A 142,554-nucleotide genomic window follows, 5' to 3' on the forward strand; every position below is an offset into this window, starting at 1 on the left:
TGCTACAACTCCCAGCATGCCCCAGCCAGCCATGCTAGCTAGGGGCATGCTGGGCACTGCAGGGTTTTTTTTTTTCTGTCTAAACATGACTAGGATTGCCCTGAGGTTTCAAAATGTGCACATTGAAGGGCCTAAAAAGCCATTTAACTCTACACTCTGGGGTAGTGGCAGAGAACGCATCCAAATGGAAATGGCCGGTCTCTGCATTTGATCCCATAATTGTTTCCATGGGGATGAAGCCACAAACATCATTACGCTGGAATTGGCTTAGAGAAAGCCTGCAATCTGTTCTCAGCCAAATTGCTAGCAAAGCTGTGTGAAGAATTCTCCCATGTGCACTGAACCAAGGTCCTTTGGAGAGTGCCAGCCTGTTTGCACTCGTGTGCATGTGTGGCCAAATACATGAGAATATGGGATGAGGAGAGGAGGCTGGATGGGTGTTTTCCCCCTTCTTTGGGAGGGTTCTGCTGTGTTCTTTGTATTTTGTTGTGTTCTCCTCATACATCTCCCTGTGAGCCCCATAGCTGCACCATCCTACAGCAATGGTAGCATTAGCAAAGTATTTCAAGGCAGGTTTTCATATGCATGCGAAGTTCCCCTATGTTGAGTCAAACTCCTGGTCCATCTAGCCCAGGGGTCCCCAATGTGGTGCCCACAAAACTTTATTTTCCCCCGTTTTTTAAGTGAACTAAAATGGATAAGCATGGGCGAATTTCATTCAGGTGACCATTATATCTACAACTGTGGGCAAGAATCCCTTAGAAGAAATGGAGTAGCACTCATAGTCAATAAAAGGGTGGGAAAAGCAGTACTGGGGTACAATCTCAAAAACGATAGAAAGATCTCAGTACGAATCCAAGGCAAACCATTCAACATCACAGTAATTCAAGTCTATGCCCCAACCACTGAGGCCGAAGAAGCTGAGGCTGATCGGTTCTATGAAGACTATAACACCTTCTAGAACTAACACCAAAAAAAGATGTCCTCTTCATCATAGCGGATTGGAATGCTAAAGTAGGAAGTCAAGAAATCACCAGGATAACAGGCAAGCATGGCCTTGGTGTACAAAATGAAGCCGGACAAAGGCTAATAGAGTTTTGCCAAGAGAACACGCTGATCATAGCAAACACTCTTTTCCAACAGCACAAGAGGCGACTCTACACATGGACATCACCAGATGGTCAATATCGAAATCAGATTGATTATGTCCTTTGCAGCCAAAATTGGAGAAGCTCTATACAGTCAGTCAAAACAAGACCTGGAGCTGACTGTGGCTCAGATCATGAGCTGCTTCTTGCAAAATTTCGGCTTAAATTGAAGAACATTGGGAAAACCACTAAACCGTTCAGGTATGACCTAAATCATATCCCTGATGAATATACAGTGGAGGTGATGAATAGATTTAAGGGATTAGACCTGATAGACAGAGTGCCTGAGGAACTATGGACGGAGGTCCGTAACGTTGTTCAGGAGGCAGCAACTCAATCCATCCCAAAGAAACAGAAATGCAAGAAAGCCAAGTGGCTGTCTGATGAAGCTTTACAAGTAGCTGAGGAAAGAAGGGAAGCGAAAAGCAAAGGAGAAAGGGGGAGATATACGCAACTGAATGCAGAGTTCCAGAGAATAGCAAGGAGAGACAAGAAGGCCTTCTTAAATGAACAATGCAAAGAAATCGAGGAAAACAATAGAATGGGAAAGACTAGAGATCTTTTCGAGAAAATTGGAGATCTCAAGGGAACGTTTTGTGCAAAGACGGGCATGATAAAGGACAAAGAAGGCAGGGACCTAACAGAAGCAGATGAGATTAAGAAGAGGTGGAAAGAATACACAGAAGAACTCTACAGGAAAGATCTTAATCCCTGATAGCCATGATAGTGCGGTCACTGAACTTGAGCCGGACATCCTAGACAGTGAAGTCAAGTGGGCCTTAGGAAGCTTTACTAACAACAAAGCTAGTGGAGATGACAGTATTCCAGCTGAGCTATTTAAGATCCTAAAAGATGATGCTGTTAAAGTGCTGCACTCAATATGCCAACAAATTTGGAACACAACAGTGGCCACAAGACTGGAAAAGGTCAGTTTACATTCCAATTCCAAAGAAGGGCAATGCCAAAGAGTGTTCAAACTTCCGTACAATTGCGCTGATTTCACATTCCAGCAAGGTTATGCTCAAAATCCTACAAGCTAGGCTTCAGCAGTATGTGAACCGAGAACTACCGAACTATCGAAGCTGGGTTTCGAAGAGGCAGAGGAACTAGAGATGAAATCACCAACATTTGCTGGATCATGGAGAAAGCAAGAGAATTCCAGAAAAACGTCTTATTTCTGCTTCATTGACTACGCTAAAGCCTTTGATTGTGTGGATCACAACAAACTGTGGCAAATTCTGAAAGAGATGGGAGTACCAGACCACCTTACCTGTCTCCTGAGAAACCTGTACGAGGGTCAAGAAGCAACAGTAAGAACCAGACATGGAACAACCGAGTGGTTCAAAATTGGGAAAGGAGTACGACAAGGCTGTATATTGTCGCCCTGCTTATTTAATTTATATGGAGAGTACATAATGAGAAACGCCGGGTTGGCTGAATCTCAGGTCGGAATTAAGATTGCCGGGAGAATTATCAACAACCTCAGATACGCAGACGATACCACCCTAATGGCAGAAAGCGAAGAGGATCTCAAGAGCCTCTTGTTGAGGGTGAAAGTGGAGAGTGCAAAAGCTGGTTTGAAACTCAACATTAAAAAAACGAAGATCATGGCATCTGGCCCCATCACTTCCTGGCATATAGAAGGGGAAGAAATGGAAGCAGTGACAGATTTTATTTTCTTGGGCTCCAAGATCACCGCAGACGGTGACTCTAGCCATGAAATTAAAAGACGCTTGCTCCTTGGGAGGAAAGTTATGGCAAACCTTAGCAGCATAGTAAGAAGCAGAGACATCACCTTGCTGACAAAGGTCCATATAATCAAAGCTGTGGGTTTCCCAGTAGTAATGTATGGCTGTGAGAGCTGGACTATAAGGAAGGCTGAGCACTGAAGAATTGATGCTTTCGAACTGTGGTGCTGGTGAAGACTCTTACGAGTGCCCTGGACTGCAAGGAAGTCAAATCAGTCTATCCTAAAGGAAATCAACCCTGACTTTACAACCCTGACTGCTCATTGGAAGGCCAGATACTGAAGCTGAAGCTCAAATATTTTAGCCACCTAATGCAAAGAGAAAACTCCCTGGAAAAGTCCCTGATTCTGGGAAAGACTGAAGGCAAAAGGAGAAGGGGACGGCAGAGGATGAGATGGCTAGATAGCATCACCGATGCAATGAATATGAAACTGAGCATGCTGCGGGAGAGAGCGGAGGACAGGAAGGCCTGGCGTGTTATGGTCTGTGGGGTCATGAAGAGTCGGACACGACTTAACGACTGAACAACCTGGATTTATATATATCCATAGCAGTGAATACATATGAAATGCATACAGCATTCTAGCAAGTATACATAAGCTTCAACAAAAGTGGACCAAATATCCAAATAAGTATCCATTTGAAGGTAGCGTCTTTATGCCACGCATCCATATATAGTAAACGTTGTAAAGTCCTCAATCCATTGCATTATAGGAGTTGAGTGTTTATCCTTCCAATGTTGTAATAATACTGGGGTGACTGGCCCACCCTTTTGGCTGTCAAAAGGGTGGGCCAGTCACCTCACCCTCACAGGGTTGTTGTTGTGAGGATGAAATGGAGAGGAGGAGGATAATGTAAGCCGCCTTAGGTTCCTTGCCAGGTGAAAAAAGGCGGGATATAAATGCAATAAATAATAAGTTAGGAGGATTTGGGAACCGGCCTTTTCTGTGATAGCCCCACATTTATAGAATGCTTTCCCCAAGGAAGCTCGCCTGACGCGGACACCATCATCTTTTCAGTGCCAGGCAAAGACGTACTTCTTTTCCCAGTCATTTGGACATTAGTTATTGCCCAGGTGTTGATGGCTGCTTTTGCGGTGAGCATTCTAGGCTGTGAAGTGCGGTGAGAGGTTTTGTGTATTGCAGATGAACGCTTTTCGTATTACATTGTTTTTTAGATTACGGTTTTATAGTATTTTCTTTGTATTATTGTGCTGATTATGGTTGATACTGATTTTCAGGTGTGTGTGTGTTTGTCTGCCTGCCCCCTTATATTAATTACGGATTTCTGTATTTGTGTGTGCAGGTCTCTTGGAGACTGCTTTTGGTGGTGGGGAGCGACACATAAACTTTAATAAATGATATCAGTAAGATACTAGTTCAGCCTCCCCCAGCCTGGTGCGTTCCAGATGTATTGGGCTGTAGCCACTGGCCATGCTGACTGGGGGATGCAGGGAGTTGCAGCTCAGCACATCTGGAGCACACCAGGATGCCTTAGTTTTAGGCAGTTTCATAAGAGACTCCCAGGGATGACAGCTCAAATGGGATTATTTGGCAGCCCTGTTCCTGCTTGCTGCACTGCCATGGCCCTTTTGTTTTTCCTTGACAGCTTTTTCTGCGATATCCAGTTAACCCACATAAGCATACGGCACAAACCAGCTCCTGTTGCCATCCTTTTTTTTCCTTACCCCCGCCCCCGGCCAATGACCTTGGAGCGAAGGAGAGGTCAGTAGGCAGAGGGAGTGGACGTTTCCCAGCAAAATCAGCACCAAAAAGCTGTGTCAACAACCCTTTTGCTTTGTGCTTGGCAGCGGACTTTCCAATCGCTCTGGGCAAGCAGGAAACAGCTGCAAAAAATGGACAGTCACCTCTGTCCTTAATCTCTGCCTTGGAGATCAGCAGGCCTAGCACAAGTTGATCACAAACAGGGAGCAGCTGCCAGTGTGGTGAGCTACCATGGTACAGAGGCTTTTGAGTGTTGGATTGGGACTCAGGAGATCAAGGCTCTAGTCCCCATTTGGCTATGAAGCTCACTGAGTGATTTTGGGCCAGTCACTGACTCTCAGCCTAACCTACCTCACAGGGTTGTTGTGAGGATAAAATGGAGAGGGAGATTGTATTGATTTTGGGATCCTGAGTTCCTCTGGTCCCAATCAAACCAGATTCATGGGTGGCAAAGTGAGACAAAATCACAAATGGATCAGTTTAATGGTTTATAGAGTATACAGAGATGATAAATGGAGGCAGAAAGAATATGCAAAGAAAGCTCACGTCCCTTCAGTTGAAGGGACAGATACTGAAGCTGAAGCTCAAATATTTTGGCCACCTAATGCGAAGAGAAAACTCCCTGGAAAAGACCCTGATTCTGGGAAAGACTGAAGGCAAAAGGAGAAGGGGACGGCAGAGGATGAGATGGCTAGATAGCAGACCTTTGCCACAGCTGATTCTTCCCTAAGGTCCCCACAGCATATGAGACGTTCCCCTAGGACCGGCAAGTCTTCTCCAGGCTGGTAGCAGGCGGATTCCCCCTTGGAGTAAGACCAAAGAGCAAAGCCAGTGGGCTGGATTTTATAAGTGTCTCTCCCTGGTTCAGGAGCTGACAGGCTGGCACACACACCTCTCCCCATTCAGGAAAAGGGGGGCTTTCCTTCCCACGGGAAGTGAAACTTGCCTCGTCTCACAGGATGAGATCATGCAGCTGGCCAAAACAGCTTCAAGGTGAAGCTGGAAATTACCAGCCTGTATGAGAGGCCTACTAAAAAGCTGCCCACTATCGCGGCCTACTTACTTACTCAAATCTGCCCACTATGTTAGGCTATGCAGGTCTCTATACATTCAAAAAACATGTAGGACGCTGTGTCGGTTCACACCTGACTCCTCGCCATTTCTTCTGGTGTCAGCCTCGCTACAGGGATCGTGTACGTTGCTTTGAGCAACTTGGAGGAAAGGTGGGATAGAAATGTAACCAATACATTAAAAAAAAAATTTTAAAAGCTGTGAACAAATTGTCAGAGTGACACAGAAATCAAATATCTGGTAGGGCTTCGAAAAACAGTTATTCTTTTACATCACCATTGGTCACGATGGAAGTGGCAATCTTAATGCTTCTGGAAGCACAAGGGTGGGGAAGGGTGCAATTGTGAGAGGGTCAGAAGGAGATGGCAAAGGGCAAGAAGAGACAATGGGCAGTATCCTGTACCTGCATAGCAGGAGACTTATATATTTATTACATTTATATCCCGCCTTTTTTCCTCCAAGGAATTCTGATCATTTTCAGAGACTGGGGGGCAGGAGGAAGGGGCCGGGATTTAAATTTTTTATTAAAATTAGAGTGCCATCATATAATTGCCTTTTGACAGCTGAGGAGCTAGGTAATTTGGTGGAAGCCATGCTGGATCAGACCAACGTCCATGTAGTCCAGCATTCTCTTCACACAGTGGCCCAACCAGTGCCCAACATTAAAGTGCCCACCAAACCAGTGCCCACCAAAACAGAATAAGGATGCAATCTTATGCATGTTCAGACAGAAAAAAGGCCTACACTTCCCAGCATACCAGCTGGGGGATGCTGGGAGTTGTAGGATTGTTTAGGATCTAAACATGCGTAGGAGTGTGCCCTTAGTTGCCTTTCATTTAAAAAAGACCTAAAGTGACTTACAACAAAATCATTTAAACATACAAAATAGGTGGTGGTGGGACCTGAGATAGGCTATTACTAGCATGAAAGATGCGCCGGCGGAACGGCGCAGATACGCCGGAGCTGTTCTGCCAGTGAACATCTGGCAGAACGGTCAAAAGAGGACAGAGTTGTGGTTGGGATGTGGGATGCTGTTAGGGCTGCATCATGAGCAAGCCGTCTGAGAAGACTCGGGAACTGGGAACCGTGGGACAGGCCACTTTTCAGGACCAAAGAGTAAGTCAGAACCAGGGCTGGCTCCAGGATTTGGAGGTGGGGCAGGCTTGGGCAAGACATCTTTAATGGGCTGCTTGGTCACCAATCCGCTCACCTACTCCCTCACTGTCACCAGCTGTTGCCGCTGCTCCTCTCCCTCATCATTTCTGGTTTGCCAGGCAGAGAGCCAGTGAGCACGTGGACGGTGCCAGCTGCCATCACCCCTTCCCGCCACTGCCGTTTGCAAGCTTTTTGGCCGACTCCGTCTGGGCTGGAGTAAGAGGAGAGTTGCAGTGCTGAAGAAGAGCAGCAAGTCCAGGGGGCTCTGTTCAGTGGGACCCCCTGAGAAGGCGGCCCTCGGCAGGTACCTAACCATGCCAACCCTTGATGCCAGCAACCCAAGGACAAACCAGGAGGCAGGATCGAGGATCGGCCAAAGAGCGACATGGGAATGTGTCAGAGACCTGGCTGGTGAGCACAGCTGTCTGGAAACCACCTTCTACTCTTTCCTGTCCAGAGGGATCCAACACCCAGCATGGGCAGGGTCAGTCCGAGGACTCGTCACATGAGCAGCAGTCCACGGAGCCCAGCAGCTACTGACTGTGTCCCAGGGACGGAGCACATTTAAGCCATATCCTATGCTTCCCCAGACCATAGCCATGCCCCCTTTGACAGAGCGACTTTGCACCTGGTGCAAGAAATTTCCCTTTCACTGATTTCAGTGGGAGGGTGGGTGTATTGCCCCAGCCGTGGGCTTTGAACGCTTAGGTTAGAGCTGCCAAGATAGTGATAAATCAGATCCAGGTTTACTTACAAGGAATACTTTACTGGGTAACTTACAGCACACAGGCATACCCAATGGTTGGATCAGACAGCTTCTTTGAACCCAGAGCCATGGGATACAATGGATTTTATACCATACATGTTAGTAATGAGGCAGCATGACAGCAGCAAGCCCCCCCTAGCGTTCATTCCTGGCATAGACTAACAGCACTTGGTTCTCAGTGCAGCCACCTGTAGCTTTAAGGTAAACAAACTTCACTTCCCAGGCACATCTTCATTAGATACTCATTAGTATAGAATGTGCTAGGCCACGCTATTGGCCCTTTGACTCATCTTCACATGCTCAGAGGCTTACTAGCAAGGGAATTGCACGAATGAACTTAAGGCATTATGGATCTCTAGGCCCCTCTAACACTACAGGTGACTTGGTTACCCTCCTAGGGCCAATACAGTGGGGGATTAAAAAAAAAAAGAAAAGCTGCCCCATGTTGACTACTTTTCATGCATCTCCATATCAGAGCATAGGCTAGGATGTAACTCAACACCCAGCATACCAACACCAGTTAAGGCTGGGACAGATATACCTCCCCTGTACCTCGAATCGGGCTGCCAGATTTTCACAGAGCTATTCATCTCTTGCAAAAGAGGGGGCATTTTCAGACTTTCAGGGCTGGGAGTGTGCAAAATTTCTAAAAATTATAGGGCGGGACTTCCTATAAGGTTTGGGTTTCTGACCACTGGGCTGGGGGGCACATTTGGAATTTTGAGAGTGTGTTATGGGTGCTTCCACAGAATAGCTGCCTTGGGTGGCTCACCCATGGCTGGTCACAACAAACACATTCCCAGATGTCAAACTGGTGAAGAACCTATGGACAAGGCAGAAGTGGGGTGAGAGCTGCAGAACACAAAAGCACTCTTTTGGACCCAAATAAAGATGGTGCCGGAAGGCAGCACTTCAATTTGCAGCATGCCAGCCTCCTAGTTTTTTAAAAAGTGTTTAAATATTAAAAAATAATCTTAAAATAAAAATTGGGGGACAGGGTGCCTGGCAAGCATCAAGAGAGGCATCACATTGGAGGCCCCAGCTATGATAGATACAAGGCGGCAGAGGGCGGGGCATCAATTAACTAATAAAAGTTTTGCTCTTGTTGAGAACAACCCAGTGGGAACAGTGCTCCATGATGATGGGCACTTTTGGGTTTGTTTTTTTAAAAAGGTTGGCTTGCCCTCACAGGCCAAATGGCAAATGCAGTAAGTGTAAGGTGCTGCACATTTTGGCCAAAAGAATCATAAATGCATCTATGATAGAGGTGGAGCTGGTAGTGACCGACTGACCAGGTAAAGGGATCTTAAAGAGTTGTGGTGTATAGCTCAGTGAAATAGTCACGCTGGGGTGTGCTGGCTGTGAAAAAGCAGGACTTCCATGCTACGGAGAATTAAGAAAGGGATTGAAAATAAAACTGCCATTATTGTAAAGCCTCTATAATAAATCCAGGGTGCAACCACGTTAAGTCTGTTGTAACCAAAATGAGTCTTGTGGCACCCGAAAGATGAAGAAATTTATTCTGGCACAAGCTTTTGTGGGTAGTGTCCACTTCATCAGATGGATGAAGGATGCAGGCTGGGGTTGATAAGGGTTGCAGTTGGGCTGTCTGGAGGGCACCAGGTTGGGGAAGGCTGCTCTAAGATAAAACAAGCCATGGTCCCGAACTGGAGCTTTTGATGGTCTTTCTATGCATCACTGGCATGGTTTGCGCTGATGCTTTAGTTGTGGGCACAATCCTATGCACATTTAGAGAGGAAAAAGTCCTGCAACTCTCAGCATCCCCCAGCCGGTCATGCTGGGAGTTGTAGGAGTTTTTTCTGTCTAAACATGCATGGGATTGCAACCTTGTTCTATTTTAGTATTTTAATGGTGCTTGTTTTCAGCTGTTGTATATTTTGTATGTTTAAATTATTTTGTCATAAGTCACTTTAGGCCTTTTTTAAATGAAAGGCAACTAAGGGCACACTCCTATGCATGTTTAGATCCTAAACAATCCTACAACTCCCAGCATCCCCCAGCCAGCATGCTAGGAAGTGTAGGCCTTTTTTCTGTCTGAACATGCATAAGATTGCATCCTTATTCTATTTTGGTATTTTAATGTTGGGCACTAGTTGGCCACTGTGTGAAGAGAATGCTGGACTAGATGAAAGTTGGTCTGATCCAGCATGGCACTTCTTGTTTTCTTGTGCATGTTTTAATAATTTTAAACATGCATAAGAAGTCGCTTTGGGTCTTTTTTTATGAGAAAGGCGACTAAGGCCACAATCCTATGCATGTTTAGCCAGAAAAAAGTCCTACAACTCCCAGCATAAAACATGTTTGAGGACTGGGATCAACCTCATCAGATGCTTGGAGTGTTATACTGAGTAACAGGTATATGTACAAAAGGCTGAGCAAAGTGGGGTGGGGGTTGTAAACAGGGAGGTCAAAGGGAACTGAAATGCAGAAAGCTCAGACAGTGATAATTGCTTTATTAACTCAGCCATTCACAAAACAGTTGGGTGATGACGGAGACGTCCTTGGATTGATGAGCTGTTGAATATTTTATTGATTTATTTACATTTTTACACCACCCAACAGCCAAAGCTCTCTGGGTGGTTCACAACAATTAAAGCCATAAAATACAAGACATAAAATACAAACGATAAAATATAAACGTTTAAGAGTTTAAAACGGCAATATACAAATAAAAGCCCAACAGAATACATTTAGGACAAAAACCTGTACTTGTTTAGACAGACAAAAGTCCTACAACTCCCGGCACGCCCCAGACAGCATGGTTGGCTGGGGCATACTGAAGAGTTGTAGGACTTTTTGTCTGTCTAAACATGCATAGGACTGTGCCCTAATAAATTCAATAATAATAATGATGATAATGATAATAATTGCATAAATAAATAAAATAATAATACAAAACAGGGGCCAGCGGCCCGGAATGGCCCTTGCCAGCCTTCAGTTTGGCACTGCAAGGTCCTCGGGGCGGAGACTTGCGTTGGGCTGCCCCCGCCATCCTGCAGAGTGTCCTGCGGACAGATGGAGCCCGAGAGAGCAACAATACGCTGCCATTAGAAATATATTAAACACACGCTGACATATTTCATTGCATTTAAATGCAATTAAATTGCATTTAATCACCTTGTTAAATACCATTTAAATGGTGAAATTGTGGCAATTTGCCATTGTTGCAGGGTGCGGGGGGGCGCCGCCGCTCATCGCGCCCCCCCGGGCTTCCGGTCCCCGCCCCCCGCCCCGGCAGTACTCGCGCGTGGCGTTTCCGCGGCGCCCCCCCGCTTCCGCTGGGGCCGGAGCCAAGGGAGGGCGAAGCGGCTGCAGCCGGAGAGGAGCTCCGCACCAGCGGCGGGGCCGGACGGAGCAGCCGCAGCCGCGCACACCGGTAGGAAGCGCCGGGCTCGCTTGCCTGCCTGCCTGCCTTTTTGGGGAGGGGGCTATAGGGACGCCCGCCTGCCTGCCCGTTGGGGTGGTAGTAGTGGCCCCTCCCCTGGCTTTTGGGGGGAGGGGGGACAGCAGGGGCCCCATGCCCGCCTTTTGGGGTGGTGGTAGGAGGAGACGGGGGTCTGCCTGGCTGTTTCTGGCGGGGGAGTATGTAGGAGGAGATGCCCCCTCCCCACCTGTCTGCTTTGGGGGGCAGGGGGTAGGAGGAGATGCCCCCCTCCCCATGTCCCCCTCCCACCTGTCTGCTTTGGGGGGCAGGGGGTAGGAGGAGATGCCCCCCTCCCCATGTCCCCCTCCCACCTGTCTGCTTTGGGGGGCAGGGGGTAGGAGGAGATGTCCCCCTCCCACCTGTTTGCTTTGGGTGGCAGGGGGTAGGAGGAGATGTCCCCCTCCCCATGTTCCCCTCCCACCTGTCTGCTTTGGGGGGCAGGGGGTAGGAGGAGATGTCCCCCTCCCCATGTCCCCCTCCCACCTGTTTGCTTTGGGGGGCAGGGGGTAGGAGGAGATGTCCCCCTCCCCATGTCCCCCTCCCCATGTCCCCCTCCCCACCTGTCTGCTTTGGGGGGCAGGGGGTAGGAGGAGATGTCCCCCTCCCCACCTGTCTGCTTTGGGGGGCAGGGGGGTAGGAGGAGATGTCCCCCCTCCCCATGTCCCCCTCCCACCTGTCTGCTTTGGGGGGCAGGGGGTAGGAGGAGATGTCCCCCTCCCCATGTCCCCCTCCCACCTGTCTGCTTTGGGGGGCAGGGGGTAGGAGGAGATGTCCCCCTCCCCATGTCCCCCTCCCACCTGTCTGCTTTGGGGGGCAGGGGGTAGGAGGAGATGTCCCCCTCCCCATGTCCCCCTCCCCACCTGTCTGCTTTGGGGGGCAGGGGGGTAGGAGATGTCCCCCTCCCCACCTGTCTGCTTTGGGGGTGGTAGTCGTGGACTTACTGCTTTTGGGGGGAGGGGGACAGTAGGAGACTGCCCTGTCCTGCCTTTGGGGGTATCAGTAGGAACCCCCTGCTTCTGGGTAGAGGTGGTAGTAGTAGATGTCCCCCCGCCCCTGCCTGCTTCTGTTGGGAACGGGAGGTTAAGAGAGACCCCCCACCCTGCTTGCCTTTTTTGGGTTGTGGGGTGGAAGAGATGTCCTCCTGCCTGTGTTGGGGGCAAGAGGGGGGTTCTAGGTGACCCCCTTCCCCTGCCTGCCATTTTGAGGGAAGAGGGTGCCCCGCTTGCCTGCTTTTGGGAGGATAGGGCAGGAGGGGGTCTCCTTTTCATAAGATATTCCTGGAGCTCCCCCCCCACCAATTTCTCTCCTCCACCCCTCCCACCCCATCTGCAGTGCAGGTCTCAAAGCAGCCTGTGTGTATGTGTGTGTGGGGGTCTCTGCTCTGCAGGAGCAATTGGGGGTCAATGTGCGTCCTTGCATCTATTTCCAGCCATTGGGTTGTATATTTTTTTTAAAACTTTGGCAGCTCTGAAATAAGAACAAAGGTTGGAAGTGGTCCCTTGAGCGTGTAGAGTGCCTTTCCCTCACCTGTAGATCGAAAGGACACTCCCCACACATCGAGGAAAGGGGTTTGAGATTTTGGGGCGTCTTATCTGTTTCCAGTCAGGCATGAGTTGGCATCTCCCCCCGCCCCCCATCGCTTGCTGATAGCTGGGAATGGAGGGGGCTGGTTTGGTAAGCTTTGCAGTGGGGCACAGAGAGGGGCTTAATGGCTTTACACTACCCAAGATCAGCACACTCCTTTCCGGGCCTCGAATATGTTGCTGGGTAAGGAGATGTGCTTCCTGTTCAAGCATTCAAGGTTGCATAATGTGAATTGATGCTGGTGCGGCACAGTGGTAAAGGGTCACTTCACACATCACGTGTGTTTAATATTCATTAGCGGTTTTGTTTTTTTCAAGTGCCGAGCTGGGATATAGTGCATGAATGAGACACATGAGCGTATCTCTTCTGTACACTCAGGATTGCTTGCTCTGCAGTTGTATGCTGTCTGGGGGGGGGTGATGGGAGTTGTAGTCCAACACATTCAGAGGGCACTACGTGCATTGCACCTAAAGAGCGTAGGCAGGAAAGCCCTCTGCCAGGTGGCCTTCAGCAACTCACTACTCTCAGCCTCAGTCTTTCCATCTGATCATCTGCAATAGGGAGATAATTCTTGTCTACCTTACAAGGTTGTTGATAAGGATTCTTGAGCTAATGGGGGGTAGTTACCAGCCCCTGGTGGTCTTTAGAGCTTGATCTTTTCAGCATGTTTACTTAGAATGAGTCCAAGGAGATCGAAACCCTCCTGTTTTTGCATTTGTTGTAGTTTGAGGGTGGGCAGCTGGTGGCCCTCCAGATGTTTTGGCCCACAGCTCCTGTCAGCTGTAGCCAGCATAGCCAATGGTGAGGGTTGCTGGGAGCTGAATGCCAAAACATCTGGAGGGCCACAGTTGCCCCTCCCGTTGCTGAAGCGAATAAGGAAAGGAATGCATTTTCCTCAGCAATTCAGTTGCATGCAAAGAGATCACAGTTAGGTCCCTACTGTTAATGACTGTGCAGGTGGGTCTCAGCCAAGGTTAGGAGGCTGAATTGGTTGTTACTTGAATGTGATCTTGTGTATCTCGCTTTCTTCTGAGAAGCTCAGAGCAGCTCATGTTTAGTTCCCATGTTGGTCTTCTAGCCAGGCAGCTTACCGGGCCACACCTGCTTAGCTTCACTGGGAAAACTGTTGTTGTGGGTCTTCCAAGTCATGACTAAATCTTTCTGTGGCTTCCTTTAAACTTGGGGTTCTCCGAAGCCCGCTGATACCACCCTGTAGTGTATGGATGGTGTCATTTTGGCTACGTAACTAAAGGCACTCACATGTGAATATCGGAAATGGAGGAAAAGACAGCCAAATGCTTTATTAGCTGACCTCACAGGGTCTATTTAAATAACTGAATAGCTGCTCACCTGTGATGAGTAAGAATCACCTCCAGGTGAATAGGCTGCAGAGTCTTTCTTCACCCCCCCTTCCCCTGCTTAAGCAACAAATAACTAATGAGTATATGTGAGTAGGCAAACTAGGTAAAATGTTGTGGACTGACTTGCAAGGCCTCTTAGGGCACAATCCTATACAGGTTTAGACAGAGAAAAAGCCTACAACTCCCAGCATCCCTCAGCCAGCCGTGCTGGCTGGGGAATGCTTGGAGTTGTAGGCCTTTTCTCTGTTTAAACATGCATAGGATTGCGCCCTTAAACATTTTTCTCTCCCTGTGTTGTGCTCAATTTCTGGTGATTACCTCTTGTCTAGAATACTGTATCCTCCTCCTTAGGTGTAAGGGTGTTGCACACCTTCCAGTTAGTCAGATCCTTCAACGCACAGTCTACTCAAGGGGTAGGCAACCTAGCGCCATTCAGATGTTTCAGACTGCAACTCCCACAAACAACCCCCTGGCCTTTGACCATGCAGGCTGGGGCTTATTTATTTATTTAGAGCATTTTTACCCCACTTTTCATCCGAAAAAGGCTCCCAGAGTGGCTTACAAAGGCTAATATTAAGTCCATACCTGCCCTCAGGCTTACAGTCTAAAAGACATGACACAAAAGGAAAAGGGATTGGGAGGGAGGAGGGGAAAGCAAGCCAATACATTGGTTTCCCCCTTGGCATGATGTCTCGGTTCTCTGGCTGATGGATGAGCCCAGAGTCTGCAGTCCCAGGAAACAGTCAGTTGGAGCTGCATGTTTTTTCTAGTAGGGAGGGGTGGAGCGAGCTCCCTGCAGCTTTTCCCTCTCTGGTGGATGTATAGGACCCAGTTGGAGTTATGGGAGTTGTAGTCCAGAACATCTGGAGAGCATCATTGCCTATCCCTGGTCTACGTCATAGTGATACTTAGGCTGCAGTCCTGTGCCCGCTTCCGTGGGAGCAAGCCCCGTTGAAAAGAGTGGGACGTACTTCCAAGTAAACATGCATAGGATTGTGCTGTCAGGCTGCAACCCCGTGAGTGCTAACATGGAAGCAAGTTCTGTTCACCTCAGTGTGACTTGCTCTGAAGTAAACATACAAAAGATTGTGCAGTTCACTATGACATTAATATATGCACATGTTTGCAAAAAGCAGTTCTGTGAAAGAAATAACTCCTGTGTGTTCCATTTTAAAAAAAAAATTCAGACATCAATGCTGTGCCTGTTTCTGGGGTCATTGATCTCTGTTAAGCATGTGGTTTTAGCTAGTGGACTTTTACCTCACTCACACAGGTCTCCTGCCTCCTCGTTCCTGCTCTGTGGCTCCGTATATGATCACAATTTCTGAGCCATCAGAAATGGCAAAGGCAACTGACTTGTGGGTTCAGTTCTACTTACTCACTTCTAAAGATTATAAGCCACTGATCACCTCCCTCATCTTCACAAGAGCCCTGGGAGGTCCGCTCACAAAATATTTGATTATCTTTCCATCTATTTCTGATGTTCACAGGTGGGTGCCATTGGTTATGTAGCTGAAACAACACCATGCACACTACAGGACAGTACTGGGAGGTTTGGAGGAACCCCAATGTTTGTAGAAGTAAATATTTTTTAGAAGAGAGCTGCTAAAAAGCTCCAAAAAGTAGGAGAATACAGACGGCTATGTAGTTTTCCTTTTGTAAATTCCCTGCAAGAAGAAAAAGAGCACAGCAGGGAGCAGGGTGTGTTAGTTTTCTAGTTGCAGGGAATCCCCCCACTCCCAAAGTGAGGAGCATTCAAAAATATGATTCCCCACCTGCAGTCTGAAGTGGTATGGTCCACTCTGTCATCTCAGGACTCTGCCACCTGATATTATTGCATGTATATAGCAGGCTTGGAGAATTTCAAGGAAAAGCCAACTTAGAGTTTCCCCACACCCCTGGCTTTGCTTTGCAGCTGGGTTTGTAGGCTACTCAGGGGAAGCAAAAGTCAGACAAGGAAAGTAGGATTGCTTGCCAATTTCTGGACTTCTAGGAAGTCTTCTTCCCTCTGGTTTTCTCTGGAAAGATGACTTCTGCAAGGCTGTTCTTTGGAAGGTTCAGTTTTCTGTAACTGTGTGGGTTTGCTTCCCTATAATTACAATATCACACCGCCACCACATAATGGTTGCTGCTCTCCCAGCACTAAACTTAGCTAGAAGTCAAAGTCCCCCATTTTAGGAAGTTAACTCTCTTGATGTGTCCCACTTCCCTTTTGGGGTGAAAGTTGGCAACACAGACAGACAAGACTGTGCTATGAAGCTGCCTCAACAATGTTGGACTGTTAGTCTATTTAGGAGGCAATCCTGTGCATGTGGCATGCACCTGGTGGCTCCTCGTGGACCTATGGCCCGACTGGAGTGCACCCGGGAAAAAGCCTTCAGTGTGGTGGCCCCATTTCTATGGAACTCCCTACCGCTGGAGGTCAGGCAGGCACCAACATTGTGTTGTTTCCAGTGCCTCCTGAAAACATCTTTATTTCAAGAGGGCTTCTTTGACTGACCAGCTGCAGTTATTATTGGTATTGTGTTTTTTTAAAGAAAAACTTTTAAAATGGTGTTTTATTCTTTTTATCTTCTATTGTTCACTGCTCCAGATTCTGTTTAGATGTGGAGTGCTATATAAATGTTGTAAATAAATAATGTTTAGATGGAAAAAAAGTCCAGCAACTCTCAGCATGGGTGGGAATTATAAGACTTCTTTCTGTCTTAACATGCATAGGATTGTGTCCTTAGCTTAGCATGTTTCTCAAGGCGTGTGTATGAGAGAGAGTTTTCCTAGCCCTGTTTAATGCAAACATTTTAACTAGGGATTAAACCTGCAACAAACAGATGTACAGTCACTTAAATTGTGGGCCGTACCCCTTCCAGGCCTTGAAGATACAGAAGACGGTAGGCATGTGCAAATCTGTCATGCTGGATCTCTGTGGGGTAGTGGCTAGAGTGTTGGACTGAGATTCGGGAGATCCGGGTTCTAGTCTCCACTGAGTGCATTGCCAGCTTGGAAATGTACAGATTTCGAACCACAAATTGCATGCTGGTCCGCGTTCAATTCCAAGAGGTGTGAATTGGCCATCTAGCCTGTTCCTAGAATTTGCGTTTGTAAGATTGTCCGTGATGAAGGAGCGCTTTGTTCTAAAATACATTGGGTTCATTAATAAAATATTTTTCATTGGCACCTTTGAAAACATGTTTTTTTTTGCATTCCATTATATTCTCACATCCAAAATTTATCCTTATCTTCCGCCCTCTGGCTTGTGGCACATCTGTTTGTTGTTGAGACTAGAAAATGCTTTGTGACAGGCTTACAGGAATGTCTCCTTGCCATTATGGAAGAACTTGGCTCTAAATGTAGAAAGCAAGAGTTGGAGTGGAGACACATGGGGGATATGTACTTGGCTGTAGGCAGTGTAACTAAGTCCTTTCATGGAACGGATTTCTTCAATGAGGTCACCACTCCAATGGGAATCTTAAAATGCATTGTGGATTTTTCACCTATGTAGGATTAAGATGTTGAACAAACTCGGACTCTTTTCTGATACAACCTCCCAACACACACGCGCGCACACACTCTGGAATATAAGTATGCTGATTTGGTCTTCTGAGATCACAGCAACCAGCTGCATTCTGCTACGTTGCTAAAGAGGGAACTGAAAGTAACAAGGGAAGATAGTTTTGGGTCAAATCGGACATCTGCTGTTCCATGCGCAAGTCGAGATGGATGTGTGCTGTTTATATAAATCTGAAGTCCTTGAGCAGGCTTGCTAACATGTTTGTTTCTTTCCTGAAGCAGAGCTAGTGGGGATGAGGAGATTTAGCTGATGCAGTGTAAAGGCTTTCGTATTTAGGCCCTCATTTAAGGTGGTAGTTTCTATAGTGCTATCAGTGTATATGGCATTTCAGAGCAGCTTAAGCAATCAAGATGAGTCTCTGCCCAAGGAGTTTACAATGTAGACTTTGACGATGGGGGAGACAGCAGAAGGAGAAGCAGGAAGAATGGAATAAGCGATGGTAATGGGGGATGAAACCTGTGTACATCCATCAGTTACTGGGGAACATGGGTGGGAAGGTGCGTTGCACTCGCGTCCTGCTTGTGAGCAGCTGGTTGGCCACTATGTGAACAGAAAGCTGGACTAGATGGACCTTGGTCTGATCCAGCACGGCTCTTCTTATTTTCTTACAAATGTGTGCAGATTCAGTGGTATACACACACTCACCCAAATACATACCACGAACTAACAAATACGTTAATTATTGTAAATTTGACAAAGAACAGGCTTGACAGTTCCTTTTCCCAAGGGCATACAATCTAAAAATAAACCCTGAGAAACAATAGAGGAAGGTGGAGCGAAATGTAGGCAGGGGTAAGCAGAGGACGAATATGTGATTATTTCAATTACACTTCAGTTTAGCTACAGTAGTCTTGGGAGGTTATTCCAAAGGTTTCCCAGAAAATGTGTGTTTTGAGGAGGGGCTTAAAAAGAAGTAAGGGAGATGGTTCCACAGAGGCAGTTCCAGGTGAAAGGGGCAGCAAGGGAGAAAGGACTGAGTTGTAGGAGCTGGAGAGCTTTGCATAGCTGAGGGTGGTGGAGCTGGACAAGCAAAGGTCACAGTCTTTTCTATTTTTTTAAGACATTGCCATGTACAATGTTCAATTTTTGTGAACTGCCCAGAGAGCTTCGGCTATTGGGCGGTATAGAAATAAATAAATAAATAAATAAATAAATAAATAAAATACAGTCACTCGAACAAATATCTATACAGCAGTTTTAACTTGTTTACAGTATATCCAAGGTTGCCAGTTCTCCAGGGCCGTGTCTGTTCGAGTAATTAATTGACAGAACCCCATTGTTTTGAAAGGTCTGAATGGAGTTCATCCTTCCGTCCCATAGCAACTTATAACTTGTTGTTTTGTTCATCAGTATAGCAGTCTAGATCTTCTTTTTTCCATTTTGCAATAGACGGAATACAGTTTGTTTGCCAGGCCACAGAAAGAGTCTTGAAAATAAGTCCCTTTGCCAAAGTCAAGTAGCACCTCCCAAGCCTGAACAAACAACTCTTTTATCAAAGATTCAAAAATCCCCCATAATAGTAGACCCTGTTGAGGGAGTTGAACTCTTTCAAAAGTTTCCCAAAATTGGCTGGGTGTCATACCCCCTCTGGAGGACTTCTTGGAGGAGGAGAAGGATCTGGAAACTCGCTCCCACCCCACCCTGAGCCAACAATAATAGAGGAACTGGCTGAGTCAAGGGACCTGGAGGGTAATTGGGCGGGGTGTTGCTGGGCCCTCGGGAGGTGGCTCTCAACCCTATCCCTCACTATGTCGTTAGCCCTCACTTGGACCCAGAGGCAGATGCCAAGTGGCCACCTAGCCCCAGGGAGCACAGGTCTCTAAAGGTTCAGGCTCAGCTGGCTGCCAGGCACAGGAGTAGAATAAGGACTCCGCAGACCTCTGCTCGCAGTTCCTCCGGTGGCACAGATGGCTGTGTTCTGAGTGGGGATCCAAAGGCTTGGGCTTAAAAGCCTTCTGAACTAGGCACAGAGTGCTGGAATAATGTAGATGCACCAACTTCTCAGACTGTGCCTGGTATTTCCCTGTCTGAAGCAACCAACAGCACTTTGCACTCCCTTGTAAGCCAGGATTGGCAACTGTGGCTTGATCCCGGTTCCCGAGCCCGGGTTTGCTGAGCAAGCAGTGGAAATCATTATTTGCAGGGAAGGGCGGTAGCTCAGTAGCAGAAGGTCTCAGGTTCAATTCCCAGCATCTCCAGGTAGGGCTGGGAAAACCCTTCCTGAAACCTTGGAGAGCCATTGCTGCCAGTCACTGTCAACAGCCCTGGGCTAGATGGACCAAGGGTCCGATGCAGTATAAGGCAACTCTTAGGCTCCTGATGCCAAATTAGCTCTTCTCTGGAGCTCCCTGTGTTTGGATTTTGGACTGCGTACTGACCTTACCTTTGATGGTGACCCTGACTAATTCTCCGGAGCTTCTGCATCTGAAGCCGCAAGCGGGACATTAGGGCTGGTTCACATCTAATGCCTCCCATGGTTTGGTGCTATGTGAACAAGCTTTGAAGAACTCCTGGGCTTGAGCCTGCTGTCCCCCTCACCCCCAAAGTGTGGCTTGTGCTGCTAGATCTGCAAACCCAGGATTGGGAACTGGGATCAAGCCGTAGGTGCCGATCCTGGTTTGTAGGAAAGTGCAAGGCATTGTTTGGTGCTTCAAGCAGCACAGCAAAGCTGTGGTTTGCCCCAAGCCCGGAAAAGCGGGAGGGAATTACGGTGCGTGAAGAGAGGACAGTGCCCATGAGCTAAAGACTCCTTGAAGGGTCGTTCTTGTAGCACCAACCCACAGGTTGGCATTGGTGTCTGAGCCAACTCTTAGTATCAGAGATAGGGATGGGCAAAGCAGTCTTAAGGCCATTCTCTCCCATTTCTGCACACGCTCCAAACCAAGTCTGTTTTCATGCTATTTTTCAGGAAATTATTTAAAAATCTACATAATTTTTTTAAGTACTTACAAGGTGGTCTAAGGTCTCACCCACTGCATTTTTCTTCTTTTTTAAAAGCTACTAGCTGCCAAAGCAGCCATAAAGCTTAAAAAAACATTGGGGGAGCCTTTTTTTCTGCACTACTTCAGGTTCATGACCCCGAGGGGGATATGCACAGCTCTATTTTCAGCACGCACAGCAGTAGTCATTTTAGCAGCTAGCTTCTGTTTAAAAATAAATAAGAGCCTTGCTGAAATAGACCAGGGGGGCATCTAGTCCAGTATTCTGTGTTCACACAGTGACCACCGAGCTGTCTGTGGGAAACCCGCAAGTAGGACATGAATGCAATGGCGCCCTCCCATGTGTATTCCCCAGCAACTGGGGAAGAAATCCAGCACTCAGGTCACCTCATCAGCACCCCCAGGAGTGCAGACTCTGAATTACTTGGTTTTATTCTGTTTTAAAGTTGTTCTATTTATTATATTTTACTATGTTATTGTCCCTGTTTGGGTGTAACGGTGGTGTCTGGTGGCAAATCTTGGGTTGTTCATGGGTTAAACAACCCCAAGTTAACCCAGGATTTCTTCTTGGTTTAACCTGGGGTTGTTTAATCCATGAACAACCCAAGTGCCCCTGTTAATTAACCCACGATTTGCTGCCAGACTCTGCCATTACATATGAACAGGGTCATCGTATTTTATGGTTTTAAATTTTGTGTTGTGAACCGCCCAGAGAGCTTTGGCTGATGGCTGGTATAGAAATGTAAATAATAATAATAACAGTCTGGTATGCACACGAGTCCAGGAGGTATGAATCGGGCGAGTCCAGTTTGGAATTTAGACTGTCCGAATTCCTTCCCCAGGCCTAGTCAGAAATGCAATTCGACAATATCAAATCTGGAGTAGTGACTTCAAATGATCTTGCTCCTGTTCTGGTGTGCAAGGATCCATTTGCTCTCTGGCTGACTGGCTAAAGCTTCTGCACTCTTTCTAGGATGCCGACCCATTCAGGATGGTTTGGAAGGAAGCTTTTTAACAGGAAGCATTCAAACACTGCACCTCCTTTACTCTCACAGCCTTCAGCAGCCACTGTTTGCTTATGCCTGTATGGAAGTTGTAGCAAGTGTTTATATAATACTATCAGTGTACATGGGTGGGAGGCAGTACTTAATTTCCCTGAACGGATCCGCAGGGACTCAAGCGTGCAGAGAGCAATACTGTCAGTGCGATTAGCCCTTCTCCTTAACTTTAGGGGGTGCGGGGCACAGCCTGCACCTGGTTCATAGAAAGAGAAAGCTAGTCTGTATGTGCTCAGATAAAGTCTTACTGTATTCCCGCTGGATAGCAGAAGCATCTTCGTTTGCTAAGAATGGCATGTGTGGCCCAGAGGGAAAGGAGATGGGAGCAGCGAGAGGCCCTTACTTTGCTTTGAAGCGATCCCAGCTGCCAGTAAGAAATGTTGTTATTGATTTTTTTTTTTTTAAGGTGGGAGCAGTAGGGCACCAAGAAAGGTGTCTGAGGGATGCACCAGTGCCCGCAGATGCCTACCTCTGGTTCTGTGAAGCAGCAAACACACAAAAAAGTTCCCTGCCCCAAGAAGCTCCAGGGCAGCTGACCAAGGGGAGGGAGATGAGAATGGGCAAGGCAAAGGTTATGGAAGATGGAGGGAAGTTGGTTCAAGGCTGTTTCCTTACTGCTGGATTTTTAAAAGGCTTTGGTGATCCCTTTTCAGCTTTCCATTGTCCTGATGATAACTAGCTTCCGGCAGCCAATGTAACGCCTGTTAACTGATAACACTGGAAAAGGGCGGCCTGATAAATTGTTAATCGGAACAGGCAGATTATTGCACTCCTCAGTTACAGAACAGTTTTTTTTGTCAACTAAAGGCCTGCAGTATCCCAGCGGAGGAGTTTGCCTACAGTTCTGCTCCTGCCAAGCAGTCCTCTCTGGAGCCTTGTTTGCCAAATGAATTCGGGGGTGATGTGTTCCAGCTGCGGTCAGCAGGGGTGAGGCATGCCTGGAATAATCAAAACACCATGTTTGATTCATCCACCACTTTCTGCCCCTTGGAGTGGGGAGGCCTCGTGCAGCATTTCCCTCTTGCCTTCCTGCGAATGATGGGAGTTGCAGGCCAGCTCATCTGGAGGGTACCAGGTTGGGGAAGGCTGCCTTCATGTAAATCCATTGTGTGGCCACATCTGGAATCATATGTACAGTTCATGTTGTCCCATGTCAAAAAGGCTGTTGTGAGGCTAGAAAAGGGCAAGCAGGATGAAGAGGAAAGACTTAAGTGTTTGGGCAAGCATCCATCATTTTTGGTTGTCCTTGGTAGCCTGTTGTTGTTGTTGTTCAGTTGTTCAGTTGTGTCCGACTCTTAGTGACCGCATGGACCATAGCACGCCAGGCCTTCCTGTCCTCCACTGTCTCCTGGAATGGGCTCAAGTTCATCTCAGTAGCCTAGCCAAGCTAAAAATTGTGGTTGCCTGGACCTGGTTTAGCCACTCCTTGGCTGAGACATTTGGGATGCCTCTGCCACCCAGCGGTCAAAGAACCTGCAGCCTTGCTCTCACTCGTAGAGCTGGGGCAGGGCAGGGGTCAAAAAGGGAACAGCTGCACCAGTTGAATTCCCAACGCATTTCGACACAGGTCTTTAGTGAGGGAAAAACTCTTAGACTTTTCTGGAGGATTCCCTCTCCCTTACTTCTTCCAAAGAAAGCTTCTGGAAACTTTGGAAGAAGTAAGGGGGAGGGAATCCTCCAGAAAAGTCTCTTAAGAGTTTTTCCCTCGATAAAGACCCGTGTCAAAACGCGTTGGCAATTTAACTGGTGCAGCTGTTCCTTTTTTGATTTTGGTTTCCAGCCTTACAGCTCTTTTTTCTGATCCCTGTTGGTACTGTTGCAGGGCAGGGGTCACCCCACAGGACAAGGATCACCCAGCTCTGCAGGTCTAACAGCGGGAAGAAGGCCTGTGGCTTGTCAGAAGGCCGTGGCATGCTCACCATGGCAAGAATGGCAAGCAGAAATTTGGAAGCCTTGTGTGTGTGAAGGTGGGGGGCTCCTTAGAAAAAGTATCATGGAGGACATGATGGAGGCTTACAAAATCCTTTATGGTGGGGAGAGACTTTCTCCCCCTCTGATGATGCCAGAACTCGGGGTCACCCAATGGAACTGAATGGCAGTAGATGCGTGACAGACAAGAGGAAGTAGCACTGAAATAGTAGCCTATTTCAGAGGCAAGTGCTATTGCTTATGTGTCTGAAATATTATATTTTATTTATTTATTTCATTTCTATACCGCCCAATAGCCGAAGCTCTCTGGGCGGTTCACAAAAATTTAAACCAAACAACACACAATAAAACAATTTAAAATATATAGAACATTAAAACCACAATATAACAATACAACCACAATAAAATCTAGCAGCAGTGCAGGAGTTTAAAATCCAGATTTAAAACAGCAAAGCTAAAAATTTAGAAAGCTAAAATGCTAAAATGCCTGGGAAAATAAAATAAATAGCACCACCCATGCACAAAAGGGAGGTATAAGCAGGTGTGGGGAAACCCAACGTCTGTCCAGTTTAAAAAAAAAAAAAAAACAACTTGGGGAACCCACCCACGCAGCCTGGTGGAAACTGAGCACACTCAGTGGCCCCAGAGTGTGAATTGATAGGGGTGGGAGTAGAAACAGTGATGGAGTGATAATGGAATGGAGTATCCAGTAGGACAGCATTCCCCAACCTGGGCCACTCCAGCCAGGTTGGACTGTGACTCCTATAGTTCCAGACAACTAAGCAGCTCAGTTGTGAAGGGGGTGCCTTCCTGCCATCCTTGAAGCTTGCCAAGAACCTATGTCCTATGTGTGCACCCAGTTTTAACAGGGGGGGGGGGCTGAGCCCCAGGTACCAAAAGTTTGGGACACACTGACAGCCTTCCATCCTGCAGGCTTGACAGTATTTATTTAATACAGAGCACCATCAGTGGGGTCTTTTAAGAGCAGCACACAGTTTCTACCTCAGAGTGTGGCGGACTCTTAATAGTCCACATCTGGGAGGCTTTGAAATAAATAAATAAATAAATAAAGCTGTTGAATTTTGGCAAGGAGTTTTCCCCCCTCTTCTCGCACCTGGACATGCATTGTACAAAAGTTAGACAGGATTATGCGGGATCAAAGCCTTCCCTTCTGTCCATCGTGGGTGCCAGAGAACACAAGGGTTCTATCAGAGCCACACACACGCACACACAAACCCTGCTCCTGTTCAATTGTTTCGATGCAGTGAGACAAGGGGAGCAATTTGCCGCAAGGAGCTGAGTGTCCTTAGGAGAACGGTGCAGCGAGATGCTGCAGTCCAGATAGGGAGGCAATCTGCTTCAGCCATAGCGGGCTGCTTTGAGAACCAGCCCTTGAGTACAAAATTTGCCGTTGCAAATGTATTGGAGCTAAGCGCAGGGAAGGATAAATTTAGATCAGCTTTCCCCAGCTGGTGCCCTGCAGATGTGTTGTCATCCAAGACATCTGGAGGGCACATGGTTAAGGAAGGCTAGTTGAGTCAATAAACTCGGTAGCCATTAGCATTCATTTCTCCTTTGCCCTGCTGCTACTGAGATGTGTTAAAAAGGAGGGAGGAGGATTGAACCTGGAACACTCTGCCTGTCCTCTACCACTGGAGCTCGATCCCTTCCAAACACACAAAGAGCTGCCTTGTTCTTAGTCAGACCCTTGGTCCCTCTTGTCTAGCAGTGTTTACTCTGGTTCTCCATGCACCCAAGCGAGGGTCTATTTGAGCCCAAGATGTTTTTACTGGCGATGCCAGGGATTGAACCCGGGACTTTCTCCTTGCATGCCAGGCACAATGTGTTGCATCACTGAATCTTGGCCTTTTCGTCCTCTGTTATTGATCGACTGGATGTTCTCTACTCTGCTATCCTGGGACAGCAGAGGGCAACGGGGAGGCATTCTCTGCCACGGCCCGAAGACAGCGCTGCTTCTGTTCCTGGAGAGCCATATTAAATTAAAACCTTCGTGGACAGCACTGCAAAGTTGTGTGGGGGCTAGCTTCAAATGTCCAAGGCTAAGCAGGATGTGTGTGTGTGTGTGTGTGTGTGTGTATGTAGATGTGTTACCCTGTTGTACAATCAGTTTCCATCCTTCGCCTGGTTTCACTAAGTGTTTTTTCTTAAGAATTGACATAGTGCAGTGGCGAAGTTTGTACACCGTTTATATGTGCATATCTCCCCCCCATGCTTCTTTTGCCTCTGTGTTACCGATTGGAGGGCCAAGGCTGCCACCTCATGGGATTCTGGTTGGCCAATGGCTACCAGTTCCTAATCGTTGCCATATGTATGAGATAAATGATGGTATTTGTGTTGGAGTCTTTCTAATACACAAGCTCCCTGTATATGCTCTCCATTTAACCACAGGTGTGCCTGGAGAAGGTGTCAGGGTTCCTCTTATGACCTGGACCTCCAGAACCACTCCTTAAGGATCTCTTGGCTCTTTAAGAGTCACACCTTCCTTCTTTTACCTTCCCCTTCCCAGTACTGTGGGGTTTAGGTTGTAGGTGTGGGGTGACTGACACTCTAGACACAGGGCTTAACCACAACAGATTACTGGTAAATTAAAGCAAGCAAATCACAACTAAATGTATTTACACAATAGAGCCGAGTGAAACAAAAAGCCTTAAAAGAAAATAAAAATTGCAAGATGCAAGTTCCTTTACCCTAGCTGTCCGTAGACCTTTCTAGGCTGCTTCTTCCTGTTCACCCTTCAGACTCTGCTCTCACTTCAAGTTCTGGCTGTCTCTGCTCTTACTGGCTCTCTTTATATACCCTCCTCCCTCAAAACCGAAAGCACTGCTTCAAACCTGAAGAAATGAAACTTAAGTGGAGAAACAAAACTGACACTTAACCGGTGAAATGAAACTACTCCTGTCAGGGTTACCCCCTCCTAACAGAAAACTCCAGGCCTCTAAGCCTGACTCCCCCCCCCCCTTTTGCCTCTGTAGGCCTCAAACCTTCACAGAAAGTTTCATGGGGTATTGGTTTATGAACGCTCCCCCCACCCCCTAAATAGTTTCCGAACAAGATGGTGAGTGGAAGAGGTGCTTGGAATCAGACGCTACTTGTTTTTCCACTAGAGTAACGCAAGTCTTCCCTGATGGATTGACTAGTCTAACATGGTTTAGGGCAGTCTTCACAAACCCAGTGCACTCCAGATGTGTTAGACTGCAATTCCCATAATCCCCCAGCCAGTTATGAGTTGTAGCCCAACGCATCTGGAAGGTGCTAGGTTGGCGAAAACGATATTGAGATAGATAGGGCAGTGGTCCAACCCTACTTAAGGTGCATTCCAATATTCTTATTTTAAAGCCGCTTATGCTAAAAGCCGCAACGTTCCAAGGCAATGAATTCCTGACATGGAGGAATTGCTGTGCATGGAGAGATCTGTGCGTGCTGCCACTTCTTTCCGATGGTCTGTCTTGCCGCTTCTCACATTGCCACTGAGTGGGGTGGTCCTTTTTTGGCATCTCCCCAGCCATTTTGTAGAGGCCTCAGGCAACGCAGTGGCTTTATTTTATCCTGTGGAGAGCCAGTGTGGTGTAGTGGTTTGAGTGTTAGACTGGAGGGAGATCTGTGTTCTAGTCCCCACTCAGCCATGACGCTCATGGGGTGACTTCAGGGCAGTCACTGAACTCTCAGCCTAACCTACCTCACAGAGTTGTTGTGAGGATAAAATGGCGAGAAGAGCCACCAGCCCTGTGTTACAGATTTGGGCCTCAGCTGAGTGTTTTCAGTCTATAGTTCCAGGATTTAGGAAGCCATTGGCTGCCAGTTAACTACCCATAGCTGATCAATACACTTCAAACAAAGCCTACAGCAAAAATTGTTGTAGGTGGATTCCATTTTGGTTTTGTTCTGACAAGAATTAGTAAAGGAAAACCTTTTTGATCCATTTTTATTTGTATTAGAAATATACTTGTAACATCACATAAAATATAACTTGTATAAAATGATAGAAAACTTTTTTTTTGTGAGACTTCTAGTCCTAACAGCTTAAAAAGGAGAGATCTCATTCTAAGTTGCGAGTTCCCTATTTGGTAATTAATATTCGGCTATTCAGCTGACAGGTACCCAGGCCTGGTGAGTTTCTAATAAGCTTTTTTTGTGTAGAAATTACCTCATAACTAATATCTGCTGTCCCATAAATTAGGACGGACAGTCTTAACTATCTCATTGTTAATAAACATTAAAAAATCAGAAATATGTATATATATATATATATATATATATATATATATATATATAAAGGCTTGCACAAACACCTTTCAGGCTGGTATGATCAGTTTTGAATTGTACCTTTGAGAAGATAATTCCTTGCTCAAAATTTGCCAATTAAACCTAAGGCTATACATTTTTCTAGACATTTGTATATCCAGCTTTTTGATGTGTATACTTTACACAGTATTTTTTCCTCATTAATTGATATGCGAAAGTACAGTTTTGCCCTGAAATAATACAGTCTCACACCTGTTCATTACTCAAATAACATTTTGGCCCAAGTGATGGGGCATTTTCCCTTTTAATATCATCCAGGTCATCTTGATCATTATTTTTTATGCCAGTTATTCAGAATTCATTGTGAACCTGTATCTTCCCTTTAATAAAATTACTGCTTTTCACTCGTTTACGTTTTTGAATGCTTAATTATTTATCATTTATTTATTTATTCATTTCATTTCTATACCACCCGATAGCCGAAGCTCTCTGGGCGGTTCACAGAAATTAAAACCAACAGGCACACAGTAAAACAATATAAAATATAAAAGCATTAAAACCACAATGTAATAACACAAGCAGAAGAAACCCAGAATAAAACCTAGCAGCAATGCAGAGGTTTAAAATACAGATTTAAAACAGCAAAGCGAAAAGATTAGAAAGCTAAAATGCTAAAATGCCTGGGAAAATAAAAAAGGTCTTCACCTGGCACCAGAAGGAATACAACGTAGGTGCCAGGCGATCATTATTATCATTAACATTTGGCACCGGCATTTCATAATGAGATATCATATATTGTTTTAAGAGAGGCAGGTTTGCATTTTTCAATAGTCTTCCCAGCAAGTCCAATAAAGCAAAATCAGCTGTTTCCTAAAATCCAGGACACCTGGATCTGACTGCCCTTGCTATGCAGTCTGTTCTGGGAACTTGTCACCCACACCTTGTCAAGGCCGCCAGCTGGCCGTCCCTTTCCTGTGCTTATGATCCTCTCGAGGAAGAGGGTTAATAAATGTACCTTCTTAAGGCATCTCTGAAAGTTCCAGATAAGACCTGACTGTCAGCCAAATGCTAATTTTCTTTCTCTGCTGCCCTTTCTCTTCTTTTCTCCTTGCCTCCCTCCCCCTGTCTACTTTTCGCCCCACAGGGAGAACTAAATTTGTCCTTTCTCCCCTTTGTCTTTTCCTTCCTCTGTTGATCCTTCAGAGCTATCTGGACGTTAAACTTTCTGCCTGATGTTTTTTGTTGTCTTTTTCAGAGGGAACGCACCAAACCAGAAACCAAAATGTCGGACTCAAAGTACTTCACCACCACCAAAAAAGGTAATGCCACCCATGAGGTTGCTTTTATTCTTCCTGGACATGGTGTGTGTGTGTGTGTGTGTGTGTAGAGAGCTGTGTCCCGGCTTGCACAAAGTGAGGTGATAAAATCATTCTTGGACTATACCACTTCAGTATGCAGGTTGGGGTCGTATGGCTGAATGCTCTCTAACAATAATAAGTAATAATAGTAATGCCCATAGAAAACTAGTGTGTCAGGGAGAAATGTCTAGCTTTCTCCCTGGCATGTTAGCTTTCTGCATGCAGGGATTCCACCACTCCTAAGAAAAAAATCAATCAACCATGCAGTTCTCCCCTCCAGAGGTGACATAGTTAAAAAAGGATATATTTATTGCATTTATATGCTGCCCTTCTGCCAAGGTTCAGTTTTAAAAGGCTAAAACACAAATGTGACAAAATGTTGAACAGTGGACTTCTCTTGGATCACCTGACAGCATGAACTCTCTGATTTGAGCTTCTTTGCTTTTTCCTTCCCTCCAGGCACACAGGTCTTGAGTCATCTTCTGGCAATGCAATGAGGCATTTCCCCCAGTGCAACTACTAGCTTCAGATAAGAGGGACTACAGACAGCAGTGGGGGAGGCAAGGCATAAATTCTCCCTCCATGCCTGCTGTGATCCTAGTATCAGCCTCCGTGCTGATGCGGTTTGAATTTGTTCTAAAAAACAACAATCCTGCATATTAGATGTGAAAAAGCACTTAACCTGCTTGGCCATCTATTATCTTGCCTGTTTAATATGAGCTAGGATCAGCCTTCTGCAACCTAGTGCCCTCTAGATGTGTCAGGCTACAACTCCTATTATCCCCAGCTAGCATGGCAGTTGTAGTCCAACACATCTGGAGGGTGCCGGGTTGGGGGAAGACTGATCTAGGTCCATTGCAGACAGATGCATTCTCCTATTCAACTCCTGTTGTGTGTGTTTTTAACTTGTGGGTGTTCCCATAGTGGGATCATTGTAACCCACTGTGGCCACCAAGGGTTCATCTCTGAAATTCCTGTCTTTACACTCACTGTGACACACACACCCCCACCGCCCCCTGCGAAACACTTGTTGGCTTGTGCTGTGGAGTGAGCTGGCAGGGAGTTCAGGGTCTGGAGCGTGTGGCGGTGTTGGATTGAATTAAGGGCTGCCCCAGGGTCGTCATTTATTGGAGTGTTTTAAGGAGACAAGGGCAAGCATTTCTCCTTGGAGTTTATTAGGCTCCCCGAGTCTCTTTTTTAAAAAGAGGGGGAAGATTGAAACTTGGCCACTGTGATTAAGTTGATGTAGTATTAAATCAAAGGGAAGAGCTTCCTTTTAAGTAAACACAACTAGGATTTGGGCTGCCAGGTGGGATTCCAGTGCCTTCCTTGAGGCTGCCATGATGTATTTAGAGATGACTGCTGTGTTCGCCATTGATATGCTTTTGGAGATCAGCCTTTTCTACCCTGACGCCCTCCAGAGGTGTTGAATTGCAAATCCCATTCTCCCCAGCCAGAAGGAAGTCTGGGGATTGTGAGAGTTGTAGTCCAAGGCTGACATAGCTGATCAAGGATGCTGCGACTAGACCTCCATCCTTTAAAGCCCTAAGTAGCATGGCTCCAAGATATTGGGAGAAACGCCTTCTGCTCCATTTGTTTTCCTCCTTGCCCCCCCATGTAAGAAAGTAAGTTATTTTTCTACAGTGGTACTCAGGGTGGCTTACATCAAAAATACAGATACATCCAAAGCAATTGTAAAAATGCAACTTTTAAAAACAATGGCTTGGAACAAAAGGTTCCTTCTGTGTATGAAACAGATACCCGCCTCTCACTGACCTCTGCCCCCTCGAAAATCTGCTCTTGTGGGACCCTCAGGGGTGGGTGGGGGTGCTGCAGATGGAGGAGGAGGTTGACAAAAATGGCTTCCTCCCTTATATGAATGTGGCTTCATGGGAGATGGCGGGAGTCAGGGGGAGCCAGAAGCAGTGAGATCTAGAGTCTTTCCTGTGAAGGGTCCCTTCTTTTAGAAATCCTCTTGGCCCAGTTTTTTCTTTTAACTTGTTATGGATTTTTTTTTGTGGTCTGTGAGGGTCTTTGGTTCTCACAGGCAGAGGGCAATAGTAGTGATGACTTGACCTGGTTGGCTTCAGAACCTGCTGCTTCATTTTTGCTTTTCTTACAATGATGGTGTAAGCCCCTTTGAGAGGCCGGTAAGTGGGATATATAAGTTTCCTCTTTGCCCTGCACTTCCTTGGCAAAGCAGTCTCTGAAGACTTGAAACATGCAGGCAGAAGCAGAACACTGCTTGGATTGGTGCAATCCTGCCTGCAGGGTTCCTTTTGGGTGCTGGGCTGCGTGGGGAGGACAGGGTGGGAGCATGCCATCTTTCATTTTATATCTCCTCATTTCTTGTCCAGGGGAGATATTTGAACTGAAGGCTGAGCTGAACAGTGACAAGAAGGAGAAGAAGAAAGAAGCCGTGAAGAAGGTGATTGCATCCATGACAGTGGGCAAAGATGTCAGGTATGTAGCCATTTGGGGATGCCATGTTAGGATGGAGATATCAAAGCTGCGCATTTTCCCCGCTTCGCTCAATTACTACATGTGGGAAGTTGCCTTATACTTGGCCAGATTTTGTCTATCTCGCACAGTGTGATCTCCTGTGACTGACAGTGCCTCTCCAGAGTCTCAGGCCAAGAAAGCTCCGTCCCACAACCTGCTACCTGATCCTTTTAGGTGGAGGTGTCAGGGGTCGAACCTGAGACGTTCTGCACACAAAGTGGGTGCTCTACCACTGAGCTACGGCCCCTCCCCACAAAACCCATGGCAGATTTCACCAAGGAATTAAGGGTGCAATCCTATGCGCAATCCTATGCAATTCCCAGCATGCCCCAGCCAGCATGACTGGGCTTGGGCATGCTGGGAGCTGTAGGAGTTTTTTGTGTCTAAACATGCATAGGATTGTGTGCTAAGACACCCTCACTGTTGCCGGTTTCTCCCAAGGAGGTTTGGGCTGTGCCGTTTTGAGGATGCTTAGAATTCTTGAGAGATCCCTGGGCCCCCTCCCGCTAATGTAATTCCCAGAATGCATTTGGAGGATGTCGGTTGAACAAGGGCATTCTAAAAAAAAAAGAAAGGAAGTGTAAACTTGCCAACTTGAGCTGCTTTGCTTCAGTGCAGAATGCTTCTTGTTGAGAGCGGAGTAGCAGCTTTCATGGGCTTGTTTTGGCCTTTAATTTATTATTATTGAAGTATTTTTTATCTTGCTCCTCAGCCAAAAAAAGCTCCGAGAGCAGGTCACATGTGATCAGTAAAACGACCATCCCCGCCCACAGGCTTATTTATTTATTGCATTTATATCCTGCCTTTTTTCCTCTTGAAAGGAACCCAAGGTGGCTTACATTATCCTCCTCCTCTCCATTTTATCCTCACAACAACAACCCTGCGAGGTAGGTTGGGCTGAGAGTCTGTGACTGGCCCAAAGTCACCCAGTGAGTTTCCATGACCGAGTGGGGACCAGAACCCGGATCTCCTGGCTCCCAGTCCAACACTCTAGCCACTACACCACACTAGCTTATAATCTAAAAAGACAGTCAAGGGAAAAGAAGGGGGGGAGTGGAATGGACCTGCTTCCCCTCTTATCTCCCTCAGTACAGCCTGCTGGAATTGCTGCTGGTGATACTTATTCCTGCATCCGGTCGGTCGGCATGCCTGTGAAGGCAGGATGTACTTTATTCACTGCATTTGTATCCCATCCTTCCTCCTCTCAGAAGATCACGGTGGTGAGAGTGTTGGCTTCCCCCACACCCATCTTATTTTCACCACAATCCAGTGGGATAGGTGAAGCCTAGAGCATGTCACTGGCCTGAGGCGTAACAACTGAGCTGGGATTTGAACCCAGACCTCCCTTCTCTGCTCTCCATTACACTGCACTGTCATTTGTATTGGCACTACAGAGCAGGGGTGCAGAACCCCAGGACTGTGGGCCAGATCCAACTATCAGGGATTCCCAATCCAGCCCTCTGGGGTTTGCCCACACGGCTTCTGTGCAGTGGTTTCCCGGCTTCAGTGCAGGTTTTTCCCCCATTCTAAAAGGCTGACATGCCTCTCCTAAGGCTTAGTGGCCGGCAGTAAGAGCTTCAAGCTACAATATGGCAGATCTGTTTTGTATTTTGGCCATGACCCTTTTGCCTTTGGCCCAACCCACCACAGGAATGTGGCCCCCAAGAGCTTCTCTGAAATGGGATTCAGCCCTCGGGCTGCAAGAGATTCTGCACCCCTGCTGTAGAGAAACTGGAGTTTGAATTGCTGTTGAATTGTGAATTGACCAGTTCTGTGCTGGGCACCCCATTCCACCAATCTACTAAATAGAAGCATTAACGTCCTACCAGAGAGGGTGTTTGTGAAGAGGGTTGAAAAGCGCAGTAGTCGTGGTTGTTTTCATGCCGTCTCCCAGGGAATTCTCATGGGGGGGGGGGATCTTCAGAACCATGCGGGGGGCGGGGGGGCTCTTCTTATAGAAGAATGGCAGATGGAAACTGCTGTCCCGCTACCTGCCGATCCTCTCGTCCAAGGTGCAGCCGCAGGGGGGGAATTGGGCATGTTGTGTGATGTGGTCTTGGCTCATGTGGAGTTGAGGCCAAACTCTCTGGGATGTGAGCTGGACGTTTGAGCCCCGACGCAGCCCTGCTGGGATAGTTGCTGGACTAGATGGACCCTCTGTTTCTTTTTAAGAAAGCCCACAGGTGGGGGCACAAAGGAAACGCCCCCACCTTCGTTGTTTGCTCACCAGCAACTGGGATTCGGCCACGTGCTGCCCCTCAACCGGCTGGTTCCATTGAGTAACCACGGCAAATGGGTAGTGGTGTAATGGAGCCAGGGCTTGCAGGGCCGCAGTGCTGCCTCTTTTTTATGAGCAGGGCTGCTGCGTCATCTGCCGCCACCCCTCCTCAGAATTCCCTGTTCCCTCTGAGCTTAGCTGCAATCTTCACATTAGTTTGTGGAGGGGGGGGGGGATGGATTTTCCCAGCAACCATGTATTGTTTCCTGTTGTAATGCAAAGTATTTTGGGGCGGCTTGGCCTTGGATGGGCAATTAGTCCTGGTGGAGATTTAAATGGCTAGAACTTGGATGGGCCATTAGTCCTGGTGGAGATTTAAATGGCTAGAACCAATTTGCTGATATGGTTTAACACAGCTGCCTGCCTTTTTGGACTCTGCTGAGGGGGGGTGCTATGGGGACTGTCACGATGAGCTCTGACCTTCAACATTTACCCCCTATGCCATTGCAAATTGTTCTGCAGCGGCTGTTACATGTCAGATTGTCTGATTCCCCTCGCCCCCCCTTGAAAACCGTAGAACTGCCTTCTCCGACATGACGCCCTCCAGATGTGTTGACCAATGGCCAGGCTGGCTGGGGGTTGATGGGAATTGTAGTCCAACCCATCTGGAGGACACCAGGTGGGGGAAGACTGCCTTAGAATATGCCCAGAATCCTCTACAACGCACACCACTTCCTTGGCAGACAGCCTGATGTGGAAAGAGCCCCTTAAAGGTAGGAAGCGTTGACAGCCATTGTCCTGTTGCCAGGATCAGGCCATTCTCCTTGCTGCTGTCGGTGGGGGCCTGGCCTGCAGCCATAGGCCCTTCTGTGCAAGGTGTCCTTGAGCAGCCGGGATCGCTTCCAGTTAATAATAGGTGAAGGTGGATTAGGCTGGGCCCCAGGAGTCTCTGTTTGAATTAAGGACAGCAACAGTGATCATGGCCTTCAGGAAGCAGGGCTCTCAGTCCAAGCCAAGTACCTCCTGTTTTGAAACGGGATGAGGCCTGACTCATAAGCTCAGAAAAGCTAGGCAGGCTATGAAATAGATGTGTTAAAATCTAGAAGAACACCAGACGGTGGGGAGCTGGCTTTCCAGCCTATGACCAAGTCTTTCCACACATTAACCCTCCTATACGTTGGCCTATCTTAGAGTTGGTCGAGACTGTAGAGGTTATCTAGTCCACCCCGCTGCAGGATGCAGCTACACTCCTGACAAATGGCCTTCCCACATCTGTTTAAATACCTCCAGAAAGGAGAACCCACCACCTCCCAAGGCAGTCTGTTCTACCATCTGTCATCTCTTAACAGTCAGGAAGTTTATCCTAATGTTTAGCCCCAAATCCACTTCCCTACAATTTCCACCCATTGGATCTAGTCCTGTCCGCTGGAGTGACAGAAAACACCGCTGCTTCATCTTCTGAAGATCCCTTCAGATATCTCAAGACCACTGTCATCCGTGGTTGGGGGGCATTAAGCAGCTGCATCACACTGCTGGCTCATGTGCAGCTTGTCTCCACTTAGAGACTTAGATCCTTCTCCTAGTTGTGGCTACCAAGCCAGGCTTCCCCCATCCTCATTGTTCCTTTGATGGTTTTTTGTACTTAAACGCTGGATTTTACATTTAGTGCTGTTGACTTTCATCTTGTTTGGTTTCAGTCCATGGTTCCAACCTGTCAAGATGGTTTAGAATCTGGATTTGGTCTTTTATGGCATTAGCGATCCCTCCCAGCTTCGTGCCTTCTGCAAATTTGATAAGCATCCCCTCTACGCCCTCATCCTAGTCATTTATAAAAACATTGAACAGCATATGGCCTAGGACTGAGCCCTGCAGCACTCTGCTTGCAGCCTCCCTCCAGACTGACACAGAGCCATTACAGAGCCCTTGCAGGGTACACTTGCTCGAGCATATCTACCTTTTTTATAATCTGTGGGCTGCAGGTATTATTCCTGTTACTGTCAGGGTTGTTTCTGAACTCAGGGAGCAGGATAGCAGTTCGGATTCTGAAGGAGAACCATCAGACATGGGGGAGGTGTTTTCCCAGGCTAGTCCAGATATGAGTAGGCCTACTTCTCAGTTTATAAACATACAGATGGCTGAGCTTGAGGCTCCCTCCTCACCCCCCCCCCCCGGTGAGAGGCAGCGAACAGGAGGTTGACCTAATAGATGCCAGGCGCAGAGCAAAGAGGGAGAAGGTGGGGCAGAAATTAAACGGTCTACCCGATTGGCCTTGCATGAGAAGCTGCGCTTAGAGGCCCCACGAGAAGAGAGGGACCTCCCCCCCCTTAAGTTAGGCTAGGGAGACCGGCTTGGATCCCCTGAAGGAATTCCTTGTAGACTGAGAGTTTCTCTGAGAATTTGCATCTGTACAACCCTGTGAAGTAATGGATTCAAAGCTGTAGATTGAAGCCTCTTGTCTGTGTATGTTTGGGCAATGAAGTGAAGTGGGGGCTAAGGGAATCTTGACAGTTACCTGTTTTTATAGTATTTCACTGTATATTTATTTATCGCCTATTTGTATTGTTACTTCATATTGTGTTTAATCCTGTAGCCAGCCTTGAGAGGGTTCTAACCTTGAAGGCATCCTATTTTTAAATAAATAAAATAAATACCTAATGGTATCACCTTTCAACCCATGTTATACCAGCTTGTCAACAAGGATATCATGGGCAGCGTTCGCACAATCGACCAGACTTGTAACTCTATAAAAAAAAAGAGCGAGAGAGAGAGAGATAAGCTTGGACTGGCGGGCACCCATATGAGGCAACAGCCCAAACCCAGTGGGTGCTTTTGCTAAATCCAGCCTGCAGCTTTTTTGCTAAACTGATTTCTGGGGCGTGCGTTTTTCCAGCATGTTCAGCAACTGCTCCAAAGGTGGGATGCCTAGGGTTGCAGGGGGTGGGCAACTTCGTTCTTTGTCAGTATCCGGGTTCCTCAAGCGGGCTTCATTTTGCCTTTCAGTGCTCTTTTCCCAGATGTCGTGAACTGCATGCAGACTGACAACCTGGAGCTGAAGAAGCTGGTTTACCTGTACCTGATGAACTATGCCAAGAGCCAGCCGGACATGGCCATAATGGCCGTCAACACATTTGTCAAGGTGTGTGCCTTTTGCAGGGCCGGTATCAAGGGCAGGCCTGGTCGGGCACCTGCCGAGGGCCCACGCCCCAGCGGGATCCCACTGCTTGCCCCCTGCCTCTCTGCCTGCAAAGCAAGAGCAGCTGGTGACAACGGCAGTGAGGAGAGGGACTCACTGAGGGAGGGGGCCCAGGGAGGGTGTCTTGCCCAAGGGCCCTCCGAATCCTAGAGCTTCCACTGACCTTTTAGCTGTGACACTGGTGCATCGGCAGATCCGAAACGCAAATGGAAAGGCCTCAGCTCTGGTGGCAGACAATTATCTTTCTTTTGTGTGTGTGTTCTTTTTCTGTACCGCTTATCATAGTGATTTCAGCATTGAAGCAAACAGTAATAAAATGCAACGCAAAAGAAAAGCCTAGCAGTAAAGCAGCAGCAGAAACCAGTAAAACCACGTAGGACCAGAAACAATTTTTTACATTCCTTTGGGCAGCTGGCTGGGTGGAGGCTGTACAGACCTCTTTCAGAAGGGGGTTCCCAAACAGCGTCTGCTCCCGCTGGAGGCTAACCTCCTTCCTGTAGGATAAAATCCAGAACAGAGCAAGGCCTCATTGAAAGATCTTAAGTGTGTGTGTGTGTGTGTGTGTGGGGGGGTGTCTTTTATGGAAGGATATGTTCCCAGATATCATTAAGACCAAACCCATCTAGGGTTTTAAAGGCCTTGATTTTGGCCTGGAAAGAAACGTTCTGCCAGTGCAGGTGCATCGAAAACAGGTGATATATGGGGAGTATCAGTCTGTCACCATGTTCTGTAGTAGCTGAGATTTCTGAATAGTCTTCAAGGGCAGCCCCACATAAAACCTGTTGCTGTAGTCTAATATGGAAATTAGAGCCAGTGTGGTGTAGTGGCTAGAGTGTTGGGGAGTCGGGAGATCCGGGTTCTAGTCCCCACTCAGCCGTGGAAGCTCACTGGGTGACTTTGGGCCAGTCACAGACTCTCAGCCCAATCCACCTCACAGGGTTGTTGTTGTGAGGATAAAATGGAGGAGGATTATGTAAGCTGCCTTGGGTTCCTTAAGGAGGAAAAAGGGTGAGATATAAATGTAATAAATAAATAATAAATAAATCAGTGAAGTGTGAATAGTGGTGATCCAGGTCTCTCTCTTACATGAAGTCCAAGGCCTAATTCTTGGTATCCCCAGTAGGTGAGCAGAGGTGGCAAAGAGCTTAAACTATGGAACAAGGGAGGGAAAATATTTGCCCACTTATTCTAAACGGACTCCTGCAATTGCCTTGGGGTTTATTTTCAGTAACGATGAACTGTAGCTCATAGAGCAGCAAGGTTTAATTGGCAGAATAAATTAATTGGGGTTCTTGGGGTCTCTCTCTGGCTTGTTGGGGAACAATAGCCAGAGTTCCGGATCACATGTAACACTAACCAAACCAGAGGCGGACATACTTGGTTTGTTTAGCTGCTCCCACTTGCAGCAGGAGCAATCCACAACATGGGCTAACATATTACCTCGTTCATGATAACCCAGAATTTTAAAAAAATCTGGGTTATCTTGGACAAGGCTACTGAATGGGCTGTGTCCCTTGGTCTCTAAGCATACTTCAAATGGTTATGGTAATATGCAAATATATTTAATCTGTTCAGTTGACGTAGAGGAAGATGTCTTAAATAATTGACTCACTAATAATTGTCAGTCCTAGTAACCAGCTCTTCTGGAGACAGGGCTTAAACTTCTCAGTTGGGTATTGGAGTGGACTCAAAACATGTGTTGAAAGTGAAATATGCCAGGCTTGAAGGAGCAGAAATGCTTTCTCCCCTTGAATAGCCTACCCCTTGGGAGATGCTTTAGACCAGCGGTCCCCAACCTTTTGGGCACCACGGACCAGTCTCGTGGAAGACTATTTTTCCATGGACCGGGGGTCTGTGTGTGCTTTTGCTGGCGGACTTCTGGCTGCTGGGACGCAAATGGTGCGTCCCAGCGGCCGGAAGTCCGCCAGCGGCTGGGGTTGGCTGGCAGCTCCGCGGACTTGCTGTGGAGCGGAGCTGGCTGGGGCCAGCAAGGATTCCGGGTTCGGGGGGAGACGGATCGCCTCCCCTCCTTCCCTGGGCCCAAGGTAAGGGGGTTTCACACGCTCCTACTACAGCCCGGTTCCTAACAGGCCACAGACCGGTCCGCGGACCGGCGGTTGGGGACCCCTGCTTTAGACCATTAAGTTTGGTGCTGTTGAAAAAAGAAAACACACACAACAGAAACAAATAGAGAAACATGGATCTTGAGCATAGTCTGCGCATCAGAGAGGATAAACCCCTGACTGGCTTCTCTCATGTCTCACAGGACTGTGAAGATCCGAACCCCCTCATCCGGGCGCTGGCCGTGCGTACGATGGGCTGTATCCGAGTCGATAAGATAACAGAATATCTTTGTGAGCCATTAAGGAAGTGCCTGAAGGACGAGGATCCCTACGTGCGCAAGACAGCAGCCGTCTGCGTAGCAAAGCTTCACGATATCAATGCACAGCTGGTGGAGGACCAAGGATTTCTGGATACCCTGAAGGACCTCATCTCAGACTCCAACCCTATGGTGATTGACCTCTTCTTGTATTAGTAGAAGTATTTATTAGATTCCTTCGTCTTTCTCAAAAAAAGACTCAAGGCGACTTACAACAACATTAAAACATACAAAATTTAAAACGGCTAAAAAAGCAATTATCCACTAAAATATCACCACTCCATAAAACTACTAAAACATCTGTGACAACCGTAAACAGTTCAGCTCACGCATTAAACAGCCCATCCTGTGCCTGGGAATAGAGGAAAGTCTTAACCTGGGGCTGAAAAGGTGACTATTTTAGCACCAGGCAGATCTCACTGGGAAGAGCATTCTATAATCCGGGGGGGGGGGGGGGGGGTCACCACCCAAAAGGCCCTCTCCCTCTCCCAAGGCAACCCTTGTTGCCATTTTGCAAACCTCTGTCAGAGAAGGCAATCACTGGAGGGCCACAGATGTTGATCAGTATGCTTCCCTGTCCAGACAGTTTCCTCTTTCTCCATGCTCTGCTAAAGGCTTTGGGACTGGGGGGGCAGGGTCCCTAATAGCCAGAGAGAGGGACTGCTCCTTTATCCATTGCAGCACCCTGTTTCTCTTCAGCCCTTATTCCAGGGGTGGGGAACGTCAGGCCTAGAGCCAAATCTGGCCCTCTACGGCTCCCCAGATGGCCTTGCCCCCTTTCCCCCAGCCTTGCCCCCTTTCCTCCAACCACTGATCATTTCATAGTTTCCCAGCTTTCGTGCAGTTTTTTCCCTATTCTAAAAGGTTCATAGTGCCTCTTCTAAGCCTTAGTTCCTGGCAGTAAGAGTTTTAAGATGAAATATGCGACTATTTTTGGTATTTTGGCCCAGCCCCCCTTTTGCCTTCGGCCCCACACTCAACTGGAATGCAGCCCCCAAGAGCTTCTCTGAAACAGAATTCAGCCCTTGGGCTGAAAGAGGTTCCCCGCCCCTGCCCTACTGCCTTGCCCCACTGAAGTCTTATGAATCTAAATGTTAAGTAGCACATCTGTTTTCTACCTGTTCAGTGAGGATCTCTGACCCATGGGTTGTGTCCTGATCCATGGATAAGGCAGGCAGCCTGAGTGTTCCTGGCCAGTGGGAAGGCTGTGATTCCCCTTTTCCAGGCTGGAGGTCTCCAGTTTATATGTGCAGCGGAATTGAGGGGTGAATCTTCCTTGGGACTGTACCACTGCAGGTCATGTGTGTGTATGTGGATCAGCATGCTCTTCCATTAGAACAACCCCTCCCAAATCCCTGCACATAGAAAAACACCATGTCAGGAAAATGTCTGCCTGACATGCTATTTTTCTGTGTGCAAGGATGTTTTGTGTGTGTTTATAATTTTCATGCTTTCCACTAAATATATAACATACGTGCATACATGCACACATACACACCACTTGCAGTGATATATTCCAGAAAAGCTTTGCACTTTTATTCTGCTGACTGCCCTTTTTTCTCCCTGCTGAGCTGACCAAAAGATTTTTGTCATTGTGACAGTCCAATAACTGGTGTTGAACTCAGTTCTGGGAGGAAAGAAAAGGAAAGGTTCCTCTTGTGCAAGCACCGAGTCATTACTCACCCCTAGAGGGACACCGTTTTTCTTTGGCATTTTCGTGGCAGACTGTTTAGTGGGGTGGTTTGCCATTGCCTTCCCCAGTCCTAACTACCGTTTCCCCAGCAAGCTGGGTACTCATTTTACTGACTTCGGAAGGATGGAGGGCTGAGTCGACCTGAGCCAGCTACCTGAAACCAGTTTCCGCTGGGATCGAACTCAGGTCATGGGGAGAGTTTCGATTGCGTTACTGCCGCCTACCGCTCTGTGCCACACGAGTTCTGGGAGACCTAACTCTAAATCCCTGTTAGTCACAGACTGACCAGCTGGCCATAGGCCAAACAGCATCTGTGAAATGGGAATAGCGACAAAGTACCGTGTGTTTGGATGTGGCTCTCTGCGCTTTGGACCAGCGGTGGAGAAATGCCTAAACCAGGTCCTGTTTCCTTGTTCCCTCCTATATTTTTAAAAAGGCATGTAATTGGAGAGCCATCGGCCTTCTCTGCAGACAAGTCCAAATGAATTTTTAATTTAGATCAGTGGCCTAGAAAACTCCTGCTGAGACAAGAGCAGCCTGGCTTTGCGAAAAGAAATGTATTCAACTCTATAACCCCTGGACTCTTAGTAGAGGGCCATGGCAGTAGAGCCCACACTTTGCATGCAGAAAGTCCCAAGTTCAAAGCCCGTCATCTCCAGGTAGGGCTGCGAAAACCCCCTGCCTGAAATGCTGAACAGTCACGACTGTTCACTTTAGACATGGGCTCAACTAGATGGACCAGCAGTCTGACTTGGTGACCTGGCTCACACATAACAACCCGTGGGAGCGAGCGCGCTACCTCCCGCCTGCTTACTGCTTCCACTTTGCACCCAGTTTAGAAAACAGCCCGAGAACGCCCCATTTCTGTGTTCAGTATGACGTGCAAACCCGGAACTCTGAGTTGTTGAGGGTGAAACAACCCAGAGTTTTAACCCATGGTTTGTTGTTGGGTTAAAACTCTGGGTTGTTTCCCCTCAACAAATCAGAGTTCTGTTTTCACACATAATGCTAAAGAACTCTGGAGCCCCCCAGATGCAAAGGGGAAATGGTGAGAAGGTGGGGAGCAGCTCATTCGCTCCTGTGTGGCCCTGACAACCCATGGATTAAACAACCCATGTGTTGTCACTGCATGTGAACCAGGTCAATATAAGATAGCTTACTATGTTTAAACACTCATTAGATATAGGCCCAGTGCAAACTTTTCTTAACCAGATTGCCTATTAGCTTCATGCTCATACAAACACACACACACTTTCCTTTTGGAGCTAACCATGATGCAGTGCTACATTTGTGTTTATGTGTATACACTTCATCGTATTGCTTTTATTTTGTTTTGTGGTGCCCATTTGGCTTTATTTAAAGAAATAAATTGAACTGAACATATGCACAGATGTGTAACCCTTACCAGGGCTAGCTTTTAACCAGAGTTTGCAAATCCACTTTGAATTCTGGTTTGAAGCTAAACATGGTTGGTGCTAAGTTTGCTACCAACGTAATGCTGCTTGCCACAATTGGCTCCGAACATGGAAGGGAGGGGGAATTTGCATGTGAGAGAGGTGGGGGGAGCGGGAATTCCCAGTCTCTTAATTTTTAGGAGATCAAGAACACTGCACATCTGCACCAGCCCTCCTAGATTCTGAGACTTGCTTTGCACTTTCCTGGCCCAATGTTAAGCATGAAGTCGCACCACATTCAATTGGACGTACTTGTGTTTAAGATTATAACCTTAGAGAGCAGTCCTCTGGCCTCTAGGCAGTGTCTGCGGGGGCCATAGGATAGTTCAGATTCCTGCAGCAGATGTCGGAGACGCTGCTCCGACTTGGACCCAGGAGTCTGAGTGCCCCTCCCCCTCGCAGCTGGCATGGAGAGAACTGCTCTGGCTGCCTCTCAGAGGTCACAAAAGCACCCTTGAAGAAGGGCGGGGACCAGTCGGGAAGGGCGGGGAGGTCCTGTGGGGACCAGGGAAGTGGGCTTATGAGCTATCCCTAGCCCTCCCAGCCCCCTTCTCTCCCCCTCTGCAGAGCCTTAGCTAGACGGGCACAAACGAAGATCACCTCTGTGCTCCGCCCTCTCTGCATAGGATCCCCATCAGCCCCTGAGTTTGGACGCTGATGGGCATCCTGATAGGATTGTGCCCTCAGTCTGCCTCTGAAGAAGGGCACAGACATTTTCTTAAACTTGCCGAATAGCCGTGTGTGATTAGCTCTCTGGCATAAGGGATTCTTCCAGAATTGGGCCTTCACCCTTTTTTGAGGCAGATTGAAGAGACCTACAGGTCTGCCTGCCATCTTGATCTCTCTCGTCCTTTCAAGAAAGGCTGCAAGCCTGCCAATGTTGCTCTTCAATTTTGGGATGCTGTGTCCTCCTTGGTAGAGCAGTTAGAGGCTGGACGTTTCAGATAAGCAGAGTCACACCCATAGCTTGCTGCAACGGGGCGGGGGGCTGGGGAGAACAGTGTCAAGGCATGTCTAGATCCAGGTTGCATTCGTATGCCTGACTTTATTTTAAGGTGTACCGTTGAGGCAACTTGCTAAATTAATTATTCAGTCATTAGTTGTTAATTGTTTTAATAATGATGGCGCTGCCTTATTTGCCAAAAAGCCGTCAAGGTGGTGCACAGACTTTAAAGCAATAAAACCTTAAAGCAACAAAGATAAGAACATTAAAAACAGTAAAACGTTAAAACGACTGCATAATTTAAGAGGCTAGATCAAAAAGATGTGTCTTCGCAGCCCTACTAAAAGCCAAGAGAGTGGGAGCCCATTGTAATGCCTGAGGGAGCTCATTCCACATATTAAAAACCTAAGAGATGTCTTGCAGGATCAGAGCCCAAAGTCTGTTTTCCCTGGCATTCTTGTCTTCAGGAGCTGGCTAGTCAGATGCCTCTTGGAGATCTAAAGTGAGATTTGAGGGACATAGAATCATAGAATAGTAGGGTTGGGAGGGGCCTACAAGGCCATCAAGTCCAACCCCCTGCTCAGTGTTCCTTCTCAACAAAGACGTAGCCCAGTGCTCGAGCGCTTGCTTTGCAAGCAGAAGGTCCCCACTTCAATCATACACACCTCCGATTAAAAGGATCAGGGTAAGAGATGATAGGAAAGACCGTTCTGTACCTAGAGAGCTGCTCTCAGTCAGATAGTAGTGAGCTAGATGGATCTATGGCCAGTTTTAAGGCCAGTTCCTCTGTATTTCAGTTGCTTCTGAACTTGTGAGTCCCCAGTCTTAAACTAATAGCCATTGGTTGTCATGGGGGCAGGAAGGACTGCTGGATTGCTGGCACATTGCCCGATGTCCCCCACACTTCTAATAGGTGGGGCACCTGTTTTTCTGAATCAGAATGTGGAAGGCACTGTTTACTGTGGCACGTGCACACACCTTTACTCCTCTTCTATGTTCTCATCTTTACCCACCCACTGTGTCTCTGCATGAGTCATAATGGGAAAGAGACAAGCTCAAAACAGTGACTCATCCAGAGATGTAACGGGCAGCTTCCTCCCAAGGGTTTGCGGTTCTGTTGTATATTTGATTTCAGTTGCACCCAATGGAGAAATGCAGGAAATGCCAATGGTAAAGATACCTGGTAAGAGCAATGAAGCATGCAGAGATACTGCTGGCAACCTCTGCCGCTGGATAGAGTTTTGGGAGCCGGGAGCCATGGATGCCATCTGTCCGTGCAAGCAGCCCCTTTCTTCTTTCGGACACAAACATTTTGTGTTACTTGGGCCTGGTGCTCAGTCATACGCTTCCAAAGAAGTGGAGGGCTATTCTCGTGTGGTGGCTGCTGGCTCTGCCTACTGCTGGGGCAGTTCCCCCTGTTCATCCCTGTTCCCCCTGCACCTCCAGCAGCCTCTTCTCCGCTGAGAGGTTTGAGTCCCAGGAGAGTTTTGAGATACCATCTGTCTGCCTGACGAGGACTCAAAGAGCACAGATGAAACTATAGCGGAAACTTTACAGAACTTGGGTCTGTTGCCCTATTTTTTAAACTATGTGAACCGCTTTGACGGCTTCTTTTCGGCATCGTATAAATCGGAGGTTGGGAACCTCTTTCAGCCCAAGGGCCAAATTCCATTCGGGGGAAGCTCTTGGGGGCTGCTCTCCACTAGCGGGTGGGGCTGAAGGCAAAGGGGCAGAGCCAAAGACAAAAGAGATGGTCCAGAAACACAAAAGAACAGCAGCATATTGTAGCTGCAAGCATTTACTTCCAGTAACTCAGCCTTAGGGGAGGCATTTCAACCTTTTCGACTGGGGAAAAAACGGCGCAGAAGCTGGGAAACCACTGGATGGTTGGTGGTTGGAGGAAAGGGGGTGGGTCCAGAGGAAGGGGCGTGGCCACCTAAGAAATGATGGAGGGCTGGATTTGGCCCCTGGGCCTGAGGTTCCCCATCCCTGGACTAAATAAACAAAAATCCCTTGGTCTCAGAAGAACCTTTAATTAGTTCATTTCTGATGGCACCGTAGACGTTCTGTTGCCACATCCTGCTGTATTCCAGCACACAGTGTGGGAGTTAATGGATAATGGGACTGTAATTCTTCTTTCCCATTTTCACAGAAGATTTCTTTTTTCCTGTTCTTTCCCCCCTTGCTCAGGTGGTCGCCAACGCAGTGGCCGCCCTCTCGGAGATAGCAGAATCCCACCCAAGCAGCAACCTGCTCGACTTGAACCCGCAGTCTATCAACAAGCTGCTGACTGCCCTGAACGAGTGTACGGAATGGGGCCAGATCTTCATCCTGGACTGCCTGGCCAACTACATGCCCAAGGACGACCGCGAGGCCCAGAGGTGATTGCTGTGGCATGGCTCGCTTGCTCGAGCCCATCTTGAACGAGGCACCAGTACACGCTGCACCCGCTCCTTGCTTGCAGGGCCCACTGTGTGCGCTTTAGCTGTTAACATGTTAAATCCCGCCTCTCTGTCCAGCTCGAGGTGTCTAAAAATCAGCATGGCCAATCTGGAGAACCCAGCCTCGCTGGATTTGGCTCCCAGGCTGGCTGAATTTCGCCCCCAGCCATGAGGTCCAAAGGGTCCAGTATAGGGGGTTGGGTTGTCCTGCAGGCTTCACTGCAAAGCTGGGTTTTGAGACATGGTTTCTGTTGAGAGAACAGTCTGTTACAGGCATAAGGGGCATCAGTGGAGAAAGGGCAGAGTGACTGTGGGAGCAGGAAAGATTTGGAAGGCTGAGAGCCGTGGAGCTGGAGGGGCAGAGATCCCAGGGGCAAAGTGTCAGGATATAAGAGCGGAGAGGTACTGGACATGGAGGGCTTTGACAAAAAGGACGAGGAGCTTGGGCTTGATCTGACAGTGGGCAGGAAGCCAGTGTAGGGATCCGAGGAGGGGTGTTGCGTGGTCAGAGCAACGCGATAGGTGCAGTGCTGGCCAAAGGTGTGAGGACATCGCTGTTGTAATAACTTGCTCCAAAATGAAATCTGATGTGTTTTAGGTGCCTGTTAGACCCATCTCTTTACCCATGCCTTCCCTGAATGATTGTGCTGCTCAATTAGTTTATTCATTATTCTGCCTTTAGTTTTGGTTTCAAATACTTTTAGACATCTTAACTGATGAGCGTTTATTCCTTACGATGAATTTTAATTTCCTATTTTGTAAACCGCTTGGAGAGATTTTTAGGTAGGGTGAGCAGCATATACATCGCTTAAATAATAATAAAGCGAAAGCCACTGGTCACTTTCTCTTCGCCGTTCTGTTGATCTCATCCAATGGCTGCAGCCAGTATTGTGTGGGCTGTTTTTGGCTGGATGGGGGCAGAATCTGGGTAGTCCTGCACTGTATCTAGAAGGCTGGGCTAGACTGATAGTTCTTTGGCTCTGTGAGCTAGTTGAACATTTATTCCCATCTCTGCTGTTTTGGCATTGTATGGTGCATCATCACCACTGGTATAGTGGTAAATTTTGAAGTGCGGGCAGTTGTCATGGCAGTCCCCATTGCCACACACGCAAGGAGAGTCCAGAGTTGCAGGCAGCTGTGTTGATCCATGTCAACAAACCATTTCTGAGGGTTTTCATCTGCTAGGAGCAAGTCTTTTATAAAGCTGTTGGGTCGTGTATTGCCCCTGCAGTAGGCCTCTTAATTTAGAGGGGCCAAGATAGTGATAAATCGGATCCAGGTTTACTTACAAGGAGTACTTTATTGAGTAACTTACAGAACCCAGAGCCATGGGGTAAATAGGTTTTATACCATACATGTTAGCAGTGAGGCAGCATGACAGCAGCAAGCGTTAATTAGTGTTCATCTGCAGCTTTCCCAGCACAGACACCTGCAGCTTTAAGGCAAACAAGCTTCACTTCCCAGGCACATCTTGATAATACACTCCAGCTTGTTAGTATGGAATGTGCTGAGGCCGCTCTATTGACCTTTGATTCATCCTTGTAAATCAAGAGGCCTGTTAGGGAAAACAGCAGCTGACTGGACCAAAGTCAGAGACCATTATGGATCATCTAAGCCCCTCTAAACCTACTAATAGTGTGGTGCAGGCCTGGGGCCTTACAGGCCGAACTGGCCATTTCAAGACCAAGCCACTCAAACATAGCTTGCATTACAATAGGAAACAATATATTGTTTCTGGGAAAATTAATTCCTCCCCAGCTATTATGAGGATCACAGGGAAGTCTTGGGGGGGATGCCATCAGTGCCCCTGCCAAAAAAACCTGCCTGAGCCCTGGCCCCGTGACACCCTTCTCCTTTTCCCCCACCCCACAGCATCTGTGAGCGGGTGACGCCCCGGCTGTCCCATGCCAACTCCGCTGTGGTCCTTTCGGCCGTGAAAGTGTTGATGAAGTTCATGGAGATGCTGTCGAAGGACCTGGACTATTATGGCACCTTGCTGAAGAAGTTGGCTCCCCCGCTTGTCACCCTCCTGTCAGCAGAGCCTGAGCTGCAGTACGTGGCGCTCCGGAACATCAACCTCATCGTGCAGAAAAGGTGATTCTTCATTGGACACAAATGGGAAGGGGGGAAGGCAGAGGTGTGTGTGCCAATGGATTCAGTGAGATGCTCTCAGGCATAGATAGGTTAATATAAAAATCACTGCTTTGTATCATTTAATACACAGATTTAATACACAGATCACGGACAAACATTGGCCCAAGTCTCTGAGTATTAAAACTTATGCATCACGTTGTGTTGTAGACATGGAAATTCACCATGCTGGCCAGGGGCTGATGAAAGTTTTAGTCCAACACATCTGGAGGGCACCAGGTTCGGGAATGTGACATGACTCCATAAACAAAGCATAAATGTCTTAAAAGGTGTTCCCAATGGGTGGGTGTAATTTCTTGTCGAGGGCAGAACAGCGGGGCACCAATACCATAGTAAGAACTAAACCACACAACTTAAGAAGGGCCCTGCTGGGTCAGACCCGGGGTCCATCTAGTCCAGCATTCTGTTTACACAGTGGCCAACCAGCTGTCGACCAGGAACCCACAAGCAGGGCATGAGCGCAACAGCACCCTCCGACCCATGTTCCCCAGCAACTGGTGTACATAGGCTCACTGCTGGAGGTAGCCCAGAGCCATCAGGACTAGTAGCCGCTGATGGCCTTTTCCTCCAGGAATTTGTCCACCCCGCTTTTAAAGCCATCCAAATTGGTGACCATCACTCCAGCCAGTTGGAGTGAATTCCATAGCTTAACTCTGTGCTGTGTGAAGAAGTCTTTTATCTCCCCTGAATCTCCCACCACTCAGCTTCATGGGATGACCCTGCTGGGTTCTAGTATTTTGAGAGAGAGAGGCATATGTATTCCTTATACTGAGGTTAATTTGCCCTGTCTTGCCTTATAAAGCCCCGTCGATGTATGTGATGCTTGAGTAACAACCAAAATATCGGGACCATGCGCCAAGGGGTTTCACGGGAGGGGAGACAATCAGATTGGCTGGCGGGGGAGAGAAGATTGTGAGGACAGGGACTGACTTACTACTGAGGTTTGTAAGCCAGACCTGGGAGCCTTTTTGGTTGAAGAGCAGGGTAAAAATGCTTTAAATAAATAAAAAGAGGCAAATCTATTCAGGTGAATGTACAAGAGCAACTCTGTGTACATCAGAGTTGGGCAACGTGTGTCGCCTTGCAACAGCTCCCATCAGCCCTAGCCAGCATCGCCAATAGTGAGGGACGGTGTAAGCCAAAACATCTGGAGGGCCACAAGTTGCCCAACCCTGTTCCAAGCAAACGGGAGATTTTTCAGCAGCTAAGGGTGGTATTGCTGGAGGAGAGGGGGACATTGAAAATGGAAGCGGAGAGGGAATTGAGAGCACAAGCAACCGTGTCTCCTGCTGTTTGCCTTGGAGGTAAGGATGAGGCCTTTGATCTAGATCCAGAAACATGCAGGAAATCAGTGCAGGGGTTTAAGGAGGGGAGTTACTTGCTGAGAGCGACCAGAGAGGTGAATGATTTTGGCAGCAGAGTTCTGGGGAGAGGTACGAAGTGTGACCATGGAAGGCTGGAGGGACAGTTGCAGTAGTCAAGGTGGGTATTGACTCAAGCATGAACCAGAGTTTTAGGCACGAGGGTCCAAAGGAAGGGTGGAAAACATCAAAGATACACAGAAAATCTTCATTGGGCTGAGATGCAGCCATCGAGTGTTTGGGTGAGGATGACAAAGGGGCAGTTTCTTGCTGAGTGCGCTCCTTGCCACACAGAGACTAGGTGCACAGCATCTGTCTGCGTGAGGAGGCTGTTCAATCGCATCCAAACTTCAGCCAAGCCCTCGCTCCCTAGTTCCTGCAGAGGCAGCAACAGAACAGGACATCCAGGAAGGTTTCACATACAAAGTGAGGAACTTCGGATAAAGAATGCATTTTGGGGTTGCCCTCTTCTGCTTCTGTAAGAGCCGAGAGGAATAGCCATCGATAGCAGGGGAGCTCTCCACCCTCCCTTGTTCTGCTGGTCTCAGGAGACAATATATAACCGACCGTTCTCCACCTCAGCGGGATCCTGATTCAGCTTGGAAACCTTCTCATGTCTTTCCCTGCTCCAGACCCGAAATCCTCAAGCACGAGATGAAAGTCTTCTTTGTGAAGTACAACGACCCCATCTATGTCAAACTGGAGAAGCTGGACATCATGATCCGCCTGGCCTCCCAGGCCAATATTGCACAGGTAAACCCTCCAGATCGCACCCTCTCCTCCACTTCCCCACCCCCCTTTGCTTTAGAGCAGCCTTCCCCAACCTGGTGTCCTCCAGGTGTCTGAAGCTGCAGCTCCCAGTATCCCCACTCAGCCAGACGCCATGCAGTTGTGCAGCTGCAAGGTATCGAGAGATTCCAGGGCATTGCATGCATGCTGTTTTTAATTGGCAAAGACAGGGTTAAAAGAGGAACCCGAATATTCCCATGAAGATGGAACTAGTGAGACTTTCAGCAGAACGGTGCCGCAGATCCTCGCCTTGTAACAGGAACGGTCTTGTTCGTCAGGGTCCCAGCCACTCCTTCCAAACAGGAACGTCCCCCCTTTTTCTCTCCCTGCCATTCCCCCACACCCCAGATTTCCTATGTATTTCATTTCCAACTGGCACACAACATTCTGTGGCTACTGAGCGTGCTCAGTGCACTATTTGTGGTGGGGTTGCCTCTGTAGGTTTTTTAAAAGGGTTTTTTTTAACTTCTGCAAACCTGAGGTTCCTCCAAGCACACTGATCCCTCCATCTTGTTTCTCAGTGTTTCTCAAAGTTTGGGCTCCGTTTCTGTCAGTGCTCAACACCTGAGTTCACTATTGGAGGGAGTTATAACAGCATTAAACACAGACCTGTCTGCTCTTTCTTTCTCTCTCTCTCTCTCTCTCTCTCTCTCCATGCACTTACACATATCTCATGACAGGTGCTTGCCGAGCTAAAGGAGTATGCAACGGAAGTGGATGTGGACTTTGTGAGGAAAGCCGTCCGAGCTATCGGCCGCTGCGCCATTAAGGTTGAGGTGAGTCTCCTCCAGGTGTCTGTACTTCCGGGCCAAGGCAGGCCTGAGCTGCTGTTCCCCAGAAAGGCTGCCCAGTGTGCCAGAAGCATCCCTTTTGTCAGAGGAAGCATATCGGATACATGTCTTCTTTGGCATCATGTCTGGCTGTCAAGAAACCAGCTAGGCTTTTTGGTAGCCTCTCCCAGTGGTTGTTCGAACCCTTTCGGTTTTATCTCAGGGACAGGCCATAGCTCAGTGGTTGCACACTTCACATGCAGAAGGCCCCAGGTTCAATCCCTGGCATCTCCAACATTTTTTTAAAAAAATGTAGAAAGTGCAGGGCTAGATGGACCGCTTGTCTGACTTGGTATAAAGTGGCTTCCTGTGTACTTCTCAGGCAGAGAAGGGCCACAAGCAGGTAGACACCGGTGGAAGTCCTCCTCTGGATTGTGGAACCCTGTAAGTGGGGAGGAGGACATCTTGCAGATGATGACCTGTACTGCAGCCCTCCCCAACCTGGCGCCCTCCAGATGTGTTGGACTACAGCTCCCATCAGCCCCAGATAGCACACTGACTGGGGTTAATGGGAGTTGTAGTCCAACACATTTGGAGGGTGCTAGGTTTACCGCCTTCAAGCACTATCATGGAAATCGGCACTCCTGGCTTTAAAATAGTAGCATAGGAGATGTTTTGCAGCACGGGAACACTACAGGTTTAATCTGTCCCCGGCTCTGCTGTCAAGGGCTCCTTGGAGGCCTCTCTCAGTCTAATCCAGTAGCCAAGTCCAGACACAGACAAAGGGATTCTTTTCAAAGCTTTATTCCTCTTTTACAACTTAACAACTCTACTGTTAGCAACTAGATATGAGCAGCAGAGTACCTATGCCCTACGTTGGAACAGTTGGTCCCCATTTGAAAGGGAATTACTGGCAGACCCCTGAACTTAAGGACTAGGGAGAGTCCCTCCCCTTTTCCCTTGGATCCTCTGGGCGCAGCCGTTGTTTGCGCGCCAGCCGGGCACTACGCCTCCTTTCTGCGCCCTCCATTTGGCACCGCTCTCTGCGTCGGCATCGCGCGTCCATCAAGTCTGCTTTCCACGCTCTGTCACTCCCAGGACTGCTATCTAAGCTAGGAATGCCAGTGGGAGGAATCTCTGTCAGCTGTTGGCCCTGGGAAAGAGGAGCGTGCTCCTGTCCCAGGAGCGACTCCTCTTCCTCAGAATCAGAACTACTCTGGGATTCTATGGGCTCAGTGTCCACCCTGACATCTGCCACCCCCACCCATATTGGGCTTCTGTAGTGTGCATAAGGCTGTGCGTGTCTCTCATGTGCCTCCGCCCGTTTGCTGATGGCCAGGAAATTCTTGCCTTTCCTGTTGCGGTCTTGCTGCGAGATAGCCCCAGCGCCCTTTAACTCCCCACCCCACCCCGTCGTTCTTTTGAGCCCCTTGGCTGAACCCAGTGCCTCTTCTTTTCCCCCTCTTCTTCCTGCCCAGCAATCAGCGGAGCGCTGCGTTAGCACATTGCTCGACCTCATCCAGACCAAGGTCAACTACGTGGTGCAGGAAGCGATCGTCGTCATCAAGGACATTTTCCGCAAATACCCCAACAAGTACGGGAACTTCCTTGCCGAGTTGCTGACTTCAGTTGGTGCAGTGGGCGAGCTCCGTGTGAGCTTTGGAGCCCGCGGTTCCGCTCCTGCCTTGGCTGTGCGCTCGCCAGGGCGGCCTCCCCCAAGCGGGTACCTTCCATATGTGCTGGGCGGCAATTCCCATCATTCACAGCCAGCGTGGCCAATGGAAAGAACTCGGGAGTAAGGGAATAAGCCCTCTCCCTGAAATGCTGCTCCAACCTGATGCCCTCCAGAAATCATAGAAGTATCGACGCAGGAAGCGTGATTCTCAGGCGGTCTCCCATCCAAGTACTAACCAGGGCTGACACGGCTTAGCTTCCGAGATCAGATGAGATCAGGCGCATCCAGCCCTTTCCATCTTGGAGTACAACTTCCTAGCAGCCTACAACTCGGCCATGCTGCCTGGGGGACGATGGGAGTTGTAGTCCAACACATCCGGTAGAGGAAGGCTGCACGAGATGGGCTTTAAGCAAACTGTTGTTCTCTGTGCTTCAGCTTAACCCCACTCCCTCTGCAGTCCACTGCAGTTGTACGGCAGGTTTGTTACGAGGCGGGGTGGGCAGACATCAGGTGTACGGGAGACACTCTCTCTTTTTTTTTGCTAAAACCCTGAAATGGCATTCACGTCGACGTCGGGAATTCTGAGCCCGGGAATTCAGAATGGAACGGAGTGCACAGTCCTTCCACGCACATTTACTTCCGGGGTTGCAGACTGCATTTGGCTGCTTCTGGGTTCCTCTGTTCTCTCTCTCTCACACACCTCCCCTGCCCTGATACGTAGGTACGAAAGCGTGATTGCCACCCTGTGCGAGAACCTGGACTCCCTTGACGAGCCTGAGGCCCGCGCGGCCATGATCTGGATCGTGGGCGAATACGCCGAACGCATCGACAATGCAGATGAACTTCTGGAGAGCTTCCTGGAGGGCTTCCATGACGAAAGTACCCAGGTGATGGGGCAGAGCCAAGGATGGGGGGCGGTGGGGAGCAAAGGGGTCAGCAAAACTACAGCAGGCTTTCCCAACCTAGTGCTCCCCAGAGCTGTTGGACTATATCTCCCAGCATTCCCCACTGAGGGCTGGCTGGAGGATGCTGGGAATTGTATTCCCACGCCTCTGGAGAACACGAGGTTGGGGAAGGCAGGACTGCAGCATGTCCTCCAGGAACCAGATTTGACTGTTGCCTTCCTCCAAGCAACTGCGCTGAAACCCCTGTGATGCTGCACCCTCAGGGACCCTTGCAGCGTCTTGGGCGATGCTACGGTCCACCTCTCGAGTTGCGTGTTACTTCATTTGCACTCTGGGCAATATTGTCATCCTAAGCTGCCCGTCTGGGTTACGGGTGCAGTTGTTGGCCCCTTTTCTGCCAATGTAGTGAGCAAGAGGGGAGTGTGTGGCACAAACGCCCCAAGATTCCTTTCCCATGTAAAAGAGTTGCAGGCTCAGGTTAACGCTGACTTATTCATCTCCTTGGAAACAGCCCTGGTGGCACAAGCTTTGTTCATCTCTCCTGGAGTCGGCAAATTATCTTGGTCACACACACACAGCATGTTTAGCCTGCACTAGTGATGGTTTTCCTGGAAATCTTGAGTTTCTAGAAAAAATTTCCACAACTTTCCATTCCCCAAATTAATCGAGATCCAATTTAGCATGTTTATTTGACTTATACTTAGTAAATAAAGCTTTTTAAGGCGTTCCATATGACAGGAATTGTACATGCCATATAAATACAATTTTTTTCCCAGTAGCCCCAAATACCTGCATTGAAATATTTGATTGGGGGGGGGGTTAAATAAAAATAATGAAAAAGCACCATTATATGGTTTAAGCATTCTTTTTTTAAAAAAACTTTGGAAATTATCTTTCTTGGGATAGCTGTAACTATTTTATGTTGTAGTAACTCAAATGGCAGGCACTTCCCTTACATATTTAGATTTTAAAGGAGGGAAGCAAGGAGTATATGCTTCCTACAGACAGACACCTAAAAAGGTGATTAGAACTTTGGTTCTAGATTTTAGAATTGACTGGTACCGTATCCTTTCCATTTGCCTAGTTTGGCCTGTTACTAATCTTTATGGGGGAAAAAATTCTGTGGGGGAAAATATATATATATATATATATATATATATATATATATAGCAGTGGAAAACTTTCAATTTCGGAAAATTTTCCACCCCAGATACCTGATTTCCACACTGAAGGGGTCTATGGAGTGCCCCCCTTTCTTTCCTCCATATAAGGGAGTGGCTGTCATTGAGGCAGGGGAATTGCACAATAAAACTCTCATCTGGAAGCAGCCAGTGTCTCCTCCTGCATCCACCTAGTAACATTCAGTTAAACAAGATGTGCAACATGACATTGTATTTAGCATTTCCCCACCCACAGTCCGTTTCAGTGGTGGCTGCTAATGGGTGGAGAAGTGCTGGGCCCAGTGGGGTCATGCCACACGTGTAAACACTATCGGAGACTTCTACGGGCTGCAGCTGTAACGTGGTATAGGGCCCAAGGAAAACAGAGGACGCTGCTTTTTCCTTGGAGAAGTTTTAGCCACATTCCAATTTGGGGTGAGAAGAGAAAAGGACAGAAGTGATACTTTTTGGTACTACTGAACAAAAATGTGATTTTTGGATAGCAATCGGCAACTGCAGCCTTTTTAACATCCCTTTTTAACATAACATTTTTTTTTATGTTTGGTTCCTTCTTTTACCTCCATTTCCAGAGATTCCCAAACTCAGAATTGATACATTTTGACAAATAGTGGAGTATAGCGCAGTACAGTATTCTGTCCAAGCTGGGATGTAGGTATTAAATGCACACTGTCTCTGTCGAATGCTCATCATTCCTTGCGCATGGATAGCACAAGTGCATCTAGTTCCGTTCAGGTTCTAGATCTTTGTTGCAAATGACTTCAGCAAAGGGCAGAGTTCAATATTCTTCTCATGTCTGGGGACACCTGGGAAAAGTTTTTCTTACTATTTCATTCAACTACTACCCTTTCTCTTACAAAACCCAACATTCGGAGCTTGGAGTAGGTTGTAATCCAAGCAAATGGAAGGCCTTGCAATGTTTTTCATTAATAGATGTGAGACAATCAAGTCTTTGGAGTCTGTTGTAGTCTGCCCTGAGCAATGCAAATATATTGGAGGGGTGGCCTGTAAATAGTTCAAAAGAATACTTCATTTGCTCCTATGGGGGAGAGCAGCAGTCACCTCTTTCAGAACCCTGCTGCAGTGAGAGCAAAATCTTCCCAGCAATGGGCAGCCCAGTCCCTAGAGCAGGGATGTTGAACCTCTTTCAGCCTGAGGGCCGGATTCCATTTTGGAGAAGCTCCCGGGCTCTGCCTTCCGGTGGTGGGTGGGGCTGAAGGCAAAGGGGCAGAGCCAAAGATGAAAGGGATGGGCCAGGGATATGAAACATGGCAGTGTATTGTATCGTAAAGCTCTTGCTGTCAGTCATTAAGGCTTCAGAGAGGCAATTCACACTTTTAGAATGGGGGCAAAACTATACAAAAGTCAGAAAGCTGTCCAATGACTGGAGACTGGGAGAAAGAGGTGGGGCCAAGGGGAGGGGGCGTGGCCATCTGGGGAATCCCAGGGGGCCGGGAGGACCTGACTTGCCCCCTGGGCCTGAGGTTCTACATCCTGCCCTCTGGAAGACCTCCTGGTAGGCAAGACCTCTTTCCTTTCCCCCCACGCCAACTACTCACACGCTGCCTGGGATCAGCCAGCCTGCAGAGTCTCCTTTCCGGCGAGCTGCTGTCTTTTTGGCCAAGCTTCGAACAGGCCAGCATCCCTGAATCTCGACCCTTTTTCCTCCCTGGTGCGGCAGGTGCAGCTGCAGTTGCTGACGGCCATTGTGAAGCTCTTCCTGAAGAAGCCCACCGAGACCCAAGAGCTTGTGCAGCAGGTGCTCAGCTTGGCTACGCAGGTATGGCAGACCCTGGCCCCTTCTGAGCTGGCTCTCCTTCCAGCTTCTAAACACCCCCCCCCCCAGTTAACCTATTCCTCAGGCTCTTGGGGGGTGGGGTAGTCTTCTCTTCCTTGGAGAAGTTCAGAGCAGGGAATGTGGTGGCAGAGCTGGCCCAAGACATTGGCCTGCCTGAGTGTAAGGTCCCAGGCCTGAACCAAGCTAGTAGTAGTTTTAGAGTGGCTTAGATCCATAATGCTCTCTGGCTTTGGTCAGAGGGCTGCTGTTTCCCTTACCAGGCCTCTTGATTTACCAGGATGAGTGAGAGGGTGAGCAGCAGCTCCAAGCACATTCCTTGTTAATGAGGAGAGTGTCTTATCACTGCTGTGCCTGAGAAGCAGAGGTTGTTTGTCTTAAAGCTGCAGGTGGCTGTGCTGGGAACCACACAGTGCTAGTCTATGCTGGGAATGAACGCTAGGGGGCACTTGCTGCTGTTATGCTGCCTTATTGCTAACATGTATGGTATAAGACCCATTGAACCCCATGGCTCTGGGTTCAGAGAAGCTGTCTGATCCAACCATTGGGTAGGCCTGTGTGCTGTAAGTTACTAGTAAAGTACTCCTTTATCGGTAAAACTGGATCTGATTTATCACTATCTTGGCACCTCTAAATTAAGAGTTCAGAGCCTACTGCAGGGGCAATACACTGAGGCAAAGCACAGGACAGCTCCCCGCCCCCATGCCACGTACTGCAGCTGATCCATCTGGCTGCTGAATCTTGTTTTGACGCTGGTAATGGCACAGCAGCCTCCTGAGAACAGCAGACCAGCCTAGGGAGCGCAGAGCAGGGCCATGCGGCCCGTATAATTCTGTCCTCCAACACTGTACTGCCGCCCTCCCCGCATCTGCTGCTTGAGGCAGCTGCCTCACTCTGTCCGACGACAGGGCTGGTCCTGTGTGGTGGTAATGCCCACTGCTGCTCTTGCAGCAAATGTGGGAGAGAGTAGATGGCTGCCCACTGAGTTCTGTCGCTGAGCAGGGATTCGAACTCGCCTCTGGTCTCCCCCCCTTCCCCCGCCCCCGGTCAGTACTCTGAGTACTATACTGCAGTGGCACTCGTGCCCAGGTCCAGTCATAAAAGCCTGAGTCTGTTCCCTGCCTGAGGGTCGGTCTAGAGTAGCCTGCTCCCCTCCAGATGTTCTGGGCAACAACTCCCTGACTGTGCTGGCTGAGGCTGATAGGAGTTGTAGTCTAAAAATCTGGAGGGAACCAGGTTGGGGAAGTCTGGTCTAGGAGAGCCCGTTCAAGACGATGGTAAGGACATAAGAAGAACCCTGCCGGATCAGACCAAGGGTCCATCGAGGCCAGCATTCTGTTCACGCAGGGTCCAACCAGCTGTCGACCGGGAACCCACAAGCAGGGCATGAGTGCAACAGCACCCTCCCACCCCTGTTCCCCAACAATGGGCGTACATAGGCTCACTCCCTCTGGTACTGGAGGTAGCACATGGCCTTCGGACTACTAGCCGTTGACAGCCTTCTCCAGGAATGTGTCCAACCCCCTTTTAAAGCCATCCAAATGGGTGGCCATCACTACACCCTGTGGTAGCGAATTCCATAGTTTAGCTCTGTGCTGTGTGAAGAAGCCCTTCCTTTTATCTGTCCCGAATCTCCCACCAGTCAGCTTCATGGGATGACTCCATTGGGTTCTAGTATTCTGAGAGAGGGAGGAAAATGTCTCCCTGTCCACATTCTCCGCACCATGCCTAATGCTGTAGATCTCTGTCATGTCTCCCCCGACCCCAGCTTGTAGGCTCAAATTGTTCTGCCTATGATGTGCAAGTGTGCCTTGATTTAAAGAGGCATGAAAAGTCACTAAAGGGCATAGGGGTGGTCTCATTTCCTTGGTCCAATGGTGGGTGGGTGTGTCCAGTGGACGCTGGGGGCTCCAATTTTGGTGAGGCTATGATTCCATTCTGGGTTTTAGTCAGAAACAGGCAGAACTCTTAAGAAGCTATCTGAGGTGCTGAACCCATTTTGGGGATAGGGTTCAGCACCTTGGATAACCCCTTTAGAGTTCTGACTGAAATCCAGAATGGGGTCACAGCCCCAGAAAAATCGGAGCCACCATCCTCCACCGGGTGTGTCCCTCTCCTCTCCCTACCCCCGTCAATTGGGGGAGCAGCTTTGGGGGCTGTAACCCCTGACCACTGGACATTTTACTTGGCCTGCTCTAAGATTCCCCCCATGTCTTTGATACTTTTCAGGCCTATTTTTGCAGCCATAAGGGCTAGAAACCTGGGCTCCGTTTTCCTTTTAAATTAAAAATGAGTTTGTCAGGACATTGAACTCTGACTTCTATGCCAAATGCTGTGCGTGTGCACAGCTTTAGCAAAGGGCAAATATGACCACTAGTAAGCAAACAACCCATGTCTTTTTCTCCCCCCGTTGGATAAAATCTCCAACATGAAACATCTCCTTGACAAACAGGGCCCCCATCAGAATCCCTCATGTTAATCTCATGCACTCCTCTTTCCCCTCCTGCCTTACAGGATTCGGATAACCCTGACTTGAGGGACCGGGGTTACATCTACTGGCGCCTGCTCTCCACCGATCCAGTGGCAGCCAAGGAAGTGGTTCTGGCGGAGAAACCGCTCATCTCCGAGGAGACTGACCTGATCGAGCCCACGCTGCTGGATGAGTTGATCTGCTACATTGGCACGCTGGCCTCTGTCTACCACAAGCCCCCCAGCGCCTTTGTGGAGGGCAGCCGGGGCATCATTCACAAGAGCCTCCCTCCGCGGACGGGCTCGTAAGTACTGGGGCCTCCTTGAACCCCACATGGCGGTGCTGCTGCTGGTGAATCACTACATAGCACCCTCTGCGAGCCACGATGCTTCACAAAGAACAAGTTTGGCGGGTTTCTGACCCAAGCAGCTTACAGTTTTAAAACAGACACAGGGAAACAATAGAGGCAGAGCTAAAACAGGGGAAGAATATGCCATGCTTTCAGTTACACCTGCTTTACTACGTAGTTACAATAGGGCAGCCTTCCCCAACATGGCTGATGGGAGATGTAGGCCATCACATGTGGAGAACACCAGGTCAGGGAGGCTGCACTAGGCTGTTAGGGGGTTATTCCAAAGGCAGGAGAGGGTGGTGGGTCCGAAGTCAGTGGGGCGGTGAATCCGCTCTGGGTTTCAGTGAGAACTCTAAAGGAGCTAGAAATGAAATAAATAAATAAATATCCAAGGTGCGGAGGAGAGCACCTTGGATAGCTCCTTTAGCGTTCTGACTGAAACCCGGAGCGGATTCACTGCCCCACTGGCTTTGGACCCACCAGGCTCCCCTGCGCAAAGGCTGTTCGAAAGGCGAGTTTTGAGGAGGGGTTTAGAGGAGCGCCTGCGGGCCCCGCTTCTTTTTATAATAAACATGCTGCACTGGTGGATTTCTATCCTGTCTTTCCTTCAAGGAGCTCGGTGTAGCATACAGAGTCCTCCCTCTCTATCCTCGCAATAACCCTGTGAGGTAGGTTAGACAGCATGTGTCTGACTAGCCCATGGTGACCGCATGAGCTTCGTGGCTGAGACAGTGCATTTGAACCCAGATCTCTTAAGTCGGGGTCTGATAGAAACTCTCTCTAAGACTCTTTGGAACGAAACAGGCAATTTAATAATCGGCCCTTCTCCTGTTTCACTTTCTCTCTCCACCAAACGCAGAAGTGAAAGTGCAGAGAGCCCGGACGTTGCTCCTGCAGCGGCTCCCCCATCAGAGCAGCCAGCTGTCATCCCCACACAGGGTGACCTCCTGGGTGACCTCCTGAACCTTGACCTCGGACCCCCTGTGAGTGGCCCTCCAATCACCACATCGTCTGTGCAGATGGGAGCTGTGGATCTTCTTGGCGGAGGCCTGGATAGCCTGGTAAGTCCTAGCCTGCGTGTGTGCGGTATGCGGCCTAGGGATGTATGGATTATGTAAAATCCAAAAGCCTGTGTTTCGGGGATTGTGAGGCGCGTTCTGTTCTGTCGTCTGCCCATCAGCAGAATCAGAATTTTTTTGTTTCTGAATTTGTGCAAATGCACACTTGCACAGTTCCGCCCGCTCAAAAATGCGCAAATTCCCCTCAAGTGCACATTTTCATGCTTTAGCCTATGGTGGAAATGCCCACCGCCTCCCTAGGTCATCGGTTCCATCGTCGTATTGCTCTAACAGTCAGGATTTTTTTCCTGATGTTCAGCCGGAATCTGGCTTCCTGCCACTTGAGCCCATTATTCCGTGTCCTGCACTCTGGGATGACTGAGACGAGATCCTGGCCTTTTTTCAAGTACTTCAAGAGCACTATCACATCTCCCCTCAGTCTTCTCAAGGTTGAACATGCCCCATTCTTTCAGTCTCTCCTCATAGGGTTTTGTTTCACAGTGAACTGTGGCTTGGAATCAGAATTGAACGTATTTGGTTCATAGTTTTGTTAATTGTTTTCTTAAGAACGTTTGGGGAATAATAACCTTAAGTAAATGTTCTTAAATATTCTTTTGTTTGCCTCTGCAGTGATTGCAACCTGCCCTCCTCATCCTAGTTATAGAAACCAGAAACATCACATGTGCACATTATGATACGATTCCTTCCCCTGGGATGGTGGCCTCCAAGTGCTAATAAGTGTTGCATTTTTTTTAATTTCACGAAGATAAGAGTACAGATCCCTTTCATTTCTAATACATTCAGCCTTCCATGATTTGGTGCCCTCCAAGATGTGTTGGACATTCTGGAAGTTGTAGTCCCACACACCTGGAGGGCCCCAGGTTCTGGGAGTTCTAGTCCCCTACCTCTGAGGGCACCAGGTTGAGGAAGGCTGTAATAGAATTAGAATGTGTATTCCGGTAGAGGAGACCCACCCCACCCCACACACACACTCCCCCAAGAGTGTGCCAGGAGCTGGATCTGTTTCTTCCACGTATCATTTGTCCATCTTGGCAATTCTCCAAAACTTTGATTAACCATTCCTAAATTATTGGGATTACAGGCTTTTCTCAATATCTTGGCAGCTAACAAAAAATGAATAAGTCTAACAGATGGTCCTTCTTATCCAAGACGTTCAGTAACAAAGCCGGAGGATCTAAACTGGTGCTGATTCCGCCGTCCCTCCCCCACCCCATTATTTTAAAAATGGCTCCTAATTTGAGACTAATATTTTATAATGGGGGTTGCATCTTCACTGCAAGTGTGTGCAATAACAATCTGTCTGATCCACAAAATGTGTCCAATGCTTGAACTAGTGTGAAACGTCTTATTTAGTCTGGCTGAGATCAGATACTAATTGTATTTTCCTTCTCTAAGCAAAGAACATAAATGAAGTTTAAAAAAATTAAATCACAAATCTTGATCCAAGTCGAGAGAACTGTTAACACTCTTCCCCATAGATCTTTGTGTTGATCTATTTTTGCATCAAGATTCAGGAGGTACACCAGAGAGAATGCATCTCTCACTCAAATTAATAAACGTAACTGCACGGCGTGGAGCAAGTAAATAGAAAAGGGTTTCTTCCCCTGTACTTACTCAAACCTGTAGCTCAACGCATCAGGTTGGAGAAAGTTCTGCTCGAACTTGGGGCATCCAATGAAATCAGTTAGCAGTATATTTTTCACACCGTGGGCCGGTTTGCACAATCACTGTGGTGTAAACAAGCCACAGTGCGTGCCAGGCACCATTTGCCTAATCATCCACGTGGGCGCGCCTTGTCATGTTGGCCAAACCCAGGCGGCATGACTCGTTGAAGGTGGAAACAACCCTCAAATAACCCATGGGCTGTTCTTGGGTTAAGCCACCTGATCTTGCGAACCAGGTCCGTGTGTAATTAGCCTGCAGAATTGACAGACATGATGTATTGATGTTAACTGGCTTAGATGCCTTGAAAAGGGCTTCAGACACATTGAGAAAAGGATGGAGAGGTCTCTCAAATGGCAGGTTGGCTACGTGGAACCCCCATTCCACCGAATGCTAGTCGCTAAGGATTTCAGACTGAATGTAAAGGGGTGGTGTAGGGTGGGGAGAAAATGACTGCCTAGCCTCTCCCGTTCAGCATCTCGGACTTGGTTCTGCCTAGAGGTGTTGCGCAAATCAGGCTTGTCAGTAGCCACTAGCCTGGCTGCCTTTGAAGAGTAAGGATCTCTTCACCGGGGGCCGGAGAGCAAAGGTGCACGGTGTCTCAGGTGGGAAGGCTGCCTGCCTTGTGTATCTCCTCCCTTCGCTAAGATCATCTAGGAGTCTGCTTCAGGTAGCATCTGATTCATAAGGCGAGATTAATAGAGGTGTAAGGCAGGGCTTTCCTGGTGGTGTCGCCACCATCTATGGAGGCCTTCCCCAACTTGGTTCCCTCCAATTGTGTTGGATTACTGCTCCCAGCATCCCCAATAAAGATGAACTTCCCTGGAGTTCCTATTTATCCTCCCTTTCTGATTTCTGAAATCTCAACCAGTACAGTACCAATGCACTTTCTCACAGCCATAAGGACTAGGAACTTGGTTTTGTGTTTAATGACAGCCTACGTTCTCAGGAAAAAGAATCTATTCTTGTGCCAGCTATTTCATCCTGCACTCTTGATGGTTTGCAGTGTACAGGGTTGTTGGGCTTTTGCATTGTACGTGCAGTACTTTGAATACACAAACAGCCACATGAATGCTGCTGCTACCAGTATGGTCTGTTGCTATTGCTTTTGGTTATTTGTCTCTGTGTGTATTATGCTGTCTGTCTTTTTAAGATACTATAGTTCTGGGGAATTTTTAACAGAAAGGCAGCTAACAAGTTATACAGGTTTTTCTTTTTAGGACACATGATTAGGTATTTGTGGGCAGTGGATTAGTAAATCTGTGTGTGTGTGTGTGTGTGTGTGTGTGTGTGGCTGTTGCACGGCTGGCAGATGTAAACTTGAAGGGCTGGTTGGAGTTGACAAAACATGCTTAGAACTGACATTCCCTTTTGTAGCTTAGCATAAGCAGGGGACAGGGCTCGTTTTTCTTTTTCTCCTGGGGAGCTGTCTCTACAGTTGTAGAGTGATAGCTAGCATCTATATGTGTTATTGTCTGAGTGACTAACCTCTCTCTTTCATCCCTCCCTTCCTGTTTGTCTCTTATTTTCCCCTTCCTGGCCTGTGTGTGTTTCTCTCTCTTTCTCTCTTTCTTTGCATGTGGCTGGCTCTTCTCTACACCTTGCCTGCTTCTGCTTGGAGATGGGGGACGATTCCGAAGGGGTATGGTTCAGCCCTTTTACTAGTTTTTGAGAACTGTCAGCGAGCTGCCCCCATTCCCCTCCCTCCTTACCCTCTTTTGTTGTGGCAAACAGGTGGAGGGGGGAGGGATGCAAGTTGGCTGCTGTAGTCATCAACCTTCCTCCCCAGCAGAGAGAAAGCCAACTCAGAGAGAGGACATCTCTCCCTCTCTCGTAATACTCTTTTTCACTGATCTGCAGTAGATTCAGGACAGATCAGAGTACACAGCACGTAATTTACCTTATGGAACTCAACTTTCACAACATGCCCACTATTTCTAGGTTGCTTTAAAATAGGATTGGACAGATTCACAGAGGAGTTGGAGAGGTTTATCAAGAGCTAGATAGAACCTCCAGGATCACGACCCAGGACATTTGGAGGCCCCTTGGCATGTCGAAGCTCTTCTGTTTGGGAGCTGGGGGTGGTGTCAAAACTGAGTGCTAGAGGATCCTGAGTTTCCTAAGAACATAAGAAGAGCCCTGCTGGATCAGACCAAGGTCTGTCTAGTCCAGCATTCCATTCTCACAGTGGCCACCCAGCTGCCCATGGCAAACCCATAAGCAGGCCATGAGTGCAACATCAACCTCCCGCCCATGTTCCCCAGCAAGTGGTGCACATAGGCTTGCGACCTCTGATACTGGATGCAGCATTTAGCCATCAGGACCAGTAGCCATTGATAGCCTTCTCCTCCAAGAATTTGTCCACCCCCTTTTAAAGCCATCCAAATTGGTGGCCATCACGACATCTTGCGGCAGTGAATTCCATAGTTTAACTCTGTGCTGCATCAAGAAGTCCTTCCCTTTGTCGGGCCTGCATCTCCCACCCAGCTTCCCAGGAAGGTTGCCGGTGGCTCCTCGATGGAGAAGACCATCTATGATAGACGCACCTCTGTGAAAAAAGAGCAGGCAACCGTGTTCACCTCCTGGATGCAGCCCAGAGCGGAGTATGTTTGGAACTGCATGCTCGTGTCACATGAGGCTCCAAAGGCCTGGCCGGAGCTCCGTATAAGCAGTGCTCCCTAGCGCAGCCTTCCTTGGGCCCTCCAGTTGCGTTGGGCCGCAACTCCCATAATCTCCAGCCAGCATGGCTGGGGATGATGGGAGTTGCGGTCCAACGCAACTGTGGGGCCCCAAGTCGGGGAAGCCTGGGCTAGACTATGCGCCAGGATCTTTTGCATTGCGCGAGACACCTACGGCAGGCACAGCAAAGAAGTTGCCACAGAAATCCTTCCCCAAGGGCAGTGAGATTGAAAGCTTCTATATTTGGCTGTTGCTGTCCTAAGACTCACTCTTAGTCAGGGCACGAGAAGCCCCCCCGCCCACTCACAAGGGGGCACTTGCAGCTCCTGCTGCTCCAAGAGATGTCTACTTGTTTCTTGTTCTCTGTTCCCGGACCCCCAGGCCACCGCCAGACGCGCACCTTCGCCCTGCCTTTCCATTGGCTCTGTGCCCTTTGTAACGCGATGTCCTTGTCTCCTGCAGATGGCTGGCCCTAGCTTCACGGCGCCCAGCGTGGTCATGCCTGCAAACCTGGGGGCACCCCTCGGCGGGGGCTTGGGAGACCTCTTTGACCTGGCTGGCGGCGTGGGCAGTTTGTCAGGATCCTACGTCGCACCCAAAACGGTGAGTAGCGTTATCCTCTGAGGATCACTGGGAAGTGACACTATAGTTCATAGGGGCCGCCCCTTGTTAGATGTCAGGGGGTCTCAGGTGTCGAGACACCCCAGTGGGTGACCGAGCCAAGTACAAACAGGCAAACATCATCACCCCAGACTCAAAGGTCAACAGAAACACATTAAACACTTTACTAAAGATCCAACATTCCAGTCCAAATTAGCCATTTGTAGTTTGAAGCAGCCCCTTCCATCTACCGTTAGCAAAATTATTAAACCCTTTCAGTGCCAGCTTAACACCTGGAACTGTTCCCCTTCAGCAGCTGAAATGCCATGCTCTGGGAGCTAATGGCATCTTCTCTTGGCTAGATGTTGGGGTAGCCCAGGGGTGCTGTGGTTCTCTCTCCACCGGTAAAATGGCCAGCTGCCACTGGGCAGGGTGGGAGTTAATAATATGAAGAGTTCTGTGCCTAATACTGCTACACACTGCCCAAAAGTTAAATGAAAACAGGCCCCTGCTGGTAGGCCTGTGTTTGAGAGGGATGAAGCCGCTCTTTGGATTCCTTGGCTCTTAAGTCTTGTCTTGGCCAGGGTGAACTCCAGAGCAGGAGCCTGTGTAGAACATTGAGTTTATTTTTTTATTTTAGCACAGAAGTGGTAATGAAGGAAAAAACATTTGCTTAATTTCCATAACCTATGGGTTATGCAGATGGACATGTTTTACAAGCTGAATATGAGCCAACAATGTCATGTGGCTGCTAAAAAGCCAAATGGAGGAGGAGGTGCAGGGAATGCTGATCAGATTTGCAGATGACACAAAATTGGGCGGGATAGCTAATACCTTGTTAGACAGAAACAAAATTCAGAGTGATCTTGATAGACTGGAGCGCTGGGCAGAAAACAACAGAATGCAATTTAATAGGGATAAATGCCAGGTTCTGCACCTAGGAAAAAGAAACCAAATGCACAGTTACAAGATGGGGGATACGTGGCTCAACAACACTACAAGCGAGAAGGATCTTGGAATTGTGGTAGATCACATGCTGAATATGAGCCAACAATGGGATGTGGCTGCGAAAAAGGCAAATGCTACTTTGGGCTGCATTAATTGCATAGCTTCCAAATCCCGGGAAGTACTAGTTCCCCTCTACTCAGCACTGGTCAGGCCTCATCTGGAGTACTGTGTCCAGTTCTGGGCACCACACTTTAAGAAGGAAACCAGCTGGAGAGGGTTCAGAGGAGGCAATGAAGATGATCAGGGGCCTGGAAACAAAGCCCTATGAAGAGAGACTGAAAGAACTGGGCATGTTTATCCTTGAGAAGAGAAGACAGAGGGGAGATAGGATAGTGCTGTTCAAGTACTTGAAAGGTTGTCACAGAGAGGAATGCCAGGATCTTTTCTCAATCATCCCAGAATGCAGGACACGGAATAATGGGCTCAAGTGACAGGAAGCCAGATTCCGGCTGACCATCAGGAGAAACTTCCTGACTGTTAGAGCAATACGACAACGGAAGCAATTACCTAGGGAGATGGAGGGCTCCCCCACATCGGAGGCATTCAAGACGGGGCTGGACAGCCATCTGTCAGGGATGCTCTGACTTGGATTCCTGCATGGAGCAGGGAGTTGGACTCGATGGCCTTGTTAGGCCCCTTCCAACCCTACTATTCTATGATTTTATGAAAAGAATGGTATATTCTTCCCCTGTCTCTGCCTCCCCATCTTCTGTGTCATATTTTAGATTGTTAGCTCCTTGGGGCAGGGGCCTACCTTCTTCCACCCCATAAAGTATGCAGTACTTAAATAACATGTCTTCATCTTGCCCCATGTTAGATCTGGCTCCCAGCTGTGAAGGCCAAAGGCCTGGAGATCTCTGGAACCTTCAGCCGCCAGGTTGGATCCCTCTCTATGGACCTTGTGCTGTCGAATAAGGCCCTGCAAGTCATGTCTGACTTTGCCATCCAATTCAACCGGAACAGGTAACGCTGCCACCCAGCCAGCAGGGTCCCAGTTCTCAAGAAGTCCTCCCATTTGGAGAGGGGATGATAGCTAGATAGCCTCTTGTGATGATTCCCATCTTCCTGAGTGGCTGATTTGATGAGCTCACCTAACCCTCTAAGAAGTTGACTGAAGAGGCTTATCAGCTAGGAAAATAGGGGTCCCTTCAATAGCCCATGTTGACCCAGTGAACTGGGCATGGGAGCCCAGTTCTGAGTTGAACTGCACCAGATATGCTATAGTTCCAGTTTTCGGGCACAAACTAGGCATTCCAATGCGGTAGGGCAGCTTTTCCCAACCTGATACCCTCCAGATGCTTTGGACTTCAACTCCCATCAGCCTAAGCCAGCATGACCAGTGGTCAGGAATCCTGAGAGTTGTAGTTCAAAACATCTGGAGGACATCAGCTGAGGAAAGGCCATGGTAGGGGTTTAAAAAAACCAAAATATACCTGGACTGTGTCAATATTCACCTTGTTTGACTCCTTTTCCTCTTAGGTTTCTGCTGCTTCCTACTTCCTAGGTTAGTCACGTGGGTTATCCCAGCTCATGGAAATCAGGCAGTTCACAGGATGACATCCCAACACTACATAGCCCATCAGATTTGGCAAAGTGATGACATCTTTGAGTGGAAGTCTGGCCAGTGTGAAACCATCAGGGCCAAACCAGTTGGGATGGGATTCAATTGGTAACCGTGTGAAGGTTTTTTGTTTAGTAAAGGGCTGCCAGCCCCATCCCAACTCCTTCCCAATTGGGACTATAGCTTGGGGCGAGGGGGCTTTGACCCTTCACTCTCACCGTGGTCCTGGCCCTGCAGTGACTGCTATTTGCATCAGGAAGGAAGCTGCCGTGGTTGGTTAGGGGACCTTCCTTCCCCTTGCAAATAGCAGCTGCAGGGGTCTCTGATTTGGATTGGGACCGTGGTGTGGGCAGAGAGTTCAAGCTCCCTGGCCTCAAGCCATGGTCTCGGTCTGTATCAGGGGCACCTCGCAGCTGCTATTAAGTTCACACACACACCCACACACCCATTCACACAATTTACTGATTCAGCAAATGACATCACATCTGGTCTGGTCCTAAACTAGCCTTCCCCCTGCAACCAGGTGCCCTTCAGATGTGTTTGGACTGCAACTCCCATCATTCCTAGTGCTGGGAATGATGGGAGTTGCAGTCCAACACATCTGGAGGGTGCCAGATTGGGGAGGACTCCCTTAAAGCTTGGGTGGTAACTCATGTCGATGAACTTCCTGCCTTAAATGTCTAATAGCAGCCCAGCATGCAAGCTCAGTTGCCCAAAAGCACTGCCAAGGACAGATCTTTTTGCTGGTGGGGGCATCTCACAGCTATTTCCTCCATGAATAGTCAGCTTATTTGTATACTGTATTTCCCACAAGACACTATGTTTCAAAGCGGTTCACAACCCCCTCTCCCAAATCCTGCAAATACAATAGCCATAGTTATAATACATCACGATACAATAGCTGTTCATTGAAAACGCATCAACAATTTAAATCGGCACAAAGGCATGCCAGGAGATCAGTCAACAATATCCAGCACCAAAAATATCAACATTATGCTCACGTTAAACAGTTCACTATGCAGTTTATGTTGAGAGACCTTCCCCTGTGTGGGAAGGTTACAACAGCTGGGATTGTTTAGCTTGGAAAAAGGGTGAGTAAGGGGAGACATGATAGAGGTGTTCAGAATTATGCATGGTGTGGAGAATGTGGATAGGGAGACTTTTTTCTCCCTCTCACATAATACTAGAATCCAGTGGGGTCCTCCCACGAACCTGATCAGTGGAAGATTCAGGACAGATGAAAGGACTTCTTCACCCAGCGCAGAGTTCAGCTGTGAAATTCTCTTCCACAGGATATAGTGATGGCCACCACTTTGGGTGGCTTTAAAAGGGGGTTAAACAAATTCCTGGAGTAGAAGGCCATCAATGGCTCCTCGTCCTGGTGGCTATATGCCAGTACCAGAGGCAGGATGCCTCTGTACCCCAGTTGCTGGGGAGCTTGGACGGGAGAGTGCTGTTGCACTCGTGTCCTGCTTTCAGTGAGCAACTGGTTGGCCGCTTTGTGAACAGAATGCTGCACTCGATGGACCCTTAGTGTGATCCAGCAAGGCACTTAGGTTCTTATGACCATAAGAGCGCGTCAGACTCGCAGCAAAAAAGGGGGTAAACCCCACACATCACTGTGGCAAAGCCCTAGGAGAGGCAAGATGGGAGACGCCTCTCTCTGGACAGATGTCCTGAAGATTGCTCTCACAGACACACACCCAAAGCAGCAGCTCCCGTAGGAAGGCTCCTAGGGCCGGGGGTGCAGAAAAGCAGGTGGAAACAGAAGATAGAATCCAACTACAGTCCTGCTTAGAGCAGACCCGTTGAAATGAACGGGGATAAGCTAGTCACGACACACTGAAATCCCATTCGTTTCAGTGGGTCTACTCTGAGTAGGGCTTCAGTTGGGCTCTATCCTGGCAAGCGCAGCGTTTCTCTTGGCTCACCCTATGCATCCTTGCAACTAACAAGCCACTGCCCTCCTCGCTGGGCTTCCTCTTCAGCTTCGGCCTGGCTCCTGCCGCGCCTCTACAGGTCCATGCCCCCCTGGCTCCGAACCAGAGCGTGGAGATCTCCCTTCCCCTCAACACCGTCGGCTCGGTCATGAAGATGGATCCCCTGAATAACCTCCAGGTGAGCCCAGGTGGCGCTGGTGTGCTTGAGCGAGGCGCGGCCATGTCTTCTGTAGGGGTAGAGCGCCTGCTTGTCTTGCGAAGGCCCTAGGTTTAGTCCTTGGCGTCCCCAGGTCAAAGGATTTCGGGTAGCAGGAGACCAAAGAGACCCTGGGGAGCCACAACCAATCAGAGCTGGCAAATCTCATATTGCATACAACTACTCTAAAGGTGCCATCCAGTGCACCTTTAGGCCGTAGCCCTGTGGCAGAGACCCTGCTTTGCATGCAGAAGGTCCCAGATTCGATCCCTGGCATCTCCAGATAAGGCTAGGAAAGACTCCTGCCTGAACCCTGGAGAGCTGCTTCTGCCAGTCAGTGTCGACAATACTGGGCTAGATGGACCCAGGGTCTGACTCGGTATAAGGCAGCTTCCTATGTTCCTATGCACATTTTGACAGAAAGACGTCCCTATAACTGCCAGCATACTGGGCATGCTGGGAGTTGTAGGATGTTTTTCTGTCTAAATATGCATAGGATTGTACCCCAAAACAACTTTCTATGCCCCTACACATATTGCAGAGGCTCTGGGAGAAGGCTGTGCATTCTCCATTCTTTTCTTTTAAAAAAATCTGTGCCGGCAAATCCATTTCTATGCCTCAAAAGGCAGATTAGGATAATTCAGTTTTACCATTTGATGGTGGGGAGTATAATTCTGGCTTTGCTAGTCATAGGGAGAGGCCAAGAGCTTGCAAGGTACTCAGTTCCACCTCTTGGAAACCTTATTTTTTATTTATTTGTTTGTTTGACTTGTAAGCCACCTTTCTACCAAAAAAGGGACTCAAGGTTGCTTACAATCACTAATACAACTTGATAAAAACAACAATAAAACATTAAACACAATTAAAAACCTTATCCAGATGTCCCTCTGGCTTCTCTGTCAGCATGCTTTCTCCATATGTTTTGAAGCATATCTGTACAGCTATAAGGACTAGAAACGTGCTTGTTATTGTAATGCAAAATTCTGTGCCCAATGCTACATTTATGCTCCGCCCCTGTAGAATTGCAGCACGTATTGTACGTGAAATTCTGTGCTAAAATATCTGTTGGTGGGTGCCAGTCTGTCTTTTTTTCTCCCTCCTTTGGCTCCAGGTGGCAGTGAAAAACAACATAGATGTGTTCTATTTCAGCACCCTCTACCCTCTGCACATACTCTTCGTGGAAGATGGGAAAATGGGTAGGTCGGTTGGGGGCCTGGGCCGTGGAACGGTGGGTGGAAGGGAAGCACCCCTCAGAAGGGGGGATGGTTGATGCTTGAGGCATTATTTATGTATTAGGTCCTTCCTTCAAGAGAAACCTCATACTCTTAGCCACCTGTGTGGTTTTTCAGGCTGATCTCAGATCTGTTCAATGACCTCGATCCTAGGCTGGCAATCGTAACCTGCAATCCCATGCGATTCAGTCCCTGGTTCTTCCATCCCTAGTTCAGAAAACCAGTTGCATGCCCAGTGTCATAGGGTAAGGAGTTTCTTTGGACTACAGCTCACATCATCACCAGCATGGCCATTTGGGGATGATGGAGACTGTAGTGCGACGCATCTGAAAGGTACCAGGTTGGGGAAGGCTTGTGTACATCGTCCGGAGTGTCTGGTCATCCTAGGGGTCCCACAAGAGAGACTGAAGCGTGTTGTGTAGAATGTAAGACGCCACCATGTTGAATGCATCCTCCATTCTACGCCCCTTGGAATGGTGGGAGCAGGGAGAAGGCGGCATCAGGAGAAGGGCCGTAGCTCAGTAGTTAGAGCACCTGCTTTGCATGCAGAAGTTCCCGTGTTCGATCCCCGGCATCCCCAGGAAAAGGGAGAGACCTCTCCCAGGTAGAGCACACGATACTGGACTGGGTGGACAAATCATCTGACCTGGTATCAAGTGTTTTTCTGTGTTCCTTCCTCTCCGGCGCTCTTACAGCCAGTGACACCCTCCCAGCAGGGAGAGGCTGCATCAGCAGTCTCTGGGGCATCCCACACTACCACTGGCAGGCAAAGGGGAATCCAAGAAGCGTCGCCACTGCCCAAGACACTACAGGCTGGATACCAAGTGGCAATATGAACTAGTTCAGCCCTTTCCACCTGGTGCCCTCCAGATGAGTTGGGCCGCAGTCTTCCCTGTGGTTCTTGGAGCTGGTTGAGACTAATATATACCCGCTCATTTTAAAAAAATGTTTTTCAGAAGTATGCTTTGTCAATGGGAGAAAATGCGCACATTTAAAAAATATGCACAGGAATGTGCATTTTCACCATTGGAAATGGGCACTTTCCCCATTTGAACGAGCGGAACGATAGATTGAAAATAGGAGGGAGGCAAAACAAGCTTGAAAACGCATTTTGAAGAATTTTGGCAAGCTCAGTAATCACTGGTACTTCCATCCCTAGTTCAGAAAACCAGTTGCATTGCATGCCCAGTGTCATAGGGTGAGGAATCCTTTTGGACTACAGCTCACATCATTGCCACCATGGCCATTAGGGGATGATGGAGACTGTAGTGCAATGGATCTGAAATGTACCAGGTTGCAGAAGGCTGGCATATGTCATCCACAGGGTTGGCACAGCTTTTTTCTGGAGGGGGCAGCTTCTTGGAGGGAGGGACTGTTTGTGGCTTGAGGCGAGTGCGTCGTGTGTCTTCTGGAGCACCATGCTCCCCCACCCCTGCGTTCAACCCCTCTCTCCTCCGTCTCCCTTCTCCCAGAGCGACAGATGTTCCTGGCCACCTGGAAGGACATCCCCAACGAGAATGAAGCACAGTTCCAAATTAAAGACTGTCCTCTCAGCGCAGGTGAAAAGAGAGACCTCTCATCCAGTGTGACGAAAACAGCCACTATTCGTACCCGGATGCCATGCCGTTCTCCAGAGGGCTCAGAGCAGTTTACTTGTAGTTGCCAGGGAATCTCTCACCCATGGAGGTTACAGGGCCAGATCTACAGCAGGGCAAGACCTTTATCAGGACCAAACAGAATGTCACAAAATAGTGAGCAAGCTCCCGGGTTCTCCAGAACTCTTCATCAGGCTGGACATTTAGTAACGGGGAGGGAAAAAAACCTAGCTTGGTGTTAAAGCCATCATAGAATCATAGGTTAGTAGGGTTGAAAGGGGCCTACAAGACCATCGACACCAATCCCCTGCTCAGGGCAGGAATCTAAATCAAACCATCCCTGACAGATGGCTGTCCAGCCTCATCTTGAATGCCTCCAGCATGGGAGAGCCCACCACCTCCCTAGGTCATGGGTTCTGTTGTCGTATTGCTCTAACAGTCAGGAAGTTTTTCCTGATGTTCAGCCAGAATCTGGCTTCCTGTCACTTGAGCCCATGATTCCGTGTCCTGCACTCTGGCATGATCGAGACGAGATCCTGGCGTTCCTCCCTGTGACAACCTTTCAAGGACTTGAAGAGCGCTATCAAGTCTGCATTGATCACAGACTTAAGCTGGAGTGTAGGAAGAGGTTGCAGCCTTCATTGAATTAGACTCTCCTAGGTGCTATACAGGTTTCAAATTACACGGGGGGGGTGCAGAGTTTTAGGCGACTGGGGTCCCAGTCCGCCCCTTTGGGGTTCCGCGGAAGGCCAGGTCCCCTTCCTCTGACCCCACCCCCTTTTCCTGACCACTGGTGGTCTCATGGCTTTTGTGCAGCTTTTCCCCATTCTAAGAGGTTGAAATTCCTCTCCTAAAACTTAGTGACCGGCAGCAAGAGCTTTCAGTGACAATATGCTGGTATTTCTATATTTCTGGCCCCACCCCTTTTGGCTTTGGCTCCACCCACCCCTGAAATGTGGCCCCTGAAAGCTTCTCTGAAATGGAATTCTCAGGCTGAAAGAGGTTCAACATCCCTGAGTTACACCGAGGGACGCCGGGGTAAAGAAGCACACACAGTACCCTGTTTCCCATTTCTGCAAAACTAAACTCTAGCAGTTAGTAAAATCTTAACAGTTCTGGCTGGAGAAGGGATCTGTTAAGCTGGAAGGTTAAGGTTCAGTCCCCAAAATAGCCAGTTAAAAACCTCCTGGGTGGCATTGCCTCGAAAAGCCATTGATCTGCCTTGAACCCTAGAGAGCTGCTCCCTGTCAAACCAGACCAGCCTTCCCCCAATCTGATGCCCTCCAGATGTGTTGGACTACAAGTCCCGCAATGCTCAGCCAGCATGGCCATGGATAGTCCCAACTCATCTGGAGGGTACCAGATTGGGGAAGGCGGCTTTAGACTCCCAGTTGGGGAATCCAACCCTGTTCCCCAGCCCTGTTCGAGTACGGACGTTTGAATGTCTCTTTCGAAGGATTCCGCCAGCACAAAATACTCTGCTTGCCACTGCTCCGCCAGCCACCCAGTCCTGCATTTTGCGTGCAGAGAGAAGCCACTGGGGTTGACCTTTCCTGCACCCTCTTTAATTCCCCCTCAAAGGCAGTGTGACATCCAAGCCAGATTGGTTTGGAAGCAGCAGGATTGCCACACGGGGAGGCAGCTGCCTCTGCTGTTTCCTCTCTTTCTTTGGCATGACACTTCCATCACGGTCTCCCTCACTTTTTGTAGACCGGCTTTACAAACCCCCCAAGGTAGGTGGAAAAATCAAAGCGGGGGGGGGAGGTTTCCCTAGGCGGAAGGCTTGCTGCAAGAGTTAACAGAGAAGGGAACTCAAGGGGACGAATGAGATTCAGCACAGAGGGAGTTCAGAGGTCCTTTCTTGAGGTTGAAAAGGTATTACTCCATCGGATGGGGAACTTCAGGTGTGGGAGCCACATCTGGCCCTCCTGGGATCCCAGGCGGCCATGCGCCCCTTCCTCCCCCACCACCACTCACTCGGTGGCTTCCTGGCTTTTGTGCAGTTTTTTTTCTCCCATTCTAAAACGTTGAACTTCCCCTCGTATGGATTAGTTACTAGCAGTTGAAAGAGGTCTCCGCCACCCCGTATTACATTCTAACTCCTGTCGCCATGTGGGAGGTTCGCCCCCAACCCCTGGCTGAGATTGTGCCAAGCCGTGCTCACATGAGCTCAAGGTTTCCTCGAATCCATAAGGACTAGAAGCTTTTTTGTTTTGTTTTTTTGCTTTTAAAAAAAGAATCATAGAATAGTAGGGTTGGTAAACCATCGAGTCCAACCCTCTCCTCAGTGGAGGAATCTAAGTCAAAGCAAGCCTGACAGATGGCTGTCCAGCTTCATCTTGAATGCCTCCAGTGTGGGAGAGCCCACCACCTCCCTAGATCTTGGGCTCCATTGTTGAGTTGCTCTAACAGTCAGGAAGTTTTTCCTGATGTTCAGCTGGAATCTGGCTTCTTGTCACTTGAGCCCATGATTCTGTGTCCTGCACTCTGGGATGATCGAGAAGAGATCCTGGCCTTCCTCTCTGTGACAACCTTTCAAGTACTTGAAGAGCACTATCCTATCTCCCCTCAGTCTTCTCTTCTCAAGGCTAAACAGGCCCATATCTTCTTTCCATCTCTCCTCATAGGGCTTTGTTTCCAGTCCCCTGATCATCTTTGTTGCCCTCCTCTGAACCCTCTCCAGCCTCTGAAAGTGTGGTGCCCAGAACTGGACACAGTACTCCAGATGAGGCCTGACCAGTGCTGAGTAGAGGGGAACTAGTAGTTCCGGGATTTGGAAGCTATGCTTCTTTAATGCAGCCCAAAATAGCATTTGCCCTTTTTGCAGCCACATCACATTGTTGGCTCATATTCAGCTTATGATGGATAACATTTCGAAGATCCTTCTCGCTTGTAGTATTTTTGAGGGAAGTATCGCCCGTCTTGTAACTGTGCATTTGGTTTCTTTTTCCTAGGTGCAGAACTTGGCATTTATCCCTATTAAATGTCATTCTGTTGTTTTCTGCCCAGCACTCCAGCCTATCAATATCACTTTGAATTTTGTTTCTGTCTTCCAAAATATTAGCTATCCTGCCCAATTTTGTGTCATCTGCAAATTTGATCAGCATTCCCTGCAGCTCCTCCTCCAAGTCATTAATAAACATGTTGGAGAGCACTGGGCCCGGGACTGAGCCCTGCGGTACCCCACTTGTTACCTCTCCCTTGTTTGAGAAGATCCCATTGATAAGCACTGTTTGAGTCCGATCCTGTAGCCAACTGTGGATCCACCTGAATGTTGTTTCATGTAGCCCACTTTGAGCTAGTTTGCTCATCAGGATATCATGGGGCACTTAGTTGAAAGCTTTGCTGAAGTTGAGGTATATGACATCCACAGCATTCCCATGGTCCACAAGGGAGGTGACCTGATAAAAAAATGGGATCAGATTCGTCTGGCAGGATTTGTTCTTGACAAATCCATGTTGGCGTCAAGTAATCACTGCATTGTTTTCAAGGTGGGATTATTGAATGGTGAATTCTAGTAACAGTGATACTAGAAAATGTTGCTATTGCTCATCCTCACTTGCCTTTCAGAGAGAAAGAAACACATTTTATTTTCTTTTAAATGGCCCTCTTTAATCTCTGTATTCCACTGCTGTAGATCTGGCCTTGACTTGGTAAATTGTGGGGGCTTGTTTTGTATTGCGAGGGGATGGCTAGCGTTTTTAGGTATACTGTTCTAATTGCTGTACATCACCTGGTTGTATAAAGAGGAACAGCGTAGGACCGTCTTAAATGTAATAACGTTATTTGCCTGCATTACATATGAGCAGAATGGATACAGCCCTTGTCTGAATACAGCTCCTTATAATTCGGGCTGTGTATATTCCATGCTACAGGACTTGTGTATTTTTGTGCTGCGAAGTTGAATGCTCTGACCTGTATTAATTATGTATATCTGTATACCGTTGCATAATTTCATTCTGTTTATGCTAGCCATGAGGCAGGAGAAGGAGAGTTCTGCAGGGTGTTGAGACCCTTCCCTCAGCCACCCCTCAGGATTTTGAAAGCTTCACTATGCAGAGTCCATAGCATATCTTTCTGGAAACATGAGGGCTTGAAACTTGCTCCCCCCCCCCTTTTTTTTTTTTTTTTTTACTGAAAGCTGGATTCTCGGGAAGCTGAACTTTGCGCCCCATTCCACGTGTTTTGCTTTTGCAGCATCAGCACCGGATTGCTTGTTCCCTTGAGCCGGGAATAATACCAAATTGTTTCCTTGGTCCTGCAGATGCTGTGAGCAGCAAGCTTCAAGGTAGCAACATCTTCACCATTGCAAAGAGGAACGTTGAAAGCCAGGACATGCTGTACCAGTCGCTCAAGCTGACCAACGGCATTTGGGTCTTGGCAGAGCTGCGGATCCAGCCAGGGAATCCCAACTTCACGGTATGGCCTTCCCTGCCCGTGTTATGTGGGCGTGCGCCTGCTCTCAGAGAATGACCCAGTTTGCGCATCATGGCTACACAAGGTAAACCCTGGGAAGCCATGGATGAGCAGGAGCGAGCCAGCGTCCTGTGTTCTGAGCATCTGCCTGCTCATGCTGAGCTCGACAGCCCAGGGTTGCTCCATCCCTGGCTTACTTATTACGATGTCTGAACCTGGATTTGGAGGCTATTGGGGAAAAGAACAGCCAAGGCTTGTAATCCATGGCTTTTCTTGGGTGACGAGTCTGAGTTTCTCCTGCAACACCCTACAATTCTGGGTTTGGACGTCACAGTAAATGACCCAGGGACGGAGCAGGCTGGCAGGAGGGAGCGAGCACACAGTCTGTCTGCTGCTTCGTTATCAGCAATCCACAGTGAACAAACTGTGGGTTGCTGTGACGTGCAAACCGGGCCACTGTTTCTAGTTCCTTTATGTTTAAGTGAATTGTGATGATTGATAAGTGCTTAAACCACTAGACGCTGTGGGAAACTTAGCAAGAACACAGGCTCTGCGTTGCAGGGTTAAGGTCGAAAGATAAAGAAGTGATGCACTTAAGAAGGGGAGAATGAAGGTGAATCTCTGTTGCAACGGGCCACAAGAAGGAACACCGGCCTTCCATTCTCCCTCTGTCCCCATGCAGAGGGACAGGCTGCTGTCGAAGTCCCAAGTGGCCTGGGGCCAGGCAGGCTGACAGAAAGAGCTCGAGGTCTCTGCTGAGCTATAATAATGTGCGGCCATTTGCAAGATGTGAAAGGGTCCCCAGAATAGCCATCCCCTGTTGGGAAAGGCGTGCCCTTCTCCCCGCCATCCCCAGTTTTACACAGGCGCAGCTCAGCACGGCTTTGGGATGCAAAGACAAGTGACTCGAAGATAATTTCATTTTTATCTACATTAGAGATTTATTCCCCCCCCCTTCAAAAAGCACCCAAGGTGGTCTACAAAGACATTTTTAAATTGCAGTAAAAAAAAATTCATTTTTTAAAAACGCTTAACGCACCCCCTCTTGAAACAGCAGCATGAAAACAGGCAGCAGAAGCCTGGCCAGACATTCAAGGAGAGCCTCCCAGGGGAGAGCATCTCACCGTTGCGGGGCCACCGAGGGGCCAAAGAAAGGCCTCCACTGAAGTGTCGCCCGGACCCCCACTCACCTTGCACAATGCATCTGAAATGAGATTTGATTGCCAAAACCATCCCGGACTGCATTTTTCCCCCTACCGCATGTATGCCCCGACTGTGGGCTGCTAAGGTTTGGAGGTGCCATGGAAGTGATACTAGTTTGCTTACAGATCCAGATCCAGGTTTGCTTACAAGGAGCCTTTATTGAGTACTTACAGCACACAGGCGTACCCAATGGTTGGATCAGACAGCTTTTCTGAACCCAGAGCCAAGGGGTACAATGGGTCTTATACCATACATGTAGCAGTGAGGCAGCATGACAGCAGCAAGTGTTAATTAGCGTTCATTCCCAGCATAGACTAACAGCACTTGTTCAGAAGGAAGACAATCAGAACTTTCCCAGCACAGACACCTGTAAACAGAGCCGAAACAGAGCCTCACTTCTCAGGTGCCTCCCAGGCTCTGATAAGATTCAGAGCCCGTTAGCATGGAATGTGCTGAGGCCGCACTATCGACCTTTGACTCATCTCACAAGCCAAGAGGCCCACTAGCAAGAGAATTGCACTTATAATGAACCTAAGCCAAGCATTATGGATCTCTAGGCCCCTCTAAAACTACTGGTCACTTGGTTACAGGCCTGGGGCCAATATACTGCATCCCCTCTCCTGGTCGCTGGATGACACAGGTGGCTCCTCTTTTCTGTTTCTTGTGGTTGTGGTCCTCTTTCCTTCTTTGGTGACAATTTAAATCCTTATTCTTCATTTTGTTTTGTTTTTTGTTGCTGCACAACTATCTGCCCCCACCCCCACGGGCCTGCCCCTCCGGTCTTGCAGGATTTAGAGGTTAGCAGAATGTGTTTGTTTCCACTTAAAAAAAAAACAAAAAACAAATTTTCTAAAGCTGTCTTCCTACTCACCACTTCACCCCTTCCGTTTTATTCCACCTCCACTACCCTGCTTGCTTCTGATGCCCTTTTCAGCAACACCCAAACCCCCCACCTGACACAAGCTAACAAATAACAGATTGTGCCATTGCAAGGTGGTCAGGGCATGTGGGGGTGGGGGGAGAGAAATCGAGGCGAGTGGATAGACCTCTTTTTCTTTTTAGAGGAAGTCTTCCATCCCTCCTTGTCCATTGTGTGGCAAGGCCAACCTGCCCATTGAGCTGGGCCGGCCCTACTCTTAGGCAGGGTGAGGCACTCACCTCAGGCAGCAGATTCCAGGAGGTGGCAGCAAGGTGTTCAAGGAGAAAACTGTGTGCCTTGCAGTCTACTCTGCACCCCCTAAGTTAGTCTGCTGCCTTCAAGGTCAGTGGAGAAAATTGTCCCATCATTAGTGTTGAAGACCAATGCATATGCCAGTCCAGTCAGCTTTTCTACATGGAATGGGAGGGGGTGCCATCTTGTCCTTTGCCTCAGGCAGCAAAATGTCTTGGGCTGGCCCTGCCACTGAGTACATTTTACAGAAGTATGTTAACATAAGCTGACTGGTGCCGACTCTAACTCCAGGGTGAGGAGAATGCAGTGGTTAGAGCGTTGGACTACTGCTGGGAAGACCTAAGTTCAAATCCCCAATCAGCCATGAAGCTCTCTCTGGGGGATCTTGGACCAGTCACTCTCTCTCGGCCTAGCCTATGTCACAGGGTTGTTGTGAGAATAAAGTGGGAGACTTTAGTGGGGGACTTCCTTCGGCAAGATGAGATTGTAAAAATTGTCCTTAAGCCTTTTGCGGTAACTTGCTTTGCTCCTTCGAGAATCTGCAACCCTGTCCACGCTTACGTGGGAGCAAGCCTCGTTGAACTGGGCATGAGCATCTGAGTAGATGTGCCTAGGCTCAGATACGTATCTGATTTGTGGCTTGGGAGGTTTTACGCTACAGACCTAAACTGGCCTGTCACCAGGTGTGTCCCAAGACAAACGTCACAGCGGCTAAACCTGCTCTGAGTCTGGTGTTGAATTCCTCTGCTGAAGGCACAGATGTCATTAGCTTGCATGGGGGGCTGGGAGGGAGGCGTGGGGAGGAGAGAGCGGGGCAACGTCATTCTGAGAAAATGTTCAGCAGCCTTGAGAACCAAGGCAGCAAAAGCTTTGCTCCCAGCAGCGGCTGACACTCTTTTCTCCGCTACTTGGCTTAACTGCCTTCCTCTTAATGTCTTTGCATGCCTTCATTTTTGTTTTTCTGCCTTCCCCTGGATTCTGTTCACTAATGCCGTAGAAGCTTCGCTGGCAGCCCTGGCTCTTCTACATCGTGTTTCTTCTCTCCTCCTCTTCCCATGCAGCTTTCCCTGAAGTGCCGTGCGCCCGAGGTTGCTCAGCACGTTTTCCAAGCCTACGAAACCATCCTGAAGAACTGAGGCCTCTGGGCACCATCGTCCTCCCTCCCCCTCCTTCTCCGCTCTCCCTCTCCCAGAAGATTTCTGTCGGGACCAAAAGCCCTCCGGGTCTGCCTCCTTTTGTCTGCAGAAGGAAGAAACCCGCAAAGCAAGATGTATTTTCAGAGGCCATCTGACAACTGGAATGTAACAGGGTTGAGAGCAGCCAGGCTTTGGGGAACGGAGAGGTGTCGGAAAGAAGTGCCAGAGGGGACGGGAGATCTTGCTGCATAACTGTGCGTGCGTGTGTGTGTGTAAAAGTCACGCCATGTCGCTCTGCTGATGTCGCCCCATTCTCAAGAGCCCTGTACTTAATTTTTGGCCCTTTGTACATGTACAGAAGTTGGCAGTGTGTGTGCGTGCGTGTGCACCATGCTGCAGCTGCACAAGGAGAAGTCCTGTGCACCTTTTTAGCATCACCTTGCAGTCTTGCTAGCCTCCCAACCAAATAAACAGTCAATGCTCTTAATCGCTGGAGATGGAATGTGGTTTGTGCCTTATTTCCCAGCCTAAGAAATCTGTGTAGCGGGGAGGTGGGGCAGGGAGAGAGGAAGGGGGCCTGGGTGTATAAAGCTTAATGCTAGGACCACCTCTTTTGATGGCCTAGCCGCACTGTTATGCTTTCCCATGTATTTTTTTCTTTCCTAGAACACAGGGAGAGGGGCATTCCTAGCCAAGCTTTTTTCACGCAGCAGGTCTTCTCCCTGACACATCCAGCCTTCTGTTTACAGGGTGGAGGGTGGGAAGGTGGCTTTTTTTTTTAATGGAGGAGCACCCAGTAACATGCAGCACCAGTCCTGGACTCCAGCATCTGTATGAGGCGCAGACAAAGGTAAATTCATCCAGTTGAATTACCTTGCATAAAACGTGCCTGGAGCTGTTTCCTGGCTTGGCGTCAGTTTTTCCTGGATTGAGGATGAGGGTTTATTTAAAGCATCGATAACCCTTCCTTCAGCTGGAGAGCCTTCTGAAGTGGCTTACAGATCAGTATAAACGAGACCACCCCTGCCCTCGGGCTTACAGGCTAAAACAGACACAACACCGAAGGAAAAAGGGGTGGGGAGAGAAAAGGAAAATAAAACGTCCCTGGCACCATTTCTTAATGTTCTGATAACCTCCAGCTCTGTTGGGAAAGGGGCGCATGGAGTTCAGAAACAGGCTGTGGCGTGGCAGGCCTCCCGCAAAATCACCCAGTGGCCCAGCTTTCCTTGAAATGGGTGTAATGCAGCTGGATATTGCTGGCCTCACAACAGGCATGGCCGTCTTTTGACCCTCCAGATGCTTGGCACACAACTATCAGCTCTTGCCAACATAGCCAATGGTGAGCTGATGGGGGTTGTAGGGCCAAACATCTGGAGGGCCGCAAGTTGCCCGCCTCTGGCTTACAGGGTAGGGCTTCACCTTTGGGGGCCTTGCTGGAATCTGCCATTCCACCCAGGGCAGCGTTCACCTCGTCCCTCACGGTCCCAGCGCTGACGTTTGTGCCACCTTCCAGCAGGCCTTCTAGGCTTGGGTACAAAAGGAGGGCCACCTTCCATCCCATACATGCAATGCTTTCTGTGTGCTTGGTCTGCTCCGGACCCCTAAGCTGGGTAGGAGCCCATGTAGCTCAACGGAGAGCAGCTGCTTTGCAGACAAAAAGATTTCAAGTTCAATCCCTGCCACCTCCAGTTAAAAAAACACACACGCCTGGGGGCAGGTGAGCGCAAAGGCCCCCAGCCGCTGCCAGGTGGGGCACGGCTGTGCAGGGCTAGACGCAGGCTGGTGGCTCCGATGTCAGTGGGTCGGTGAATCCGCTCCGGGGTTCAGTCAGAACTCTAAAGGAGCTATCCAAGGTGTGCACCTCGGCTAGCTCCTTTAGAGTTCTGACTGAAACCCAGAGCGGATTCACCGACCCACTGACATCGGAGCCACCAGCCTCCACTGGCTACATGGAGAGCTAGTCTGACCTGGTATATTTATTTCATTTCCAATATTTATAGGTTGTCTTTCAGGGCAGGAGTTTTCTGTGGTCTGGGGTTTTTTTGTTTTTACTTTGGGAGGATTTCTAGCTTGCGGTATTGTGCCTCTCCGTTCAAATTGACGCTATTTGAGCCGCTCCCCAAATCTTAAGCAACTGGGAATGTCCGTTGTTGCTCTGTTTTTGCGCATTTGTCGAGGGGAGAAGAAGAGAACGTGTGTGTTAAAGCCCAAGTGCTCATGGATGTCTGGTACAATCCATGAGCGCATATGGCGTTTTGTTGCGGGGGGGGGGGGTGTCGTCAAAATGGAGGCTGCGAGCAAAGCAATCGCAATGAAAAAGTTTCAGCAGCTTTCGCTGCCTCTGGAAGTTGTGCAGCAGGAGATGATGTGCTGCTGTGTGACACAATGAAGGCTTCCCTTCCCCTGCAAGTCTAGGACATGTCGAAGACTGAAGAAACTCTTCAGTGATGGAAAAGCAAAGGGAAAACATCTTTAGTTGTGGGTATTCTGCCCCCACCTTGCTTTGGGTGTGCAGGGCTCAGATGGTGCCTGGCTCCATCTCTGAGCATAGATGATGCAAGAGTAGAGATCAGTCTCTCTTACCTGGGAGTCCTCCAGGTGTGTGGCACTACAACTCCCCTTACCCCCAGCCAACATGGCCTTTGGGGGTTGTGTGGGAGTTGTAGTCCCACACATCTGGAGAGTGCCAGGTTGGAGAAGGATGATAGAGATGCAAAAAAGTGCCTCTGAGAAGGTGCAGAGTGCATTTCCTCACTGGGGGAAAGAAGCCTTTTCAGGATGCTTCCCTGGTGCCAACTTCAACCATTTCAGTGTTAGGTGAAGACCCCTTTAATTCTTCCTGGCTCACATCTTAATCTGATATTCTTACATTCTCATTCTTTTTATATTCTTATACTTCGTTTCCTTGACGGTTCTTACACTTTTACAGATGTGCAATTTAGTTTTTTATCCGATAGTATATTTTCTTCTGTTCTAATAACTTTCATAGAATAGTTGGGTTGGAAGGGGCCTACAAGGCCATTGAGTCCAACCCCCTGCTCAGTGCAGGAATCCAAGTGAAAGCATCCCTGTCAGGTGGCGGTCCAGTCTCATCTTGAAGGCCTCCAGTGTGGGAGAGCCCACCGCCTCCCCAGGTCATTGGTTCCATTGTCGTATTGCTCTAACAGTCAGGAAGTTTTCCTGATGTTCAGCCGGAATCTGGCTTCCTGTCGCTTGAGCCCATGATTCCGTGCCCTGCACTCTGGGACGATCGAGAAGAGATCCTGGCCTTCCTCTCCGTGACAACCTTTCAAGGACTTGAAGAGCGCTATCCCATCTCCCCTCAGTCTTCTCAAGGCTAAACACAATGTAACTTTGTTGTAAGCTGCTCTGATAATTTGATTGAACGGTGGGGTGTAAATTGTAATGAACTTTAAAAGGGGGTTAGACAAATTCCTGGAGGAAAAGGCTATCAATGGCTACTAGTCCAGATGGCTATGTGCTACCTCCAGTACCAGAGGCAGTGAGCCTGTGTACACCAGTTGCTGGGGAACATGGGCGGGAGGGTGCTGTTGCGCTCATGCTCTGCTTGTGGGTTCCCGGTCAACAGCTGGTTGGCCACTGTGTGAACGGAAAGCTGGACTAGATGGACCCTTGGTCTGATCCAGCAGGGCTCTTATGTTGTTATTTTACTTTATTTCATTTCTATATACAACATAAGATATAAAAAAACCTTTTTTACATGCAAAACAATTTTTAAACACTCAACAATAAACCCACCAGGACTGGTTAAAACTTGTATCATGTGCCATCAAATGGCTGGGAGTAGAGTAGAGTAAAGTCTTAACCTGGTGTTGAAAGGATGACAATGTTGGCACCAGGCAGACTTCACTGTGGACAGCATTCCATAATTGTGGGGGGCAGCACCAAAAAGACCTTCTCCCTTATTTCCATCCCCTGAACTTCACTTGGAGGAGGTGCTTGAAGCAGGATCTTGGATGCTTATCATAGTGTCTGGGTCGAGTCCCCAGCCATGTAATTGTGGTGGTCAAATGGAGTTTCCGTGTTCCAAAGCAGTAGAGCTCAGTGTAGTTGGGATCCACAGGTAAAAGTCATTTTCCTGCCTTGTTTGTGACATTCCCAGAATGATTGGGCTGGCTGCTGGATGGACCTGACCAGGAAAGCAAGATTTGGCTTCGCCCAACCACCTTGCTATCCCTCCCTTGCATATATTTCAAGATCGAACCGTCTCCCAGGTCTGGCTGCACCACTTCCTTAGAAGATTTAAATCTGGGAGCTCTGTTACCTGCCTCCTGCAAGCACCCCTTCTCCGCCTCCTCTGTAGCAGTGAAGCGTCACTGCTGTCCTTTCTCTCCCACTCTCCCACCCCAGGCCGCTGGGGCTTTCTGTCTCACCAAGCCACTCAAGGCCTCCTGGCATCAGGGCTGGAATACTTGTCTGCTGACCCAGTTTTCTGTGGGGCGGGCTGCCACAATTTGGAGGCAGACGCTGCGGCTGTGTGTTGGCTGCTCATCGCAGCAGCAGGCCAGCTCGAGATGAAGAGCTGCTGTGATAGACCCTTGAAACGCTGCTGGAGGCTAGTCACAATCGCAGCACCATATGCAGAGTCTTGCTGGAGTGTCCCACCCCTCTCCAATCCAGCATTCTGTTTCCAAAAGGGTCCAGTAAGAAACCCACAAGCAAGGCATTAAGGGGAGACCCCTTTTCTTATTGGTTCTCAGCTGTGGTATCTGAAGATAGAGCGCTCCTGAACATGGAAGCTCTATTTCTCACTCATTGCCATTCTCTTATACCTCTGTAACTATAGAATCATAGAATAGTAGGGTTGGAAGGGGCCTACAAGTCCATTGAGTCCAACCCCCTGCTCAATGCAGGAAACCAAGTCTAAGCATCCCTGACAGGTGGCTGTCCAGCCTCGTCTTGAATGCCTCCAGTGTGGGAGAGCCCGCCACCTCCCTACGTAATTGGTTCCATTGTCATATTGCTCTAACAGTCAGGAAGTTTTTCCTGATGTTCAGCCGGAATCTGGCTTCCTGTCACTTGGGCCCATAATTCCATGTCCTGCACTCTGGGATGATGGAGAAGAGATCCTAGCCTCCTCTCTGTGACAACCTTTCAAGGACTTGAAGAGTGCTATCCTATCTCCCCTCAGTCTTCTCTTCTCAAGGCTATACATGCCCAGTTCCTTCAGTCTCTCCTCACAGGGCTTTGTTTCCAGTCCCCTGATCATCTTTGTTGCCCTCCTCTGAACCCTCTCCAGCTTGTCTGCATCCTTCTTAGAGTGTGGTGCCCAGAACTGGACACAGTACTCCAGATGAGGCCTAACCAGTGCTGAGTAGAGGGGAACTAGTAGTTCCCGGGATTTGGAAGCTATACTTCTTTAATGCAGCCCAAAATAGTATTTGCCTTTTTTGCAGCCACATCACATTGTTGGCTCATATTCAGCTTGTGTTCTTCCACAATTCCAAGATCCTTCTCGCTTGTAGTATTTTTGAGGCAAGTATCCCCCATCTTGTAACTGTGCCTTTGGTTTCTTTTTCCTAGGTGCAGATCTTGGCATTTATCCCTATTAAATGTCATTCTGTTGTTTTCTGCCAGCGCTCCAGCCTATCAAGATCACTTTGAATTTTGTTTCTGTCTTCCAGGGTATTAGCTATCCTGCCCAATTTTGTGTCATTTGCAAATTTGATCAACATTCCCTGCACCTCCTCCTCCAAGTCCTTAATAAAAATGTTGAAGAGCACTGGGCCCAGGCCTGAGCTCTGCGGTACCCCGCTCATTACCTCTCCCCAGTTTGAAGAGATTCCATTGATAAGCACTCTGAATCTGATCCTGTAGCCAACTGGATCCACCGGATCATTGTTTCATCTAGCCCACTTTGAGCTAGTTTGCTCACCAGGATATCATGGGGCACTTTGTCGAAAGCTTTGCTGAAGTCGAGGTATATGATGTCCACAGCATTCCCACAGTCCACAAGGGAGGTGACCTGATCAAAAAATGGGATCAGATTTGTCTGGCAGGATTTGTTCTTGACAAATCCATGTTGGCTTCGAGTCATTACTGCATTGTTTTCAAGGTGCTTACAGATGGATTGCTTTATCTGCTCCAGAATTTTCCTAGGGAGTGATGTCAGACTGACTGGTCTGTAGTTCCCGGGTTCTTCGTTTTTGCCCTTTTTGAAGATAGGAACAACATTGGCCCTCCTCCAGTCATCTGGCACTTCACCCGTCCCCCATGATTTCTCAAAGATAATAGACAGCAGTTCTGAGAGTTCTTCTGCCAGTTCCTTTATTACTCTAGGATGCAGTTCATCTGGCCCTCATGAGATTTGAACTCATTCAAAGTCATTAGGTGTTCCTTGACCATATGCCTATCGATCTCCAGCTGCAATCCTGCCCCTTCAGCCTGTACTTCACCTTTGCCAGGGGGGACATAGACCCTCTTTTAGGAGAAGACTGAGCCAAAGTCGGAATTGAGCACCTCTGCCTTTTCTTGGTCATCTGTTATCATTTTGCCATCCTTATTTAATAGCTGGACCACCATTTTGTTCCTCTGTCTTTTACTATGCACGTAGCTGAACAAAGCCTTTTTGTTGCTTTTAGCATCCCTCGCTAACCTCAGCTTGTTCTCAGCTTTAGCCTTCCTGACGTCATCCCTGCAATTCTGTGCTACCTGCCTGTACTCTTCCTTAGTTACTTGGCCTTCTTTCCACTTCCTATATGTGTCCTTTTTTGTTTTCAGGTCATCTCTAAGCTTTTTGTGAAGCCACATTGGCATCTTCTGTTGTCTTCTGCCTTTTTTTCTTGTTGAAATTATTTGTAATTGTGCCTTTAGAATTTCCTTTTTTTAAAACTCCCACCCATCTTGGACTCCTTTTCTCGTTACAGTTGCTTGCCATGGGACCTTACTGATCATTGTTCTGAGTTTATTAAAATTGGCTTTCCTAAAATCCAGGGTACGCGTTTGGCTACACTCAGCTTTTGCTTCCTTTAGAACCAAGAACTCAAGTATAACCTGGTCACTTTCCCCCAGAGTTCCCATAACTGCTACTTTATCCACTAAGTCATCTCTGTTGGTTAGGATCAAGTCAAGGATAGCCGATCCTCTAGTTCCTTCCTTTACTTTCTGTAGGAGGAAATTATCAGGAACACAAGTCAAGAATCTCTTGGAGGGGCCATGTTTTGCAGAATTTGTCTCCCAACAAATATCGGGGAAATTGAAGTCCCCCATTACTACTGCATCATGCTTCCTTGAAACATTGGCTATTTGCTTTTCAAAAGTTTCATCCGCGTCTTCTCCTTGATTGGGTGGCCAGTAGTAGATTCCGACCACCAGGTCCCTTTAATTCTTTGCTCAATTTATTTTAACCCAGATGCTCTCGATGGGGCTACCAAGCTCATCCTCCTGTATTTCTGTGCAGAGATATGTAGTTTTCACATATAGTGCAACCCACCTCCCTTTCTGTTCCTCTTGTTCTTTTTGAACAAGTTATATCCTTCAGTTGCTGTATTCCAGTCATGAGAGTCATCCCACCAAGTCTCAGTTATACCTATCAAGTCATAATTTCCCTCCTGTATTAAGAGTTCAAGTTCGTTCTGTTTGTTTCCCATACTCTGGGCATTAGTATATAGACATCAAAGACCATGTGCTTCATAGTCTGGCTTTCTTCCTACATGTTTCTGAAGACAATTATTGGGTGCTATTAGAGCTGTTCTCTCCGTTGTGGTGCATGAGCCTTCATCCATTGTTACCCCCAACTTTACATCTCCCATCCCTGTAGGAGTCAGTGTAAAGCCCTCCTGATGAAGTTCTTCATGCTGTGGCCAAACACATTCTTCCCAGCCTTTGTGAGGTGCAGTGAACTAATTTTGGAGATGTTTAATCCTTGGTTCTTTTCCTTTTAATTCTATCTCCCTTGTTTACAGTGGAGTTCTGACAAGTTCTGACTGAAACCTGGAGCAGATTCATCACCCCACTGACATCGGAGCCACCAGCCTCCACTGCTTGCTTTTCTCTTGAGCAGCTTCCCCCATCCCGGTGCCTTACACTTGTGTGGGACTACAAATCCCATCACTGCCTTTAAGAAGCTTCTTGCATATTAATTTTCATGCTTATCGTGACACTGAAAGTGTATCATAAGGCAGTAAGCAAAGCAGGATAGAATTAGTACTGTGTCCAGTTCTGGGCACCGCACTTTAAGAAGGATGCAGACAAGCTGGAGAGGCTTCAGAGGAGGGCAACGAAGATGATCAGGGACTGGAAACAAAGCCCTGTGAGGAGAGACTGAAAGAACTGGGCCTGTTTAGCCTTGAGAAGACTGAGGGGAGATAGGATAGCACTCTTCAAGTCCTTGAAAGGTGGTCACAGAGAGGAAGGCCAGGATCTCTTCTCAGTCATCCCACAGTGCAGGACACGGAATCATGGGCTCAAGTGAAAGGAAGCCAGATTCTGGCTGAACATCAGGAAAAACTTCCTGACTGTTAGAGCAATACGACAATGGAACCCATTACCTAGGGAGGTGGTGGGCTCTCCCACACTGGAGGCATTCAAGATGGGGCTGGAGTCTGGACAGCCATCTGTCGGGGATGCTCTGACTTGGATTCCTGCATTGAGCAGGGGGTTGGACTCAATGGTCTTGTAGGCCCCTTCCAACCCTACTGTTCTATGATTCCATGAAATAAATAAATTTGAGAAAGGTGAGATATAGATAGGCTCTTGGTGACTTGTGCAAACTTTGCCAGGCCTGCACCACCAGGGATGTGGGAGAAATCCATTTAGAGGGGGTGGAGTTCGAGAAGGTTTCCTAGATTCTGCCCCCCATACTTTGTTCCGGTTCCTGCTGCAGCACCCAACTCAGTCTGCAGCAAGTTGAGCCAGTTTGGGGATTTGGGAGGGGGGGGTTGCAGAATTTTTCACAGGTTCTACAATGTGCACACATTTTGGAACAATTATGCAAATTGCAGCCGAAGTTGCCCAAATTGCAGAACCTGCGGAAAACCAAAATGCGCAAAAGTTCCTGGAGTTCAGCTTGGAAATGCAAATGGAGTCGTGCATGCTGCAGAACTCAGTTGAGTCAAAGAACTGGATTTCCCAGCAACAGAAATCTCTACCTTCTGCCTTCATCTTTGTTCCACCTTTGGAAGCAGGCCCAAGTTTCTGCCTTTCTCTCCAGACCTGAGCTTGGCTCTTTATGTTCCTTAAACATTTTTTTAAAGTTAAAAACTGTGAGACCTTCTGAAGGCTTACTCTAGTTTTTGAATTTGCCTGAGTTTCCTAGGTGACAGAGCTTCCTTTGGGGCCAGCCTCACTTGAGACAGCTGTGATTGTCCCTTTTACTTGGGGCTGTTGAACCTCTTTCAGCCAAAGGGCCAGATTCCATTTCAGAGAAGCTCCTGGGAGCCGCATTCCAGGGGTGGGCGGAGCTGGAGGCAAAAGGGGCGGGACCCCAAACTACCAGCATGTTGGAGCTTAAGGGCGCAAACCCATGCATGTTCAGACAGGAAAGAGTCCTACATATTCCACCCTTCCCCAACATAGCGCCCTCCAGATGTGTTGGACTGCAATTCCCATGGCCAACTCCATTGGCCATGCTGGTTGGGTATTATGGGAGTTGCAGTCCAACACAGCTGGAAAGCACACAGTTAAGGAATGGTTCTTAAGCACTGCCGCCAGAGTTTTTTTGCCAAGTGTGGTGTCTCAGCCCTCCTCTTTAGCTCATTATTTTCTTCAACCTGGTTCCCAAAATACTCTCCTCCAGCCTCTGTTTATATCACAGGGCCGCCTCCACTTCGTATAGTCACGTGGTAGCCACATCCTCCACCATAAGTGATGCCCATCTGCTCTTCTTCAAATCTCTGATGCCTTCCAGTTTCACTCCAGGCTTCGTAGCTGGAGCAGCAAGAGCAATTCCTTAAAAAGAGGAACAAAATCCATCCCCAAAATCCCAAATGGGGAAAAACTGTACCCTTTTCCTCCTCCCCATACTACTCCTCTCGGCTTTTGGACCTAAGCCCAATATTTGTGCCCCTTTAACCATGATGAAACCAAAGCCACAGCATCGAGGGAGTTTGGCAGGGTAGCGATGTCTGTTCATTCCAGCCTTACAGGGAAAATATACGCTGGAAGCAACCCAAAACCCCACATGGAGATGATTTGCAGAATTACTCGCCTCCTGTGTTCTGCTTGCAAGGCCTTTAAGCTTGAGTCGCGTGGCAGCGCAGGTTCAGCAAAGTGGTCAGAAGACTGGAGTGAGTGATTTAGGGTACCATTAAGGGGCAGAGTCGGAGAAATGGTTATGGAATGCAAACAAGCCCCACTGAAAGGCTGGTGGGTTTCAGACAGCAGGGGCTAGCTACTTCCAGACATTTGGTGGCATTAAGTGGAAAAGCTGCATGGTGTGTGTACACACTCGCACCCCATCATTCCTCCCCCAGCCCACTCACTTTTCACACGGGGCACAATCAGCTAGGACTGGGGTGTGGGATGCTGCTGCAGTCTCAGAGAAAAGTGTATCTATTCTGTGGTTTAGTGAAGAGCATTCTGCTCCTGCATTTTGCATCTGTCTGTCTAATTATTTCTAGCTTTTTTCTCCCGCCCTTTAGCTAAAGGGCTCCCAAGCCAAGGTGGCTTGTGATGGCCACCAATTCGGATGGCTTTAAAAGGAGATTAGACAAATTCCTGGAGGAGAAGGCTACCAATGGCTACAAGTCCTGATGGCTCTATGCTACCTCCAGTATCAGAGTCAGTATGCCTATGTACACCAGTTGCTGGGGAACATGGGCGGGAGGGTGCTGTTGCACTTGTGTCCTGCTTGTGGGCTTTCCGTGGGCAGCCAGGCAGCCACTGTGTGAACAGAATACCAGACTAGATAGACCCTTGGTCTGATCCGACGTGGCTCCTCTTGTGCCACCTTTCAGAGCAGAAGGCCCGCTCAAGGCAGTTTCACACTAAAACCCTAAAACAATTGAAAAGGTAAAAATGCAGTTCACAGTAACAACAACATTTCACTCCATCTCATCACGAAAATAGCAGCAACAGTTAAAACAACAGCTTAAAAGTGCATCCAATTAAGGGTGCAGTCTTAGGCGTGTTTAGACAGAAGAAAGACCTATAACTCCCAGCATTCCCAGGCAGCATAGTCAGTGGCCATGCTGGCTGGGGATGATGGGAGCTGTAGTTCAATATATTTTGCGGGTGTCAGGTTGGGAAAGGCTGTGCTACCCCACACCTGACTTGTAGCCAATCCATGCCCACCCTCTTGTGTTCCACTGAGCTCAATGGGAACAAAAGAAAACGGATGTTGAGCAAATCGTTCCTTGAACAGCGTTGTTGCACAAAATGCTAGTTTCGCCCCCTGGAGGCTAGTCCAATTTGCCCCAAAGAGGAGAGTCAACTTCAGGCTGGGTCCAACTCGATTTTATTGTTTGCAAACAGTTCGACAAAGGAGCTCACGCTCAAAGCAGAGTCGACCCTGGGCAACCTCCGCGCTACAGTTTTATCACTTAGCTTGCATTCCTTAGCCAGCGTGTTACTTTTGATTGGTTGCCAGCGGTTTGCTTAGCAACCTTATCTTAGGGTTACTATCTGCTCATTCCAGGCATGCGCAGCTCTTACAGTACTATGTGCTGCTTAAGACACATACAATGGCTTTTAGGTTACATTTTTACTACAATTCCCCCCTCAAAAGGCTTTTCTCAAATTTATACTCTCTTTGGTCCCGCGGTGGACTACGCACTTAAAGGCGCAAACTATTATCGCTGCGGCATTGACGGTTTTCTCTAAACAGCAAGTGAGGCCTGGGACGCCCTTGTTCTAGCTACTAGAATGTTGACAACAAAAACACAGTTTTTTTGAACTTTTGGAACTCAGTTTTGTTCTGTTCATCAGGAACCCTTGAAACGAGAGCGTCCCCTTTCTGTAGAGCTACTTGAGTCCTTTCAGGGGTTCATTATTCCAACGGTGACCTTCAGGTGGGTCACCTTCCGGTGTGACCCTCTCTGGTGCAGGTGATGCCTTTATTCAGTGTGATGAATCCACTTCTTTTCTTTGGCGACTTTCATAGCAATGGGAGTGGTAAGTAGGATCTGAAACAGACCCTTCTGCTTCTTGGTAGGTGGTTCATCTTTCTAGGACTGGATTAGCACCCAATCGCTGGGATTGAGATTATGCACTGGAGCATCTAAAGGCCAGGATTGGTGCGGTGTCGCAAACCTGTGAAAACAAAACAGACTGCAAAGCAGTAACATAACCTTGAATCTTAAAACTTTTACTTTTAAATTCACATTTAAGCTATCAGCCATAGGTAATATCCGAGGTGGGCACTTATGGAACGTTTAAAAGGTGTCAATTTAATACTTCCCTTGGGGGTGCACCATACTCGAGTCAAGGTGATTGGCAAGGCCTGTGGCCTTTCAACTTAATCTTTAAACAAATTTTAATGAGCATTATCTTTAAGGTGCGGTTCATCTTCTCAACTTGACTTGTAGATTGAGGTTTCTAAGGGGGGTGTAGCTTCTAGTTAGTTTGTTATGCCTGGGCCACTACTTGCGTCACTTGTCCAACAAAATGGGGCCCCCGATTTGATTCACTCTCTTTAGGTAACAAGAGCTTAGGGATTACTTTTTAATAGGATCTTGGCTACTGTCTGAGCGGTGCAGTCAATTGCTTTTATCATTACTAGCAGGTACCGATAGCCATGAGGCTGGGGCAACTCTGAAAAGTCAATTTGAAATCTCTGAAAAGGATAGTAAGCGCATGGGCGACTTCTCATTTGAGCTGGGGGCTCAAACATCTTTGAATCATTTTTGAGGCACAAAGGGCAGTTAGCCACTGTTCTCAGGTCTTGGTCCAACCTGAAGGAGGTGCTATCTGCCTCGGGCGCACTCAAAATCGGGGTGCTAAAGAGGGATGATCCCTTTATTAGCTAACCATAATTTTTGAACTTCTCAATGAGCGGCTTCAAGCCTGCACAGGTGGCTTTTTTCAGAGGATACTGCCTCACGCACACAGGGCTCTCCCTTTTTAAAGAAGATTTTAATTTGTGTTATGCATTTGGTCGGGCAGGGATTCTGTCTGCCCACACACATGGATTAACATTCTCTAAAATCTCAGTCCCTTTGGCCTCTGACACAATCTTGATTGCTTGAAGGGCCATTCGATAATTTGAGCCCTGCATTGCTGGCAGCTGTACTACAATCTGATTATCACGGAAGAAGATTTTAGCTTGCAGTTTTGTTAACAAGTCCCGCCCCAAGAGGGCAACCAGGTATGCAGATGAAACTACAAAGGCATGTTCCAGTATGTTATTTCCAGTCTTCGTGAGGAGGGGCTTACACATGGGCAATTTAGTTTGTTTTTTTTTCCCTTTAATTTCTTCTATAGTTACATGCTTTCCACTTTCTCTTGCCGGGGGGCTTCACAGGGATCATAGAAAATGTGGCTCCAGTATCTACTAGGGCTTTACAGTCCTCGCCACCAACCCTTACTTTTACCTTGGGATTCTCCCGAGCGTTTGTTCGTAGGGTGGTGGCCCTTCAGCTAGACTCCCCCCACTGGAGGACCCTGCCAGCATTTGGCAGCCTTCAGGGTGAGTCTCTTTTCTCTTTTCTTTCAGCTCTGGACAATCTTTCTTCCAATGTCTCTTCTCTCGGCAATACGCACATTTATTGAGCCCCGGTTGGCCCTTTCCTTTTCTGCCCCCCCCCCCCTCTGGTCACTTCTGTGCTCTCAAGCTGCTGTTTATATCTCCGCCCATGGTGGCTGCCAGCATTGCCTTTTCCTTTTTCCAGGAATGGCACTTTTTTATGTGCTCTCATGTGCACCATAGCTCTAAAAACTTCATGATCTGGGGTCTGATAAGGCTAAAGCAGGCGGTGATATTAAGGCTTGCTTCAATTTAAGAAAAGCCTTTTTTATTTTAATTGTCCACTTCTAGTGGGTAATATTTTTGTTAAAGCTTCATACGGGGGCTTCACCCCTTTTTATGGCTACTATAGCCTCCCTCTTGTAACAGGCACACTTATCTTTTGGCTTGCCTGTTCTGCAAATCATGTTTCAAATTCTCTGTGCCATGCACCAGTTTTAACTCTTTGTTTTCTCTGCAAGTTAGGCTGTTTGCCATTGCTTCGACAGAGACTCGCTTGCTTAGATCTTACTAATTTCAACGACACACATTTGGAATAATCTTTCTTTCTTTTTTAAAGCCTTTTTGTCTGCTACTTTCTTCTGCCTTCTTTTATACCTTTTTTATATAATTAAAATCTAACACCATGACTGGAAAACATTTGTTTTGTATAGTAGGGCATGGTGGAGCAGATCTAACCATTATACTGCTCCTCTGACTGCATGGTCAGGGCCCATCAAAATTAAGGGAAGGGCGTTCTCATATGTGGAAAGAGTTCCAAGCCACCATTTTTGCATCGGCAACTCCACACTGCATGAGTTTTGGCAGAGTGTCAGGTTTGCCTCTGAGCAAATGGAACGTCAGAACAGTTCAGATTTTGAGAAAGAGCTGGAACACATGGGGCAGGAACTTTCTTAGGCTTCAGAAACACAGCTGGGCTTAGAAGTATCACGGGAGAGTGGGGGACTCTCTCTCTCTCACCTCTTAAGTTAAGAGAATTTGCTGCCCCCTTTTTAAAGGGAAACTAACTTTCGTAGTTTCTCTTTGAACTTTTTGAAGGCTGTTTCCTTTGTAGTCTATGAATCTCTAGCAATTTGTATCTGTATGCTTCATTAGGGTAAATGAAATCAAAGCCTTGGAAATCATAGAATCATAGAATAGTAGGGTTGGAAGGGGCTTACAAGGCCATCGAGTCCAACCCCTTGTCCAGTGCAGGAATCTAAATCAGAGCATCCCTGACAGATGGCTGTCTAGCCTCGTCTTGAATGCCTCCAGGGTGGGAGAGCCCACCACCTCCCCAGGTAATTGGTTCTATTGTCGTATTGCTCTAACAGTTAGGACGTTTCTCCTGATGTTCAGCTGGAATCCAGCTTCCTGTCACTTGAGCCCATGATTCCGTGTCCTGCAGTCTGGGATTATTGAGAAGAGATCCTGGCCTTCCTCTCTGGGACAACCTTTTAAGTACTTGAAGAGTGCTATCAGATCTTCTCTCAGTCTTCTCTTCTCAAGGCTAAATATACCCAGTTCTTTCAGTCAAATGCAGCTTTTTATCTGAGTGTTGAAATCACAAATCAAACTGTACACTGAGCTGATCACAAACAAACACACAATCTACAACAACGGGAGTTTAAGGCTATGACAAGCCTCACAGTACTTTTTACGGCAAGTCTTTAACTGGCCAAAGTTCCAGTCCATGTGCAGAGTGCCTCTAACAAAGAAGGCTTTGGGCCATAAAGAAGGGATGCGTTTTAACAAAAGCTCTGTGTCTCTTCATCAGTTCGAATGGGGAAGGTGTAACCTTACACCTCTTCTAGATTCCTCCACAGATAAGAACAGAGCAGTGCTGCTCAGCTTTCCAGCTGTGATGCTTTTCTTGTTTGTTTGTTTTTTTGCAAATCTCACTCTTTTGTCAGGTCTTCACAGACACCTTCCAGCCTCTCTGCTTGCTAAGGCTAAACCAGCCACGGCGAAGGGGGGTTAGGCAAGTCCCCCTTGGCTCTGCTCTGAGTAGGCTGACAGAGATAAGCTCACACAGACCCTGATATTTTAAGAACTTGCTCTGTCTTTGTTTCTTGATTTTGCCACAGTCTTTAAGTCATCAAACAAATCTCTTTCTTCAGAAGTTGCAACTTTTTCAACTGCTTTTGCTTCTTCTAACAAACTTGGATACGGTGGCAGACAAACTGTCTCTGGCGGGCCCCCTCCCTCCCCCAACAACCTCTCTTCCCAACCTAACAGACCGAATCAGACGGGGGGGAGCTCAGGGCACCTTGGGCAGGGTCTCCCAGTCTTCAAGCTCCTTCCGTGGGGCTTGAATCGGGGGGAACAGGGGCTTTGGGCTTCACCTCGGAGCATGCCATCATGACTTTACAATATTGAACTTTATATTCAACCTTTTCTCACCTTCAGTGGATTTTGGTTGGCACTCATCCAAATGCTGATAACCTCACCTTCCCTGAGGCAAATTTATCTCTCACTACTTGATTCAGACACCACCCGGGGTCTCTTGCCCCTGTGGTCCTTTGCCAGTAACACATTTACACATTTACACTTCTGTAACTAAGGGGGATTCTTTCCGCACCAATTCAACCAACTATCAATATAAGCGAATTGATCCCATTGCCCATTATTCACCACATTTTTATATACAGCATTTACAAGATTTACACCAAAGGATCCTATGTCTGGCCAACTAATTCCAAATGCTGGCCATTCCAACTGACAGAGTGTAACCAGCTTGCCTTTCGACATCTTAGTACACGGAGTCTGACAAACCTCAGACGCTTGACTTTGCTAAAGTTCTTTAGCTTGCATCCCAAGGGAGTGGCAGAGCTTTCTAAACGGGAGCTACCCGCCTCCATTGTGCCTACCTCTATTTGAAACCATACACGGAGCCTGACAAACCTCCGACACTGACACGGAGTCTGACAAACCTCAGACGTTTACACAGAGTCTGACAAACCTCAGACGCTCCGAAGGCAACTCAAACAGAAAGACAGAAGGGAAATCAAGTACTTACTCTGCCCAACACCCTAGTGCCGTCTCTTCAGACCCGTTCAGCCTGGTTGACTCAATCAATGGAGTCCACGCCTTTAACCTCCTGGGTGTCCCGACCCCCGTACTCTGGTGCCGTGGCAGACCTCAAAGGCGGTCCGGCGCGCCCCACAGGCACCTTTGCCGGTTCTGTTGTTTGACCCCAGGGTGGTCCAAGGGACTCCTGGCTGACTCGCCAGTTTGTTGCACAAAATGCTAGTTTCGCCCCCTGGAGGCTAGTCCAATTTGCCCCAAAGAGGAGAGTCAACTTCAGGCTGGGTCCAACTCGATTTTATTGTTTGCAAACAGTTCGACAAAGGAGCTCACGCTCAAAGCAGAGTCGACCCTGGGCAACCTCCGCGCTACAGTTTTATCACTTAGCTTGCATTCCTTAGCCAGCGTGTTACTTTTGATTGGTTGCCAGCGGTTTGCTTAGCAACCTTATCTTAGGGTTACTATCTGCTCATTCCAGGCATGCGCAGCTCTTACAGTACTATGTGCTGCTTAAGACACATACAATGGCTTTTAGGTTACATTTTTACTACAGCGTGAATTGTGCTTAAACCCAAACCCTGCAAATTGAGGCGGAGGCTTGCACAACCTCACAGTTTGCATCCATTGATACCAAGCACACAATTCTGTGTTCTTTTGGCAAAGAATTTTGCGACCGATTCATTAGTTTGGCATTGGCTGTACGCGGCCCTGCCTCGCCTGGTTTAAAAGCCTGCTTGGTTACGTCTTAAATATTGTGCCTGAGAGGAGTTCACCTACTTATGCCAGAGGCAGAAATACTCAGCGTGGGCATGAATGTTTTACATGCTTTTTCCAGGGAAGAAACTTGTGGTATTTATTTAGCCAAAGCTCTCTGGGACACACTGCAAGGCCTACAGCAGGGGAAGCAGTAAACACTCTTCCTCAACATGTAGCACGTCCTTCTGTTGTGGTTTTTGAAAGATGCCAGGGTGCGCACTGAATCCAGGATTTGCAGGAAGTCTCCTGGTTTCTTTTAATATTATATTATTATATGTGTGTGTGTGGGAAACCTTCACATCTCCCAATATCCTCAGAATAAATTCCCACAGAAGAATAAACTTGAACAAAATACAAGGGGAGCATTATAAAATATATACCATATTTTTAGTGGTATATATTTCAAGAAGAATGTAATGAAAAATAGTATTTCACATTGGGAGATATTAAATTCTTTTTACTATAATCAGTAAAAGGTTTCCACTTTTCTTTCAAAGTATCCTTCTCTGATTCCCCCCCCCCTTGTTATTGTTGTTCTGATATAATGAGTTAATTTAACCATCACTGCTAGGTCTCACATTTTATTGTACCAATCTTTCTCAGAGGAAAGTTTTTGAGATCCCCAGTTCTCCGCATTCAATATCCTAGTAGCAGTCATGAACCCTCAGTAAAGTTAAAAAGGAAAATTACTGGGTCCAGAGGATTTTCATAACCTAAAATCTTTCCTGTAATAAATTTAATTCTTTCCCAGTATTTTTGCACTAAGGGACATTTCCACCATAGAGGAAAATAATCTATTTCGTCTTTCCACTTCCAACAAATAGGTGGCTGATTTTATTTTATTTTTTGTATATAAAAACTGGTGTTAAATACCATCTTGTCATAATTTTATAACAATGTTCTCTCAGTGTTCTGTTCAAAGAGAAATAATGACAGTTCCTCCAAATATTTCTCCAAATTTTCACTGGCATATTTTCACCTATATTCTGTGCCCATTTATTTGATCATATAATCTTTTACCTGTTCTGGCTCAGTATTGTTTTTTAGAAATAATTCATAAAGTCAATATTTGGCCTTTATAATTATTTATTTTCAAACTCTCCTAAGTCTCTTAGGGTGCAGTTCTGTGCATATTTGGGCAGGAAAAGTCCTGTAATTCCCACCATTCCCCAGCCAGCCATACTGGGGATTTTTTTTCTGTCTAAACATGCATAGTACTGTGCCCTGAAATACTGATTTTTGCTTATTAATTCAGTCAAACTAGGTCTAATTTGAAAGTATCCAAACCAGACTAGATCCCTTTTAGTCTTTAACTTCAGTGTAGATCACCTTTTGAGGCCCTGCTTCATGTCTCCCCCTCTGAGTGATGTGCAGCGAATGGCCATGCAAGATGGGGCCTTCTCGGTGGTGATGCCTAAACTCCCTTCCACATGAGACTTGCCTTGCTCCTTCATTAACGTGCTTTAGATGGCAGCTCAAGACCTCGCTCGTTCAGAGTGATTATGGATCATTAGTTGCCCCAATCTTCCATGTGGCCTTTGCTGCTGTTCCTGTGGTATTGTTAAATTGTTTATTTCTTACGTTTTATACCCTGCCTTTCTTCCATGATGGGGAATGCAAGGCGATGTATATGGGCTTCCCAGGTGGTCTCCCATCCAGGCATGGACCAGACCTAGACCTGCTTAGCTTCAGCCGCCTAGTGAGGCTGAAAGGCAGCCTAGGAATATTTTAAATAAATAAAAATATTAAAGAAAAGGTGGCTGCATGTGCCCTCAGACCAGGGCTGGTGTCAAGGGTAGGCATTGTCGGGCATCTGCCGAGGGCTCACGTTTCAGCAGGGGCCCACCGACAAGAGCCCCCTGGAGTTGCTCCTCCCCTTCCCCGTCGCAACTTGCTTGCTCACTGGCCTCTCGTTCTGGCCCAGGCAATGGTGGCGGCGAGGAGGAGGAGCGGGAGATGCCGCGGCCCGCTTGCCCCCTGGCTCTCTGCCTGCGAAGCAAGCAAGTGGTAGCAAGGATGGGAGAGAGGAGGAGGAGGAAGGGCAGCTGGGGGCAATGGTGGGGAGAAGGGAGACTCGCTGAGGGAGGGGGCCCATGGAGGGCACGTTGCCCCAGGGCCCTCAACATCCTGGCGCTGGCGCTGGCACCGGCTCAGGCACTGGCATCTTTTCAGCGCCAGGCAAAGGTGTGCTTATTTTCCCAGTCATTCGGATATTAGTTGCGGCCCTTTTGTTGAGGGACGCTTTTGTAGCGCTCATTCTAGGCTGTTGGGATATACATATGGGCATGGCGTGGTCACTGAGACATCATTTCATGCCCACGCCCCGTAGACAAGTCCCCCACATCTTCCCTCGATTCTGTACTGAAAATCTCTAGTCTGTTTTGTTGACTGTAACGCTCCCTTTCTAGAGCTTAACCTCTTGATCAATAGTTGATGTCTTTCTTCCCCAAAGCACTGCTTTCTTTGTCACATTAATTATTCTCTCAAATCCAGTTTCCTCCCTCAGACAACTTCCATTTAAGTTCTTGCCTGAAGCTATGTGTTTAAAATGTGTTTTGTTTTTTGTTTTTTAAAACTGGAAATGAAAAGGCCTGGACTGTTCTTTCAAACCGCTCTCAAGAGAGGGGCGGGGAGCGCTTTAAACTTTTGCTGCCGAGGTGCAGAGTGCGGGGAGGGGGGCTGCTCTCCCTCCTGGAAGGAACCCTTGCACCGCATCTGCTGGGCCAGCTGCTTACTCTACTCCAGGGGTGGGGAACCCTAGGTCTGGGGCCCAAAGCCAGCCTCCCAGGGGCCTGATTTGGCCCTCTGAGCATCCCTAGAGAGCCACGCCCCCTTTCCCCCAACCATCCACCTTTCGTAGTTTCCCAGCTTTTGTGCATCCCCGCCCCCTTCAAAAAGGCTGAAAGGCCTCGCCTAAGGCTCAGTTCCTGGCAGGAAGAGTGTGAAGCTAAAAATCTTGGTATTTTTTGTCACTTTATTTGTATTTTATTTGTGTTTTTCCCCTGTTCTAAAAGCTTGAAATGCTTCACCTAAGGCTCAGTTCCTGGCAGGAAGAGCGTGAAGCTCAAATAGGCAGGTATTTTTTGTCATTTTATTTGTATTTTATTTTATTTGTATTTTTTATTTTTATATTTTTATTTATTTATTTGTACTTTTGTCATTTGTATTTTATTTGTATTTGTATTTTTTATTGTTATATTTTTATATTTGTGTATGTGTTTTAGTCATTTTATTTGTGTTTTTGTCATTTTATTTGTATTTTGGCCCCACCACTTTGCCTCTGGCCCTACCCAACACTGTAACGCAGCCCCTGAGAGCTCGCCTGAAATGGTATTCATCCCTCTGGCTGAAAAGTGGTTCCGCAGCCCGGTGGACGCAGAAGTAAGCCCTATTGGGTTTAATGGGACTCACTCCCAGGTTGCTTTATGGTGACGCAGCCTTGCTGGATTGGGTCAAGTCCATATTCAATGCAATCCTCTGGAGGTCTACTCAGAAGTAAGCACCACTGAGTTCAATCCAAGTAAATGTGTATAGGATTGCAGCCATAGCCCAGTGTTCTGTTTCCAACAGCAGTCAGCCAGATGCCTGTCGGCCCACTGAATACGCTCCCCTGGGGTTCCCCAGCCAGCCAGCCAGCTCCAATCACTGATGGGAGATAAAGCGGGGGGCTAAAAGTCAATTCACCTTTAAACGCCCTACAAAGCTATGAGCTGGTGCAAAGATTTCGAGCTGTGCATTTTGCAGGCAGGCAGATCTGTGGCACAAAACTGAGGTGTGTGGCATAGCGGAGCCAAGGCTCGCAGGGATGCTGCGCCAACACCTTTTTATGCACAGGGCCGCTACTGTCATCTGCCACCCACCCCCAATTCCCTGTTTGCACTAAGCTTAGTTGCAAGCCTCACAGAAGCCTGGGGGGTAATGAATCTCCCCAGCAACACTATATTATTCCCTGTTGTGATGCAAAGTATTTCTGGGAGGCTTGGGCTTGAATGGGCAATTGAGACCCATTGGCTTGGCAAAAGGCCTGCTCCTAGCAGATGAACCCCCGTAGGGCGGGCTTGTTGATATGGATCCACGCAGCCGTCTGCAATTTAGGCCTCTCCTAGGGAGCAATGGGGACTGTCATGATGACCGCCTGCACTTCCCAGTTTACCACTATGGCATGGCTGTAGTTTATCCCAGGCATCTAGGATTTCAGTGTCACACTGCTCTTGCATATGGAGGTTCAACGACGCCATGTTGCAGAATTTTACCTTTCTGCCGGGCTCGGCCAGAGAACAGACACTGACTTTTGTTTGAGCAGATGTTTATTGCCAGAACACCAAGGTGTGGTCCAGTCAAGAGTTGCCAACGTGGCCCCTCGGGACTGGGCCCAGAATAATTGGCAACTTTGGTATTTATTTGTTGTTGTTTATTTGGTCAGTCGCTTCCGACTCCTCGTGACTTCATGGACCAGCCCACGCCAGAGCTTCCTGTCAGCCATCACCACCCCCAGCTCCCCCAAGGTCGAGTCCGTCACCTCCAGAACGTCATCCATCCATCTTGCCCTTGGTCGGCCCCTCTTCCTTTTGGCTTCCACTTTCCCTAGCATCAGCATCTTCTCCAGGGTATCCTGTCTTCTCATGATGAGGCCAAAGTACTTCAGTTTTGCCTTTAATATCATTCTCTCAAGTGAACAGTCTGGCTTTATTTCCTGGAGTATGGACTGGTTTGATCTTCTTGCAGTCCAAGGCACTCTCAGAATTTTCCTCCAGCACCACATTGGTATTTATACAGGCAAATAAACAAGGCACATGATGTCAGCTTTGGTCAGTATTTGGTGCAGTGCTGAATCAAGGGCCTACAACCCTCCTTCAAAAGAAGTTATCTGGTTTCCAGAGACAGGGGCCCTGATAGGCATTGTGACTCATGCGCAGAATGTTAATCAGCCACCGTCCTCTAGCACGAATTCAATCACTATGTCCTTTTGCCTACGTGACCCCTGGCCCCTCAGCAACACGTTCCCATGCTAACAATGCAAGTGGTATTTTTCCACTTCAGTCCCTCTTTTTGGCCAAGGCCTACTTTGCGCACGGAGGGGGGGGGGGCCCTCTGGCCAACCTTTAGGCTTTCTTACCATAAGTCTCAAAACGTCCTCTTTTCTTTTCCACTCGCTTTCCATTTCTTTCATTATCAACAACTTCATGTTAGCAGCAGACATGGTTTGTAAAAATTTGTTAGATCTTGAGATACAATATTTGCAAGCACAAATCACAAGTTGTATGAATACATATAGGATCATGAGAATAATAATACCAACAATAAGATACTTCAACAGGGACTTAACCCATTCTGAAACATTAGATGGGGTCTTTATACAGGGTGTAACTCTTTTTACCCTACCATGGGATATCTACTGGGTTGGGAGGTGCATACATATCCGACATTTAGGGCACAATCCTATGCATGTTTAGACAGAAAAAAGTCCTACAACTCCCAGCATTCCCCAGCCAGCATGGCTGGCTGGGGAATGCTGGGAGTTGTAGGACTTTTTTCTGTCTAAACATGCGCAGGATTGCGCCCTTAGACAATTTAGCATTCCTTGCTGCTAAGTTTCCCATAGTTATAACATGATTCTTATCCCAACTTCCTAATGTTCCTTTATTACCCAAAATCATTATGACATCTTCTGGTCTCATGATCAGTTAGTTCCTCACCAGCTGGTGCTAGGCTCACTGCTGGACGTTGCCAACTCAGCCAGCAGGGCAGGACCTTGCTGGTTTCTTAGGAGTGACAGGGCATTATTATGGCCCTCATCTGGCACCAAATGACTACAAAGTAGCTTTTTCAAACAAGGAGAAGTCCAAACAGGGACAGTCCAAACAGGGACAGTCCAAAGTCCCTAGCCAGCACTCACTCTCCACTGCCATTCACACACAGTCATTGCATCTTGATCTCTTTATGGGAGAAGTTGCTGCTGTTGTAGCTTTCAGGTGGCATATAAGACAATCTGTCTAGCTGACCCTAAGGACAGGCATTTGATGACTAACAGGCATAAAAAGCTCACACCCCCACATGGCAGGAACCATAGGCACAAATACAGATATAAAAACACTTCGCTAAAGCAAAGCAAAAACAAAGTTACTGAGTACATTAAACACATTATTCACATTTTTGCAACTTCCTTGATCTAAATCATTGTGGCACTGTCACTCCTTAGGGGAATGACTCAACTGATTCTACTTTTCTAATCTGCTACTGGTAGGACCATGGGTGCTCCCAGGCGGCCGTCCAGGGAGCGCCACAAATGGTCAGTGTACTGAGGACAACCAGTCAGTCTCCAGTTTTCTTTTTCAACATCTGGGCCTGATTTTGGAGCTGTGCAACACCTTCAAAAGTTGCCATAGGAGACTGGTTTATTGCTGAAAGGAATAAGGCAGCAGCCCTAGAGAGGACAACAAGTTCTGCCACTTGAGCAGAAGTGCAGTTAGGCAAGAAGCAAAAAAATTTCATACCTGGACAGGCGTAATTGAGATAGGTGCTGAGTCCTTGTCTGAAGTAAAAGAACTGCCACTGAGTGAGGTACTCAAAGAGCTAAAGGAGAACTTAACACAATATTTCAGAGAGTTGAACAAGAAGGGCAGTGGCTGCAATGCTTGCAGACAGCGAGTAAACCTTGTGGCTACAGAATCATGGAAGTACTGTAATACTAGAAGTTCTGAGGAGGAGCAGGAGGAGGAAGCGGCTGGGATGTGTGAAGTGCTTCCATCCGCTGGCCAGGCCGGTGGGGACACTTATTTTTCTAATGCCCAACTTGGCCACAAAAGTAGCAGCAACCCTCGCGGGGCTCTCCTTGTCCCCTGTCTCTTTGCTGACCCCCCTTTTCCTTTCTTCTTTGTTTGAAAAGCAAGGTAATGATTGCAGTGTCCATTAAGTTTTGTAAAACCTCAGTCTGCTGCCTCTGTTTTGTTTCTAACTGATGGAGGGTTTTTTAGCCTAATCAGTTTTCTGCCGACAAATTTCAGGGATTGTTCCTAGGAGTCTGATGCATGCTTGGTCTAAAGTATCAAGATCAGCTGGTTCTTGATTTGGCCAGTTCGGTTGTTCATATAATCTAGTGCGCACTTCTTGGGGCAAAATAACTCACACGAGTTAGTTCATGTAAGCCAATTATAACAAGTGATCACTGTTTCCAAGTCTTCTCTAAATTTCTGTGGCTCTTCTCTGATGTTTTAAAGTTTGACCTGGTCTCTCAGTTTTTCTTGGGAGTCCTTAAGACTCCACTCTCTGGGACCTATATAATCTCTCTCAGCATGCTAATCAAAGAATGCATTCATGTATTGTCAGCGTCCCACTGGTCTTGTGGGATTTGGGTGCCAAGTCCCTTCAGGGGTCCCCTCAGGTGCACCAACCTGTCCATGTCAAATATCCCAGTTATGGGAAATTGTTTGCTTGGTTTGTCCCTGGTGTACCAGTTCCATTTTTCTAAAAACCTACATGACCCCATGACTGCAGTGAGTGTACATGTAATAAGCCGGCATGCCTTTGAGAGGCAATGGTACCATTTTTGACCCTGAAGACCCCATGTCTTCACCTACGGAGCCCCAGCAGATCCAAGGGAGGGGAGGGGAGACCACTGCAGCTACGTCTGCGTGCCAAGACACAAGAGGGAATCAAACCAGTATATGCAGCCCTTGCATTCTAGGCTTTTGCTTTAGGTGTGGCTGCAACGTGTACCAGGGCACTTTCACACCATGTCTCTTTTTCCTCCTGGGTTGGGGACCCTTCAGAGGGGGGCAGGCAGGATTGCCTGGATGAGACCGCTGAAGAACCAGGGTGGACCTAGCCACCTCTACCAGCACACTCACACGACAACGGGCAACAGATTTCAGACAAGACCATGGCTCCAAACAAACAGCCCTAGCCTCCCACCAACCTAAACATCCGTGAACTGCAAGGTTCAATCTCAGACTCACACAGAGAATACTCACCGGTTGCAGTCGATGCCCAGGGAGGACTGGCAGGGAACAATGGTCCCATGAGGTGCACACTCACCAGGTCCCCCGGGGACCAGCAGTGAGTGGCCAGCAGCTCCAGCGGCGTTGAACCAGTGGAATCTCCAAATTCTGTTGCAGAATTTTACCCTTCTGCTGGTCTCAGCCGGAGAACAGACACCGGCTTTTGTTTAAGCAGATGTTTATTACCAGAACACCAAGGTGTGGTCCAGTCAAGAGTTGCCAATGTGGCCTCTTGGGACTGGACCCAGAACAATTGGCAACTTTGGCATTTATACAGACAAGTAAACAAGGCACATGATGTCAGCTTTGGTCAATATTTGGTGCAGCACTGAGTCAAGGGCCTACAGCCTTCCTTCAAAGGATGTTTTCCAGTTTCCAGAGACAAGGGGCCTGCTAGGCACTGTGACTCATGCGCAGTAAGTTGATCAGCCACCGTCCTCTAGCACGAATTCAATCATTACGTCCTTTTGCCGACGTGACTCTCAGCACTTCAGCAACACATTCCTAGAGATGTTGGAGAATTCCGCCACCGACTCCAGCGAGGCCAGATTCCTTAGAATCTGGCCCCCCAGAGTCCGTGGTGGAACAGGGCAATCCCCCCTGCCACCCCACTGAATCCCCCTGAGATGGAGCCTACCTGGTGGTGGCGGCAGCTCCAGCGGCGGTGGCTCCAGCGGTGGCAGCGGCTCCGGGTTGTCTTCTGGCCACTGCCGGGCTGCGGCTGCAAATGGCGGCTGCTACGCCGGCCGCCATTTGCATCCCTGCCAAGCCGTGAGAGGCTATGTAAGTATCTACATAGCCCATCACAACAAAAGACAGGGACACAAATGGTGTAGTGGCCGCCATTTGCATCCCTGCTTTAACCGTGATAGGCTACGTAAATATATACGTAGCCTATCACGGCCTAGCGTAGAGAAGCAAATGGCGTCCCCTACGATGGCCGCCATTTACATCCGCAGCAGCCCGGCAGCGGATGGGCCCCCCGCTGTGGATCGGCCCCGCTGGTGGCTCTACGGACTGGCTGCGGAGCGGAGCCGGCCAGGCAGGATTCCAGGGGGGAGGATTGGATCGCCTCCCCCCCTGTCGAGGATTCTGGGGGGAGGACTGGATCACCCCCCCCGCGGAATGCAGCGGAGCCAGGGAAGTGGGGTTTCGTACACCCCTACACATTCCCATGCTAACAACGGAAGGGGTATTTTTCCCACTTCAGTCATCGTAACAAATGGCTGTTGAAAGACCATCCCCCATGAAGTTGTCTAACGTTTAAAAGCCATCTAAGCTAACGGTCCTCACCACATCGTGGGCTAGTTAATTCTATATGCCAGGGTGGGCAACCTGTGGCCTTCCAGATGATGCTGGACGACAACACCCACGTTGGAGTCGAACAACATCTGGAGAGCCACCAGTCCCACATCTAACTTTGCACTGCATGGAGAAGAAACAAGAGGTGCAAAAGCAGGAAAGCATCCAAAGCAGACCCCCCAATAGAAGAAAACTGACTCTGGATGCTGGAACAAAGATTCTATTTGTAAAATAGCCCAATGCATTTTGGCCTGTTTTTATTTTGAGGCCTTCTTCAGGCCTTAAACAAAGTCTGCAGAAATTCCTGTAATCTCCCCTATTACATCTCACAGGCGACTTGGAAATGTGTTTAGAAGGCTGTCATTTTTCTTTTATCTATTAGAGAAGTTTATTCAAGTGTTCCTTATTACAGGAATTTCTGTATACTTTTTTTTTGTATGGCTTAGTGGTTAAGATGCTGTACTGCAGACTGGAAGGTCAGCAGGTCAGCGGTTCGAGACCCGAGTGCTGCGTGACGGAGTGAGCTCCCGTCTTCAGTCCCAGCTTCTGCCAACCTAGCAGTTCGAAAGCAAGAAATTGTAAGTAGATAACTAGGTACCGCCTCGGCGGGAAAGGTAGCAGCGTTCCGTGCACCTCGGTGTTCAGTCCTGCCGGCCACATGATCACGGAAGCGTCTTCGGACAGCGCTGGCTCTTCAGCTTAGAAACGGGGATGAGCACCGCACCCTAGAGTCGGACACGACTGGGTGGGGACACCTTTACCTTTTTAAGCATGCACAGGCCTATCGGCAATGGGCAACGATGTCAATGTTTTGTTTTTTAATGTTGAAATTCTGTGCTATTTTAGTAATGTGTTATCTTGTATTATTTTGTAATCCCCTTAAAATAAAAATTAGGCCGAAACACACTGCATGGAGAAGCTCTTGCTTTGGTCAGCTTGTTACATGCTCCAAGGTATTTCTCTTCATTCTAGCATAAGAATTGCTCTGTTTCTTTTAAAGGAAGTGGTATGGCCCCAAATGGAAGGGGTGGTGCAAAATGGGCCTAAATGAGGGGAAGGGAGGGGCAACAGAACTTGCAAGGATCCCCCCACACACACTTTTAACATGCCTTCCATTAAAGTGTGCCTAGAATCAGGCTGCGCAAGGTCATTTAATCTGACTCAAGGGCAGAACCTTCTCCACCCTTCAGCTTGGTCTATGTAATCCGGACCATAGTGAGCTGCAAGCAGAGAGCAAGTGGGAAGGGACACAGAGTGGGGGGAGATAAAAGACAGCAGTGGGGTAGGGTGGGAAAAGGAATAGAAAGAGCCTGGATGCCCTGTTGAGTGCAGAAACCCAGCCCTTGCCTCTTTTTAGTCTCCAAGCATGCAGACATTTTTGAACTCTTCAACCATGAGGACTAGGAACATGAAAGCCAAAGCAAATGCACCTTATACCCACAAATGGAGAAAAGGGGAAGAAGCTTTGCCTTGGGAGCAGACAACGTATCTCCCCACTTGCATAGCTCTCCTTTTCAATGAAGCTTATGCCAGAGAATGGCCTTCTGGATTTGTGCTCCATTGTAATTAGTGTGTAAAACAAGGAGTAGAGCATCATTTGGATTTTCTGCCTCCGGCGCCAAACTATTTATTTATTTATTTATTAATTTCATTTCATTTCTATACCGCCCAATAGCCGAAGCTCTCTGGGTGGTTCACAAAAATTAAAACCAAACAACACACAATAAAACAATTTAAAATATATAGAACATTAAAACCACAATATAACAATACAACCACAATAAAACCTAGCAGCAGTGCAGGAGTTTAAAATACAGATTTAAAACAGCAAAGATAAAAATTTAGAAAGCTAAAATGATAAAATGCCTGGGAAAATAAAAAGGTCTTCACCTGGTGCCGAAAGGAATACAATGTAGGTGCCAGGCGAACCTCACTAGGGAGCTCATTCCAGAGCCGGGGTGCCACAGCAGAAAAAGCCCTCCTCCTAGTAGCCACCCGCCTCACTTCCTTTGGCAGGGGCTCATGGAGAAGGGCCGCTGACGATGATCTTAAGGTCCGGGCAGGCACATATGGGAGGAGGCGATCCTTCAGGTAGCCTGGCCCCAAGCCGTTAAGGGCTTTGAAAAACTAACCCTGAGTCTTAAGGAACCAAGTGGTGTCTCCAATCCAAGCCCAAAGACAGCTGTGCAGGATGGTGTGTGCTGATCTTTCAAACACGTTACTCCCACCCACGGCGGCCCCCCCCCCAGCCTCGGGTCTCTTTGATTGGCATCCCAGGGGGGTCCCTTTCTGTGTATACTCTTAATCTCATCCCCACATCAATTTGCTACAGCGATGCAAGACCTTCCTTCGGAGAGAGAACAGACTGAATGTTCTCCACAATCAGAATTCCTCCTCCTGATGAGCTTTTGTGCCAAGTGGAAGAAAATAACCTCCTTCAAGCCTTTGTGCTGCTTTCATCTCGGGGCAATCAACCTTCTTTAAGAAGCAGCATTGTGGAAGGCCTCTGGCAGCTGCGCCTTTCTTTTTTCTCAAGCAAACGGATGGATCGGATCGGTGCACTGAACAAAGGCCTTACTTATTGCTTGCAATCTCGGAGCCGTGCATCCTCTGCAGAAAGATGCACAAACCACGAGAGCAGAAACAACAATGTCCCTTTGCAAAGACTAGGAAATCCTGAGATGCTTTGTATCTGCTGATGTTCTGGGGTTATCCAGAGGTTCCTGTGCTTCTCTGTACAATGAGTTCTGCTTGCAAGGTACATATTGTTATGCACACCTTGCTTCTCCGAGTAGTGAGAAGTTTCATGGGTTTGGTGTCCTTTGGAAGGGAGTCACCAGAGACTTCCTGGCCTTGGCAATATTTGTGTTTATCTGCAAATATACAGGTTGAGCAGAGGCAAGGGTGTTGCTACAACTGGGCCCATGTGGCCCAGGTCCTGAATCTGTTTTCCAGGGCCCCAGATCTATTTCCCAGAGCCCTGAGTGTACATTGGTACCAATGGAAGTTTTTTTTTTTCTCCGCTTAATTGCTACGAAGGAGGCAATTTTCAAGGGCGATTGCATCTGGGAAGGGAAAGGTTAACTCTCCCCTTCCCACATGCTGCATCATGCTGACGCCCCCAAACACCCCACCTTCCTGTACATGGCAATTAAGTTTTTTAAAATGTTTTCCATTGGTTTGGGATGATTTGGGTCATGGTGCAAATTAATTGAAGAATGTATTTTATTTCAGATGCTTTGGATGAGAAAAAATTGGCTACCTTTGCCTCCTGTGAAATGTGGATTAATTCTAGTAATTATTTCTAAGTTCGCATATATAAATATAAATTAGCATATGCAGATTTATGTCCTCTGGGCCTAGGCACAGAATCTTTTAAGTGCCTAGCAACACCTCTGGGTGGAGGCACTGCTTAAACACTTTGGGTTCCAATAATCCTCTCCTGGTCCAATCCCAAGTCTCATAACACTGTGTATGTTATACACAGAGAACTAGTGTGGTGTAGTGGCGAGAGTGTCGGATTGGGAGCTGGGAGATCCGGGTTCTGGTCCCCACTTGGCCATGGCAGATCACTGGGTGACTGGGCATGTCACAGACTCTCAGCCCAGCCTACCTCACAGGGTGGTTGTTGTAAGGATAAAATGGAGAGGAGGAGGATAATATATGCTGCCTTGGGTTCCTTGCAAGAGGAAAAAAGGTGGGATAATAACGCAATCAATCAATCAATATGGAACTCTCTGCCTCTGTGAAAGAAGCAGACATGCTGAGTCAGACGGTTGATCCATCTAGTCCAGGTTTGTTGGCTCTGACTGGCAGCAACCTTTTGGGGTCTCAAGCAAAGAAAGTCTTTCCTTATCACCTGTTCCCTAATCCTCCTAACTGGAGGTGCCAGGGATGGACTGGCAGACTGACTGATTGGTTTCTATCTTTCTGCTTTATGAAATACATCTTCTACGTTCTGATTGAATTGTAGAAATGTTGAGATAACCCACTGAAAACTGTTCGTATCTTTCCCCACAGTGCAGCAACGTAATCATCCCGAGGTTCTTTCCCCATTTTGAAAGCTACATTCTTGCCCATGCTCTATTCACAATGAGAGAAAAGCACACCACTTTCACTCCAATTACTCAGCCTCCCTGGATTTAATAAAAGGTGTCACCTTTTCCACCTTTGCAGCATCCCAGACTTTCATCAACCAGCCGTTTAGCACCCTGGATGCGAAGTCTGGCTGACAATATTTTTGCTGGGCCGAGGAGTCTCTTTCGGCTCGCTCCCAGCCTCGGTTTCACCCTTGGAAGGTGTCAGCTTGGGGCTTCAGCTGGTGGATGGTGATGCACAACTGGAACACGACTTTCCTTGAAATGGTTCCCACCTGTCGCACCTCGACCATCTTCACTGACCGTTGAGATGTTCTGGAGAAGCAGCACTTAGCCGGGTGCTGCCCCTCTGCAAGGGGGTCACTGGAGGCTTATGGTGGTTAGGTAATATTTCCGTTCGTTTACAGGCATACGGGCTGAGGCAGGCTGCGCAAGGCAGCCACGTCAGGCAGCTCAGTTTGGGTGCCACAAAAGAGCAGCCGAAGGTTCATTATCTAATTGATTTTATTGCTGTAGCTTTGCGGCCGGGGCACAAAGAGGGAGAGGTGCACAGGGCCTTTTCTGCCTCAGGTGCCAAACCAACCTGGCCGGCTGAGGGACTGTGCCTCTTGATCTGTGAGGGGAGGGGGTGCCAGCCGCAAGAGGGACATCGCGGGCTGGGCTTGTATGGCGCTTGAGCACAGGTGGAGGCCTGGCTTGAAACTCGGGCAGACAGCCAAACCCATTACGCCACCCCCCATCTCCAGCTTGCTGCTGTCTGCCCCCTCCGGCATGGAGCCAGCTCCTCTGCCCCACCATGCTGGACATCTTGGCGCTATCGTTTTAACTGCCCGCATCGAGCCACTCTGGGGCATTGGGAGAAATGGCTGCTCATGCCTGCCACCCCTCTCCGATATAAGCAAGGGGGACAGCAGCGGGCCCCCAGGGCCCCACAAAGATGGGGCCGGCACTGCCTCCTCCACCACCACCACCACCATCGGAGCGTGGAGGTCTGGCCTGAATATCGGCTGACATGGAGCTCCATCCCTTCTTCAGGTTATGTTTGTTGGAGGGACAAGGGCCATGAGTCACTTAACCTGAATTTGAAGGGGTAATATGTACCTGAGTGAGGGGGGACGGGATCTCTGGAGCTCCTTCCGCCTTTTTCCTGGCCTCTTCCCTCTACTTTCCTATTCTTCTTCCTTCTTCCTCCAGCAAGGGATGCTGACCACAGGCCGACCTCAGCCAACTTACCTTGAGATAGAAGTTTGTTATGTCCCCAGTAAAAGTCGGTTCCTAACCCACCAGCCGACTGAGTTTTGTCTACATCTGTGGCTACTGAGGGGGGCTGATTCGGACGTCAATGTTAAGGGCGGGTCCTCCTGGGTCTGAGTGAAAAGCTCGTCCACGACAGCCGCGACCAAGTGGTGTGCATAGGTAATCTTAGACCCTGGACTTAATGATCTTACAGGGGGATGGAGGCTTTAGATGGTATTACTTCAGTTATGAAACATGTGGGAACATAGGAAGCTGCCTTACATGGACTCAGACCCTGGGTCCATCTGGTCCAGTATTGTCAGCACTGACTGGCAGCAGCTCTCCGGGGTTGCAGGTGCGGGGGGAAACCTGGCTGTACCTGGAGATGCCAGGGATCGAACCTGGGGCCTTTTGCTTACAGAGCAGGGGCTGTGCCACTGAGTCACGGCCCCTCCCACAAGGACATCTCCAGGCAGGGCAGGAAAATCTCCGAGGAACCTGCCATCTAGTGCTGGGGGCCACATAATCTTTCTCTACGAACTCACCATTGCTTTGACGCTGTATTCTCCAGCTGAGAAGCTCTGCCTTGCTTGGCAGTCTGCCCTGCCCTGCAGTCCCTCCATTTAACCTGGAACAAAGACCAGCAGTGGCCTGCTGGTGAGGAGCGAAGGGCAACACTGACCTACCCGCAAGGGGGTGGCCGCCTCCTTCTTTAGCACCATGGCTGGTTGATACTGGCCCTTTTGAACCCCACATCTGTAGAACTTCAGGCGAGTCCCAGGACTTGTGTTCGAGCAGGGCTCCACCCTGAAAAACATGAAGCCATGAAAAGGCCTTTGAGCATACGCAGAGAGCCTTTCTATCATCCCAGAGAAAATGCAACCAGCTATCATGTCGATTAGGGATATGGGTTCGAGGTGAGCCATGGATTGGAACAGAGGAACCCAAGAAGCTGCCCCGGTCCATCAGATCATGGTCCAACTAGCCTAGTATTGACGACACTGGCAGGCAGTGGCTCTCCAGGGATTCAGGCAGGAATTTTTCCAGCCCTACCTGGAGATGCCGGGAATCGAACCTGGGATCTTCTGCATGAAAAGCATGGACTCTACCACCAAGTTACAGCCCCCCCACTAAACTAAACCCATGAACTCTCCTCTCCCCACCACTGCCATTCTGTGCATTACAACTCCTTCTGCATTCCTGAAATGTCAGCAAAAACAAAGCAACCCCCCCCTGCACCAACCCTACTTGAAAAAGAAAGCAAGAGAGACTCTGAGCACGTGCAGTTCTGCACTTTAAACTTACTTAAATCTTAGATGATAGCAAATGCGTGACCACAGGAATGAAACAGAGTTGGGTTCTGCTGGTAAGCCCACTGACTTGGGAATAAGCATCATTTTAGTTAGAGAAAGGGAGAGCATATTTTTAAAGTAAAAATAATAAACTGAGCATCTGTAACCATGAACGTGCCTGGCCGGCCACCCCCTTACTATAAAGTGTTTATAGTAGATGGCCTTGTAGGCCCCTTCCAACCCTACTATTCTATGATACTATTCTATTCTATGGTTTCTAAAGATAAGGATGCTGTGGGAGGTGGTTTCAGCCCTATTTGGCTCTGGCATGCCCATGCGTGCTCAGGTACTAACGTCAGGCCTGTACACTGCAGCACCATCACCTGCTGCTCTCTGGATGGTCGTTTGGGGGTTCCCGAGGGTGCAGGACCCTGGAGCTCAGCCACCAGGCAACAGACTGAGATCTTATCCGAGGCCAAATCATAGCTGGCTGCAGGTTTCTGCCCCATGTCTGTTGAAGGTCGTGCAAAGAAGAGTCCAGGAATCCACCTCCGCCTCATTCCTGATGGGATTATTTAGCAATGATGGGAGATCTGGGTTCTAGTCCCCCACTCAGCCACGGAAGCTCACTGGGTGACTTTGGGCCAGTGACTGACTCTCAGCCTAACCTACGTCACAGGGTTGTTGTGAGGATAAAATGGACAGGAAGAGGAACCTGTAAGCTGCGTTGGGTTCCTTGCAAGAGGAAAACAGGCAGGATGTAAATGTAAGAATAATATCTACATCAGGGTTCAGCAACTTCCAGGGGTTATGAGGCTACATTGCCCCCCACCCCTGCTGCATTTGCTGCCATGGTGGACACACACACACACACATGCAGTGATTTTGCAAGGACAAAAGGCACGTGGGGGCACGTGGGGAGCTCACAACCAGGTTGCAAGTGGGGTTGAACTCCCAGGAGTGCAGGTCTGCTTGTAAGCAAGGCACATGATGCGCTCTCAATGCAAAAAACAAGGCGCATGCACTCTCCACACACAATTTTTTGTTGCGAAATCACTGCTTTTTTGCCACTGTGGAGGCAAATTTAGCAGTGGCAGGAAGGCCGCAAAATGGCTGTAGGGGGCTGCATGTGGCTGGCGGGCTGGGTGTTGCCCCCATGCCTAATATAGAGAATCCCAGCTTCTAATAAAACTGGGGGGGGGGATGCGCAGTGCTGGGAGCCTCAAGCTGGGGCTCTGAGCAGTCTGGCGCCTTACGTGCTGTGCCACCAGCATTCGGTGTCCTCCGCAATCCTGGCAGGCTGGGCTCCAAGGTCACCATCTACATTCCGGTACCTGCCTGCTTGAGCATCCCGTCAGCTGACCCCTCAGGACCAATCTATGTCCAGCTTTCACTTCATGGCCAGCACCCAAAGTTGGCATGGTTGGGCACCAGCTGAGGGCCCTCACCCCAGCAGGGGCCCGCCGACCAGAGCCCCCTGGAGCTGCTCCTCCTCTTCCCCGCTGCAGCCTTCTGCTGCTGGGCTTTGAAAACCTGGCTGTTCAGGCGGGCGTTTGGGGTGGGTTAGGTATTTGTTTTAGAGCAATGTTGTTTTGTTCAGTTGATTATGCAAATGTGTTGTATTTCGTGTTGTTTTTTGTATTGTACGGCGCCTAGAGTGGCCGGGAAAATGGCCAGATGGGCAGTTAATAAACCAACCAACCAACCAACCAAATAAATAAATACCTGCTTGTCCCACTGCCTCTCACTGTGGCCCAGACAGCAGTGGTGGTGTGAAGGAGGAGCAGCGGATGCCATGGCCTCCTTGCTCCCTGGCTCTCTGCCTGTCAAGCAAGCCAGTGGGAGCAATGATGAGGAAGAGGAGGAGGAGGAAGAACAGTTGGTGAGAAGGTAGGCTTGCCCATCGAGGGGTCTTGCCAAAGAGCCCCTCAAAACCTGGAGCCCAGACTGCCTATTGGATTGTTTTCCAAGCCCCGCTCATCACTGAAAGTGAACATTTCCAAAGCCTTCGTTTTAGATGCGCACCATTTTCTTCTGGCATGCCAGTCCTGATTCAGCCAAAGTAACACACTCCTATTGAGTCCCACCCATGTCAGCAGCGGGAGCACTGAGCCTGTGGCTGGTTCTTCCCCTGCAAAAGCCACGAGGTTCCAAGGTGCTTTGTGCTTGGCTGGATTGGGCCCAGGGATTCTTGGCTCAGGCTCAGCTGCATGCCAAAGTGACCTTTGCGATGGGCTGTGGGTGCCTCTCAAAGTCAAGAGCAACAGCAGAATCAATCCCTGCAGACAGAAGGTGGAAAGCAGAAGGGAGAGATTTAACTCCAGCCCTACACAGAAAAACAAGGCCGATTCTAGACTGGAAGCCATGTAAGTCTGTTGCAGAGAAATCTTAGAATCATAGAATCATAGAATAGTAGGGTTGGAAGGGGCCTACAAGGCCATCGAGTCCAACCCCCTGCTCAATGCAGGAATCCAAGTCAGAGCATCCCTGACAAATGGCTGTCCAGTCTCATCTTGAAGGCCTCCAGTGTGGGAGAGCCCACCGCCTCCCTAGGGAATTGGTTCCATTGTCGTATTGCTCTTACAGTCAGGAAGTTTTTCCTGATGTTCAGCCGGAATCTGGCTTCCTGTCACTTGAGCCCATTATTCCGTGTCCTGCACTCTGGGATGATCAAGAAGAGATCCTGGCCTTTTTCTCTGTGACAACCTTTCAAGGACTTGAAGAGTGCTATCATATCTCCCCTCAGTCTTCTCTTCTCAAGGCTAAACAGGCCCAGTTCTTTCAGTCTCTCCTCATAGGGCTTTGTTTCCAGTCCCCTGATCATCTTTGTTGCCCTCCTCTGAACCCTCTTCAGTTTGTCTGCATCCTTCTTAAAGTGTGGTGCCCAGAACTGGACACAGTAAAAGAGACTCCTGTAGCACCTTAAGGACTGTCAGCAGAAATTGTGGCATAAACTGGCAGAATCCGCTGCATCAGATGCGTGAAATCATATCCTCAGCTGACATATGCAGAGATATGGAACTTGGTTACTCTTGACAGCATAGTGTTGGGACATGCTTATTAATTAATTAATTAGATTAGATTTATTGAATGCCTCATAAAATACAGTTCTGTGTGCATTTTACAATGTTCCTACTACTTCTACTATTAATATTGTTAGAATTACATTTGGTAGCATATGATGAGGCTTTTAATGTTAGTTTTTAAATTGGGTCCTGGCAGTTTTATTGTAAATTGTGTTTAACTGTTTCAGAGCGCAACCCTATGGGGATAGGCAGCCACCTCCAAACTCAGAGGCGACCGCCTATCCAATGCAGGGCAGGAGAAGCACAGAGGGGATCGTTCCCTCCGTGCTTCTCCTGCCCTGCATTTTTGGCTAGACAGCCAATATCGGCTGTCTAGCTGCTGGAGCAGAGGAGGATGCTGCAAGATGACACATAGGATGCGTTGTACTGGCATTTCCACCCTCCTCGCCCCAGAATACTCCCAGAACACCCCATTTTGGCCATTCCGTGCTCCTCTTGTGAGCGTGGAGCACAGGGCTGTTCCACGCTGCCTGTGACGCAGCACAGAAAGGGGGGAAGGTCGGTTCTCTGGCACCCGACACTTCTGAGGTCGGTTCCCGGAAAACCAGATATCCTATGGCCGTCTAGCCACTGACTAGCAACCATAGGATTGCTCCCTCCATTTGTTTTAAATTTTTGTATGTTAAATATTTTATATTACTTTTTATCATGTTGTTAAACTGCCCAGAGAGCTTAGCCTATTGGGTGGTTTGTTGGTTCATTTATTTATTTATTAGATTTGTGACAACAGCAACAACAAAATAATCCATTTATAGAAATGTAGTAAATGAAATAATAATGATAACGATAATAACAACAACAATAATAATACTAGTAGAATCAATCACATAAACTGTCAGAGCAATTGGACCATGGAAACTATGACCCAGACTGGTGGGGTGGGTTCTCCTTTGTTGGAGATCTTCCAGCAGACGCTGAACAAGCCACCCATCTGAGGTTCAGGGAGGTGGGCCTGGAGGCTTACGAAGGCTCAAGATCTGTGGTTCTTCCTTGATCCTCCATAGATCTGGAAGTGGCAGCAAGATAAAGCAGAAGGGAAGGGGGAGTGACCATAGCATCATAGTGCTTGCTTCTGATGTATTGTCTTAACAGGTGATGCTTACATTGGGTTTTGCATTTCTGCTCTCTGTAAGACCATTTTCACACCCCTGGATTGAGTGAGTTTTTGCGTTTTCATCCCTGGATGGGTCATTCAGATCTAGCACTTGCATGGGCTAGAATGTACACTTCAGGTAATATTGACTCTCACCCACCGGAGGCTGGTGGTTCCAATGTCAGTGGGGCAGTGGATCTGCGCCGGGTTTCAGTCAGAACCAGTCAGAACTCTAAAGGAGGTATCCAAGGTTGGAGAGATCTTGTAGAGTTCTGACAGGTTCTAACAGAAACCCGGAGCAGATTACTTGCCCCACTGATATCAGCGCCACCAGCCTGCACTGCTCTCACCCACTTTCTGTCGAGCATTAGTAATGTTAGCAAGCGCTCGGTTTCGGACTAAAAGGTGTTTTTAGCATTGCTTGTGAAAACATCCCTATCTGAAATTTGAATGAGGCATGTCAAGTCAACCTGTTAACCTCCCCACCTCTGCCATGCTCAAATCACTTGCCTTATTATCAGTTAACTGTAAATAGATTTGCAGATTGTCAAAACCCCAATAGAAGAGCCTTTTTCGGGAAGTGTGAAATGACTCACCGTTTCATAAAATACAAGCTGCCCCAAGGAAGGGCCATTGTTAATACTTTCTGTCTCATTCCTTTTCACACTAAAACACAGGAACCAAGTTGGTCTGAAACAATAAACAGTTATGCTCTCAAATTGTAATTCTACAAAATAAAGTAACCCCCCCCCACACACACACACCCTGTATTATGTGAGTCAGGCCTACAGAACCTCTTCCAGTCCAAGGGCTGGATTCCATTTCTGAGAAGCTGGGGTGTGTGTGTCATTCCAGTGGTGGGTGGAGCCAAAGACCAAGGGGGCAGGGCCAAAGGCAAAATGGGGTGGGGTCAAAATATAAAACATACCAGCATGTTATAGTATAAAACTCGTCCTGCCAGTAACTAAGCCGTAGGAAAAGCATTTCAACCTTTTAGAAGGGGCGGCGGTGGGGGGGAGCTGCACAAAATCCAGGAAACCATCAAATGACTGGTGGCTGGATAAAGGGGGTGGGGCCTTTTAGGAGACTCTGGAGGGCCAGAATTCACCCCCAGAGAGCCAAATTTGGCCCACGGGCCTACATTCGTCACCCCTGATGTAAGCTTTGGTTGATTAATCTAAAGTTTTAGTTGATTAATCTACCAATTTATTTATTTATTTATTTATTGCATTTATACCCCGCCTTTCTCCCTCCAGCAAGGAACTCAAGGCGGCTTACATTATCCTCCTCCTCACCGTTGTATCCTCACAACAACAACCCTGTGAGGTAGGTTGGGCTGAGAGTCTGTGACTGGCCCAAAGTCACCCAGTGAGCTTCCATGGCCAAGTGGGGACTAGAACCCAGATCTCCCAGCTCCCAGTCCGTCACTCTCACCACTACACTACACTGGCTCTCTCAATTGAATGGATTAAAGTTCTTATCCCTGTTGAAAACAGAGATGCCAAGTATTAATAGAAGCAAAGCAAAGCAATGCTGGGAGGGGGGGGGCAGGGCAGCAGTTATTGCTCACAGACCAGCCCAGTGTGGCTACACTGCAGATTCCTCAAGCAAATTTGCCCTGTGGCTGCATTTCCTTTTCTCTCTCTCTCCTGTTGGGCAATCATTTGATCCCAACGAGTTCAACAGTGAGTCAAGACAGGGCATACTCCTTTCCTATGGCTGTAGAATCTTTATGATGATCACTGAGTCGCATCCAAATTTAATCATACTTACAGTAGACCCATTGCAATCAATGGGACTTCAGTTCATTGTGACTAACTGAAGTCTCATTGATTTCAATGGCTCGCCTTTGACTAGGAGTAGATCCAGCCCATAGCAATGTAATAAAACACAGGTTAAATTAAGTGTATGTATTCATTGTTATAGATGCTATCTACACCCGCCCATACACACACAAAATGTTAATGGGTTGGATCCAGGATCTGCCTTCTACAAGAGGAAGGGTCCTTCCATGACAGGAAGGGCTGGATTTGCTGAAGGCCCCCCCATCTAATTTTTGGGGACCCCCCTCCCTCCACACCACAGCTCACCCCAATCATCAGAATCTCCTGACTCTCTGTGTAGCATTTTTATGGGGGTAGAGGGGCTGCCATGGGAAGGAGGGGGTGGGGAAGTCCACATCCGTCAGTGCAGTTGTTCCAGCACAAATCTGCATCCAACTGAGATCTGGATTCAAGTCTGGGTCCATTTGGGGACTGCACTTGAAAATTTGCCCCTACGCCACTGTGGGTGGGTGGCAGGGGGGAGGGTAGAGGGAACCTAGGCCTGATCATGACTGCATGCGGCCCTCAGGAGCAGAAAGACTTACTATCCCTGATCCAACCAATTGCACTTGCACGCCCTCTGAAAAGCTTGCCAGGAAAAGGAACTGGGCACCTGTCGGGATAAGGAGAGACGAGAACCTTCCACAGCATCTGAATGTATCGTCATCTTTGTCAACATAAGGACCGCCTGGTTGACTTCTACTTCTGTTTCCTGCCCACCGAGGAACCTGCCTGGTTCACCCAGGATGGAGACAGTTTTGAGTGAACAGCTGGGTTTTATGTTTTCACAAATGGAGGATCGAGCACAATTGTCTGCTACTTTCTCCTCCCCAGGACCCCTGGGGGCACTGAAGCCCCCACCTCACCCCAGCTGAGTGTCTGCAAACTCTCCTCCATTTTAAGACTCCCCTGCTAGGGAGCGGTCAAGGTATTCCACTGATGTGGGATTTATTTCCCACAGCCTCGGGACACCTGGAGTGAAGTCCCCGCGAATGTAAAGGGGCCGATAAGGGCTGGGAAGCCGGGACACCCTCCGTCCTGCCTTCGCCACCCAGGGGTCGCCAGCAGCCGGCCAGGCTGGCTGTGTCGCTTGGCTTGCAGCACACGCGGGTGGATCCTCGCGTGAAACAAGGCCCTCAAAGTGACAGGGCCAACGAGACGGAAGCCAGCCCGCTCTTGCGGAACCAGTCCAACTTTCTCACTCCCCTCCCCCCATTGGACTCTGCGCTGTGTCAGGCTGGGAGGAGAAGGGAGGCTGCGTTGCTAAGAATGAAGTCACATTTCTGCATCCTTGGGAAGGTGGGGAGGAGCGCGCCGTCTATGCCTGGGGTTGGAAGGCACCCCCCCCCGCGCCGCCACCAGCCCCTCCCGCTCTTCCCAAACAGCCCTCCGCCTCCATATCACCTACAGACTCCGGCTATGCAAACATCTTCTTCTTGCCCGATGAAGAGGTCTGGAGGTCTCTAAAGCTTGCACTTTTGTTTGGCCTAATAAAGCAGCGCAGACGGGTGGCTCCGCTTTCAGGGGGGCTGGGAATCGGCGCTGGGTTTCAGTCAGAACCAGCCAGCTCTCTGAAGGAGCTCTCCAAGGCTAGGGCTCAGAACCTCGGCTAGCTCCTTGAGAGTTCGGAGCGGTTCCGACTGGAACCCAGCGCGCATTCACAGCCCCTCTGAACGCGGGGCCACCGGCCTCCACTGCTTTAATACAGGCATAATCCACGGATACGGACTGGGGGGCTTCCACCGCCTCGGAACACCTCCCTCCTTGCCTCCCCGCCTCCCCCCGCTGCCTGCCTCTGGCTGGACGTCTTCGCCGAGCGCTCCCCAGCCCCGGCCGAGCAAGGCGCGCCGCCTCCCCCGCTGCTGCTGCGGCTCGCCGCCTCGCGCTGCCCGCGCCTCGCCCTTCTCACGTGCTCGCCCTCTCCGGCGAGGCATCCCGGGTGTCTCTCCGCTGCCTCCCTCGCGGCGTCGGCGGCCCGCGGCGGGCGCGGCCAGCTCGGCCGGCCGAGGCAGCAGAAGCCGCCGCCGGAGCTGGCGCCGCAGTGCCGCTGTCCAGGGTGCTGAGCGGGAGCCCGCGCCGGGCGATGCGCTCGGCTGCCCTGCCTCGGGCCGCCGCGCTCCGGGCGCGGAGGGGCGGCCGCCGGCCCTCCCCGGGAGAGCTCTCCGGCGGCGGCCGCGGGCGCCCCTGCGGGCAACGCCAGGGTCCGGCATGAGAGGGCGGACCCGGGAGGGCGCCGGCGGAGGCTGTGGGGCCGCTGCGGGCACCCGCCCGGCTGCGTCCCAGCAGGGCGCCCGCGCAGCCAGGCGGAGTGCGTGGCGATTCGGAGCCAGAATCCGGAGCCTGGTGGAGGCGCCGTGCGAACACGTCCCGCCGCCTCCCGCTTTCCATCTCCCCCCAGCCCTTCTCCAACATCTGGCAACTTCTCTCGGCAGCCTCCTTTCTACCCTCATTTCCCGAGCCCTTGAGTGACTCGAGTCCTGGAGCGGGGCAAGCCGTGGCAGCGGAGCGGTTCCGAGGCGACGCTGCCCTTCAGCTCCGGAGCCCCAACGACCCCGTGGCCCAGCCCGGGCGCGGATGGGATCCTCACCCCGCGCTGCTGTGCTTTTGTGGCTCCTGGTCCCGCCAAGGAAACCTTCGCCTCCTCTTTGCAGCGGCTGAGCTATCAGCCTCGACAGCGGCTCGACGGGCGCAAAGTTGCGGGGAGCTGGAAGGGCTGTGGTGAGGGGGGGCGAGGGCTGTGTGTTCGGGGCTGGGGGAGGAGGAGCCGCTTTGCGTTCACGGCAACGGAGGAGCATCTGAAGACGGGGGGACGGAGCCAGGGTTCGCCCCCAAGAGGAGCAACACAAACTCGAAGCCGCCTCCCCCCCCCCCCCCCGGCCACCGTGCCATCATGCCGCTTCGGAGGGGGACGCCTTGAAACCGACCATCCTTCTCCCCTCCGCCTCTCCCGCTCGCCGGGCGGGGCGGGAGGAGCCCGGGGCTGTCCAGGGTGCTGAAAGCGGACCATGGTGGAGACGCTGACCGTGGCCGTCCTGGGAGCCCCGAAGGCGGGCAAAACCGCCATCATCCGCCAGTTCTTGCACCAGGATTTTACGGAGACGTATAGCCCGACGGAGGGTCGCTACACGTACCGGCCCTCGGTCATCTTCAACGGGAGCATGTACGACATGAAGATACTGGATGTCCCCTACCTTACGGCTTTCCCAGCCAACAGCTGCCAGGTGAGTGCCAGGCTCCTTTGCTCCGCCGCCCCCTCCAAGCTCCCCCGGAGGGTCCATAGTGCAGCACAGTCCAGGGGAGGCTGGTGGCTGCGATGTCAGCAGGGCAGTGAATCTACTCCGGGTTTCAGTCCGAACCAGTCAGGACTCTAAAGAAATACCTTTCATCGGCTCAATTTCTGTGGCTGCAAGGACATGTGAGCTTTTATGTTATGCAGAGGTCTTCATCAGGAAGAATACTGCCTTCCCCTTATACCTAACAAAGGGCCTTGTGGTACTTGAAAGCCTGCAAACTTTTACACCAAGAGAAGGCAATCCAATTTTTAAAGACTGCTTTAAAAAGAATAATCTAAGGGTGCCATTCTATGCATGTTTAGACAGAAAGAAAGACTTTTTTCTGTCTAAACGTACATAGGATTGCACCCTAACTTTCTGGTGTCAATACAGTGACACTCTCAGGGTAGGGCTTTGGGGGAGAAGATGCAGGAATGCCTGTGAACATAGCTGTCCTTTAGAGTCCTGACTGGTTCTGACTGAAACCCAGAATGGATTCACCACCCCACTGACATTGGAGCCACCAGCCTGCACTGGGGCTGTCAACTTTTTGTCAGTGGCTTGAAGTAATTTCAAACTCTTGACAAGTGTCTTAGGATGTCTCCCTGCCCCCCTTAGATCAAGTGTGTAGAATTGCAGGCCCAGGAACCAAATTTATTTATTTATTTATCGCACTTTTACACCCCCAAATAGCTGAAGTTCTTTGGGCAGTTCACAACAATTAAAGCTGTGAAGTGTAAGACAATAAAATACAATATTTACAAAAAGGTTAAAAGCTTAAAACTACAATGTAAAAATAAAATCAGAACCAAACAGAAGCTAGCAGCAGTGCAGAAATTTTAAATACAATACCAGATATAAGATAAACTGAAAAAGTAATCCAGCCCTCTGGAGTTACCGAGGGGACCAAATCCCTGGCCCCATTTTCACAGAATCATAGAATCATAGAATAGTAGGGTTGGGAGGGGCCTACAAGGCCATCGAGTCCAACCCCCTGCTCAATGCAAGAATCCAAGTCAGAGCATCCCTGACAGATGGCTGTCCAGCCTTGTCTTGAACGCCTCGGGTGTGGGAGAGCCCACCATCTCCCTAGGGGATTGGTTCCATTGTCGTATTGCTCTAACAGGCAGGAAGTTTTTCCTAATGTTCAGCCGGAATCTGGCTTCCTGTCACTCAAGCCCATTATTCCGTGTTCTGCACTCTGGGATGATCAAGAAGAGATCCTGGCCTTCCTCTCTGTGACAACCTTTCAAGTACTTGAAAGCTCTCCAGGGTTTCAGGAAGGAGTTTTTCCAGCCTTACTTGGAGAAGCTGGGGATCGAACCTGGGACCCTCTGCATGCAAAGCGGGGGCTCTATCACACTGAGCTAATATCCTGGTATTTGGAGTATTCTGGCCTCACCCCCTTTTGCCTTCAGCCCCTCCCACCATTGGAATGCATTCCTCCCCACAGAGTTTCTCTGAAATTGGATCCAGCACCCGGGCTGAAAGAGGTTCAATACCCCTGCTTTGGAAGGCAATGTATATTACTTCACTTGCTTCAAAATCTGGTAGGACAGCGCTGCTGCTTTCACAGGCCTTCCTGCATCTTTTGCCAAGTGACGCCCCAGACGTCTGCCCCAAAGCCCTGCCCTGGCAGCACCCCTGTATGTGGGTGAACTCTACATGTGAAGGACAGGCAAGTTGTGGTAGAGAGTGTCATTGTATTGACACCAGAAAGTTAGGGCACAATCCTATGTATGCTTAGACAGAAAAAAGACAGACTTTCTTTCGGTTGAAACATGCATAGCATGGCACCCTTAGATTATTCTTTTTAAAGCAGTCTTTAAAAATTGGATTGCCTTCTCTTGGTGTAAAAGTTTGCAGGCTCTGTACCACAGGGCCCTTTGTTGGTTATGAGGGAAAGGCTGTATTCTTCCTGGTGAAGACATCTGCATAACATAAAGCTTGCATGTCCTTGCAGCCACAGAAATCGAGCAGATGAAAGGTATTTCTTTGTCTATTTTGTCTTTCTAAGGGGAAAAAAACAGAGGTAAAGCACGTGCTTTGCATGGAAAAGACAAGTTCAATCTATGCCATCTCCAGTTATAAAGGTCAGGGGCAGGAATGGGAAAAGACCCTCCTCTGCTTCAGGCCCTGCAAAGCTACTGCCATGGTGACCTAGATGGGCAAACAGTCTTTTCTGGTCTAGAGCAACTTCTTATATCCCTAAGTAATGCTAGAAGTTTGTAAGATCCCACTAATAATCTTTTCTGCCTCCCATCCAAATGCACTTCTCTGTTAAATCGGCCATTTTAAGCTTACTGAGCAGTCCTTTCCCCACCTACCTAGGAGTAAGCCCCATTGAACTCAATGGGACTTATTTTTTATTTCATTTCTATACCACCCAATAGCCAAAGCTTTCTGGGCGAGTCACAAAAATTAAAACCACAAGGTACAGCATAAAACATGATAAAATATGAAAGCTTAAAATTACAATATAAAAGTACAACCAGAATAAAACCTAGCAGCAATGCAGAGATTTAAAATACTGATTTAGAACAGCAGAGCTAAAGACTAGAGTGCTAAAATGCTGGGAAAATAAAAAGGTCTTCATCTGGTGCTGAAAGGAGTACAGCGTAGGTGAACCTTTCTAGGGAGCTCATTCTACAGCAGGGGGGCCACAGCAGAAAAGGCCCTCCTCCTGGTAGCCACCCACCTCACTTCCTTGGGCAGGGGCTCACAGAGAAGGACCGCTGAAGATGATCTTGGGGTCCAGCCTGGTACATATGGGAGGAGGCGATCCTTCAGACAACCTGACCCTGAGCTGTTTAGGGCTTTGAATGTTTATACCAGCAGTTTGAATCGGGCCCGGAAATGGACTGGCAGCCAGTGCAGCTGGAAATGGACTGGCGTAATGTGATCTTGTTGGCCAGGACCCATTAACAGTCTTGCTGCCCTGTTCTGGACCAGCTGAAGTTTCTGGAGTAGGCAGATATGGTAGTCAAAGTGAAGGGAGCAAAACTGGAGGCCATGGGATTTGAATGATCTTGAAGTTCTATCTTCATGGGATTTTGCTTTAGATTTAGTAGCTTTAATAGCTTTAGGATGCTTTGTTGTTGTTCAGTCGTTCAGTCGTGTCCGACTCTTCGTCACCCCACGGACCATAGCACGCCAGGCCTTCCTGTCCTGCGCTCTCTCCCGGAGCGTGCTCAAGTTCATATTTAGCCTTGTGATACGTTCCACTCTCTCCCGGAGTGTGCTCAAGTCCATATTCATTGCATTGGTGATGCTATCTAGCCATCTCATCCTCTGCCGTCCCCTTCTCCTTTTGCCTTCGGTCTTTTCCAGGGAGTTTTCTCTTCGCATTAGGTGGCCAAAATATTTGAGCTTCAGCTTCAGGATCTGTCCTTCCAATGAGCACTCAGGGTTGATTTCCTTTAGGATTGACTGATTGGACCGCCTTGTAGTCCAGGGGACTCGTAAGAGTCTTCTCCAGCACCACAGTTCGAAAGCATCCATTCTTCGGCGCTCAGCCTTCCTTATAGTCCAGCTCTCACAGCCATACATTACTACTGGGAAAAACATAGCTTTGATTAGACAGACCTTTGTCAGCAAGGTGATGTCTCTGCTTCTTACTATGCTGTCTAGGTTTGCCATAGCTTTCCTCCCAAGGAGCAAGCGTCTTTTAATTTCATGGCTACAGTCACCGTCTGCGGTGATCTTGGAGCCCAAGAAAGTAAAATCTGTCACTGCTTCCATTTCTTCCCCTTCTATATGCCAGGAAGTGATGGGGACAGATGCCATGATCTTCGTTTTTTTAATGTTGAGTTTCAAACCAGCTTTTGCACTCTCCTCTTTCACCCTCCACAAGAGGCTCTTTAGATCCTCTTCACTTTCTGCCGTTAGGGTGGTATCGTCTGCATATCGGAGGTTGTTGATAATTCTCCCGGCAATCTTAATTCCAACCTGTGATTCATCCAACCCGGCATTTCTCATGATGTACTCTGCATATAAGTTAAATAAGCAGGGCGACAATATGCAGCCTTGTCGTACTCCTTTCCCAATTTTGAACCACTCGGTTGTTCCATGTCTGGTTCGTACTGTTGCTTCTTGACCCTCGTACAGGTTTCTCAGGAGACAGGTAAGGTGGTCTGGTACTCCCATCACTTTAAGAATTTGCCACAGTTTGTTGTGATCCACACAATCAAAGGCTTTCGCGTAGTCAATGAAGCAGAAATAGACGTTTTTCTGGAATTCTCTTGCTTTCTCCATGATCCAGCGAATGTTGGCAATTTGATCTCTAGTTCCTCTGCCTCTTCGAAACCCAGCTTGTACTTCCGGTAGTTCTCGGTTCGCATACTGCTGAAGCCTAGCTTGTAGGCTTTTGAGCATCACCTTGCTGGCATGTGAAATGAGCGCAATTGTGCGGTAGTTTGAACACTCTTTGGCGTTGCCCTTCTTTGGAATTGGAATGTAAACTGACCTTTTCCAGTCTTGTGGCCATTGTTGAGTGTTCCAAATTTGTTGGCATATTGAGTGCAGCACTTTAACAGCATCATCTTTTAGGATTTTAAATAGCTCAGCTGGAATACTGTCATCAATTTAGGATGCTAAGAAAGTATTATTTTTCCCAGTGTGGTTCTTCTTTCCCCCAACCTTTCTTTCTCCCTTCTTAATCTAATTCTAAAAGTTCATGGTGCATAGAAACAGTTCTATGCACTGTTTGGTATATGTCTGTGGGAAAGAACCATTTTGCATTAGGAAAGCATTCTTTATATCTAGGAGAGTGAGTTAACTGAGGGAAGTCAATGTGGGTGGCCCTCCAGAAGTTGTAGACTACAACTTCCAGCATTCTTGAACATTGCCCCAATCAACTAAGGGCACAGTCCTATGTATGTTTAGACAGAAAAAAAGTCCTACAACTCCCAGCATTTTATTTATTTATTTATTTATTCATTCATTCATTCATTCCATTTCATTTATATACTGCCCAATAGCCGAAGCTCCCTGGGCAGTTCACAAAAATTAAAACCAAAGAGCACACAATAAAACAATATAAAATATATAAAACATTAAAACCACAGTATAACAATGCAAGCAGAATAAAACCAGAATAAAACCTAGCAGCAAAGCAGGGATTTAAAATACAGATTTAAAACAGCAAAGCTAAAAGTCTAGAAAGCTAAAATGATAAAATGCCTGGGAAAATAAAAAGGTCTTCACCTGATGCCAGAAGGAATACAATGTGGGTGTAAGGCAAACCTCACTAGGGAGCTCTTTCCACAGCCGGGGTGCCACAGCAGAAAAAGCCCTCTTCCTAGTAACCACCTGCCTCACTTCCTTTGGCAGGGGCTCACGGAGAAGGGCCGCTGAGGATGATCTTAAGGTCCAGGCGGGCACATATGGGAGGAGGTGATCCTTCAGATAACCTGGCCCCAAGCCATTAAGGGCTTTGAATGTTAACACCAGCACTTTGAATCGGGCCTGGAAATGGACTGGCAGCCAGTGCAGCTGGCAAAGTATTGTGTAATATGAGCTCGTTGGCCAGTCCCTGTTAACAATCTTGCTGCCCTGTTTTGGACCAGCTGAAGTTTCCGGACCATTTTCAAAGGCAGCCCCATGTATAACGCACTGCAGCAATCTAGATGAGAAGTTGTCAGAGCATGGATAACTGTAGCTAGGCTATCTCTGTCCAGATAACGGTGTAGTTGGTATTCCAGCCTAAGCTCATAAAAAGTGCTCCATGCCACTGAGTTCACCTGTGCCTCAAGTGACAGGTCTGGATCCAAGAGCACCCCTAAACTATGAATGTGATCCTTTAGGGGGAGTGCAACCCTCTCCAGAACAGGTTGAATATCACCTAGCCGGGCAGACGAACCACCCACTAACAGTACCTCTGTCTTTTTGGGATTGAGTTTCAGTTTATTGGCTCTCATCCAGTCCATTACCATGCCCAGGATAACTTCCCCTAGCAGTTTTTGTAGATGTTGAACAGCAGGGGGGATAAAATAGAGCCCTGTGGAACCCCATGGCACAATTGCCATGGCACAGAGCAATAATCCCCCAGCACCACCTTCTGGAATCAGCCACCCAAGTAGGAGTGGAACCATTGCAGTGCAGTGCCTCCAACTCCCAACCCAGACAACCTCTCCAGAAGGATACCATGGTTGATGGTATCGAAAGCCACTGAGAGGTCCAGGAGAATCAACAGGGTCACACTCTCTGTCCCTCTCCCGGCAGAGGTCATCCGACAGGGCGACCAAGGCAGTTTCCTTTCCAAAACCAGGGCTCAAGCCCGATTGAAATGAATCTAGATAATCTGTTTCGTTCAAGAGTGCCTGGAGCTGTCCTGCAACCACCTGCTCAAGCACCTTGCCCAGGAAGGGGATGTTGGCCACTGGCCTATAATTGTTAACGTCCTCGGGGTCCAGGTTAGGCTTTTTCAGGAGTGGTCTAATTAGCACCTCTTTTAAAGAGGCCAGCACCACTCCTTCTCTCAAGGAGGAATTTACAACCTCCTGGACCCAGCCAGACATCCCCTCCTTGTTTGATGTAATAAGCCATGAAGGGCAAGGTCGAGCACACAAGTGGTCGATCGGACGTGGCCAAGCACCTTGTCCGCATCCTCAGGCCTCAATAACTGAAACTCATCCAATAAAACTGGACCAGACGGTGCTCTGAACGCCTCCACCAATGAAACTGCATTAATCGTGGTGTCCAATTCATGACGAATCTGTGCAACTTATTTTCAAACTCATCACAGCATGCAACTGAGGGTTCCACAGTCTCTCTCCCTGGCCCAGAATGTAACCAGCTGCGAACCACTCAGACAAGCTCTGCTGGACGACACTGAGAAGAAATGTCGGTGGAAAAGAACTCTCTCTTTGCCACCCTCACCGCCACAGAGTAGGCTCGATAATCTGTGTTCGGTCAGACTCGGCATGAGTTTTCCTCTACCTGCATTCTAGCCATCTCCCCCCTTGCTTCATTGCCCTCAGCTCAGGTGTATACCAAAGAGCTGACTGGGCTCTGCTCAGAGGGAGAGGGCGCTTGGGCACGATCGTGTCAACCACCCAAGTCTAGGGATGTTGGAGAATTCCGCCACGGACTCCAGTGAGGCCGGATTCTTTAGAATCCAGCCCCCCAGAGTCTGTGGCAGAAGGGGGCAATCCCCCCCGCCACCCCGTGGAATCCCCCGGGATGGAGCCTACCTGGCAGTGGCGGCAGCTCTGGTGGCAGCTGCAGCGGCGATGGCTCCGGGTCATCTCCTGGCTGCTGCCAGGCTGCGGCCGCAAACAGTGGTCGCCACGCCGGCCGCCATTTGCGTCCCTGCCAAGCTGTGATAGGCTACTATAAGTATCCTATACTTACGTAGTATATACTATCGTATATACTACTACGTAGTATATACTATCGTATATACTACTATATATACATAGTATATACTTGCCCTTCATCTCCCAGAGTGGCTGGGTGACCAGCCAGATAGGCGATTAATAAATTTAATAATAAATAAATAAATATCTACGTAGCCTATCACGGCAAAAGGCAGGGACGCAAATGGCAGCCGCTACACCGTTTGCGTCCCTGCCTTTTGCCGTGATAGGCTACGTAAATATATACGTAGCCTATCACAGCTACCGCAACCCCCCCCCCCATCACCACGGATGCCCCAGATTGGAAAGATTCGTACATCCCTACCTGAGTCATCTCTGCATTCCACAGAGCCATGCTGCCTGGGGAATGCTGGGAGTTGTAGGACTCTTTTTCGGTCTGAACATGCATCGGGCTGCACCTTAATCAAATTGATTAATTGAATAATAGCACAATCCTATAAGAACATGAGAAGAGCCCTGCTGGATCAGACCAAGGTCCATCTAGTCCAGCATTCTGTTCACACAGTGGCCAACCAGCTGCCCACGGGAAGCCCACAAGCAAGACAGGAGTGCAGCAGCACCCTCCCGCCCATGTTCCACAGCAACTGGTGTACACAGGCTCACTGCCCATGGTACTGGAGGTAGCATAGAGCCATATGTGTCTTCCTTACTCAGCAGTAAACCTCACTGAGTTCAGTGGGGCTTACTCCAAGGTAAGTGGATATAGGGCTGCAGTCTGACCCCCCCTGCAACTGTACACCTCTGTTAAATAAGAAACGTACTGGCATTTTAAGCTGATTTAGGCTGCCGTCCTCTGCACACTTACCTAGGAGTAAGTCCCATGGAACTCAAGATACATGCCTAGGATTGCAATGTCATGGCTGCAGCCCTAATTCTAACCCAGGCTTCCCCAACATCTGATGTTTTGGACTACAACTCACAGCATTCCTGACCATTAGCCATGCTGGCTGAGGCTGATGGGAACTGAAATTCCAAACATCTGGAGGGTTGGGCTGCTATAGCCCTTTTGTTCATATTCCTACAGCACTCATTCATTTGTTTGCCAGCAAACCTGTTTCATTTTCATCTGTAGCTTGGCCCATTCCATGGGGTTGGTCATGGTATTGTGGAAATGGAAAAACAGATTCCCTCCCTCCCTTCTTTCATTTGTTCCTTCCTTCCTTCCTTCCTTCCTTCTTTCCTTCCTCCCTTCTCTCTCTCTCTCTCTCTCTCCCCTGCCTGCCTGACTTCTCCTACTCTTTCTTTCTTTCTTTCTTTCTTTCTTTCTCTTTCTTTCTTTCTTTCTTTCCCTTTCTTTCTTTCTTTCTTTCTCTTTCTTTCTTTCTTTCTTTCTTTCTCTTTCCTTCTCTCTTTCTCTTTCTCTTTCTCTTTCTTTCTTTCTTTCTTTCTCTTTCTTTCTTTCTTTCTTTCTTTCTCTTTCCTCCTCTTTCTTTCTTTCTTTCTTTCTTTTTTTCCTTCCTTCCTTCCTTCCTTCCTTCCTTCCTTCCTTCCTTCCTCTTTCTTCTTTCTTTCTTTCTTTCTTTCTTTCTTTCTTTCTTTCTTTCTTTCTTTCTGGGGCATGCTGGAAGTTGTAGGCCTTTTGTCTGTCTAAACATGCATAGGAGTGCACCCTTAGTTGACTAATTGTATGGATACCATCTGCCTCCACCAAGGCAGAGGATTAAAGATTGATCTCCCAATCTGGTTCTGCCCCACACATCGTGCTCCAGCATTTTATTTTTAAAAACTTGCCATGCAAGGGCTAAAGACATGGATAACATAACATCCAGTCTGGCCCTGGGACACAGGCCAGGAAGGTGCAGATGCTGGGGCCAGCTGGAAGAATGCTGGAGGGAAGAGGAAGGTTGGGAACCTCTGCCAGCCCCAGGGCCAAGTTCCAGCTCAGAAACGCTCTCGGGGGCTGCATGCCAGTGGTGGGCAGGGCCAAGCATTCCTGCCTATTCTAGTGTAAAGCTAGAATGCTTTACACTAGTGTAAAGCTGCCAGTATTTGAGTCTTAGGAGAGGGAATCCAGCCTTTCAGAATGGGGAAAAAACGGCACAAAAGCCAGGAAAGCATTACATGATTGGTGGGGGGGGGCAGGGGCGTGGCCATCTGGGGATCCCAGGAGGGCCAGATTTGGCCCCCAGGCCTAATGCAGAGGAAATAAGCGAAACACAACTGGTCTTATCATTTGGCCTGGGGCTGTGGAGGACAGAAGGACTTTGAGCTCTGAGTAAAGGGGACTCAAGAACCACCGAGGCATGGCCACCTTATCCTAGAGAGAATTTGGTCCAGTTCTGTTTAGGATAGGAACTTACAGAATTTCTTCATAGACAGGACAGAAAGAACTTGAGATTAAGAAAACATCGTATGTGGGGGTAACCGTGATGGGCAGATTCTTCCATCCAGGCCCAGATTTTAGAGTACCAGAGTTGTGAGTGCTTTGCTCTTAAAGGTCTGGCTTTGAGCCCCTCTGTATTCAACCCCGTTGGTGCTGAATTAGGGTTGCCACCTCTTTTTTTTCTGAAGGGCCCCTCATCTCTGGCAGCTACATGGCAACCAGGGACATTGCGGTCTTCTCCATGCTGCGAATAGCTGCACCGATTGAACATGGCTGATGCAGATGCCATCTAGGCCAGGGTGGTTTGCTCTGACTTCTGGCAGCTCCCCAACATCTCAGGAAGAGGGGAAGGGTCTTTCTTCACTGAGTTCCTTTTTGACTGGAGATGCCAGGATCAGAACTAAGACTTTAGGCATGCTGGCCAGGGCATGGGCTTTGCTACTGAGATGAGGGCAGTGCAGGCTGGTGGCTCCGATGTCAGTGGGGTGGTAAATCCACTCCAGGTTTCAGCCAGAAATGGTCAGAACTCTAAAGGAGCTATCCAAGGTACTTTTGTACTTTGGATAGCTCCTTTTGAGTTTTGACTGAAACCCAGAGTGGATTCACCACCCTGCTGACATTGGAGCCACCAGCCTGCACTGTCTCAGGTAGAACTTTGGGGCAGTTGTCCGGTGATAGCTCCTCTAGAGATCTGATTGGTTCTGATTGAAACCCAGCGTGGATCCAGTGCCCCACTGACATTGGAGCCATCAGCCTCCACTGGATGAGGGACAACACCCCCCCCCCCTCAATTTGCAGGAACCCTAATTATAATAACAGAAAGGAAGGTTTTTTACCTGTCTCATTTAAATCCTTATGTGGGCAGGATGATGGATTTTAATGTATTTTGATGTTTAGGTGCATCATCTCACTCCAGACCAGGGCTGTAGCCAGTATAGGGCCACCGAGAAATAACAGGGATGTATCACAATGAGGAAAGAAAAGAAAAATTAAATAAGAGAGCAAAACAAACAAATAAACCCCCAAACCAGACTGAAAATGGCCAATAGCCACAGATTGTAAAGTGACAGCTGGAAAAGAGAAAATGCAGCCGCATGGGATAAGGTAGAGGTGGGTGCCCCTGCTCGGAGGGAAGAGCTGGCTAGGACCCTGACAAGACATGCGAGCCCCACTTGTTCACACGAAGAGTTACTTCCATTGAATTTATGAGTTGTGTGAAAGAAAATGTTCTGCTCCCCTCAGGGGTGCCAGCTGCTGGCCAAGGCTAGCATGAGACTCTGAGAGAGGAGAGCTGTGGCTGGTGTGCTTGTGAGTCAATGTGTTTTAAATCGTTCTCAGGCTGAGGGATTTCACAGAATCAAAAGGTCGGAAGGGGCCTACAAGACCATCGAGTCCATTCCCCCGCTCAATGCAGGAAGCCTGATTCCCAGGTGGTCTCCCTTCCAAGTACTAACCAGGGCTGACCCTGCTTAGCTTCCGAGATCAGATGAGGTAGAAATGTTACAGGGCCACCCAGCACAAACCCTGCAGACAGCGCCGTCTCCTAAATGGGACCATAACTCCAGCAGGCAAAGCCATTTCACTAGCTTGAATGCAGAAGGAGAAGAGAAACTGCAAAAGAGAAGGACGAAGAAGGGGAACAGCCCAGCAAAAAACAGCCCAGCCCAGGACAGTTGATGCAGCGCAAAGCTGAGTACCACTGGATCCTGAATAGGCGTATTCGTAGCCATCTGGGCAACTGAATCAAGCATCCCCCTTGTGCTGTTTTCCTCCTCCCTCCTGATCCCTTTTCCTCCTGTCCCGTGTCTGTTTAGATTGTAAGCCTCAAGGCAGGGAGGGTGTCTTTACTGATTCTTGGAGGCCACTCGGGGAGCCTTTTTTTTTTAACTCTCAGATAAAAATGCTTGAAAAAAAGAAACCCACTTTTATTGTATTACAGTACATGCTTCCTCAAAGGCCTTTCTGGTGGCACTTGGGAACAGGAGGGGCCACCCCTAGGAGCCCCAGGTCATGTCTGCTTTTCCTCCCATCCCTTCCAGCCCTTCTGGGGGTTCCATGTTGCAGGATTAAAGGGGTTAAAGCTTTGGCTGGATTGCAGGATGCGACCACTCCAAGGCTCGGATCGTGTTGCCCTGGTAACCTCCCAGCTCGATCACTGCAGGGTGTTGTAAGTGGGGCTGCCGCTGAAGATGGTTTGGAAGCTTCAGTTAGTTCAGAGTTCAGCTGCCAGAATTTTAATGGCTCACAGCCCATTCAGACCTCATGTCATCAGTTTTAAAAGAGCTGGGCCGGTTGCAAGTCAGCTTCCGAGCCCAATCCAAAATGTTGGTGTTCACCTTTCAAGCACCAGGTACTTGAAGGACCATTTACTCACATATCGTATTGACCTGAAAGGGACTTTAGAGACCATCTAGTCCATCCCTACTCCACCCCGCTCAGTGCAGGCTCTGCAATGCTGGATGCAGCTATAGCGATTGTGGAGAGGACTTTTTCATCTACAACACCCAACATTATAGAATGCCTCGCCTATAAGGCCTTTCTGATGCCAAAGTTGCTTTCTTTTAGGCATCAGGCAACCCCCTTTTTAGGTTGCAACCCTATGCTCACTTACCTGGGAGTAAGTCCCATTGAACTCAGTGGAATTTACTTCTGAATAGACTTGCATAGGATTGTGTTTCAAAGCTCAGGCTTTTAAAGTACATTTTGCTTATTTTAAAGACTGTGTTTTATTGTTTGTTTTTAAGAAGTAATATAAAACCAATGGAGAGTGCAAAAGCTGGTTTGAAACTCAACATTAAAAAAACGAAGATCATGGCATCTGGCCCCATCACTTCCTGGCATATAGAAGGGGAAGAAATGGAAGCAGTGACAGATTTTACTTTCTTGGGCTCCAAGATCACCGCAGACGGTGACTGTAGCCATGAAATTAAAAGACGCTTGCTCCTTGGGAGGAAAGCTATGGCAAACCTAGACAGCATAGTAAGAAGCAGAGACATCACCTTGCCGACAAAGGTCCGTCTAATCAAAGCTATGGTTTTCCCAGTAGCAACGTATGGCTGTGAGAGCTGGACTATAAGGAAGGCTGAGCGCCGAAGAATCGATGCTTTCGAACTGTGGTGCTGGAGAAGACTCTTACGAGTCCCCTGGACTACAAGGAGGTCAAATCAGTCCATCCTAAAGGAAATCAACCCTGAGTGCTCATTGGAAGGGCAGATACTGAAGCTCAAATATTTTGGCCACCTAATGCAAAGAGAAAAGTAACTGGAAAAGACCCTGATCCTGGGAAAGATTGAAGGCAAAAGGAGAAGGGGACGGCAGAGGATGAGATGGCTAGATAGCATCACCGATGCAATGAATATGAACCTGAGCACACTCCAGGAGAGAGCAGAGGACAGGAAGGCCTGGCGTGCTACGGTCCACGGGGTCATGAAGAGTCGGACACGACTGAACGACTGAACAACAACAACAACAACAATAAAACCAATTCATTACGTTGTGCAACATAAACAGAATTCACATCTTGTTCCAATGATCCTCTAAATTAGCTTCAGTAAAATACAGTGAATAAGGAGAAAGAAAGAAAGAAAGAAAGAAAGAAAGAAAGAAAGAAAGAAAGAAAGAAAGATTTACAGTATTGTTCCTTATTTTATTAACATATGATTTCAGCAAAACTATAAAGAAAAATAACCATTCATAGGCTGCATTCAGTGCTGGTCCTACTTAGAGTACACCCATTGAAATTAATGGGACTTAATTTCCTACTCTAAGTAGGACTAACATTGGCTAGAACCCCATGTTAGGATATATTAAGTTCTCTTTATAAAGATCAATAAAAAGGTTCCACTTTTCTTTAAAGGTATCCCATCCCTGTCTATTCTTTTTGTTCTACTATAATGAATTAGCCCCATTTTATCATACCTATCTTTCACAGAAGGAAGCTCTTGAGATCTCCCATTCTTCACATACAATAACCTAGCAACAGACAGACATATAAGACATTAATTCCTTGTGCTCTTTAAGTTCTGAGCTGTTGATAAAATTCAAAAGGAGGATGAGCTGATCCAAAGAAATGCCATATTCTATAATACTTACATACATACATACATACATACATACATACATATTGTGGACTTATTTACCGGTCTCATCTTTTATTTCTGGTTTTCTGTATATGTTCATTGTTGTTTTCAGCATTCTGAACTGCTTTGGGATGAATTTTGATGAGGGATGTTATAAAACGTTTAAATAAAGAAATAAATACTTACATTTTATTTATATAAACATTTATATACCACCTTTCAGCCTGCATAAACCACCACCACCCCAAGTTGGTTCACAATGATAAAACACAATCCTGGTCATAAAAATGAGAGCATTAAAACCACTATAAAAATGACAAAATTTAAAAAACAAAAACAAAAAACAGCCAGCACAATTAACATATCATTAAAATCTATTAAAAGCCCAGTGAAATAAAAATCATTTGATTTCCTGTCTTAAAGCCTTCAATGAAGGGGCCACTTTAGCCACTCTCTTGGGAGAGAGTTCCAGAACCAGACTGCTACCACCAAGAAGCCCTATCTTGTGTGACTAGCCACACCTCCCTTGGTGGCAGAACACAGGGCAGGAGCCCTGGTGATGATCATAACTGATGGGCAGGTTCATGCAGGAGACGGTGGTCCTTCAGATATCCTGGTCCTAGTCATGGAGGAGATCTTCTTCTGCAGCTATGTTCTTTTGCTTCCTATCTTCTTTCTCCAGCTGGACACAGCTACAACCTCCCTCTTAGCTCCTCTTTTGGAAATTCCCACTTCCCTTGAACCAGAAATTCATGTCTTCTTCTCCCTCACCAGGAATGGTTGGACCTAAAGTGCCGGGGGCTGAGGAATACCGATGCCTACGTACTGGTCTATGACATCTGCACTCCCGAAAGCTTTGAGTACGTCAAAATGATCCGTCAGCAGATACAGGAGAACAGGTGAGCACAAGGCGAGAAGGAGGCCAAGGATTTGCGGGTGGTAGATGGGGAGCGAGAGCCAGTGTGGTGTAGTGGTTAGAGTGTTGGACTGGGACTTGGGAGATCTGGTTCTAATCCCCACTCAGCCATGGCTTCGGGGCAGTCACTGGCTCTCAGCCTTCCCTCACAGGGTTGTTGTGAGGAAAAAATAGGGAGGAGGGCTGTGGAAGCTGCCTTAGGTTCCTTGATGATGATGATTGATGATGTCTTTCTGCCAGATTGAGAACCCAATCCAAAAATCAAATGTTGGGAGTCAGCCCATCAATTCAGTGGGATTTACCTCTGAGTAAACATGCATAGGAATGCACCGTGTGAGAGAGAAAGGGCTTGAGTGTGTCAAAGGGGTTTTTAACTTCTTTCCCCCTTCAAACTCCTGAAGTTTCTCTCATTTTCCAGAATTGGTTTGCCAGGCTACAAGGAGAGCTGCTGTTTGAGAAACGTCATTCCAAAGCTACCTTGAGCATATGGACAAGGCAGGCAGTAATTTGGATCCTGGCACATTTAAACAAACAAACCATCACACTGGCGGAATTAGGATCAAAGGGCAAAAGTGCTAACATTTTAAAGCAAACATGGCCCTCATTATCTAGACCGCTGGCCCCAAACTCCCAAATAACTATAACGTTGCCAGCTTTTAGTTTATTTTATGCTAATCACTGGGACAGCGCCTTCTCTGTGGTGTCCCCAGCCCAAATCTGTGATATCCCCAACCCGAAATACATATGGCCCCCTCTCTGATGGCTTTTAGAAGAACCCTAACCCCCCTTTTTTTTATTCCAGTCTACATTTGGATGATTTTATGGCACTGCGTCTGCTGCTGTCATTTTAAAGTTTTGTGTTTTATAAAATGTTTGCTATGTTGTTGTTTTAGTAGCTTGTAATCATATTAAACTGTTAGTTTGGGGATTGCTTTGGGAGGATGAACACCCTAAAAGGTGGGATAAAAATTGATTAAATAAATGAATAAATAAAAAATAAATGTCACAGGAACCTAGGAAGCTGCCTTACACTGAGTCAGACCCTGGGTCCGTCTAGCCAGTGTGGTCAACACTGACTGGCAGCAGCTCCCCATGGTCAACACTGACTGGCAGCAGCTCCCCATGGTTTCAGGCAGGAGTTTTTCCCAGTCCTACTTGAACCTGGAACCTTCTGCATGCAAAGCAGATGCTCTACCACAGTGCTGGCAAAAGTCTGAAGATTCTGCTTGCGGTCGTTCCTTAAAATCAGCGCTCCCAAATGTATGTACCCATATTTTACCCCCAAATTGGCCTTTCAATCGCATTCTGAAAAATCTCTCCCTAAGAAATGAGGAGTCCCTCCCTCCAGAGCAGAAAAGCCAGAGGATTTGATCCTGGGCAGAGAACCTAAGAACCTCAGCTTTTCCCCATTAGACTGAAATTAGCAAGTTGCTAGTCCTCATGGCCACGACATTATTTCTTGACGTGTGTGGGCGACGCATAGTGAAACCGGCAAAGCTGGGGAAGGGCTGAGTTGAATTGCCAGGAGTCAGAGGTTCACTGCCCTGCACAGTCCCTTACCCCTCAGCATGACCAGCAGAATAAATTATGCACATAGAGGAAACATATGCAAATTTGCTAAATTTCTAGAGTGCAGCGTTTGGGTTATGCGGAATTATATTTTATTTTTAAGCACAGGGGCTCTGCTGATTTCTCCAGTGAGCTATTTCCACCCTCCTCCCTGATCTCCCACAATGCTCTTCTTCTTCTCCAACAGGGATGAGCAACTTCAGATGGCCCAGGGGCCACTCCACCCCATTCCCCAAACTCTCCCAGCCCAGGCTTCAGTCTTGGCATGAAAGCAAGCTACCTTTGTCTACCGTGGTCTTAACGTTTTATATATTTTGTGTTGTTTTATTGTGTGCTCTTTGGTTTTAATTTTTGTGAACTGCTCAGAGAGCTTCGGCTATTGGGTGGGATAGAAATGAAATGAATGAATGAATGAATGAATGAATAAAATTTTGTAAGCCTCCATAGTGGTTTCCCACCAAATTTCAGTGGCACCCCCCTATTTTTTTTTTTAGGTGATTGGGGCAGTGGGGGGGCATATTGGGGTGCAATGGGGGCTGCATGCAAATACTAGGCCAATAGGACAAGCCAAATGCAAATCATATAAAAACATTTGGAATAATATTTCCCCTTGGCTCGGAATGAAATATTTATTTGTCCAGCATCCTGAGACATGGTCGCCCTTTGTTGTGGGTCAGTAGGGCAGATTAACTCCCTACTACCCAATCCACAGCTTGGTCCTGCCCCTCCAGCGGTGTGGCTTGTTTGTTTAGTCCCGCAAGCTGAGGGTGTGCGCGCGCACTGTGGTAGCATTCTTTGAAGGGAGAGTGCCCCCCCCAATTATGGAACACTCTCCCTGTCCTCTTTTTGGTGCCAGGTTGAGGCCTTCCTCTACTCCCAGGCATTTGACAACATATCATGACATTTTTAATGGGTCCTGCCAAGTTGATTGGAGTTTGTGTAAAATCATTCTAGATTTTTGTGTGCAAATGTTTCTGTTATGTTACTATATTGTAGTTTCAGGGTTTGAATCTTTGTAAACCACCCAGGAAGCTTTGGCTATCGGACAGTATAGAAATAGGATGGCTGGCTGGATGGATGGCTGGTTGGCTGGCTGGCTGGCTGGATGATTTGCCCCTGGGATGGAATGATTTGGACTGCCTTTGCCCCTGGCTTCCCAGGACGAGCAGCACCGGCGAAGCCCCCATCATCGTAGTGGGGAACAAGCGGGACCTGCAGAGGCATCGCTTCACGCCCCGGCGGACGCTCTCGATGCTCGTGAAGAAGAGTTGGAAGTGCGGCTACCTGGAGTGTTCAGCCAAATACAACTGGCACATCGTCCTCCTCTTCAAGGAGCTGATTTGCAGTGCTGTGGCCCACGGCTGCAAGAACCACCACCCTGCCATGCGCCTCCAGGGGGCGCTGCACAGGAACAGATGCAGCCTGATGTGACAAGATGCCGCCGGCCACACAGGGGTCGGCCCCGAAGCGCTCCTCCCAAAACTCGGGGCCGTCAGAGTGGCGAGGGAACAATCAGGGCGATGGCCAGACGGCCGCTGGACAGCAGTAGCCACTTTATGTGGCTGGGCGTTGGCTCCTCTCCGTGGAACCGGCCTTAAAGTGTGGTGGCCGCCTCAGGGAGTGAGATTATAGGCGGTAGGGCAGGGGTGGGGAATCCCAGGCTCGTGGGCCAAATTCAGCCCTCCAGGTTCCCCAGATGGTCACGCCCCCTTTCCTCGGACTGCCAATAATTGGGTGGTGTTCCAGCTTTTGCTCTGGTTTCCCCCAACAATAAAAGGCTGAAATGCCCCCCCTAAGGCTTAGTGACTGGCAGGAAGAGCTGTAAGCTCAAACAGGATGGCATTTTTGGCCCCACCCTTTTTGTCTTTGGTCCCACCCACCCCTGGAATGCAGCCCCCGAGAGCTCCTCCGAAACTGAAATCAGACCTTGGGCTGAAAGAGGTTCAAAGCCCCTGTGATAAGAGTGTATGACAGCCAGACCTGATCCAAGGACCACAAGCAAAATCCGTTTAGCCCAGTATTCTGTCTTGCACAGCACCCCCCTGCAGCAGGCCCAGACTCTGTGCCCAGCGCCCCCAAGCAGCTGCTCGGGTCTGAGTACTTGAGCAGGGCCCAAGAGCAGTGGAAGCTGGTGGCTCCGAAGTCAGTGGGGCAATGAATCCATTCTGGGTTTCAGTTTGAACCAGTCAGAACTCTAAAGGAGCTATCCTTTAAATATGACAGCTATCATATATTATATGATAGCACTCTTCAAGTACTTGAAAGGCTGTCACAGAGAGGAAGGCCAGGATCTCTTCTCCATCATCCCAGAGTGCAGGACACGGAATCCTGGGCTCAAGCGACAGGAAGCCAGATTCCGGCTGAACATCAGGAGAAACTTCCTGTCTGTTAGAGCAATACAACAATGGAACGCATGACCTAGGGAGGCGGTGGGCTCCCCCACACTGGAGGCATTCAAGGCGAGGCTGGACAGCCATCTCTCAGGGATGCTCTGACTTGGATTCCTGCACTGAGCAGGGGGTTGGACCCTATGGCCTTGTAGGCCCCTTCCAGCCCTACTATTCTATGATTCTATCATTCTATCCAAGATGCTGAGCACCTCGGAGAGCTCCTTAGTGTTCTGCCTGGTTCCGACTGAAACCCGGAGCAGATTCTCTGTGAAGCACCTCGGAGAGCTCCTTAGAGTTCTGCCTGGTTCCGACTGAAACCAGGAGCAAATTCTCTGTGAAGCACCTCGGAGAGCTCCTTAGAGTTCTGCCTGGTTCCGACTGAAACCAGGAGCAAATTCTCTGTGAAGCACCTCGGAGAGCTCCTTAGAGTT

The 142,554-nt window shown here is 48.4% G+C and overlaps 2 protein-coding genes and 1 non-coding gene across 6 annotated transcripts; all 3 read left to right on the forward strand.

Moving 5' to 3' along the window:
* Window positions 1–10,913: 10,913 nt before the first annotated feature.
* Window positions 10,914–81,352, forward strand: AP1B1 (adaptor related protein complex 1 subunit beta 1). 4 transcript variants are annotated; one of them, XM_084819397.1, is made up of 22 exons: window positions 10,914–11,009; window positions 29,015–29,078; window positions 29,577–29,677; window positions 31,475–31,580; window positions 36,838–36,973; window positions 39,297–39,542; window positions 45,691–45,881; window positions 47,814–48,035; window positions 50,086–50,206; window positions 50,923–51,018; window positions 52,491–52,606; window positions 53,409–53,574; window positions 56,452–56,550; window positions 59,080–59,339; window positions 60,247–60,448; window positions 65,270–65,410; window positions 67,233–67,378; window positions 69,965–70,094; window positions 71,224–71,308; window positions 72,817–72,903; window positions 77,204–77,358; window positions 80,791–81,352. In XM_084819397.1, exons 4-22 carry the CDS (start codon window positions 31,558–31,560, stop codon window positions 80,863–80,865), a joined length of 2,697 nt encoding a protein of 898 aa, XP_084675523.1. In that variant the 5' UTR covers window positions 10,914–11,009; window positions 29,015–29,078; window positions 29,577–29,677; window positions 31,475–31,557; the 3' UTR covers window positions 80,866–81,352. The 4 variants fall into 4 exon arrangements, 3 of the variants coding, with proteins under 3 accessions (XP_084675523.1, XP_084675521.1, XP_084675522.1); XR_014785700.1 differs by lacking the exon at window positions 29,577–29,677 and having other exon boundaries at window positions 77,204–79,355; XM_084819395.1 differs by lacking the exon at window positions 29,577–29,677.
* Window positions 67,446–67,546, forward strand: LOC146336234 (small nucleolar RNA SNORD125). Its single transcript, XR_014785838.1, has one exon. It is a non-coding gene; the product is annotated as a small nucleolar RNA SNORD125 (small nucleolar RNA).
* Window positions 81,353–123,200: 41,848 nt separating the features above from the next.
* Window positions 123,201–141,164, forward strand: RASL10A (RAS like family 10 member A). Its single transcript, XM_084819405.1, has 3 exons — window positions 123,201–123,416; window positions 138,023–138,147; window positions 140,894–141,164. The coding sequence occupies exons 1-3, from the start codon at window positions 123,201–123,203 to the stop codon at window positions 141,162–141,164; spliced, it is 612 nt and encodes a 203-aa protein (XP_084675531.1).
* The last annotated feature ends 1,390 nt before the right edge of the window (window positions 141,165–142,554 follow it).

The sequence above is a fragment of the Heloderma suspectum genome, chromosome 13 (genome assembly GCF_057233095.1).
Source record: "Heloderma suspectum isolate Gila_16-S chromosome 13, 16-S_ref, whole genome shotgun sequence".
Taxonomy (NCBI): Eukaryota; Metazoa; Chordata; class Lepidosauria; order Squamata; family Helodermatidae; genus Heloderma; species Heloderma suspectum.

Bases quoted from the DNA above. Each gene is read 5' to 3' on its own strand.
- AP1B1 (XM_084819395.1), top strand. From the start codon at position 29,042: ATGTCGGACTCAAAGTACTTCACCACCACCAAAAAAG. The intron at 56,551-59,079 runs GTATGGCAGACC...CCTGCCTTACAG, and splicing joins TGCTCAGCTTGGCTACGCAG to GATTCGGATAACCCTGACTT. The intron at 71,309-72,816 runs GTAGGTCGGTTG...CCCTTCTCCCAG, and splicing joins CGTGGAAGATGGGAAAATGG to AGCGACAGATGTTCCTGGCC.
- RASL10A (XM_084819405.1), top strand. From the start codon at position 123,201: ATGGTGGAGACGCTGACCGTGGCCGTCCTGGGAGCCCCGAAGGCGGGC. The intron at 123,417-138,022 runs GTGAGTGCCAGG...CTCCCTCACCAG, and splicing joins TCCCAGCCAACAGCTGCCAG to GAATGGTTGGACCTAAAGTG. The intron at 138,148-140,893 runs GTGAGCACAAGG...CTGGCTTCCCAG, and splicing joins CAGCAGATACAGGAGAACAG to GACGAGCAGCACCGGCGAAG.